Source organism: Plecotus auritus (genome assembly GCF_963455305.1).
Source record: "Plecotus auritus genome assembly, chromosome: 4".
NCBI lineage: Eukaryota > Metazoa > Chordata > Mammalia > Chiroptera > Vespertilionidae > Plecotus > Plecotus auritus.
In genome coordinates this window covers 110,348,412-110,469,452 of record NC_137775.1, presented here as the reverse complement: position 1 = coordinate 110,469,452, position 121,041 = coordinate 110,348,412, and the positions used below count along the sequence as shown (strand labels likewise).

Below are 121,041 nucleotides of genomic sequence, written 5' to 3'. Positions count from 1 at the left end.
ATTTTTTCCAAACCTGTGTCTTCCACTCTCTCCTGAACCATGGTTACCCCTCCATGCTTGCCCACCTTGTCAGTTCATGTTGGTCTTTCTGTCCCTCCCGTCCCCTCCCCACTCCCAGCTACCTTTACTGTCCTGCCCCACTGTCTGCACGGCCTCATCTGCTGAGGCTCTGCCCTAACCCTAGTCATCTACTTGCTGGCTGTCCTTTGGGACTTTTCTGACACTATCACCGGGCAGAGGGGCAGGGATCTGCCTGGGATCCCTCAGCAGCTGGTGGATGCCAGAGGAGTAAGGTGACGCAAATGGCACCATGGAACAGATCCAGTCTGCCCATCCTGAGGCCCCAGTGAGTGAGCCAGCTCAAAGGCAGGCCTGTTGGAGATAGTACCAAACAACACAGGTCTGGAGACTTTAATGTGCATACAGGATTTGGACTGTTTAGAGGGGATCTCAGGAGACCCCCAAGAGGAGAGTATCACTTGCCATGAGTCCTAGCTCTCTCTCCAACAAACATGTCCATCCACCTCTCCCTGGTGGGAATGGCAGCATCCACTCTGCCTGTGGAGATGGTCCTCCTGCTGAGAGGGCCACCTGGGCTTGAGTTGGTTCAGTTCAGTCCTGGGTTCGGTGCACTGTGAGAGGCAGGCCAGAGGCCCTGGTGTCTGGGGCATTTGCCGTAGGCTCTCTCAAAGTGCAGTGTTCATCTGGAAGGAGAGGTGTGCATTCAGAGAGGTCCAGTGCTATGGGAGGCTGGCTGGTTCTGGCCAGGAAACTGCCCCCAACTCTCCTCTTGCCTCCTACCCTCCCCCCTCCAGAAAAAAAAAAGAACTCCTGCTGAGACTGTCCACAGAACCCAGGACTCACCTAGTAGAGCACATCCTCAAAGTCCAGCTGCAGGAAGCGGAGCAGGCGGGGCGGCAGGGGAAGGCAGGCCAGGGCGTGGGGCAGGCAGGCCTCTAGGTGAGCTCGGAGCACACAGCGGCTCAGGTGCTGCAGCGATCTGGGCTGCCTCACCAAGGCGAAGAGGGAGGAGTAGAAACGGTGGTGCCTCTGGGGATAGAATGGAGGGCTCACTGAGGCAGCCTTGGACAAGTGGCACCTATTCCTCCCACAGGGGTAGGCTGGTGGCCAGTGCTGATCTTCTGGAGCCTCTTGGGGGTTCACTCTAAGTTTTCTTCTTCTGGGACATAAGAGGGTCTCCGGATAATTTCTGTGGGGCAGAGTGGGAGGACCCATGGGGTTTCCTTTAGGAGGTGGGAGTCTCTTGGACAGGCTGAGTGATTGTGTGGTCAGGGTCCTGGAGTCTAACCTGCAGAATTTCAGGAGGTACCAGCCCCACAGCCTCCTCAGGAAGCTTTATGACACTGTAGGTGTTCATCAAGACCTCGATGGTCCGCGGGGATGTGCACCAGCGTTCCAGCACCTGGAGGAGGCAGAGGTAGTGAGTGTTCCCAGTGTTACTCCACACTGCAGGTCCCAGTCAGTCCAGCCAGCCCAGAACAGCTGTTGTGGCTTTAATTACCTCCCCCAAAGGATATGTGGATGTCCTAATCCCTAGGACCTATAAATGTGACCTATTCAGAGACAGGGCCTTTGCCGATGTAATCAAGTTAAAATGAGGCCATTAGGGTGGGTCCTAATCCAATATGATGGCTATCTTTATAAGAAAAGAAACAGAACACAGACTTCAAACAGAGAGAATGCCATGTGACAATGGAGGCAGAGTTTGGAGTGATGAACCTACAAGTCAAGGAACACCCAAGATTGTGGGCAGCCACCAAAAGCTTGGGGACAGGCATGGAACAGATTCTCTCTCAGAGCCTCCGGAAGAAACCAACCTTACCCACACCTGGATTTCAATTTTCCAGCCTCCAGAACTGTGAGGGAATACATTTCTATTGTTTTAAACCACCCAGTTTGTGGTGCTTGATTATGGTGGTGACAGGAAACCAGTATAGTTAACATTTCTATTGTGCATACTCTATGCCAGATACTGTTCTTAGCACTTTACATGTATTAAGTCTCTTAATCCTGTCCCTACAAGGTACAAACTACTATTATCCCATTTTACAAACAAAGGAAACTGAGGCTCTCTGCTGCTTGTTTCTGGATGGAAAAGGGGTTCCTGAGCTAAGGTTGAAGCTCCTGAGAGGATAAAAAGATTAATGAATTCTCCTGATGCCAAGTGAGGGGTAGAGACAGCTACAAAGGTGGAGGGGGCAGGGGAGCAGGGCTGGGTTGTCAGGGAGGGATTCACAGATCAGAGCCTGGGGATGTGAAGGTGAGGAGAACTCAGGAGCCCAGAGGGCATTCAGGGAGAAGGCACCAGACCAGCAGAAGCCTGATGTAGAAGAGGGGGTGGGATCTGATTTCTTCATTCAGCAAATATTTACTGAGGGCCACAGTGGGCCAACCACTGGGGAGCTGGCAGTGAGGAGGACAGACAGGTAAGGAAGTTTCTATTTCAAAAGGAAAACACAGCTTGAAGCTATGCTGCTGCTGCTGCAAAAAAAAATAAGTAGGCTCAGAGACTGAGTGTGGTTGGGAGGGCACAGTCCTAGGTGGTGATCAAAAAGGCCTCTCACCCTAGCCAGTTTGGCTCAGTGGATAGAGCATCAGCTTGTGGACTGAAGGGTCCCAGGTTCAATTCTGGTCAAGGGCATATGCCTGGGGTTTTGGGCTCGATTCCTAGTAGGGGGTGTACAGGAGGCAGCTAATCAATGATTCTCTCTCATCATTGATGTTTCTATCTCTCCCTCCCTCTCCCTTCCTCTCTGAAATCAATAAAAATATATTTAAAAAAATTTTAAAAGGCCTGTCTGAGGACATGGCCTGATGCAGTGAGGGGCAAGCCATGCCAGGGAGCTGCCCATGCTGGGGGACCATCTATGTGGTCAGAAAGGCAACCATGCACAGGTGTGACACACACAGGTACTGTCATACCCACCCATGCCTGCATGTAATACCCATAAGCAGATTCGTGTTTCATTGTCTCCATTTCCTGCTATATGTCAAGCTACCGGCCACAGATTCTTTGTAAAATCTGAGAACAACCAGGTCTTAGGCTCTACAGCAGGAGTTCTCAACCTGTGGGTCATGACCCACAGGTTGAGAACCGCTAGCAGGGTCGCCTAAGACCATTGGAAAACACAGATATTTACATTACGATTCATAACAGTAGCAAAATTACAGTTATGAAATAGCAACGAAAATAATTTTATGGTTGGGAGTCACCACAACAGGAGGAACTGTATTAAAGGGTTGCGGCATTAGGAAGGTTGAGAACCACTGCCTTAGAGCTAGGAAGTTGCAAGCTGGTTACATTGGACTTCCCTGCTCGACTTGCTCCTCCTGCCTGCCGTTGGGGCCAGTCTCTGTCTGTCCTGGCCCATGTTGATTTGTCTCTACACGCTGCCTGGAATGCCTGTGCCTCCAGCTCTTCAAGCCCAAGTCCCATCCCCTCTAGGAACTCTCCTGCGTTCCAACCTGCGTCTCCCTCTCCCTTGTCTAATGATACCCTACATTGGGATAATGCCTAACAGCTTCCCAAGTGCTTTCACATACACTATGTAATTTCAAAACAATGCTAGCTAATAGGTATTGCACACGAACTCCAGTTAGGCCCTGTCCAAAGAGCTTTATATGTGTAAACTCATTTAGTTCTCACACTAACCTAAGAATCAGGCATAATGTTATGTTTCTGTTTTGCAGATGAGGAAACTAAGGCCCAGAGAGAATAAGCAACTTGCCAAGGGTCACCCAGATAGTGTGCCCGGCTCCAGTGCCTGCACTCTTAGTCACCACCTACCTCAGAGGTTGTTGGGAGGACTAAGGAGACCCATGTAACAGGTCACACACCTTCAAACAGTGTCTGGTGTGTGGGCAGGACTGTGCGGGCTCTTACTGTTAGCCACTGTGCTCCAATAGCTTTTCATCACTGTTGGTCGCAGGGAACTTGGGTTCAAAAAATTCCAAGGACCTGACTATAGTCACACGAACAAGCATCAAAACCGGGTCTCCTAAGTGCTCAGTCCAATAGGGTGGCTCCTAGAGAACTGGCTGGGGCTGGCAGTGGTCCCAGGTGGGCCACGGAGACCTCCTAGCAGGAAGGAGGAGTTCCTTACCAGAGAACAGGCATCCCAGCCGTGCCTGGCATAACTGTCCAATCGTGGGAAATGGATCCTGCACTTTCTGATCATGAAGGGATGAATGGGGCTCTTTGCTATGTGGCCCCCTTGGTCTGGGAGGCAGGGAGGAGCAGGGCCAGAGGGGCAGGCAGAGGGATCCTGGGAAATCCGCTTGCTGTTCTACCTCTTCCTCCCACCCCATTTCTGACTACGGGAATCATTAGCTGTCAGAGCCACTGTCAGATTACAGGGAATTACTTGTCTCCTAATTATCTGGTGTTAATAGGAGATTAATTAGTGTTAATTGTTGATTTTCTTGTATTCTCCCAAAGGGGAGACCAATCTGCCAAACTCTCAGGCTGTTTAATTATTTGGTCTTGCTTAGGAATCTAGACAAATGCTTCTAGGCTTATGAGTGGAGGGGAAAGGTAGGGACAGAAGGGGAGCATCCAGGACAAGGCGAGGTGGGATGGAATAAACAGGGAGATAGGGCAGGGGGACCTGCCCACAGCCATATTAGTCCTGACCCAACCCAAGACCCAGTGCCCTTTTGACATCATATAGCCACCTCCAGACACGACCCTGCATGGGACAGGGCCTCCTGCCAGGGCATCAGTAACACAGGTCTTCCAGTTGAACCCTCTTTGGGGAAGTTAACATAACTTAAGATACAAATTGGAAATTGACAGTGAAGGATTTTTTCTCAGGTGCCAGGTCAGCTGCGCAGGACTGGGTGATGCCTGTCCTGCCAAGCACTCAGAAACCAGGACCAAGCTCGTCTCAAACCTCGTGACCCAGGCTCATCACCTGCTTAGGGGAGCCTCGCCTGAGCTTCAAGTGTCTCACTGATCAGCCCACAGCCAAGCAGAGCTGCCTAAGGGCTTTTTTTATCAGCTCACTCCTTCTGTCCCCATCAATCCTGGCTCCTTCTCTCAGACTCTTCCAATCCTTTATAATCTGGCCCCACTGCCCTCAGTCCATATGGAGTGCACATGTATATGTATACACATGTGTGTGCACATGTATTCACGTTCACACACGTGTACACACACACACCACACATACTCCTCCCCTGGTCTGTGTCCTCACCTCTGCCCCTGTTGGGCTTTGCTGGCTTGTGGAATGAAAGACAGACTGAACTGACCTATCAAATGCCCAAGTGGCCTGGGCTGCACCCAGAACGTGTGGGCACACAGGCCTGGTCTCCTGTTCCATGGCCTTCATTGCCCTCCCTCTGCCCCCAGCCCCGTACCTTGGGGAGAGCACCAGGCCAGATTCGGACAGCACCGTGGTTGAACAGAGCTCGCACTGCATGCTCTGGGCTCTGGGCCAGGGCTAAGGGTGGACCCTGCAGAGCACAGTGCAGGGCTGTGTGTCCCCCATAGTCCATGGCGTTGACACTGACGCCACAGGACAGGAGCAGTTCCACGATGGCCGCATAGCCGTGGAGACAGGCCAGATGCAGGGGCCGCCGCCTGTCCTGGTCAGCAGCATCGGGGTCGGCACCAGCTGAGAGCAGCAAGCGGCACAGCTGGAGGCAGCGGGCTGCGGTGGCCTCAAGGGTGGTGGGGGGTGTGCAGCGGGTGTCACAGGCAGCCAGCAGCGGTGTCCAGCCTTCAGCGTCTCGGGCATCTGGGTATGCACCCCGTCTTAGAAGTAGGTCTGCCAGCTCCACATGGCCAAGCCGGGCGGCCACATGCAAAGGGGTCTCCTCGTTCTCCTCGGACCGACCATCCACTTTTGCCCCAAACCTCAGGAGCAGCTCTGCACATCTAGTGAGGGTGAGAGGGCGATGGGAAAGAAAATGGGACGCAGCCCTTCACCCCTGTGTTTCCGCCAGTCTGAGCAAAGCCAACACCGGGGAGCCTTGGGTGGCTTCTGGTTCTGTATGCCCTCACCTCCCATCTTGTCACTGGTCATCCAGCAAGATTCTGCAGGATCAACAATGCCCCCTTTTCCAGTCCACACACACCCTGCAGGGATAGTGCACTAGGCCCTCAATGGCAGGAAAAGCCATAAGACGCCACGGTGCACTCACACCAGGCAGTGTCTGGGCCTTACTGAGCGCACTTGCTTCCTAGGGTAGGTTCAGATGGGGAAACGGAGGCACTGAGAGCGTGAGGCTCTCACCCACGTTAACATAGCTAGTAAGGGGAGAAGCTGGCCTTCCAGTCCAGGGACAGCAAGGGAGTTAGAGGGACTGGAGGAGGGAATGGAGAGTGGGGCCTGGCAGTGAGCACAAACAAAAACAAAACTGACCAGCCAGATTTTCTCCACGAAAGGTCGCGTGCACCAAAATTCAAGGCTAAAGGCATTAGCCTCTTTGTTAAGATAAGCTCCAGCTTCCTCATCTGTGGAATAGGGATAATTGCTGAAATCTAGACCTAAATGACGCTGTTGTGGGCAGCATATGCCTGAAAAGCTGTTTTCATGAGAACTCTTAACAGCAGCGTTAATGACAGGGAGAGGTGGGTGGTACAGATGATGATAAATCATTATCTTATCCTGCCCACATTTCTGTGTTTGAAATTCTCCATAATGATTTTAGATAAACATTTGCTTACTCAAGAAAGGAAGAAAGGATCATCACTGGGTGTCACTTCAAGGGGGCTGGGCTGGGACATGGCCAGAGCTAAAAATAGGAGCCCTCTGAGGCTGATGAGGTCAACAGGTGGAACTGTGTTGTCCAATCAGTAGCCATCAGCCACATGTGGCTATTGAGCACTTGCAATATGATTAGTCCTAATTGATACACACTAAGTGTAAAATCACATCAACTTGAAGATAGTACAAAACAAGAATGTAAAACATCCCATTAGTTTTTTTTCTATTGATTATATGTTTAAATGATAACATTTTGGATATATTGTGTTAAGTGAAATATATTATTAAAATTAATTTCAGCTGTTTCATAGATATTTTGTATACATATGTTCACAGCAGCATTATTCACAACAGCCAAACATGGAAGCAAACTAGGTCTCCATCAATAGATGAATGAATGGATAACTGACATGTGGCATCTACATGCAATAGAATATTATGCAACCTTTAAAAAGGAAGGAAATTCTGATACATGCTACAACACGGATGCACCATGAGGACATTATACTAAGTGATATAAGTCAGTCACAAAAGGACAAACAATATATGATCCCACTTATCTGAGGTAGTCAGAGGAGTCAAAGTCATAGAGACAGAAAGTAGAATGGTGGTTGATGTGAGGGAAGGAGGAATGGGAAGTTATTGTTCAATAGGGCTGGAATTTCAGTTTTGTAAGATTAAAAACATTCAGGAGTTGAATGGATGGTAATGATGGTTACATAACAATGTGAATGTACTTTTATACTTAGAAATGGTTAAGATGCTAAGCTTTATGCTATGGGTATTTTACCACTGTTGAAAAAGTTAATTTCACCTGTTTCTTTTTCATTTTATGATAAGGCTACTAGAAAATTTAAATTACCTACGTGGCTCACACCCTTGTTGTATTTCTCTGGGACTATGCTGGTATAGGATGTGTGTTCAATATGATAAGTCAGTGGAGCCTCTGAAAGCTGACGAGGTTAACAGGTGGAAAAAGGTCCATGGAAGAAGGACCCAGGATAAAAACGGTGGCACCATTCAGGGGCAGGATGTGAAATTTGGCAGGTGGGTAGTCAGTAGAGAGAGGGCCTCCATTGTGGGTACAATTAGTCAATGGTTTGCAAAGGCTTCCTTTGGGGGATTCCATGCTCAAAGAATTGTGAGGACTCATCCTCCAAGGTTCCCTGCACACAGGGCATAATTATTTGGAATATTCCATACAGTAAACAATGCCTTTGTCACATTTGGATATATCTATTAGTTTCTTGTGAGTTTGGTTAGCTGGACTCAGTCCCTGAGCTCATTACTGAGGGTGCCTGCCATTCTGGAAATGCCAGACCTGCCAAGTTGAGAACCAGATTCTGTCCCCAGGGACTAATACAGACTCTAACTGGAAGTCACTATCCTTACAGGCTATCTGGATCACTGCACAGCCGATCCCTGAGGGCAGGACTGTGCCTCAGTTGCTGTAGAACACATGAAAACTTTATGGCACAGGATGGATCCCCAGAATGAATCCAGACAAGTTCTCCAATGCAGGCCATGCGGCTGACCCCTGACACTGCCCTCCTCCACCTCTGGGGAAGCAGAAACTGTCCCAAGTTCAGGCTATTCCAAACTTCCTGGGACTAATGGTTGGATGGTTTGAGGAGTAATTGTATCCTGACTCCCCACCTGAGCCCTGATTCCTCCATTCAGCCCACCCAGCGGCTAGCCCCTGACATGCTCCCCCATTCCCCTGAGGTCATAGCTTTGTCTCCCCTACAAGTGGGATGGGGGTTAGGGTCAGAAGTCACTCACTCGAGGGTGCCAGCCCCCCGGCAGAGGTGCAAGGGGCGTTTCCCATCCTGGTCAGGGATGTTGGGGTCGGCTCCTGCCACCAGCAGCGCATGGACACAGGCAGTGTGGCCTGTGGCACAGGCCTCATGCAGGGCAGTGCGGCCCCCGGGGGCACTGTCTGGCTTTGCCCGTCGCCTCAGCAGCAGCTGCACAACATCCGTGTGGCCCCGGCTAGCTGCCACATGCAGTGGGGTGGTCAGCTCCTCTTCATAAGTCAGAGACCAGAGTCCTAGGGAGAGAGGAGACACCGGCCTCAGATCCTGGAGGGAAGCAAAGAGCTGCCAGGTAATGAGGGAGGTGGGCAGAGGCCGGGAAGAGGGAGCCCAGAGCTCCATTTCCAGCCTCCCTTCTCCTGCTCAGAACCCCCCAGTGCCCCTGGCCATACTCAGAGCACGAATGTTGAAGCGGTAATCCTTCCATTGCTCTGGGTTGCTGGTATCAAAGATGGAATCTGGTGCCAGGCCAGTGCTGGAGTCCGCGAGGATGCTGGAGACAGAGCCCACGTCCCCGGCCAGCAATGCCTGCCAGAAGGCCAGGACAGGTCCTGAGGCTGTGCGGGTGACGATGGGTCCCGGGCCAGACTCTGGGTGTTCTGCAGACCCACTGCTGGGCTTCTCCACCAGCTTGGCACAGAGGGCATGTCTGTCACCTGGGGGCTCTTCCCTCCCCCTGCACTCATCTGGGGACCAGCTCATTAGGGCAGAGTGTGAGCATATAGGAAGGGGGCTCCAGGGGAGGAGAGGTTGGGGCCAAAGGCAAAGAGAGAAAAGAGAAACACAGACAGATGGAAGGAGAGGGTCTCTGTCCCTGAGCTGAGCCTGAGCTGGCCACGCGGTTCAGCAGGAGCTATTCTGGGCTCCACATGACTTCACTCCTGGGCCAAGGTTTAGGCAAGCCTTGGGGTGAGGGAGAAACTGCCAGGGTCTCCTTCTTTTCCTTTAGCACTTGCTACCTCTGCCTGATGCTGTCAGCCCAGCCCCCTGGTCCTCAGCCCCATCCTCTGCTGCCCCTCACCTCTCTGGTGGCTGCTCCATCGAGGCTCAGCAGCCCGGCTCTCCAGCAGCAAGTCGGCTGTGCTGTGGGGGGGGAATAGCTCCAGCAGCCTCGCCAGGTCTCCGGTGTACAGGGCATTCTGCAGGGTCATGTCTCGGCACAGCAGCGGCGATGGCCGTGGGGGCTCCCAGTCTGGGCAGGACTGAGGATCCCAGACTCGGCAGGCAGGGGCTGAGGGGAAGCACCCCAGATGGTGTCCCAAGTAGGAAGGGGAGCCCCTTCTCCCAGGCATGGCTAGTTTGTGGAAGAGAGAGCCAAAGAAGCAGGACTCAGGTGACACCAGCAGGCAGGCACTGGGCCTGAGCCAGGCGAGGCCCATTGTGGGAGGATCAGGGTAGCCAGGCCATAAATAGCCTGGACTGTCCTAGCTGTCAGTCGTGGGGAATGAGGCTTAGGCTGGGAACAGGAACTAGGGAGGAGCCTGGAGATCGAGTAAGGATGGAACCCACCAACCCCAAGTTTCACCCTGAATTGTTCGCAACCGGATTGAAGGGATGACCAAGATGGTGGCACCAACTGCGGTTTCACAGGTAAAGGAAAATGGAGTCCGGATGTGGGAAGTGATTGGCCCCTAGTGTGACAACTTGTTGCAGAGCAGGGACTGGAGGGTGGGGGCTCTCCAGCTGCCATTTCTCATTCTTTCTCATCTATCATGTGTTCCACCAAGAGGCCTCCAGTGGCTGGGGCCGAGGGAGGGCAGGTGAGTGCACGTAATTTTTTCTGTCTTCCCAAATTTCACCAATTAGCCCCACATCATCACCCTCCCAAACCTAAGGGAGGGATTCAGAGTAGGGACAATTGCAGAGAAGGCCCCCTCTATGAGTTATCTCCTCCAGGGGTTCTTAGGAAGACAGGCTCTACCCAGAGGAATAGGGATCCCACCAGTAGCAATACCTCCTGGGTGCTATTCTCCCACACCCATCCTAGTACTGACCCCATCTCTGATTACCCCTGCATCTCTCATGACCTCTCTATCTGCCATGGTTAGAAGGGGTCTCAGCTGGAAAGTGAGAAGGAGGAAGTGGCTCTGCCCACATTAGGATAATGAAACTACTTTCATTTGGAGAGAGAAAATGAAAAAAAGGGAGAAAGAAAACTCAAACCCCCTGGGCTCAGCTGAGCCACCTCTGCCATAGGAGCTAGCTCTGGCCCGTGATCTCGCCTCGCCTCGCCTGGCCCTCATTGCCTTTACAGCCTGTGGTGTACACTTGACCTTTATTCACACACTCTTTACATTGCTTCTTCCCCAGAGTTTTCTGACTCCAGTTCCCCTGAGCTCCTCTCCCCCCACAAGGGGGATCCACAGATGGACTTCTGCTCACTGAGCCCCTTGGGGCCAGGCTCTGGGTCAAAGACAAAGGCAGGTGGAAGAAGGTGTCCAGAGGAAAGAGGAAGTGAAGACCACTCAGAAAGGCACTGGATCTACCAGCAGTCACAAATACCTCCATCTCCCCACCTTTTCTCCTCTCCACCCCGCCACCTCCCTGACTTCCCAGGCACCTTGGTAGGAATATCCAACCCTAGAGTAGAAAGGAGATCGGCTGGAGGTCATCTTACTTTACAGGTGAGGACACTGAGGCCCAAGTCAGGAAAGGACTGTGCAGCCCACACAGGGGTCAGTGCTGAGCGGGGCTAGACCAGGCTCTGCTGACCTCCAGACTCCTGCTTTTCCCTTTTTTTCTACTTACTGAGATCTTCCTCCTCTCTCTCTCTCTCTCTCTCTCTCTCTCTCTCTCTCTCTCTCTCTCTCTCTCTCCCTTCTCTACCCATTTTCCTCCCCTACATACCTTGAGGAAGAAAGGGAGTGGGGAGCCAGGACAGAAAAATGACAGGGTGAAGTCAGAGGACAGAGATCCGGGATCAGAGAAACTCGACAGGATGGGGTAGGAGGTGGAGCCAGGTGACACAGAACAAGGGGTGGAAGCACGGAGATGGACAAAGAGAGCTGGTCCCCAAGCCATCTGGGAGTTTATGCCTCTGCCCCCTAGTCCCTTTGCCCTAGTCCCACCACTCCTCTCGGGCACTCCTCAGCAGTCACTTCCGTTTTTTCTTCTCCTTTGCCAGCCTGGCCTCCTCAGCCTCTTGGTCCTTGTTAAATTCTATCTTCTTCATGCCCAATGGGGTCTTGAAGTACCAGTCCTGGGTCAGAGGAGGAGGAGGAGGAGGAGGAGGAGGAGGAGGAGGAGGAGGAGGAGGAGGGTAAGTGCATTGCATCTGGCCCTCGGCTCTGCCTCCTGACCTCATCCCTTCTGCCACTCGGTGAGCACCAATCAGATGGCTTGGAGAATGTGACCAGGTGTGTAGCCATCAGACACCTTGGCCAGGGCACTAATGTCCAGGCGGCTCTGGGTCACCTGGACTCTCTGGGTATGCAGCATGTGCTTCCAGATCTGTGTCTGCAGTAGCCTTTTCTCCTCCCCCGACCCCCCAACCCCCCGCCCAGCATCCTGCTAGAGCCATGGTTTCTTTTAGTCCCACCAGGTGCTTCAGGCCACAGTGTCAGACCCTGCGGCCCTCTCTCCTGTGTTCCCATGGCCACCTTACCATCCTGGGGCGGGTGGGGGGGGGGCGGGGTGCCACTGACTCAGAGGCAGGGAAGTGAGTGGCAGCTGGTGCCAGAAACAACGAAGGGTTCCTAATACACAGGTGGCGCTTTCAGGCTCCCACTCTTGAGGAAACCAGGTGAGCCAGTCCTGCCCACAAGTCCTTCCCTGTGACTTCTAGTTCCCCCACAGGCTGAACTCGATGGGGCAGCAGAGAGAGGGGCCCAAGGCGTGCTGCACGCCTAGGGCTTCAGAGGGCTGCCTCGCTCTGGTGCTGGCCCACAATCCTCCCCGCTGGTGGCTCCCCTACCCCCCAAGTCTCACCTTTAGGGATTCCTCCTCTTCCCTGTGCACTGGCTCCAGCTTTGCCAGATGACCTAGAAACTCTGAGGCCACCAGGGGCCGCCTGGACAATTGTAGGAGCCGCCGCTCGGTGAGTACCAATCGGATGGCTTGGAGAATGTGACCAGGTGTGTAGCCATCGGACACCTTGGCCAGGGCACTGATGTCCAGGCGGTTCTGGGTCACCTGGACTCTCTGGATGTGCAGCATATGCTTCCAGAGCACTGCAGGCATGGGGGAGGAAGTGGGGCCAAGAGGCAGCAAGCCTCTCCTCCCAGGAAGATAGGGATCATCCCCACTCAACACAAGAAAATGAGACGGGAGGACTTAAGTGGCCAGCCCTTGTCCACAGAATCAGGCCAGGACCCAGGACACTGGGTTGCTTGTGTAGCAGCCAGCCCTTCCAGAGCACCTGGCTGTGGAGGTGCTGCTCAGAGCAACAGTGGGGGATGGGAATACAAGCGGGGAAGCTTTGGCAGGGATGGTCCCTGGACCCCTTTTCTGGACTGTCCCCACATCCCCAGGCCTCACCATAGCGAGAAGCGTAATCAGGCCGTGGCATGAAGAGAATCCGTTCGTAGGTCCGGCACAGCCCCTTCATCTCAGCTAGCTGAGGTTGGTTAGTGGTCCCTATTAGCATGACACGGTCTCCGGGATTCAGCAGTCGCAGGGCCTTGGTGAGGTCCTTCTTTATTCGCTTTGGGTCCATCTGCTCTGGGGAGAAAGGGTGGGGGTGGGGACATGGTGACTCATTATATGGGCTTCTAAGTTCTCAGGACACCTGTCCATACTCACAGGGACCCTGAGAAGCAGATGGGAGCAGCTGTCAGTCCTGCTTTAAGGAGAAGGAAATAAGGCAGGAGGAGGACAGGGGACTTGTCCAAGGTCACGCAGTGCGTGTCACTTGGAGTGGCTTACCAGGGGCTCAGGCTGCCTGCCCGTGCTCCCTTACCTCCTTCTCCTCTTTTGGGACCTTCTTATAGAAATTCTTCTCAGCATTTCCAATCCAGATCACTGAGGGCTGTAGGAGTCGAGCCACCTGGACAGGTCAGAGAATAGAAACCTGACATTAGTCATTCCTGGGCAAGGCTCACCTCCCCATCTGGTCCAACCCAGGGTCAGGGCCAGCCTAGGGCAGTGGTGGCCTGGGAGCTCCAGGCTCCATGTACCACATACTGTCGACCCCACCTGCCAGCCCTTTGCACACCCATCACCCCTCAGTGTGAGCAGAGTCCTTGCCATCCCTGGGGATTGGGGGTGGCTACATCTTTTTTTAAAAATATATTTTATTGTGTTTTTTTTTACAGAGAGGAAGGGAGAGAGATACAGAGTTAGAAACATCGATGAGAGAGAAACATCGATCAGTTGCTTCCTGCACACTCCCTACTGGATATGTGCCCGCAACCAAGATACATGCCCTTGACCGGAATCGAACCTGGGATCCTTGAGTACACAGGCCGATGCTCTATCCACTGAGCCAAACCAGTTAGGGCTACATCTTAAGCCTTATCTCTCCTCCCCACTTCGCCCCACCTCCCCCATTATGGGGGCTTCAGGTGTCCACAATCTTCTAGCAGTGCTTGGTAAAGACCTCAGCAGCTCCTGAGCTCACACCAACTAGGCAGATGGGTGGCCTCCTGAGCATAGAGCCCACCCTGCTCTGTTGTCACAGTATGAGAACTAGAAATGCCGAACCTTAAAGACAATATGCACTAGCATCTGCACCCCGGCCTTGCCAGGGTATTTGCCCTGCAGGTTAGCAGGTGACAGGTCGAACAGGTTGGCACCAGTTTCTGTGCACACGGCATTGACCAGCATCTTCTTCCCCACACCGGAGGGGCCCACTAGGAGGATGGAGCGGATGAGGGGAGCCATGGAGTGTATATCAGGGGAGCCTGAGAGAGAGAACAGAGGCCAGAGACACAGTGGGCCGTCAAGGACTGGATGGGTCATGGTGTAAGGCGAGGTCTAAGGCCTTGGGCTGAGTGGGGTGAGGTTCACATCTTGGCTGCACTGCCTCCTCCCATGGCCTGAGCAGTCCCCCAGGCAAACATGCCAAGAGCGGCAGCTTAGAGGCCTTCCAATGGCTTAGCAATCACAATGACTACAGGTGGGTGTCAGGAGGGAGCCCTCTGCCCCTTCCAGTGTTCTTTCTGTTTCCCATGCCATCTGTTTCCACCCCTTAAGAAGGGGTCCAACTAAAAGGTGTGGATATCAACCTCTTTAGAAAGACACCAATGTTCTGGAAATGGGGCAGATTATGGGATGCCACCTGGAATTGAGTAAGGGGCTGGAAGTGTGGTCTCCTCAGCAGGTCAAGAGCCCACATGACTTCTGGGATGGCCCAGGCTGGGTGTGACCTCCAACAGGGGTGGGGCCAGACAGGAGGAACCCAATGCACAGGGCATTGGAGGCTGTGGCTGGACATGCCTGCCTCAGCCACCCTCCTTCCCTCCCCAAGGCTTCCCTCCCCTAGGATCTTACCAAGCCGAAGGACCGCGTACAAGGCCATATTCTGTCGAACGTCAAACAGGGAAGGCATGGGCAACTTGTGGGCCAGACTCAGAGTGGATCCAAGATACAGGCAGTCACCTGGGGGACAGGTGGCCACCTGGTGAGTGGCACCTACTTGGGCAGGGCCAAGAGAGAGAACCACTGGAGGAGAAGGTTCACTTCAGAGGGTGGTAGTTGGCCACCAGGAAGGCCATGGCTTGGGGGCCTTGGGCACCATTCCTCAGCCTGGGAGCAGGCGTGGGGGAGGGGTCTCACCAATGAAGTCCTTCAATAACACCGTCTTGCACTTCTTTATAAAGCCAAAGACAACAAGCTCTTCAAACAGAGAGGCCAGGGACCTGTCAGAGGATGGCACAGGGCCTCCCCCCGAGAAGGAAGGGACATGGAGAAAGAGATAAGTGGGATGCTGTCACAGGCATGAGGAGAGGGGCTAAGAGGCCCTTCTGCCCCATATCCTGTGGTCAACATCAATAGTGCCACTGGATAGCCAGTGACAGAAGGTGGGGCACCAACCCGCAGACCTAGAAGGCAGTCTGCCCATACACAGCAGGTGCTCTGTGGGTTGGGGGGTGTAAGAAGGACCAGTATCCTGTAACCCCTCCCTCCGTCAGTCTGCTCACGGCCCCAAGTTCCACCAACAGAAACCCACTCTGCTTCCTAAAAACCACATTTAAGGTGAACATGGTCTGGGAAGGGTGGTCATCAAAGCAGCTAACATCATTGTGCTCATGACTCGTTTCAATACAGAAGTGAGTGGAAAGGGACAGCTGACTTCAAGGCCCCGGAGTGGGAAGTCCATGGGGAGATGGCTTTGTAGGGACAGAGCTGATGAAGGCAAAGGCTAGAGGGAGCATTTATAACAATACTCCACTCATATCTTGTTCTATATCATCATTTCAAATCACTTTCTTATGCTTCTGTTTGATCCTCACAGCTATCTTTTGAGTTTGGCAGAAGTACTTGATTAATAAGGATAGGGAGTCAGAGAGGTTAAATGACCTTCCCGAGGTCACACAGCAACAGAACCAGGACCAGCAGTTGGATCTATGGAGGGTCTGCTACCTGTTCGGGGTCAGATCTTTTTCCTTCTTCCTCCCAACTTTCTTCCCATTTTTTTTCTGGATAGAAACAAGCACATAGGAAATTGTCCTGTGTTCCTTGCCTCCCCCACTGTGTGCCCTCTCCTGTCCCAGCCGGGCCTCTCATCTTACCTTCGGAGCCTTGAAGGGTCTCTCCTCCTCCCGGTCCACAGCCAGGCGCAGGTTCTTCAGCTCTTGACGCATCAACTCATCCACCTGCAGAGACAGAAGAGAGTGTGGAGGGGCGACCAGGGGCTGGGGAGGACAGGCAGGAGAAGTAGGGATGGAGGCAGGGGTGGAGAGGAAGACAGCAGCCTCAGAGCAGAGCCAGATGAGCACAGTGAAGGTAGCAGGTGGCCAATAACCTTCCTATGTCTTCTTTCAGAACCCTTGGCCTTGGCATTTGTACCTGTCCTTGCACCTGTCCACCCTCAATCCTAATCCATATTCTGCTCGCGCATGAACCCTGCTCTCAACTGGCTATCAATGGGGGGAGAAGCCCCAGGATGGAGTGGGTCAGCTTTCAGCTGCAGCCCTAGACCCAACCTTTAGGGTCTGTGTGAACTTGAGGAGTTGTTTGACCTCTCAGCCTCAGTTTTTTTCATAAGAAGCATCAGGAAAATCATGGTGCTTACCTCAGGGACCATTGTGATCATATGATCTAATGCTCCCAAAGACACATCACCAACCCTTAAAGTAAGAGCTCTTTAAGGGTTGGTGAAGATGATGGTGGGAGTGACCCCGGCACAGAGCCCCCCATTCCCTCACCTCTAGGCTGCAGAGAAGAGAGAGGGACCAGAGAGGCAGAGGACAGTGGGGACCAAGATGGACTGAGATGGACTACGCAGGGAAAGCAGTGGCTAGAGGAAGCTATAAAGGATGAGCAATCTGTGGGTATGAGGAGAGGGAGGACAGAGGGAAAGAGCCTGAAGCAGCTGCAGGTTCTGGTGGGAAGAGGCCCGAAGCCAGCGTGCCCACCTGTATCCGGATCTCCTGCTCTAGTTCCTTCCTCTTCTCCGCCCGTAGGGCCTTGGGGTCATAACTCTGATCAGGGTGTATGTGATCAGGCCGGTTCTTCCACACATCTGAGCATGGAGAGATGGATAGAGTGGCGGGCAGAGTCCCAGGTGTACTCACGTACACAATCACAACACACTCACACACACTCACATACACACACATGCTCACACATACTCACACACATGCTCACATGGGCCAGGAGCCTGTTTCAGGCTGGTCTACTTCTCTCTCACTCTGTCTCTCTGTCTCTCACACACATGCACACGTGGGCCAAGAACCTGACCCAGGCTGGGCCCCTGTCCTCACTCAGCTACCTGGCACTGCTTCTAACACATCACAGACAGAGGCCTGATCCCAGGATTCAGACCCAAACCCATAATGACCCCATACCCTTTCCCTTTGGTATTAGCCCCTTGGCCTACACACCCATACTGCCACCTCATGACCAACGTGGCACATGTCCACTTTCCCCAGGACCAAGGGTCACTCTAAGGTCCCACACGTCCTGGACAGCTTCCAGCCTTCTCTCCCCTTACTTTTATACTCCTCGTGTCCAGCATTGATCAGGGGTATAAATTTGGATGGCAACACTTTAAGCATTGTATCTGCTTCCTAGAATAGAAACACCATTTGACTTTGACCCCCTCGCCTTCACCCTTCACAAACTCTGACCCTAATTCTCACCCAGACCAGCTTTCCTACCAGAAATCCCCTCAGACTTTGCTCCCCCTGCCCAATTGGTTCACACGCCCAGGAGCTGCCTTACTCCCTTCTTGGTCTTGTCTTCCTTCCCTTTCTTCTTCTCCTTTTCTTTTTCTTTATTTTTGTCTTCTTTTTTAGAGCTCTCCGGGATCTGATTCTCCAGTTCCATTTTTACCTTGACCCAGGATAAAAGATGCTTCAGAGAAGACCAAGGGCATTTTATAGGAGCAAGAGAACCCAGGCCTGTGGCTGGGGTGGACTCAGGATCCCAAGGCCTAGGGGAACTTGTGGGGTCCAGATGGCTGAGAGTCCAGAGACTTATCTGGGGTCCAGGAAGAGAGGCATCAGGTGATGAAGTGTTCTGACCAGAGTGGCTGCTCTCTCCTGGCCTGTGGGTTACTAGAGCTATAATAGTCTCACCAGACATTTCCTCTCCCTGGACAAGGATGCCTTCTCAGAGGCAGGTACCCCATCCCCCCCAAGCAGTCTTCCTAACTACATATATTTCCTCCAGCCACCTCTGCCTCCATTGAGACTGACCTTGCCCGGCACCCCACCGCCACCCTCAGTTTACACTCAGTACTCTCTGTAACCTCAGACTCCATCGGCCACAGAAAATCTGCCCCACCTCCAGGGTACCTGTTCTGGAGTCTTGTCTGAGAAGATCTGGTAGGATCCACCTAAAGACTCGTCTGGATAATTAGGGAATCGGCCAGTAAGGGCACTAAGTGAACATAAGATGGTCAGAGAGATGGACAGGTGGGTGGACATATGGACGAATGGATGGGTAGGAGGAAGTGTGGGTAGAAGGGTGGGTGTATGGATGAAGAGATGCATAGAGAGAAGGACAGGGAAAGATAAAGGACCAAAGAGGCTGAGGGAGAGAGGGAAGGAATAGTTACAGAATAGAAAGGACAGATTACTCAGGGGACATTCCTGGATGCTTTCCCGGTCTTATTCTGGCATTTTCTCTTCTATTTGGGGTAATAGAAAGTCATGGTGGAGATGGTCCTATAGTGGAGATGGTCCCAAGTTTAAGCCAATGCATTAGCAGAGTGCTGGTGGGACAGGGTGAATGGAGAGGAGGGCCCAGGCTAGACCAGAGGACAAGTCAGGTGTGGGGACACAGGTGAGGAGGGAAAGGGATTGAGGATTGAGTCAGCTGAGGCTGGGGACACTGACTGGCACTCGATAAACCACTGTCGGATTTGCTCCTTCATTTTCTCCCTCATGTTGGGCCCCTCGGTCTCTCTGAGAGCATCGTGGGTCTTCACATTGGCCAACTGGAACTCCTCCTCTTTCTCTATCTGGCGGAATCTCCTGACATCCTTCCTCAGGTTGGCCACGGACAGGTGCTCCACCGGGTCGGGCAAGGGTATCTGGGGACATGAGGAGTGGGCCAAGGGACTCAGGAGTGGGAGTGGGGAGGACCCGGCCTTAGGCTCACACACCTGCCCCCACGCATTCTCTACACATGCCTCGCATGCCACCCACACGGAACATCGGGCATGCCTGCATCAGGAGAAATTGTTTGGTGCTGAAACTCCTCTGTGTAAATTACTCTGATAATGAGTTTGCTAGATGCATCTGGGTAGGCCCCCCTGTCCGATCCCCCAGCACACCCTCCCCTGTAAGCCTCAGCCCCAGCCCCCACCTGCACCCCCGCCCAGCGCCCGCCTTGGCAGCCTCACTCGCAGCCACTTTCCCGCCTCATTGGCTCCCAAATGTATTTTAAATATCACTGTGCGCAGAGACAATTACTGAAAACGCTGAGCTCACACTGTTGATGGGCTGGGCAGCAGGCTCATTCCTCACCCCCCTGCTGTGCCAAAGCCCCCTGCCCCTCCCCACCAAAGCCTGACCTCGGGCCTCCTGGGGGTCCAGATCATCAGCCCCCCAACAAGTCTCTGACCTCCACTCCCATGAAGCAGACCCTGACCCCTCCCTTCTTCTGAAGTCCCCAAGCCTCTTAAAGTAGCCATCCTAGCTCTGCCTCTAATCCCTCTGCCCCTGCCCCCATATCAGCCAGGCCTCCATGGGCTCTGCCCACTGCAAAGCCCCTCCCAGGGATCATGTCCCTTGCCCTGTCACCCTAAGTCAGAGGAGACAGACAGATTCAGGGAGTGGGGCCCGTGCACAGAGCCAGGGGTCTGCCCCCTTACCACCCACACTCCCCCATGTGTACTCTCACGCTTGTCTCATGCCGTTCACACTTAGCCCTGCTCCCTGCATGCAGAGGAGAAGCAAGTCTGGGGCCCAGAGCAAGTGGGGAGCCCATAGCCCCTCAAAAAAACCCACTCTGTGTGAGGGGGTGTGCCCCATCCCAACTGGGCCCCTGCGACCTCCTCCTTCTGCTGGGCCCACACATGCAGCCCCTCCTCCAGCCAGGGGCACAGACATGGGGGCCAGGATACTTGGTGCTACTAACCCTCATCCACACCCATATTTGAGATTCTTCTAAGGGCTCTAGTTCAGGGAGTGGGGGGAGAGATGTGTTGGCTGTGGCTTTCCTGTCCTTTCTCAGCCAAGCCCTGAGGACCCCTCGGGCCCCCTGGCATTGGCCTGCTCCCCTCCATCATGCCCACCACAGTCCTGAGTGGTGGATGGTGTGGGCAGTGCTGGCTGTACAGGGCTGCGCTCTGGGGCTGGGACACAGAAGAATGTCCCATATACTGGCAGCCCTGTGCCCATGCCTGTGGCCAAAGAAGGACTCACCATGCCGATGAATTCCATCTCTGTTTGCCGGTCCTGCTGAGTGTGTTTCCTCTGTAGGTAACCTTTCCACACCTGGGGGAACACAGAGGCCCAGACACTCCGCACACTGCATTTCTTCTAGGATGTGGCTCTTGGGCTTAGCAGCTGCTCTGGAAGTTCTGGCTGGGGAAGGTTTGGGTGGGAGGTGGGGGAGGAGCTAGGGAGGCACCTGGGGAGGTGCAGCTCGTGGACAGTTGCCACCTGAGCAGGAACAGTGTGAAACAGGTGGGGCAGGGGTGCGCCCAAGCTGTCCAGCTCTTACGCATTGCTCCCTCAGGGCCTCCCAGGAAGTCCCTCCTCCTCTCCACCCTTGAATCTACTGTATCTTTTGAGGCACAGGTCAGAGTTCAAGTACTGCCATCTTCAAAAAGCGCTTACCATGCTCATGTCTCAGAATTCCCATTGCATTTGGAATAAATACTCGATTATTTCACCCAGGCACACAAACCTCAGTTCTGTAGAGACTATGGAGCTCCCCTAAACAATTCCTGCATTTTTGACACAAGGTAACTGAGGCTGGAGATGGGACAAGATCTCTCCCAGGCCCAGAGCCTGTCACTGCAGAGCTGAGCCTGGGGCCAGGTTTCCTGACTCCTCACCCAGTGTTCTCCCAGGCCACCAGCCCCTCTCAGACCTGCGGACAACCCAGTGCCAGAGGGTAGAAGGAGGTGCACTGGGCAGAGGGAGGCAGGGCGGGCGCCTGTCCAGGCTCCTGGGACTAGCAGTGGAAAAGCCCATAATAATGGCTTTTGATTAGTATTTGTACTGGAGAACTTGAAGACTGGGATGTAGAATTTCCATACCCGTGATGTCTGGCAACAGGGACAAAGTGACTTGCTTTGGTTCCTGGGGGGAAGTGGGGCTCTGTCTTTAGGGTCGACCCCCCTCTCAAAATGCTGCTTTATTGAGCCCTGAAGGCAAGGACCTCCTCCTCCATGGGGTAGCTGGACATTAGGTCGGTCACCAAATGCAGGGGCTCTGATTGGAACATTTGCCTACTGATCAGTAATCAAAATCTATCCCTGCTGGGGGGTGGGGGGAGAGGTCAGTGGTCAACCTATGAACCAGGAGGTCATAGTTCTATTCCCGGTCCAAAGCATATGTCCAGGTTGTGGGCTCAATCCCCAGTATGGGGCATGCAGGAGGCAGCTGAGCAATGATTCTTTTTCATCATTGATGTTTCTATCTCTCTCCCCATCTCCCTTCTCTGAAATCAGTAAAAATATATTTTTAAAAAAATAATCAAAATCTGCCCACTTGGAGAGACTATCTGTTCTCAGAGGTGATGTTTGTTAGTAGGTTGGTTTACTTCTGGGTTTTGGTAGAAAGTGGTTCCAAGTTTTCTCTCTTGGGCCAGCGGACAGAAGTTTTTGAGGCATTGGGACTTGAGGGAGAAGGAGAGGAAAACCTAGCCCCATGCCAGCCATTCTGGGCCTGCCTTGGAAAGAAAAGGTGGCAAGTGACTTCCTGTGACGAGCAGGGCCCCAGGAGTGGTGACAGCTGCAGGAGCAAAATGGCCCTTTTCTGCACTGAAATTTTCCCAGGGCCCCTCCAGTGTCATCAAGCTGGTAACCACTATTGCCCAGCCTCGTGGCGACCAATGATAGAGAGGCCAGGCCCACACCCTAGGGGGACAGCAGGAGCTGGGAGGCACAGAATGGCCACCAGAACAGTCAGGATGGGGAAACCTGGGGACACAGCTGGTTGCTCTGCAGTGAGCAGGACGGGGTGTGATTGTGTTATTTCCATGTTAAAACTGAGGATGACCCCAGACAGCACAGACCCCTGGATCACATCAGTTCTCATTATATTTCCTTTTGCCTCCGCTGCCAGGAGGGTCAGGGTATATTTTAGTGATGTTTTTAGCAGTCTTAAGAATTTCTAAAATGATTACCTACTCTGTTCTGCTACCTTATTATGGATCATTCTCCCCTAATTTTAATGATCCGTCTGTTTCTAGGACTTTTATGGTATCCTACTTCAAGTTCTTTTTGGGGATAAGATGTAGAATAAATAAATAAGACGCATGATTATTGATTATCAAGGTCCCTAGTTTAGAGTCTAGTTGTGTGGCCACAGAACCCAAGCACCTGCACCTCTGTCATCAATTGCTAAGCTAGGGAGGCTTCCTGGAAGAGGTGACTACCTTGCCTTTCTTCCTGGACACTGGGAGGTTACCTTCTGAATGGTGATAGCTGCTTGGTTCTGATTGAACTTGTGCCACCCGCCCTCCCTCATCTTCCGATCCCGCTCCTCCTCTCTTCGTATCTCTCGAACGAAGGTGGCTCGGAGTCGGCCTTGCCTGGCCCGCTCGGCCGTTTGCAGCAGGATTATGGCATCAGTCCGGTTCATTACTGGTGAGATCTGGCCAGGGTAGAGCAAAGGAGCAGAAGATGAGGGAGGGCTCGTATCTAGGTGGACAGTTGGGAAATTGGGCACTGAAGGACATGCTGGGGGCATGAGCCTCCCAGGACATTTAGGTGCCCAAGTCCTGCTCCTCTGTTGGTGTTGGAAGGTTACAAGGACACAGGAGCAGCCTTGAAGGAGACTAGGGATTATCCAAAGAGCTCTCTCAGGTGGGAGCAGGGCAGGGCAGGGCCTCCCTGGGTCCTGAAGGGGGGCATCTCTATTCCCGGAGCAGGGCTATGGGAGGAGTCTGAGAGTGTCCCCCTGACTTGCCTCCTGGAAGGACACTGGCTCCATTCTGGATAGGATTTCTGCCAGCATTAGCTCTCGCTCCTGCAGAATGCTGGAGTGCTCCAGCAGGAAGTATTTGGGGATTGGAACCTCCAGGTCTGCCTTTGGGGCAATAGGGGGACGTAGGGTCAGGAATCAGAAGCCAGGCCATTTGGCCAGTCTACTACTATTTTCAGCTGCTTACAGAGATCCTGTGTTCCTCCATGCTAGATCCCTGGACCTGGAAATTTATGGGTAACTGGCAAATCCACTCACAGTCATCCCTTTTTCCCCTGCCTGGACCCGTGGCCAGAGTTGAAATCTGGAGGATCATGGTAGCTAATGGGCAGTGGTTCCAAACCTGACTGTGCACCAGAATCAACTGGGAAGCCTTTAAAATGACGACCCCCAGGCCTTCCCCAGACCACCACATCAGAATTGCATGGCCTAGAAACATGGTCGGCAAACTACGGCTCGTGAGCCACATGCGGCTCTTTGGCCCCTTGAGTGTGGCTTTTCCACAAAATACCACGGCCTGGGCGAGTCTATTTTGAAGAAGTGGCGTTAGAAGAAGTTTAAGTTTAAAAAATTTGGCTCTCAAAAGAAATTTCAATCGTTGTACTGTTGATATTTGGCTCTGTTGACTAATGAGTTTGCTGACCACTGGCCTAGAGAATCTGGTTTGTTTTCTTTTCAAGCCAACAGCTGAGTTTGATGCAGCAGGTCGGAAAACTGAGACTGCCCTGGATGGGAGCAGTGAACGATGACCTTGGAGCTGAGTAGAGGCCAGTGCAGAAGCTCCATGCTTTGGAACCTGCTGGTACATTCAGATCACCTGAGGGTCTTGTTAAAATGCAAGTACAGATGAGTAGGTTTGGGGTGAGGCCTCCAGAGTCTGCATTTCTGACGAGCTGCTAGGTGGTGCTGATACTGCTGGTTCATGGACTACACTTTGAGGAGCAAGCTTCTAGAGGACTCTTTACTGATCCCTCCCGGGTCATGAGTCTTCCCATCCACTCGGGACCTCCAGCCTGACTGTCTAGCTACACACATCCCCAACTACTTCCATGCACCTCCATCCTACCCCAGTTTCTGAAGGCCTTCTCCCCAAACCTTGATCCATCTGCTTGACCTCACTCCCTTCCTTGCAGAGGCCCCAGGGGTGTCCGAAGGAGGTCAAGACCAGCCCCACCCCCACCCCTACCCGCCACTGGTGTGGGTGTGGCACCACATTGCCCTCGCACCGGGGTGAGCCCGAGGTCCCGCAGCACGTGGTCCAGGCAGTGCCACTCGCACATGTCTACCCGCACCATCTCATCCTTGAGCTCCAGCACGCGGCCCGCCACGCTGTCCAGCAGGCGTCGCAGCAGCCGCCGCTTCTGTGGCTGCACCATCTGGTCATAGAGAGTGTCGAACCCGCGCAGCAGCCCCAGGTAGTACAGGTAGAGCGATGAGAGCCTGTACTGGAAGGACTGCCACTCCCGGGTGGGCACGGGTTGGAGCAGGGGCTGCTCTTGGTCCAGTAGCTCTTGCAAGGTCATGTGGGAGGAGTCCCAGAGGCGTTGGTAAGATCTGGAGAGGAGGCAGTGTGCACTGGAGTGCTCTGGGCATCAGAGACATGGGAACAGGGGTTGCAGGGGTGCTGCTGAGCCTTTCGAGGAGTGTGAACTCAGGTTCCAGAAGGTGTGTTGTTAGGGTTACTCACAGTGAAGCTCAGTGAAGTGAGGGGTCCTCAGGGGAAGGAGATGGCAGCTACAGTGAGCACACTGGGGCTTAGAGGTGTGAGATTGGGGTCACTAGAGGAATGAAGAGTGGCATGGCTCTTAGGGGTTCCCTATAAGGAAAAGGCCCTTTGGAGTTGGCAATAGTTGGTCCGTCCAGCGTGACGGTGCAGCACAGAGATCTGCAGTGCTCCAGGATGGTGGGTGGCGAGTGGGGTGAGGGGTGAGTGGAGAGGATGGTCCCTTCCCCAGAGCAGAGCCCTGGCTCTGGATTTAATAGTCCAAGAAATGTCTGAAGAGCAAAAGCTGACCACAGACTGGAGCAACCGGGGCTGCTGAGTGAGAATCAGGGGCCCTGGGCCAGCATGACCACCCCCACCAGTCCTTCTCCCTGTCCAGCGGCCCCAGCCTGATGGGATCTTGAGCAGGAGGCAGCTTGCTCTTTGCTCTCCCAGCCCTGGGGGCTCCACTCCAGCCCCAACTTACCCCTCAGACATGGTGCCCACTCCTCACGCTGCCCTTGGTGAGCTGGTCATGGAATCCACAGAAGCCCTGTGGTTCCACTCTGCCTGCACCCTCAGAACAGCCCAGTTTTAAGGGTTCTGTCCCATTGTCTCCATGTTCTAAGGCTGGAGGGGAGGGGCTGTGGGTGCACAATTGGGGACACATCACAGAGGACATTCTGGAGGCAGCACTATGAGGGGAGGCAGGCTCCCTTGCAGCAAGCCCTGGAAAGTTAGGGCAGAGTGTGGGATCAGCTATGTCTACTTCTCTTGTGAGGATCAAATAAAATAATGGTCCCTGTTTGAAATTACCCTGTAACTTTGAGGCTCTGGTGAATATTAGTCCTGAAGGTATTACTCCAGCTGGAGGAACCCTATACTCCTTAATGCAGACCCAGCTCATTCTGCTGTTCGACTGTCCCGGAGGTTCAGGAGACCATTCTTTAGAAAAGACAAAACATTATATCCTGACTCTGGTCAGCTGGTGGTTGCCCTTTAGGCTCAGTATTAAGTAGGGACTTAAAATTAAATACATATGTAAGGCACAGGGCAAAGGAAGGGGGAGAAGGGAGGCAGCAGCAAGGAGGAGCCAGAGATGAGTTCTCAGGCATTAGTACCTGAGGATCTTGTCAAAATGCTGGTTTCAATTCCACAGTCTGAGGTAGGCCTGAGAGTCTGCATTCCTGACAAACTCCCAGCCATGCAGACACTGCCAGTCTCTGAATGGTACCTGGAGTAGCAAGGTAGGAGCTGGGAAAAGCCAAGGCTCAGGGGCCAGATCTGTGCCTGCCTGCTTCTAGCTGTGAAACCCAAGCGTGGATAATTTGTTCTCATGTCAGGGCACCTCCATGTGAGTCTCTTCATATGAGAAAATGTGTGTGAAGGCAGCCACTGTCGCAAAGAGCCTCCTGAGCACATGGAGTTGAAGGCGATGAGCTGAGTCTGTCCAGTTACAAAGAGAACATAGGGGATTTTGGACTTAGTCACTGACTCCCACCCCTCCACTCTATCTCTCTGAGCTTGGGACAGCATTTATGGGTCACATGCCCACAAGCTGGAGCAAAGACTGAATGAGAGAGAAAAGATACATGGAGTCAGATGTTAAGTGGTGAACCTGAGTGAGGGACATACAAATGGCCATTGTACTCTCTTGCAACTTCGTGTGTGTGTGGCGGGTGGGGGGAGGAGGGTTGAGATTTTTTTGAAATAAAATTGGGGAAGAAAAGTTAGGGGTCTCAAAAACCTTCCCACCAATTTGTTCTGAAATGAAGGGGAAGAAAATGTTAGGGGAGAATGAAAACATCTTACAGATCCCAGCAAGCTATTTGCAAGCTGGTTCAGGCCTTCTGTTTTATATCTTAAAGAATGCATTTGCCTGGCCGGTGTTGCTCAGTGGTTGAATGTACAGTTAGATTGCCATTCGGGGCACATGCCCGGGTTGTGGGCTTGATCCCCAGTAAGGAGCATGCAGGAGGCAGCTGATCAATGATTCTCTCTCATCACTGATGTTTCTATCTCTCTCCTTTTCTCTTCCTCTCTGAAATCAATAAATAAATATACATATATATATATTAAAAAGAATACATCTATGTAGACCCCTGTTCCCAGCATGGGACAAAAATGACAGTTTGCTAGAAATGGCATCACAAAACATAGTCTGAAGGAGTAACACAGGGGAGATTAAAAATGGCGGCAGAGTAGGAGGATGCTGCATGGACATGCTCCCAGGAACAGCTGGAATTACAACTGAAATACGGAACGGATTCCTGAATAATCAACGGAAAACTCACAGGAGAGAACCCTGATACCCAAGGACTGAAGGTGGAGACCACATAGAGACTGGTAGGAGGGGTGGAGGCGAGAAAGGGCTGGCTGGGCATGCACAGACAGCAACTGAAGTCCCGGAGAGATATCTCAGCTCTGGGCAGCGGGGGGGGGGGGGGGGGGGGGGAGGTGCCACTGAGAACTCTGGGATCTAATCCTGAAGCTGGGCTCCCCATTAGAGAGCACCAAGCTGAAGAGGGTATACACATAACATCTAGCTGTGAAAAGTAGTGGGGTGCTGTCTGCCAGGGAGTGGCAGCTGAAACTTCAGGCACCCTCTTAAAGGGCCAATGCACAAAAATTCCCTGTGGAGCCACCCAGTTTGTGCTCAGGCAGAGGGGGGGTGAAGTGGACTGGAGCTGTGAGAGCAGACCCCAAGACTGGGTACTCAGGGGATAGAGCTCAGAAGGCAGACACCACAAGTTTCCTGGGCCGAGTCATTCTCTCACACAGCAGCGGACATCTTTCCCACATGGACATTTGCCTTGCTTGAGGGGAAGACAGTTGACACACCCTATTGGAAAATACCTTGCCCTAAGGCAAATAAGAGATTAAAAGTAACAATTAGTTCCCAGGCAGAAGCAGCTGCCCCACCCTGTTGAAATAACTCTCGCCCCACACCTGAGGATGATTGCCTGGGGGCAATTCAAGTCAGAATCCTATTAGTCTGTAGACAAAGGCTGTCTCTGAAGGCTTTGAGTCTTTGCCTGATCCAATTAGTCAGAAACAGCCTTTAACACTGTCCTGCACTAGAGATTGAGAGGTATAGAGGACCTACCTAAAACATAGTCACAAAGCCCTATCTGGTTTGGCTCAGTGGATAGAGCGTCGGCCTGCAGACTCAAGGGTCCCAGGTTCGATTCCGGTCAAGGGCATGTACCTTGGTTGCGGGCACATACCCGGTGGGGAGTGTGCAGGAGGCAGCTGATCGATGTTTCTCTCTCATCGATGTTTCTAACTCTATCCCTCTCCCTTCCTCTCTGTAAAATATCAATAAAATATATATTTAAAAAAAAATAAAACATAGTCACAAACCCAAACAGACAACCAAAATGAGGAACCAAAGAAACAACCCCCAAATGAAAGAACTAGTGAATTCTCCAGAAGTGTTAAATGAAGCAGAGATAAGAAATTTATCTGAAACATAGTTCAGAGTAATGATGTTAAAAATGCTCAAAAAAAATGCTCAACAGTATGAAAAAAGATATAGTAACTATGAAAAAAAAGTCTGAGATAAAGAATGACATAACAAAATAAAGAACACATTGGAAAGAATACACAGCAGATTAGGGGAAGCTAAGGATTGAATCAGTGAATTAGAAGACAGAGTTGAAAAATGTCACTCAATTAGAGAACCAAAAAGAAAAAAACACACAATTAAAAAACAGGAGGACAGCTTAAAGGAGCTGTAGGACAATGTGAAACATAATAGTATTAAAATGATAGGTGTGCCAGAAGAGGCAGAAAGGGAGAAAGGAAGAGAGAAGGTGTTTGAAGAAAGGAAGAGAGAAGGTGTTTGAAGAAATAATGGTAGAAAACTTCCCTAACCTGGTGAAGGAAAAAGTCACACAAGTTCAGGAGGCACAGAGAACCCCAAACAAGAAGAACCCAAACAGACCCACACCCAGACACATCATAATTAAAATGCCAAAAATTAAAGACAAAGAGAGAATCTTAAAGGCAGCAAGAGAAAAGAAAACTGTTACCTACAAAGGAGCTCCCATAAGTCTGACGCCTGATTTCTCATCAGAAACTCTACAGGCCAGAAGGGAATGGCATGAAGTATTCAAGGTAATGGAAAGCAAGGGTCTGAGACCAAGATTACTATAGCCAGCAAGGCTATTATTTAAAATAGACAGTCAAATAAAGAGTTTCCCAGACCAAAAAAAAAAAAAAAAAAAAGGCTAAAGGAGTCAATTCACCACCACCAAGCCAGCATTACAAGAAATGCTAAAGGGACTGTGTAAGGGATTGCTGAGAAGAAGAAACAGAGAGAGAAATGTAACCATACAAAATTAAAATAGCTATAAATAAGTACCTCTCAATAATAACCCTAAATGTAAATGGATAAAATGCTCCAATCAAAAGGTGTAGGGTAGCTGAATGGATAAAAACATGACCCAACTATATGCTGTCTACAAGAGACCCACCTCAAAACAAAAGACACACACAGGATGAAAGTGAAGAGATGGAAAAAAAATTTTCCATGCTCATATCCAACAAAATAGACTTTAAAAGCATCATGTTAAGTGAAAGAAGCCAGTAGGAGAAAGATAAATATATGATCTCACTCATTTGTAGAATATAATGAACAACATAAACTGATGAACAAAACTAGAGCTAGAGGGGAAAATATTCTAGAATATAATAGAAGTAATCCTGTTATTTGCAGATTTTTAGTATTTCCTACAACTTTTTTGATATCAGACTATGTTAGTACAGTTTTGGTAATATTATTGTACTTAAAATCCTTTTATTCTTGAAATATTAATGTTTATTGCACGTAATATTATATGTAAGATCATTTTTCTTGAATAATTGGTGTTTATTGCATGTAACATCATATTTAAAATCGTTTTTCTTGAGATATTAATGTTACTGCATGTAACATATTTAAGATAGTTTTTCTTGAAATAAAATAAAAAAAAACTGGAAAAAAAAGGAGTAACACAGGAGGAATTTCAGGCCCAGAGAGGGCATAATGAAAACAGCTGGCAGTAGCTGGAGGATTCTGAATCCAGCCCCAAGTCCTACATCAGCTCACTGCCGATGAGAACATTTTTCACATGTGCTCATGGGGTACACCCAGAAAGCAATTTAAAAAAAAAGATATAAGTAAGTGTTGCAATTCCACCTTAGTGGCCATCAAAAGTGACAATACCTGCCCTGGCTGGATGACTCAGTTAGCTGAGCGTCGTCCTATGCATTGAGAGGTGGTTGGTTAAATTCCCAGTTAGGGCACATGACCAGGTTGTGGGCTCATGCAGGATGCAGCTTATCAATATTTCTCTCTCTCTCTCTCTCTCTCTCTCTCTCTCTCTCTTCCCCCCCTCTCCCTCCCCTTCTCTCTAAAATCAATAAAAACATATTTTTTTAAAAAAGAGGGGGAAAAGTGATAATACGCTTGTCCCAAATCACACCTCAACTTCACATGTCCATTTTTGAAATCACCACAGTGCATGAGAGCAGTTCACCCTTTATTTAGCTTAGGCCCCAGGTCACTTGGAGCTGGTGTACTTGGTGACAGCCTTGGTGCCCTCGGACACAGTGTGCTTTGCCAGCTCCCCAAGCAGCAGCAGGAGCACTGCCATCTGGACTTCCCGGGACATCAGTGTGGTTCGTCCTGAGTACTGGGCCAGTCGGGCGGCCTTGCCGGCCAGCCGCTCAAACACATCATTCACAAGTGAGTTCTTGATGCTCATTGCCTTGGAAGAGATGCCGATGTCAGGGTGCACCTGGATAAACAGCAGGACTGCTTTAACCAGGAAGCTCTGCCTGATGCCCCAGCTCCAGGTTGGGGATGCAGGTCTACGGCCACCTCACCAGCCTCTTCCCAGAAGCCAAGAGACATGGAAATAGGGATTCATTTTTATACTACTGTTTCCAAGTTAAAAAGAAATGGTTTGTCCCAACCAAAAGAGGTAACACTATCAGGTTCTGTATAAGCACATGTCAGCATCTATCTTTTTTAAAAAATCTATATTGTTGGAAGTACTACATATGCCCCCTTTCCCCCACATTGACCTCTTCTAGCCCATCCCTGCCCCTCAACATCTGTCTTTGACAAATGGAATCAGTTACACAGCACTTTGCTTTTTCCATTGAATGCATTTGCATAGTGTTTGGGGTTTTTTTGCATAGTGTTTCATAGTGTGGAGGAATCATAGCTTATATCTCCATTCCTCTTTTAATGGACATTTTGGGGGTTTTGTTTTCTTGCTATCAGTGTTATAGTAAATATGCAACTTTGGACACTGTGCAAGCATACAGAAGGTTATTCCTAGAGATGACACTGCCAAGTCCAAGGGTGTGTGACTTAACTTGGAGATTGTTGTTACCAAATTACCTGCCAGACAGCACACCTATGTGATCCAATCTCAGCACCAGATGAGAGGAGTCAGGACACCCAGGTTCTGTGGCTGGACTGTGACTCATTCTGTCACCTCAAATAAGGCACTTTCCTCAGCCTCAGTTTCCTCTTCTATCACACAGGATATTTTTATTTTTTAAAATATATTTTTTATTGATTTCAGAGAGGAAAGGAGAGGGAGAGAGAGATAGAAACATCAATGATGAGAGAGAATCATTGATCGGCTGCCTCCTGCATGCCCTACACTGGGGATTGAGCCCACAACCCGGGCATGTGCCCTGACCCGGAATCAAACCAGTTGGCTGAGCCCCACTGGCTGTCACACAAGATTTTGAACTAGGTGATCTCTAGTAAGACAAACGGTGGGGACCTGATACAATCCTAAAATATGAGTAGGCAGACATTAAGTGTTTCTCTGTAAAGTGGGAGGTAACTCCCCAGTGACATACATCAAGCCATTGGTGTAGACAGAACTAGACGCCTCTGGTTACCACTGACAACAGGAAATCTGAGCCCAAACGAGGCTGGTTTAACCTAAACCCCTGGTGTCTCATTAGATCCCATTCTCCTCAGGGTTGCCGGTGAGGGTGAAGTCGAAGCTCCCCCCACTGAAGGGTTTTCGGTGTGTGGGCAACTCACTCAGCAGCTCTCCTCTGCAAGGCCAGTCCTGGCCCAGCTCTTCCCTCACAATGTTTGAGCCCCAGTTAGGCTAAGCTGCAGGACTCACTGATACCTGCTCCTGCACACACTTGTTTCAGGACACTGGAGTATGTCCTCCGGAGCTACCCTTTGGCCACCGCCCCCCCCCCCCCCCCCCCCCCCGCTCCCAACCACCATTCCCAGAGACCAGGCTGTCAGATCACTAAAACTGCTAATGGCTGGAGACAGGCTCCACCTCTGGGTAAGAACCTTAGGCAGATTGCAGAGACCTGGGCAGGCAACAGAGCTACCCTGCCTCCTCCTGTTCCGCAGAGGCTTTGAGGCCAGATTGTCTGGATCCTCCAGACACACTGGTTGTTGGGTTCCCTTGGTGCCTCCAAATGTTTGTCAGCATGCAAGTCCTAGGAGTAGGTGCTTCTCAGAGGTACGCCGGTGTGCTGCCTGGATAGAGGACACCTGTGGCTTTGGGGTGAGACCAGCAGGAAGCATTCAACGGGCTTGGCTAGAGCTGCTGCTGTCAGGTCCTGTGACTCAGTGAACCCAGTGAGCCTTATATGCACCTCAGGTTCCTCCTCTGTAAGGTGGACCAACCCCTTAGCTCCACAAAGACAGTGCCACTTGTATGGAAGGCCTTTCCCAAGACCTGAGTTCACTCAAAGTGCTCCTCGTTCTACCGGCACCAACTGGAACTTGTTTGCACCATAATGTGTTTGGCACCTGAGAGATCAATCACCTTCAGCCCACCACTTTCTCCTGGTCTTCCCTTTTAATTTTGTGCCACCTAACATTCCACATAATCATCTTGTCTGTCCAAAAGCCATGTAAGCTTCTAGACTGTGTGGGGGAGCATGCCTTGAACATCCCCTGCACATCACAGGTGCATGATCTCCTGAGAGGGGTAGAGACCTCCAAGATCAAGTTCAACCACCTCTAGAAGAGCACAGTGTGCGTGAGGCCACTCGTCTCAGTGCCAGACTAAACCGAGTCCTGACTCTCAGTCCAGTACCACCCTTACAACTCTTTGCCAGTACATTCTACACACACACACACACACACACACACACACACAAACTCCCAGCTCTCACCTGCTTTAGCACCTTGTAGATATACATTGAGTAGGTTTCTTTGCTCCCGCTGTGCTTTCTGGACTTCATCCTGGAACTATGGCCCTTTCCACCTCCAGACTGCTGCTGCTGTCCATGCTCTGTGCTCATCCTTCTCCGTGCAGCTGCCTCCTGCTGGTTGGGGCTACTTTTTATGAAGTGGGTGGCAGCCAGCTAGGTGGGGCTAAGGACAAGCACCTGGGATGAAGGGGCGGGGTTTGGCCCAACCCTATCCAGAACATGCTCTAGGTCAGTGGTCGGCAAACTCATTAGTCAACAGAGCCAAATAGCAACAGTACAACGATTGAAATTTCTTTTGAGAGCCAAATTTTTTAAACTTAAACTTCTTCTAATGCCACTTCTTCAAAATAGACTCGCCCAGGCCGTGGTATTTTGTGGAAGAGCCACACTCAAGGGGCCAAAGAGCCGCATGTGGCTCACGAGCCGCAGTTTGCCGACCATGGCTCTAGGTTAATCTTGAAAGAGACATCTCCTCTCCCCCAATGATTCCCTTTCTCTGAATAAGAAACCCTCCACCAGCCTGCTTCTCCAGCCGACCATCCCCCAATGTATCACACCTATTAAGAGTTCACACACTATCAAACAGCCACGCAATCACCCAGCACCCACTGTGCTCCGCATGGCTCAGTGCTGAGGGAGAGCTGGAAGGGACACAGGCATACTGTCCCCATAAAGCCCGGCAATTACAAGGGAAGACACAGGACTGGTTCACATTGGACAATAAAAGAAGTCAGCGGGCTAAAGTGTGTGGTGGGGACAGAGTTCAGAAAACTTAGTGTGGGCTGCAGTAGCCAGAGACGGCTTCAAGGAACAAAAGGGGATTTGCAGCTAGTCTTGTAGGATGTGTACAATTCACTGGGGAGAAGGAGGGGAATGTAATTGGGAAGAATGGGGGAAAGATAAAGTGTGAAAAGCAGAGTGGAATCAACGTGTGTGGAGCGCAGTGAGGCTGGACTGAGGCAGAGAATGCAGCAGGAAATCACAGCTAGGAGACCTGGAGGAGCCTGGGGAGAGAAACACTGGATGAGGTGGGGTTCCTGTGGAAGGTAGTTGCAAATGGAAGGGAAGGAAAAGGCAGCTGTTATATGGAGTTATTTGTCTCACTTTTCCTGGCTGGTGCGGTTCAGTGATTGAGCATCAACCCATGAACCAGAAGGTCACAGTTTGATTCCCTGTCAGGGCACATGCCCAGGGTGCAGGCTCGATCCCCAGTGCGGGGTGTGCAGGAGGCAGCCGGTCAATGATTTTCTCGTCATTGATGTTTCTCTCCCTCTCCATCCCTCTCTGAAATCAATAAAAAAAATATATAAAACACACACACACAAACATATTAAAAAAAAACTTGTCTCGCTTTGAATGCTATGATTAAAGGAACCTGAAGCCACTTGGAGAGCATAGGCTGGAGGGAAAGATTTCCCGACTCAGGAAGAGGTGAGAAGCCAGAGAAGACAAGCACCACCTGTCCGTGGGTGAAAACAAACCTGAGCAAGCATCCCTGCACTAGACTCACCCCTCACTCAGTCCCCAGCATCTGGCTACCTCTTACATGGTAAGGTTTGAGAGGACTAGGAGGCCAATTCTTTTTTTTTTCTGCAAGCTTTATTGTTTCCAGAGTGGTTAAAAGAATGGCTCAGGCAAAAGCCAGACATGAGGGGGATGCAGAGGGGCCCCTCAAAGGCCTCTGGGCTCCAAAGGTCCTAGTCTGCTTGAAGGGAGCCTTTCGAAGAGATACTCGCCCAGCCTGGGGCTGGCCAGCCTGCGGAGGTTAGTCAGGTGGCCACCCATCTTCTTTATGGTTTCATCTCCTCATCCAGGAAGTGGTTTTCCAGGAAGTCAGAGATGAGGGTCTGTGCTGGTAGGACCCAGGGCCTGCAGACCCACATGGCCTGGTTCAGGTTCCTCTTCAAGGCCATGGTGGCCTCCATGGTGTCCTGAGTTTTGCCCCACTCATCCTGGGAAGGCTTCAACACGTCCTAGAAGGGAATCTGCCACTGCGCTGGTTTTGCATCTTTAAGAGATGCTCAGCACCCTCGTGCTTCTTTTCTGCCAACTTGCGCAAGAAGTGGCCCATACCCTCCAGAACCACATTGTGGTGGTCCAAATAGAAGCTCAGAGAGAGGTAGGTGTAGGAGGCCCACAGATGCAGGTTGACCAGGCGGTTGACGGCAGCCTCCACCTCAGTGGAAGAACACTGATGACTTAGGGAGTTCATGGTTGTTTGGCAATAAGAAGTTAACGTAATAATTAAAAAAAACAAAAACAAAAAGCGGTGTTGACTGGTTTCGAAGGCTGATGGCTGAGGTGGTTCCGGAGGTGGTGACTGGAAAAGATGTAGGGTGGTTGAAGGCTGGAAGAAGGGCCGTCCCTGGGTCTGTTCCATCCAAACTTTGAAGCAAGAGACAGATCCAGGACCACTGAGGGCACTGTCAGGAGGCCAATGCTTACCCCACAATAAGACACTGCTATTTTTAGGCATTTGCAGAAATAACTTTTTGGTGAGCTTTTTAAGCATTCATAAAAGTTTTGAGATTGGCTTTTCTTTTGTATAGTCAAGCCAACTTTCCTCCAGCTCTGAAGCCCCCATCCCTTCACACCTCAGGTACACTGCACAGGGACCCAGTGACTTTCAGGGCTGTAATATAACCCAGCCCTCCTTGGCCGAAGTAGCAAGAGCTCCCAGCTCCACAGCTTATCATCCATCCCCACAGCTCACTCTTGATACCACTCCCTCCGGAATCCCGTCTCTGGATACTCCAGACCAATGACAGGCCACTTTGCTTTGGACCCCACTTAGGGCACAAAGCAGCAAAGCCAGGCCCCTTGGGGCCCATGGGTGGAGTAGGAGTCCTAGCCCCTCCTCTGACCTCAGCACCTTGAGCTACACCTTCTCACCTGATGCTCACTTACTGTACCTCTGCCCAGGGCTACTCTTAGACTTCATGGCCATCTGAGATCCTTCTCATCTTTCAAGTTAGAGCACCAATTCCTGCCTTTCTGGAAAACTTCCCTCCCTTTTATATCCTTCTACCTAAATCACAAGTTAGCATCTGATTTATGCCATCTTGCTCTCTAGTCTTGTTGCCTTTCTCATTAGATCATGAGCTCTATGGGGGTTTAGACGACATCCCAGACTTTTTTTTAGTTGGAAATGCACTATAATGAGTAGTGAAAAATCATGGCTGTGTTCTCCCACAGACATGGCTGCCGACATTTCAGAGGTGGAGTGAGGAATCCATGGTGGCACAAAGGTGAATGCTATTCAAGTTCAGACAGGCTATGCCAATCCTGGGGTTGAACATAATCTAGGTAGTGTTAATGAAAATTTAGGCTGTGGACAGGTAAATAAAAAAGCTCCCTGTGACCAGGAACAGTGGTTCACAAATTTGGGTGTGAAAATGCAGACTCTTGACCATTTTTGCACCTCTCCCATCCCACCAGATAGAGGTCTGGAGCCTGGGCAGCTACATTTTTAACAAGCGTCCTAAGTGTGTGATACAGGTCCCACGTAGCAGGAGCCTCAGACAACTCTGAGAACATGTTCCAGGAGGCTACTTCTCAACGTAGTCCCCAGGCCAGCAGCACCTGGGAACCTGCTAGAAATGTTACTTCTTGGTCTACTGAGCTGGAAACTCAAGAAAGACCATGACCTGTGACCTGACATGTCCTCCAGGTGATTCTGACTCATTCAAGTTTGTGAACCTTAAAGTTTGTGAACCATTAGCGTAAGAAAAGGCACAATTTCAAATCAGCAAAAGGGGACTGAGAGTTCTTCCGGATTCTATGGACTAGTCTTTAGACCACATCCATCCCGACACCCACCCCAGCTCTTGCTGAAGGGAAATGGATATTGGCAGTGCAGGGAGGAGGGGAGCAAAGGGCCCAGAGACCCGAGAAGGAAAGCAGGGACCATGGCTTGTTCTTTATTTATTGGACGCTTTGTAGATGTCACGCAGGTCTAAAAGTTACACTTTTAAATAATTATTTAAAAACCGATCAGGAATAAGGCCCTGATCCAGAGCTCCAAACCAGAAGCAGAAAGGAATGGGGGCGGTGGGCTGAGTTGTATTCCTCCAACATCACCAAAACCCAGAAAACCAGGATGCTAAGCTCCTTCACAAGCCAACCAGGGTATGGACCCTTGGGCTAACCCTCAGGTGCCTCTGGCTGCATCACTCAGGGTCAGGAACCAGCAAGGGGCTGGCAGGAACAGCCGGCTGAGTCCAGACATGGACAAAAATAATGGGAAGGACAGAAAACGGACAGGTACTGTCCAGCTGTAGATAGGATCACAGAGTGTAGCTAAGGCAGGTGGGGGCAGGGGAGGAGCTGGGGAGCGGTATTGCAGCAATGCAGGAGTGTGGCCCCAGGGGCCTGGCCCATCTGGCCAGGGTAGGGCTCACACATTGTGGGTCCTCCTGCTAAGCTGGGGCTCTTCGCCCACCAGCTTGGACTTGAGGTGCTCCTTGTAGGCCAGGATATCTCCAGGCCACTTGGTGATTGTCTGCTTCTCACAGACCCAAATTTCTTGTGCTACCTAGAAAGCAAATCATAGACTTAATAATCCTGGCCAGCAGTCTCTCCCTCCCTCCCAGAAGGCTGTTCTTGGGGAATTCCAGGAAGACTCCACAGCCTTTCCAAGCCCCCTCACCAGCCTCATATCCAGCTCATGGTTGGTTTCACTATCTCCACATTCTTTGGGATGGCTTAACCCAGAGGAACTATAACGAGCAGGTTTGGAGACTCCCAGCCAGGACTTGCTGTCCTCCTGATTACCAGTTCCCTAGCAGAGCCCAGATCTGATCACAGGCGTCACTCTCAGCTCCACCCCATCTTCCCCAAAGCTTCAGATAAATGACCAGCAGCTTTTTCACCAAAGACTGGTGGTAGCCCTCTGTCTAATCAAAATCCTCCTTAGTATACCACTAGGCTGAAGAATCTTGGGACAGTAGCAAAAGCACTCTGTTCTTTACCCAACTCCCTCCCTGATTTTGGCCAACAATATCAAATAGGCTAACATCCCCAAATAGCTACTGAAGAAATGAAGTATTTCCATTAGGGCTTTCTAAGTTTCCCAAAGAGCCATAAGATCTGATTCAAACCACCCCATCCAGGCCCTGAGCCCCTTTCCCAAATCGAATAAAAATGTGTTGCCCTAGCCCAGTGGTTGGCAAACTCATTAGTCAACAGAGCCAAATATCAACAGTACAATTGAAATTTCTTTTGAGAGCCGAAAACCAACTTCTACGCATGGGCCACGAAGTTTCAATCACACTGTACGTGCGCGCCTGCACGTGGTATTTTGTGGAAGAGCCACACTCAAGGGGCCAATGAGCCACATGTGGCTCGCGAGCCGCAGTTTGCCGACCACTGCCCTAGCCGGTTTCGCTTAGTGGATAGAGCGTCGACCTTCGGACCAAAGGGTCTTGGGTTTGATTCTGATCAAGGCCACGAACCTAGGTTGCAGGCTCCTCCCCGGCCCAAGCCCTGGTCAGGGCTTGTGCAGGAGGCAACCAATCAATGTGTTTCTCTCACATCGATATTTCTCTGTCTTTCCCTCTCTCTTCCACTCTCTCTAAAAATCAATGGAAAAATATCCTTGGGTGAGGGTTAAGAAAAAAATGTGTTAAGTGCCCCCTATGTGTCATAACTGTCCTCCATCCAACCTTCTCCTATATGCCCCCTGCTAGACCTCCCACCCGAGCCAGGAGCCTCACCTGCTGAATAAGTCTGAAATCATGGCTGACCAGCATCATACCACCCTCAAACTCATTGATGGCATCAGCCAGGGCATCAATGGTCTCAATATCCAGGTGATTGGTGGGCTCGTCCAAGAAGAGCATGTGGGGGTTCTGCCAGGCCAGCCAGGCCAAACACACCCGGCACTTCTGCCCATCAGACAGGTTCCGGATCGGGCTCACCTGAGTAGGACCATGATATTTATATAAGTTAGTGTTACCCCCACCAAACAGCACAGTTCACCTCTTCCCCCTCACTTAACAAAAACTGGTGTCAGGAACACCCAAGTTCAGGCAGCAAGGTGGTGACACAGTCATCAGTCTCTAAGGCCTTAAGGAATACATCTGGAAGCCAGAAGCTCCTGCAGTTACCAAGGCCATGACTCTCAGCACTTAAATCTTAATGATTCAGCCCTGGCCTGGTTAGGCATCATCCCATACACCAAAAGGTAGCAGGTTCGATTCCTGGTTGCAGGTTTGATCCCCAGTAGGGGTGCATGTGGGAGGCAGCCAATTGATGATTCTCTCTCATATCAATGTTTCTGTCTGTCTGTCTCTCTCCCCCACTTCCTCTCTAAAAAGAAATAAACCTTAGGATTCAGAGCAATCCAGTGGACCCTCAGTCCAGACCTGAATCCAGGAACTTGTTTTCGAGATTTAATTTCCCTCGCCCTCAAGCACAATGGCTCAGAGACTGCATGCTGTCCTTGCCCCTCCCTCATAGAGCGACCTAAATGCTCTACTATAGCAATTTTCAACCGTGTGCCACAGGAATTTTTAAAACATGAAATACCTGACTATTTAGTCAAAGGCCTCTTTTCCCTTAGATTGTCAAATAAAAAAATGACAACAGCCTGGCAATGTGGCTCCGTAGTTGAGCACTGACCCATGAACCAGGAGGCCACAGTTCAATTCCGGTCAGGGCACATGCCCAGGTTGCAGGTTCAATCCCCAGTAAGGGTTGTGCAGGAGGCAGCTGATCAATGATTCTCTCATCATTGATGTTTCTATCTCTCTCTCTCCCTTCCTCTCTGAAATCAATAAAAAAATTTTTTTTTGAATGACAACAGTCAACACAATAGCCGTCCAGTGTGCATGTATCAAAATTATACCCTTTTTGGGGGGTCAAATTGGCAAAAAACATATTTTTTGGTATGCCACATAATTTTAATAGTTTGTGTGTGCCATCAGGTGGAAAAGGTTGAAAACTGCTGCTCTACTATATAACAACCTGGGGCAAAGGAAAGGGAATGGTGGCCAGGACAGTGTCCCCTGACCATCCAGCCAGTCTCCCAGTTCTCTGGGCTTCTTCTCCACAACCCCCCTCCACTAACCTGCTGTTTCCCAGTGAGACCATATCGCCCAATGATCTTCCTCATTTCTTCCTTCTCCTTGATCTCTGGATAGCACTTCATCATGTACTCCAAAGGGGAGAGGTCCAAGTCCAGCTGCTCTTGTAAATGCTACAGGAAAAAAAGGAAACCACCCAGGTTTGACTAACGTCCAAGAACCCTGCTGGGTTACTTGCCAAGTAACTTACTATCTCCACCCAGGCACCACCTGTTCAAGGAGAAGCAGGTGGGAGCCGCCTGGGTCACATGCAGCCCAATTACCACACCAGGGAGTTCCTTCACCTCAACCCCAGGCCTGTCATACCTGATGGTATCGCCCTATCTTGACATGAGAGTGTTTTCGGATCATCCCGTCTGTGGGTAATAACTAGAAAGAGTAGTAGATGGAAAGACAAGCACGCAAAAAGGGAAACCGGTCAGAAGCAGACACAGGCAGAACAGGGAAACAAACATATGTTCACACTGAACAAGACTCATACAACTTCCTATACTGAACCTACATCACTTCCTCACAGACTGCTACTCTGGCCCCTAAAAAATATTTAGGAAGATATACTGAAGCAGATGTTCTCAGCACATCTCAGCGGTGACTAAATGTCTACTACAGCATGCAACATACTGTATAACAAAGGACTCGAACATAGGCACCACACTATTTTCTAAAATGAAAGCATATCTGTAAATGCACAGATGTTCCTATACTCTAAATGCTCTGATTGAAAATACAAAAAATACTGAGACCCATGCATGTGTCCTCTCTCTTACAAAGTCTTGTACTCTCTCCGGGAAGTCCCACCCCATCTGGTGCCATACCTCTCCAGTTAGCAGCTTCAAAAGAGTTGACTTCCCTGCTCCATTGGGCCCTACCAGAGCCACTCGTGTGTCAAGGTCGATACCAAATTCTAGATTGTTGTAGATGCAAGGCTGAGGTGGATAAGAGAGAGAGAGAGAGAGAGCGAGCTGGATACCAGGCCACAGTACCGATCAATCTGACTGGCAGACCAACCCCACTGAGTCCCTGGAGGAGGTGGCAGTGTGGAGGAGGGAGGCAGCTCTCATGGCAGACTCCAGTCCACTGCCCCCACCACAGGCCCAACTGGGTACTCTTCCTGCCAACTACTTAAGAGGGGCTACTGAATCCCTGGATGAGGCACTCTCAGCTGCCACATCTGAGAATCCCCCACAGCCCAGGGGTTAGGAGGTATACTCAGCACAGAACAAAAGACTCTCCCAGCCAGGTGACACCTTGTAAAATGCACCCAGCCTCCCAACCACACAGGAGACTCACCCCATCTTTTGTATACTTGAAGCTCACATTCTGCACCATAATGACGGGTGGAGGGATCTTGCCACATGGTGGAAAATAAAATGACAATGTCTAGGAAGAGGACAGGGCATTTATCAGGTTAGGTGCTTTCTTAATCACTTCACTTTAGGCACCTCACTCCACCCAATTGGACCCCACCTTGTCGCTCACGACCCTCTCTGTCAGTCCTGATGCCATCATTTTCTGTAGCGTCTTCTCCTTGCTCTGGGCCTGCCGTGCCAGTTTAGCACTGCCATGACCAAACCTAGCAATGTAGTTCTGAAAGAGATCAGAAAGGGGGCTTGGAGAATGGGCAGGCATCAAACAAGTCATCTTAAAAGCAGAGTAAAAACTTATGTACTTCCTCCTGACCTCCTCCAGTACCCCTAAACTCTCCTGAAACCCTCATCCTACTCCCTGGAGAATGTGAACTCAGCTCTACAACTGCCCTACCTTCATGTGCGCAATCTGATCTTGCTCCCAGTGAAACCTCTTCATCTGGTTCTCCTCCAGCTCCAGCCGTGTCTTCACATACTGGTCATAATTACCCTGTGGGGAAACGCGCCAGTGAGGGGGGCAGCATGAGCCTGGGTCCTGGGTTCTCACCCCGAGTTTAGGGGATGCAGATGGCATATGACTAGGCCCTGGCTATAAGACTGTGCAGTAGGGAAAGAGGAAATGCACTAAAAAAGAACATCCTGATTTGGAATTTGGGGTCTTTCAAATTGTATGCCTCAGCCAGAGCAGGGCGCCAGACCAAATCCTCACTTTAGCCATAAGACACCCACAGCATTGGGAGCAGCTGTGAAAACCACCATTGTACAGACATCACAAGGCTCTCCCTAATACACCCACCCCTAGAGGCTGAAGCCCCCTGCAGTTGACAAGAACTGCTCCCAGGAGGGAAGACATTAGACCAATCAGATTTAGGACCTGGCAAACCCTGCACAATTGGACTGCCATGGTTTCTATCTGCAAAACACTGGAATCAACCTAAATATCCATTAAAAAGGGTCTGACAAATAAGGTATAGGATAGCCATACAACAAAATACCATGCAGCCACCAAAATGAATAAGGTTGATTTATATATTCATGTGAAAAGCAATCCAAGGTATAGTAAACTTTAATAGCAAACTACAGAAGAGAATGATTATTAAGATTACAACTGTGATATGTATACAGGAAAATTTCCACAAATGCTTGCAGGTACATAGGAAATTTCTGGAAAGCTATTTAAGAAACTATTAGTACTCCCATGGCAAGTATAATTATGAATGAAGAGAACTTCTATTTTTCATCTGATATGTTTTTTGAAATAGAAACTATGAAAAGGCACAAAAGTAGGCTGTCGAGATCCTGAGGCTCATTCTTTGTGGAAGGAAGAATCAATTAAGCAGCCATTCAGGGAGACAGAGGGCAGCCTAGGTACCAAGAAAAGTCAATCTCTTTGCCATGAGGCAAACATACACCATGTACACTGGCTAACAATCCAGGCTTATGGCCTGAAAGCAATTACTTTGGGACTAAAACAGGCTGCAAGATTCCTTGTCCATATATTTTTATAGCAATAGGTAGAAAAGGCTGGTAAGTCTGTTTTATTTGGTCTGTTTGTATGTGTTTTAAAGGAGAACTTTAGGTAATTAGTAAGCACAGAGGTTTCTGTGGAGAAGCTGGAGGCTACTCACCGTATAATACTTCAGTTTCTTGTTGTGCATGTGAATGATGTTGGTACAGACACCATTCAGAAAGTCCTGGGAATGGGAGACGAGGACCAGGATGCGCTTAAAACTGCAAAGCCAAAGAACCAGTCAGGGAGGTGCTCACAACTGGAAGATAGTCCACAACAGGTAAGCTGTGAGTCAGGTCCAAGAAACCATCATCCTTGCTCATCCTTACACTTGAGCACCTGTTAGATTTACTGGCCAATTCCCAGCTCTCAGCAAGCACTGAAGCCACTAGTGCACCATTTACCTATAAGGACGTTTTAATGCCTTTCAAAGTGTGGTGAGACAGTCTGAGTTTCCCTCATCTTCTAATTTTCCTCCAGGTTCTAATTTTCAACAGAATGGAGCAGAGATGGCAGTTCCAGTGATGGTAAAAACTAAAGTGTATGTGCACAAACCCACCCATAAGTGTAACTAAACTCTGGGTGAGAAGAACTGGAATTGGCACAGTCAAAACCATGACGCTCTTCTTTTTGAAAGAAGGTACCAAGTCACTGCAGAGACTGCTGAAAGCCTTCTTCTAGAGCTGGCACAATACCCCAGGTTATTCGGCTCTTTAACCAGAGAGGGACCATTGCCATATCTGCTATTTTTCCTTTGTCACTACATCATGATCTTAGATAATGTCTATAAATACAGTTAAAGAAATTGACTTTAAGCCCAGCTGGTATGGCTCAGTGGTTGAGCGTCAACCTGTGAACCAGAAGGTCACGGTTCGATTCCCGGCCAGGGCACATGTCCCGGTTGCGGGCTCAATCCCCAGTGCAGGGCGTGCAGGAGCAGCCATCAATGATTTCCTCTCATCATTGATATTTCTATCTCTCTCTCCCTCTCCCTTCCTCTCTGAAATCAATAAAAATATTTTAAAAAAAGAAATTGGCTTTAATAAAACCAAAAATTGTATCTATATATGATGTCTAGAAATACAGTTAAAGAAATCAGCTTTACTGGTCCTGGGTTCGATTCCAGTCAAGGACACATGCCTGGGTTCAATCCCCAGTAGGGGGTGTGCAAGAGGCAGCTAATCAATGATTCTCTCTCATCATTGATGTTTCTACCTCTCTCTCTACCTCTCTTTTCCTCTCTGAAATCAATAAGAAAAAAAAAAAAAATCAGCTTTAATAAAAACAAAAAACCACCCATACATTTCAGACAAAAGAAAGACTATCAAACACAAAGGCCAGCCCTAAAGGTGCTTACCACTGTCCCTGTGGCCTTCATGGCCTCACTTCAGTTCATTTGCTCACTGCTCTAATATCAGTACGGTTTCTGGGTATCCATTTCCTCTGGACTCTGCTCAACTCCCTCCTCAGCACCTGCCCACTCCCAACCCCAGCCCTGTACCCTTACGTCTTTAGTTCCTCTTCCAACCACACACAAGCATCGAGGTCCAGGTGGTTGGTGGGCTCGTCCAGAAGCAGCATGAAGGGCCGAATGAAGAGAGCTCTGAAGGACAGGAAAGGACAGAACCACTTCAGTCTAATGGGTGTGACACAGAAAGGGACTGTCTTGCCTGCTACTGCAGTTCACATCAGGCCTGGCTTGAGTCCTGAAACCAAGTCTAGGTTCTATACCTCAGAGGAAAGGAAGAACTAGGAGAGAAACCAGAGTTGAAGAGCAGAGGTTAAAGGGCAGAAACAGGGTTGAGAAGCAGAGGGATGATATGCTTTGGAAATGAGACTGTAAAAGTCCTTGAGTCTGTAAGTCTTTTACACTGATGATGGTGACCATTAGGAAGAAGAAAGGACAGAAGAAATAAATCATTGCAGCAAAAAGTATTCAGGTTAGAGCTATCTGGCAGGGTTGCTGGACTCTAGCAAGAAAAGTTATTTTCTTAAATGGAATCTCAAGACAGGAGAAGCAAGGGGATAACTCTGGTTCCCACACCTGTGGAGCTTTTTAGAAATAGTATTTCTGGACATCAAGCTCTAGTGTTCTGAAGAACAGGCTAGGAAATCTGTATTTTTAAAAGCTCTCTAGGCAAACCTGAGGCAGCTAATCTTTCTCACACGTGGAATCCCTGCACTCGTGTTTGAAGGTACACACAGGCAGCCTTGTTGAGGCAGTGTGTCCACGCTCACCAAGGCATCTGGCAGACAACGGTGGCTAGGGAACCACCTATTTAACCAGGGACTTTCTGGGGGGATTGCTAAAGGAATGATGGTTATGAAACTTGGTAAAGGGATTAAATGAAGAAAAGAAAAAAACAATAACCAAAAACACCTCATAGACACAGACAAAGTATGGTGATTACAAGAGGGAAAAGGGAGTGGGGGAGGTAGAAAAAGGTAAAGGGAGAATAAATAAATAAATTGGGAAAAAAAGAAACTCATTCCAGGTCCAAGTCACAAGATGAGAAAACAGATATCTTAATAGCTAACATTCTAACATTCTCTCCGTATAGGGAAAAAAATGAGAAAGACTGAAGCACAAAGAAGGGTGAGAGGGGAGTCAGGAGAAAGGCAGACCTATTCCACCATTTAGCCAGAAACCCAACAGCGACCACTTCTGTCAGGAACCCACTCCTTAACCCACACATACCAACCCTCCACATCGTCGATGTCTGTGTCCTGTTTGGCAGTTACTGACCACTGACCCCTGTTCAAAACACTTCTACTAGAGTGAGCTTTCAACCCTGAAAAAGAAGGGGAGCTACAGAGGGAGGAGGGAGAGGGACTCACCTGGCGAGGGCAACCCTCATCCTCCAGCCTCCACTGAAGTCTTTCAGTTTCTTGCGCTGCATGGCAGGTGTGAAACCCAGTCCGTGCAAGATCCGTGAGGCTCTCATCTCTGCCTTGTCAGCATCCAGCTCCTCCAGACGCTCGTAGAGCTCCATGAGCTTCTCACACTCCGCTGTGGGCAGTGAACAGCCATAAGGCTCCCTGGGCCCTTCCCGGGGGGAAGCCTCGCACCTCCGCCCCCCAGGTCTGGAGCCCTACCATCCTCGTGAGCCAGCCGCTCAGCCTCCTTCTCCAGCATGGCCCGTTCTGTATCGACTTCCATCACACACTGCAGGGGTGTCTTGTCACTAGGGGGCATCTCCCGAGTCAGATGGTAGATGTCAATGTGCTCAGGGATGGGCACTTCACGTTTCCCAATGGCAGAGAGCAGCATGGACTTGCCTGAGAGAGACAGGCAAAGAATGGGAAGAGGACACTCAGCAGTTTTGTGTCATTACTCCAACCAGTTCCTCCACTCCAAACCAGCCACAACCTCACCATTTTTAAAAAATATATATTTTTATTGATTTCAGAGAGAAAGAGAGAGGAAGAGATAGAAACATCAATGATGAGAATAATTGATCAGCTGCCTCCTGCACACCCCCTACTGGGAATCGAGCCCGCAACCCAGGCATATGCCCTTGACCAGAATCAAACCCGGGACCCTTCAGTCCACAGGCCAACACTCTATCCACTGAGCCTAGCCGGCTAGGGCACCATTTTTTTTTTTTTTTTTTAGCACCTTCCTTCTTTTCTTTCTTTTTATAAAAAATGTCTTTATTGCCCAGCCAATGTGGCTCAATGGTTGAGCACTGACTCATGAACTGGGAGGTAGCAGTTCGATTTCATGTCAGGGCACATGCCTGGGGTGCAGGCCTGATACCCAGTGTGGGGAATGTAGGAGGCAGCCAATCAATGATTTTCTCATATCATTGATGTTTCTATCTTTCTCTCCCTCTCTGAAATAAAAAGGGTTATTTAAAAAAAGTAATAATAATAAAATGTCTTTATTGATTTTAGAGAGAGAGGAAGAGGGAGAGACAAACATCAAAGAGAGAGAGAGAGACATGGATCAGCTGCCTCCTGAGACCCCCCCTCCTGGGTATAGGCCTGCAACCCATGCATGTGCCCTGACTAGAATCAAACCAGTGACCTCCAGCTCAAACACTAAGCCACACCGGCCGGACCCTTCCTTCCTTTCATTCATTCAAACCCTGCTATTACCCCAACCCCATTCTTAGGACACCTTCCCTCCAATTCTTGCCTCACCCCTCCTCTGTGAAGTCTGTTCATCTACAGTGGCCTCACACTGCCAACCCACCCCTCCCGCCCACTTTTCTAGCACCTATTGTAACTACTCATGTGGTACTTACCACACACTGCTCTGTATTGCTAGCTCCTTTCCCTGGGCATTTCTGCTCTCCCACCCATACTGTAAACTCCTTGTTTTGTACATAGCTGGTGCTAGGTAAATACTTGCTGAGTGAGAGATGAGCCAAGGAGAGATACCTCCCACCTCGCCTTCCAAGGGCCTCACCAATTCCATTTAAGCCAATGAGGCCATAACGACGGCCTGAGTTTAATTCCAGTTTGGTGTCACTGAGCAGCTCTTGACCATGAAAAGTGAGGGAGAGGTTGATAATGTGGACGTCAGTACTGTTGGGGTGAGAGGCAAGGACACCAGTGACAGCTCGAGCAGCAGCTTTCTTCATCTCAAAGTCCTCCAGCTCCTTGGACAGCAAATCCACTTCTGGGGACAGAAAAGACAAGCAGTTTGGGAAGAGACTCAGCTCTCAAACAACAAGGCATATCCTAGAGTGCCTGGACAGCTCTGTTGGGAGAACATCAGACTTTTAACCTGAAGGTCCAGGTTTTCAGTCTCTATTTGGACATTTGTGGCTTTTCCCTTTATTCAGGTTACTAAATATTACCATACAGAATTCTGAATGCTGAAAAAAGGCATATATATTCTGGAGAAACCAAGATGGCGGCATAGGTAAACACCTAAACTGCTGCCTTGCACAACAATTTCAAAACTACAACTAAAACACAAAACGGACATCATCCAGAACCACAGGAAGGCTGGCTGAGTGGAAATTCTACAACTAGAAGGAAAGAGAAAAGCACACCGAGACTCAGAGGAGCTGCAGAAGGCAGAGGTACCGAGGTGCGCCCGCAGAGAGGGCTGGCAACTGAGTACGCGGCTGGCTTTCTCAAGCGGGAGGGAGACAAAAGCTCCAGACGGCTCTGAACTCCAGTTCTGGGCAAGACTCTGAGGACCCAGAGACTCTTACGGGGAGAAACTGGACTGTCAGGAAAGAGAAAAGCACACTGAGACTCAGAGGAACTGCGGAAGGCAGAGGTACAGGAAGGTGGAGGTACCGAGGCGCGTGTGCAGAGGGGCCTGGCAACTGAGTACGCGGCTGGCTTTCTCAACCGGGAGGGAGACAAAAGCTCCTGACAGCTCTGAACTCCAGTTCTGGGCGAGATTCTGGGGACCCAGAAACTGGACTGTCTGGCAGCGGGCGAAACTCAAGGGCGGCTTTCTCTCAGAGGTGCTTGCAGCGATTACCGCAAGACACTGAGACCCAGGGGCTTCTTAGGGGAGGGCTGACGGGAAGCCATTGCTGTCTGCTCCGCCCAGAGACTCCACCCCATCCAAGCTGAGCACAAAGGCTTTTGCAAGTCTTGTCTCATAAGGGTGTCTCCAGCACAGAAGTTCTCCCAGTGTAGACACAGCTGATCCTCATAGCCAATTGGCCTGGAGGTCAATTCCTCCCCATGATACCAACAAGAATCAAGGCTTAACTACAACAAGACAGTGCATACAGCCCACAAAGGGGTGTACCAAGAGTGTCCAACTCAGGTAACTGGGGAGGCTGAGCCACTGGGCCCTATAGGACACCTAGCTCATAAAGCCACTCTATCAACTCAGGGAAGCAGCCAAAATGCGGAGACAAAGAAACAGGTCACAAAGGAAAGAAATGGAGGAAAGCAAACTACTGGATATAGAGTTCAAAATCACGGTTATAAGGTTTTTCAAGAATTTTCTAGAAAAGGCCGATAAATTTAGCAAGACCCTTGAGGATATGAAAAAGGACCAACTAGAAATTAAGCATACACTGACTGAAATAAAAAAATAATATACAGAGATCCAACAGCAGACTAGAAGATCCCAAGAATCAAGTCAAAGATTTGAAATACAAAGAAGTAAAAAACACCCAACCGGAAAAGCAAAAAGCAAAAAGAATCCAAAAATATGAAGATAGTCTAAGGAGCCTCTGGGACAACTTCAAGCATACCAACATCCAAATTATGGGGGTGCCAGAAGAAGAGAGAGAGCAAGATACTGAAAACCTATTTGAAGAAATAATGACAGACAACTTCCCCCACCTGGTGAAAGAAATAGACTTACAAGTCCAGGAAGCGCACAGAACCCCAAACAAAAGGAACCCAAAGAGGACCACACCAAGACACATCATAATTAAAATCCAAGAGCAAAAGACAAAGAGAGAATATTAAAAGCAGCAAGAGAAAAACAGTTAGTTACCTACAAAGGAGCACCCATACGATGTCAGCTGATTTCTCAACAGAAACTATGCAGGCCAGACGGGAGTGGCAAGAAATATTCATGATGAATAGTAAGAACCTACAACCAAGATTACTCTACCCAGCAAAGCTATCATTCAGAATTGAAGGTCAGATAAAGAGCTTCACAGATAAGAAAAAGCTAAAGGAATTCATTACCGCCAAACCAGTATTATATGAAATGCTGAAAGGTATTCTTTAAGAAGAGGAAGAAGAAGAAAAAGGTAAAGATAAAAATTATGAACAACAAATACATATCTATCAACAAGTGAATCTAAAAATCAAGTGAATAAAAAATCTGATGAACAGAATAAACTGGTGAATATAATAGAATCAGGGGCATAGAAAGGGAGTGGACTGACAATTCTCAGGAGGAATGGGGTGTGGGGGGTGCGGGAAGAGACTGGACAAAAATCGTATACTTATGGATGAGGACAGTTGGGGGGGGGGGCGGTAAGGGGAGAGGTTGGGGTGGGAACCGGGTGGAGGGGAGCTATGGGGGAAAAAAAGAGGAACAATTGTAATAATCTGAACAATAAAGATTTCTTTAAAAAAAAAAAAAAAAGGCATATATATTCTAAAGGACACCAGATCAAGTTAAGCAGATTCAGAGGTCTCACACACTTTAAACAGAGTATACATTGTATATAGATCTGCCCTAATACCCCACTTTTTTGGACACTTTTTACTTAATAACTTATCCTTTTTTTAAAATCCTCACCCAAGGGTATATTTTTATAGGTTTTTAGAGAGAGGAAGGGAGAGAAACATCCACGTGAGAAAGAAATATCAATGTGTTGCCTTCCGTACATTCCCCAATCAGAGATCAAACCTGCAACCTAGGCACGTGCCCTGAATGGGAATTGAATCTTTTGGTGCACAGAATGATGCACCAAATCAACTGAGCCACCTGGCCAGGGTTTATAACTTATCCTTTTAACCTCTCATTTCTAGATGATATAAATACATGGTGGGAATGACTGTAACTATAAATTGTCCTCTATATGTATTAAATGACTAGTCCTAATGCTCCCCAGAAAGCAGATACTATAAGAGGTGTAACTCTCTTATTTCACAAGGTAAGAAGCTCCTAGATCAGGGGTAGGGAGCCTTTTTTCTAACAAGGGCCATTTGGATATTTATAACATCATTCTCGGGCCATACAAAATTATCAACTTAAAAATTAGCCTGCTGCCCTAGCTTGTGGATAGAGTGTTGGCCTGCAGACTGAAGGGTCTCGGGCTTGATTCCAGTCAAGGGCATGTACCTCGGTTACATGCTCAATCCCCGGCCTGGTTCGGGGGCAGGGTATGTGGGAGGCAACCAATGGATGTGTCACTCACATTAATGTTTCTCTCTCTCTGTCTCTCTCCTTCCCTTCTACTCTCTCTAAAATCAATAAAAAATGTCCTTGGGTGAGGATTAACAAAAAAAAAGAAAAAAAAGAAAAAATTAGCCTACTATGTTTGGTCAAACTTTTAACTATCTCACCCCTAATGCCTTTGCAGGGCCAGACCAAATGATTTCGCAGGCCTTATAGGGCCCAAGGGCCAGACATTCCCCACCCCTGTTTAGAAGATGCTTCCAGGAAGCTTGCTGCCCAGAAGGGACCAGTGAGGAAATTTACAGAGGGAAACTGCAGGCAAGGCCAAGGCTGGGCAAGCCAGAAGTTCCCAAATCTGGAGGGTTTCAGAGGCAAAGTAACCCTGAGACAAGAGACTAGTTCAGGGGTGGGCAAACTTTTTGACTCAAGGGCCACAATGGGTTCTTAAACTGGACCCGAGGGCTGGAACAAAAGCATGGATGGAGTGTTTGTGTGAACTAATATAAATTCAAAGTAAAGGAGCGGAGGGGAGAGCAAGAGAACCCTCCGCTCTTTCGGCTCCGCGGGCCGGATAGAACAGCCAAACGGGCCGGATCCGGCCCGCGGGGCCGTAGTTTGCCCACGCCTGGACTAGTTAGTGGTTTTTCATGCATGACTACATCTTTAGGTTGAGAACTATTACTTTTTTTTTTACAATGGTAAATAAAATAAATTTATTTTGCATTTTAATGACAATGTCTTTCATTTACCTAGATTTGTAAAGTAGTGCTATACACATTCTATTAGAACATGGTTATATATTTTAAAAATCTTTACTGTTGAAACTATTACATATGCCTCCTTTTCCCCCCTATTGATTTCTTCTAACCTGCCTCCACACCCACCCTAGGCCTTCACAACCTTATTGTCAGTGTCCATGGGTTATGCATATATGATACAAGTTCTTTGATCTCTTCCCACCCACCTACCCACCTTCCCACCTTCCCCCAAGAACTATTACTATTAATGGCTAATATAACTCGCTAGTAGTTGAGTTCACTCTGTGCCTGGGACTGTGCTATATCATTTCCCACTTAATTTAATACTAATAATCCTTATGACATATACACCTATAATCCCCAGTTTATAAATGAAGAGGTTAGATAACACGCCAAGGCCGAAAAGGCTAGTAAGTGACAGAGTCAGAATTTGAACTAGTGCTTGTCTGGTCCCAAAGCCCATGACCTTACCTGCTTCACTATACTACCATACTATATAGGAAAGTACCCACAGAGTTGTTGAAAGTGGGACAGAAATGGGAGTGGAGGGAGTCTTAGTAAGCTTAGGCCAAAAGAGAAAAGGTGATCTAGTTACCTTTTCAAGTAGGAATCAGAAACTACACACGAGGTTCCAGTATGAGAATTTTCTGATTTTTCAGTCTCTTACCCTTATCTGTGTTCCCTTAATGATTTTAGAGTAGAACCCATAAAATGAGAAAAGCCATGTGCTTGTTCTCAGGATGAGTAGAGATGTAGTAGAGGGGGGAAGACAGCTTAGTGCCCTCCTTGGACAGGTAAGCTTGGGGAAAGCAACAAACGCTAAGACAGAAGGTGTGATAGTATGTGGTCAGTCTTAGAGAGGTCACTCTCCAAATACCCCATCTTGTCAGATTACCTGTGCTGGCACCATTACCCACCTCGCTGCTAAACCTGCTCTATTTGCAAGGAACCAGCACCGAGGGTGGAGAATGCCCCACAGACAGACAGCAGTCATTCTGTACCTACCTCAGCCCCCCGAACACTGTGATATATATGTAAGTGCTTGATAAAATACTTTTTGAATGGAGGACAAAGTTTTTAGTTTTGACTGCAAGGAGGAATTTTAAGTCTTTTTTCAATATTAGAGGCCCAGTGCATGAAATTCGTGCATGGGGGAGAGGGGTCCCTCAGCCTGGCCTGCACCCTCTCCAGTCAGGGACCCCTTGGGGAATGTCTGACTGCTGGTCACCCCCTAAGTGTCCAGAAGGAAGTTGGACATCCAGACATCCCCCAAGGGGTCTGACAACCACCTAAACTGGCAGTCGGACATCCCTCTTGCAATCCAGGACCGTTGGCTCCTAACTGCTCACCTGCCTGCCTGCCTGGCCACCCCCCAACTGCCCCCCGGCCAGCCTGGCCACCCCCCAACTGCCCCTCTGCCGGCCTGGTCACCCTAACTGTCCGGAAGGAAGTTGGACGTCTGGAAGATGTCCAGTTACCCAGTCTAATTAGCATATTACCCTTTTATTAGTATAGATGGTTGTGTTACCAAACTTCCCACAGCCTTGCTTTGTGCCAATCCCTGTTCTAGATGCTGAGAAGATGATGGAGCAGGGAGAAAGAAGTTCATGTCTAGATAAGTAGTTGATAAACTTTTTCTTAAAGGGCCAGATGGTAAATATTCAAAGTTTACAGGACAAGTGTTAAAATCAAGATCATTATGTAGTATCTACATTACCACTTGAAATGTAACCATCTAAAAAAATGTAAAAACCATTCTTAGCTTAGGAGGGGAGGTGGCTTAAAAAAAAAAAAAAAAAAGGCTGGCCAACTGCCTACTTTTATAAATAAAAGTTTTATTGGAACACAGCCACATTCATTATTTACATATTGTCTATGGCTGCTTTCTACTACAGTGACAGAATTGAACAGCTGCAAGAGACCATATGTGGAGCCCACAAAGCCACAAATATTTACTATCTGGATTTTTTTTTCTTGTTCAGTGACATTAGGATAAATCCACCAATATCTTAACACTCTTTTTTTTTTTTAAATTCTTTATTGTTTAAAGTATTACATTACTATTTGGATCTTTATAGAAAAAGTTTGACAATTCCTAGTCTAGCTCTTCTGGAAGAGATCAAAAGAAAATGGCATAGCCCTGAGCGTCTAGAGGGGACCCCAACTCTCTACTTTAGAGATCTGCTCAGGCAAGGGGAAGATCAAAATTAAGGGAAGGCTATATGCCCTTTTCTTTCTTTTTTTTTAAATATATATATATATATATATATATATATATATATATTTTATTTTTTACAGAAAGGAAGGGAGAGGGATAGAGAGTTAGAAACATCGATGAGAGAGAAACATCGATCAGCTGCCTCCTGCACGCCTCCTACTGGGGATGTGCCCGCAACCAAGGTACATGCCCTTGACTGGAATCGAACCTGGGACCCTTCAGTCTGCAGGCTGATGCTCTATCCACTGAGCCAAACTGGTTAGGGCTATGACATTTTCTTTTGATCTCTTCCAGTTTATAGCATCTATGGCCTAAGTCATCTTCTGAGCTTCAAAAGAAAGAGACTTAAACAGACCTCATTGTCTAGCCTACAACATCCAAGAAAACAGGCTCAAAAGACAAGTGAGAATAGCTTTGAAGAAATGGAAAAAAGATTCTGGAACAAACTTCACCAGAGTGAGTACTGTCCCTTCTACTCATTCCCCAAACAAGGGGACCAGCTGAACTCCAGTACCTGTCTTTTAGTGTCTCACATTGTAAAGAAGGTGGAACTGTTGGTCAGAGGTCACTTTCTTTGCTATTTATCTTGATCTTTTCATCCTTACTATCTAAGGAAGATCACATGGCAACAGCAATTGGTAAAGGTTGGAGAATGGTGACCCAGAGTATCAAATAATCCCAAACCCAGAGAGAAGAGAGGACCCATTAATTATGAAAGCAGAAATGACATGGTTCCTGGCAATAAGGAATGTTTTGAGAGGGTTTGTCACATTTCATAATAGTAGCTCCCTGAGGAAGCAAGGTAAAATCCAAAGACCCTGTATTATTGAAATGGGGTTGCTATATTTGGGTTCCCTGGGAAATTCTATTTTCATAGAAGAGGAAGGGTAAAGAAATTTGTAATGAGAACAGTGGACAATAGTCTCAAAGTGGGATTCAGTTTTCTACCTTTCCAATTCATCCAGAAAGTCCCCACAGAGCCAATGATATAGCTTACCATAATTCCTGAGCGTCTAGAGGGGACCCCAACTCTCTACTTTAGAGATCACAGCCTGTTCACTCCCACCATTCTTAACTTCTCATCCCTCCCCTCCTCCGGCCAAGAATAAAACTTCCCCATGGCCTGACTTCAATGCACCAGTTTTTTTCTATAATTCTTATTTTGGAGACAATTCTTACCATTCAATTCTCTCCTCTCAATAATTTTTAACTCCCCCTTTTCTGAATTTGTCTGTCATAATTGGCATTAGTAATTCTCCTCTCCTCTTCAAACATTTACTTAGCATCTCTATCTGCAAGGTTGGTCATACAAAACAACATTATCCAAGACATGGTCCCTGCAAAGACCAAACAATTTAGGTGAAAAAACAAAAGATAAAACATAAAAAGATAATGGTATAAGACAGCACAGGAGTGTAGTAAATGGAAATATTAAGGTTAGGTTTGATTGGGAAAGGCTTTGAGAAAAAAAATCAAATGTAACTAGCACAAAAATTGTGGTATTAGAACTCAAGTGTGTAAAGGACAGAAATGTGGTGACTATTCAAGGAATAAATATTGAGAAGGCCTGTATTGAGAAGGCCTGTTTAGAGTTTTCAGGGGGGAGGAGAGGGCTGGAAATAGACTACCAAGAGCCTGGAATATTCTTTTTCTTTTTTTTAAATCATCATTTTTCTTTTCTCTCTAGAGAGAGAGAGAGAGAGACAGAGAGAGAGAGAGAGGGAGATAGAAACATCAATGATGAGAGAGAATCATTGATCGGCTGCTTTCTGCATGCCCCCCACTGGGGATCAAGCCTAAAACCCAGGCATGTGCCCTTGACCGGAATCAAACCTGGGACCCTTCAGTCCACAGGCCGATGCTCTATCCACTGAGCCAAACCGGCTAGGGCTGGAATATTCTTTATCACACACTGCCATGTTTCCCCACCTAGACTGTCAGTTCTTCAAAGGCAGACTGTGTTTATGGTACCCCAGTATGTAGAACAGTGTCCAGCACTGGAGTAGTGCTCACTAAATATTTTCCAAACTATAAATAACAGAAATATATCCCTTTCCCAGGAAAAACCCATAAAGTAATTCATAAGTTTATTAATAGAAGTCATTACCCCTGAGAGGTCAAGGGTGTAATTTGGCAAAGAGCCTGGCACACTGACCACCAGGTGTAGAAATGGAAACTGAGAAAGGGGTAGGGAGCTGACCTCCTCCGCACAGTCTAGTAGACAGAGCAACAAAGTAGCACAGCTCTCATATTTGCTTGCCCCTGGGTATGTGAGAAGCCTGTGTTGTTTCCCTGAACAGTAACAAGATGCTACAAGCTCCAACGCTACTGTTTTGGTTCATGAAAAGTTTCGCGGCACCAGATACAGTGTTCAGTGCCCCCAGCATCAGAATCCAGGCTCTGGCTGGGGCATGCATCCATTAAGTCCTAGCAACCATCCCTGGAATCCACCTTTCCCTCAATTCACCTGTGGTCTCTTGGCCATTGACCCCCTCGTTTCTCTCCTCTGCCACCTGTGGTTCTGTGACAGCATCTCCGTTTTCTTCATGTCCCTTTCTGGGCCGCTGTCGAGCTTTGGCAGCTTCCTTCTTTTTCGCTGCCTTCTTTTTGGCCAGGTCGGAGGGCATGGTGATGAACCACAGGGGTAGGTTACTGTTCTTTCAGGGAGCCTGAAGGAAGGCAAACACCCCAAAAAGTCTAAACTTAGGGAGAATGCCCCGGGCCCTGCTCCATCCCTCCCGGGAATTTTCCTATCAAACCTCGGGACCTAGCTCCGCCCCGGCCGGGTCGTTCCCAACTTTGTCAGTTTCTCAAGCCAATGCTGATCCTCGGCCGCTCTTTTAATCTTAGCATCTCTTCCCTCAAGCTTTGTTCACCAATCCCCACGGCCTGCCTCGCTCTGGAAACTCTCCTCTTTTCAGGGCGCCCGATGGGGACCGGGTTCTGCCCCTCGGCAGAGGGCAGAGGTCCCGTCTCCGGTTTCCCCGCAACTTGGCGTTCCGCGCTCCAGCCGTCCGCCTCGCTTTCCCGGGCTGCCTCCTCCCGTCCGCCTCGGGCCTCCTCTTCGTTGTCCCCTTCCACACCACCCAGCCAGCTTCTCCCCGGGACGCACTGTCCTCCCGCTACCCGGGTAAGTCCCCTCAGGGTCTCCTCACACGCCAACCCCCGAACAGACCCCAACCCCTGCCCGTCAGCTTCTCCCCCTTTGCCTTTTCTACTCCCTCGAAGATTCCTCCATCCATCCCGACCCCGTCCCTCCTCCCTCTTCTCATCCTCCTTCCCCATCACTGGCCGGCACCCTTCCCCCAGCGTCTCTTCCCCCAACTCACTGGGCCTTGCCGCTCGGCCTCTGTCGCAACGGAGCTGCTCCTGGGGCTCCTCCGCGTGCGGCCGGCTCATCAGCCAATCACGGGCCCGCGCGGCTCTCGGCTCGCCGATGCTCAGACTCCTGGGAAGTGTGGTCCTCAAGTCGCAGCTGCCGAGGCAAAGAACACTCCTCGAGAACTACCGCATATCCCAGGGGCCTCACGGGCCTCTGACGTCATTATAATGCGCGAGGCCGGGGTAATGGGCGGAGGGAGATTAGAGTCCTGGACCCATCTGTTCGCAGAAGCGCTTTGGCTGCTGGAAACTGCAAATCCCAGGTTGTTCGTCGGATAAGCGGGTTGGATCTTCCATGCTTCACCACATCTCTCGAAAATCTGTTGAGTTGTGTGGAGATACCGAGTTTATAGGGCCCCCCGGTTTAGGTAGCAGGGCGAGCGACTACACTTCCCAGACTGCATCAGGCAGGAATGGGGTCGAAACAATGGGCTAAGCAGAGGAGGGAAAAGGAGGAAGAGAGAGGCGGTTGCGAACAGAAAGCTGTCCTGCATGAAAGGAAAGCGTCCCCGTTTCTTGAAACCCAGATTTAAGAGGCTAATCCAGCGTTAACCAAACTTGTAGAAGGTGCCGATCGTTATTCCTAAAACTTGCCGCCTTAGCCTACCCACTCCAGAATTGTTAGATTTCAAACGAAACCATGCAAAGTTTGGTGGGAAGACCCTCTTTCTGAATGTACCTTTATCATCAGTCCGTTACTTTTCCTGCGAGCCTCACAGATTTCTCATCGCCTACGCTGTAAATCCCAAGTTTGTAGCTTCAAATGCAAAGCAGGCGTTTTGTGATCCCTGTTAACCTCCCCAGGCTTCTGACCAGCAGTGCCACACCACCAGTGACACAGCTGGAGGGAAGCAAAGGAAGTTGTTACTCCCTGTGAAGATTTTAAAAAATGAACTCACTCCGCCACCCACATAAAACTAGTTTTCTTCCTCAAACTTGATTCTCCAATAGAATTTAACTGCTCGTATTTCAGATAACCCATCTATTTCACACATTGATGCCTTTGAAAGTAACTTTTTCTAGATTACCCTCCACCAATTAAGTGCCCACTGTATGTTAGACTCAGAGCTAGATGCTGGAGTTGCAATGGTGACAAGTCATTCTCTAATCCTAGGGAGCTCGCAATTAAGAAGGAACTTTTAAAAAGTGAACAAACCATGGCATTTAGGTGGTAAGTGCCTTAAAAGAAGTGACTTGTGCGTGCAGCTGGAATTCCTGGGTGGGGACCTCACTTGTCATAGCATAACCAAGCGCATGAATTCTGGAGCAAACTGCCTGCATTCAAACCCCAATGCTACCATTTACAGTGTGTGACCTGGGAAAAATACATTCTCTCTGTAAAATGGGAATGATGATAGAACGTACCTCATATGGTTCTTAGAAGATTAGAGTTTTGTTTGTTTGTTTTGTGTTTTGGTTAATTCTCATCTGAGGATATTTTTTCCATTGATTTTTTTTATAGATTTACTATTTATTAGAGCATCAAAAATATGGAATATTTAGACATGAATCTGAAAAAAGGTGTAAGAGATCTAAACAGTAAAAATTATAAAACACTGCTAAAAGAAATTAAGATCTAAATAAATGAATACATTTACAATGTTCATGAGTCAAAAGACTCTATATAGTTACAATATCAGTTATTCCAAAATTGATCTACAGATTCAATACAATCTCAATAAAAATCTTAGGATGTGTTTTGTAGAAATTGACAAATTGATTCTAAAATTCACATGGAAATGCAAAGGACCTAGAATGGCCTAAACAATTTTGGCAAAAAACAAAGTAGGATGACTACATGGCTTCAATTAAGGCAGTGTGTTAATGGCATCAAAATAGACAAGTAGATCAATGCAACAAAACAGCATCTAGGGCTGGGCCCACACAGACATGGACAACTGATTTGAGGCAATGGTGCAAAGGCAACTCAGTAGAAAAGGAACCATGCTTTCAAAAAATGGTGCTACAATAGGCAATCCATTTAAAAAGGGAAGGAGGGAGGAACTTAGGTCCATACCTCACACCCTATACAAAATTTAATTCAAAACAGATGATAGAGCTAAATGTAAAATTTTAAATTATAAAGACAGGAAGGAAACATAGGAAAAAGCCTTTATAAACTTGGGTAAGGTAAATATTTCTTAAATATGATACTAAAACCACAATCCATAAAAGAACAAACTGAAAAATTGGACCTCATCAATATTGAAATCTTTTTTTTTAAGGTTTATTCGTTTTTGTTTTTGTTTTTGTTTTTCTTTTTTTTAAAATATATTTTATTGATTTTTTACAGAGAGGAAGGGAGAGGGATAGAGAGTTAGAAACATCGATGAGAGAGAAACATCGATCAGCTGCCTCCTGCACACCTCCCACTGGGGATGTGCCCGTAACCAAGGTACTTGCCCTTGACCGGAACCGAACCTGGGACCCTTCAGTCCGCAGGCTGACGCTCTATCCACTGAGCCAAACTGGTTTCAGCAATATTGAAATCTTATGCTCTTCAAAAGCTACTGTTAAGAGAATGAAAAGACAAACCACAAGCTGGGAGAAAATATTGAAAATCACATCTATGAAAGAGGACTAGTGTCGATAATATATAAAGACCTCTTACATATCAATAAAAAGAAAACCCAATTAAAACATAGGCAGAAAATATCAACACCATTGATATTTTTAGAGAGAGTGAGGCAGAGAGAGAGAAACATCAAGGTGAGAAAGACATATCAATTGGTTGCCTCCCACACATGCCCAGACTGGGTTGGGGGATCAAGCCTGCAACCCAGGTATAGACATGCCCTTGACTGGAATCAAACCCGATGCTCTAACTACTGGCTAGGGCAGGATTAGAATTTAATTATTGTTAATTGGCTAATAATTACTTAGCCAGAGTAGGCTTCCTTTTGCCTTTTCTGCTACTAGTAGAATCCTTGCCTAAGTATACACTGAATATTTATTTTATTTTATACATTTGACAAATAGTAAGCATCTACTCTGCACAGAAGCATTGTTTTAGGTAAAGAATATAGACAATAGCTGAGTGCAAAGCCTTTCTTTGTGAATCAAAGAAGTTATATATGTTGTGGATCACAGAAAACCGCTCTTCCAAACACCTAAAATATGCCTCCCTTTCCCAGCCTCATTAAAATGTGTGGTTACGGGCAGGCTACAGGTTACAGAGAACTAACATTTATTATGCCCTTTCATCTATGCAATTCCTCTTAATCTCCCCCAACAAACCCTGAGGTGGGTATTGTTGCCATTTTACATATTGGAAACAAAGGCACAGAGCTGTTAATAAAACATCACTGCTGGTAGGAGACAGTAGCAGGATTTAAGTCTGGAATTTTTTGGTTCCAGAACCCCAGCTCTGTAAAATGGCTCAGGATAGCAAGAGAAAAGCTATAACCAGTTACTTCAAGAAGCCACCTACTTAGCAACTAATCATGTCCAGGATTTCCCATGAATCAACAGTTGCTTCGCAGTCTTCCTTCAGCACAGCATGAGTGGCTTAGAAAACTTGTTGGCCACTTAGAAATTCTGCCATTCTCACCCAGGGTTTACATATCTTTCAGGGAACAGATCTGGCAATGAGGGGAGAAGAAATGGGGAAATGGAGAGAGGTAGGTAGAGTAGGGAAGGACTGGCTAAATATGAAAAATCACTGGCTAAATATGAAAAATCACAGAAGGTCAGTGTTGGAAGCAAGGACATTTAGTCTGGACTCGTCATTTAAATATGAAGAAACGAGACCCAAGGAAGGAAATGTCTCATCCAAAATTACCTAGGAACTTAGTGAGAAGGGTCTGGAACTGTGCTGTTCAATGTGGTAGCCTCTAGCATGTGGCTATGGAGCACTTGAACCTGAACTTGAAATGTGACTAGTCTGAATTGAGATAAGCTGTATCAAATATGCATTCAATTTCAAAGATTACAAATGGGGGGGGAATGTAAAATATGTCAATTTTTTATATTGGTTACATGTTGAAATAATATTTTGGAGCCCAGCCTGCATGACTCAGTGGTTGAGCATCACCTCAATCTATGAACCAGGAGGTCACAGTTCAATTCCCAGTCAGGGCACATGCCTGGGTTTCAGGCTCCATCTCCAGTAGGGGGTTGTACAGGAGGCAGCCGATCAATGATTCTCTCCCATCATTGATGTTTCTATCTCTTTTTCCCTCTCCCTTTCTCTCTGAAATCAGTAAATAAATATATATATATATAAAGAAATAATATTTTGGATATATTTAATACTATAATAAAAATATATAAGAAAAATTTAAATTACATATATGGCTCACATTTGTGGCTCAGATTATATTTCTATTGGACAATGCTTATCTGGAACCTATTATCTTCCCACGTCCAGGTGAGTGTCCCTACTCTGTTTTCTAGAGTTTCTTCTAACAAATCATTTACCACCTTTTATGTGCCAGTTGCTGAGTGGCAATCAAGTTGTGATCTAACTGAGGATAAGATCAAAACACAGCAAAGGATAACAGTCCTGGTGAGTTCTATTTTATATACTTCCTAGAATGATGGTTCTTTTTTAAAAAAAATATATATATATTTTATTGATTTTTTTACAGAGAAAAAGAAAGAGGGATAGAAAGTCAGAAACATCGATGAGAGAGAGAGAAACATGGATCAGCTGCCTCCTGCACAACCCCCCACTGGGGATGTGCCCGCAACCAAGATACATGCTCTTGACTGGAACCGAACCTGGGACCCTTCAGTTCGCAGGCCGACGCTCTATCCACTGAGCCAAACCGGTCAGGGCTAGAATGATGGTTCTTAACTCTATCAGCTCTGGTGTTCCCTTTTAATAGCAAATATTTTTTATGACACTCCCTTTACTGTTTTGAGATAAAGTTTGTAGATGATATAACCTAACTACACACATATATTTAAAAAAAAAAATGATGGTGTCTTAACCCTAACAGAAGAAAGAAAAAATCACTATGGTAGGAAACATAATTTGATGCTTATATCTATAAATACAGAGACTGGACAAAAATCATACACCTATGGATGAGGACAGTGGGGGGAGGTAAGGGCAGAAGGTGGGGTGGGAAATGGGTGGAGGGGAGCTATGGGGGGGAAAAGGAGAAATAATTGTAATAATCTGAATAAAGATTTATTTATAAATAGGATTACCTTGAATATGACAGTACAAATGCAGAACACCATGAGTGACACTGCTACCCATTATGGTAACTCAATAAATTCCTGAACAAAACAAAGTACAATCTTCCTTCCATTTACGTGATAATTAAATTCCTTGAAAACTCAGCACATATCACAACCCTGCAAAATTACTTCAACTTTACATATAAAATACAGGTTCAAGATCAATTATTGTGACCAGTGTTTTCACTTACATGAATGTTCAATAGAAACACATTTTCAAAAGAAACATATTTTTCTCAATATGTTTTTACTAGAGGCCCGGTGCACGAAATTCGTGCACGGGGGTGGGGTGGTGTCCCTCAGCCCAGCCTGCAACCTCTCCAATCTGGGACCCCTCGAGGGATATCTGACTGCCCGTTTAGGCCCGATCCCACCACCGGGATCGGGCCTAAACGGGCAGTCGGACATCGCTCTCACAATCCAGGACTGCTGGCTCCCAACTGCTTGCCTGCCTGCCTTCCTGATTGCCCCTAACCGCTTCTGCCTGCCAGCCTGATCACCCCCCAACCGCTCCCCTGCCAGCCTGATTGATGCCTAACTGCTCCCCTGCCAGCCTGTTTTCCCCTAACTGCCCTCCCCTGCAGGCCTGGTCACCCCTAACTGCCCTCCCCTGCAGGCCTGGTCCCCCGCAACTGCTCTCCCCTGCAGGCCTGGGTCCCTCCCAACCGCCTTTCCCTGCAGGCCTGGTCGCCCCCAACCTCCCTCCTCTGCCAGCTTGGTCACCCCTAACTGCCCTCCCCTGCAGGCTTGATCGCCCCCAACTGCCCTCCCTTGCAGGCCTGGTCCCTCCCAACTGCCCTCCCTTGCTGGCCATCTTGTGGTGGCCATCTTGTGTCCACATGGGGGCAGGATCTTTGACCACATGGGGCAGCCATCTTGTGTGTTGGAGTGATGGTCAATCTGCATATTACTCTTTTATTAGATAGGATAGAGGCCTGGTGCACGGGTGGAGGCCAGCTGGTTTGCCCTGAAGGGTGTCCCGGATCAGGGTGGGGGTTCCCTTGGGGTGTGGGGCAGCCTGGGCAAGGGGCCTGTGGTGGTTTGCAGGCCGGCCACGCCTCCTGGCGACCCAAGCGGAGGCCCTGGTATCTGGGGTTTATTTATCTTCTACAATTGAAATTTTGTAGCCTGGAGCGGAGCCAAGCCTTCTGCTTGCTCTGTGGAGACAGCCATTTCTGTTGGGATTTATGTATCTTCTATAATTAAAACTTTGTAGCCTTGAGTGGAGGCCTAGGCCGGGAAGGCAGGCGGAAAGCTTGGCTTCCTCCATTGCCAGGGAAACCCAAGCCTCCCTCCTGCTCTCTGTGGCCATAGCCATCTTGGTTGGGTTTATTTGCATATTTGCTCCTGATTGGCTGGTGGGCGTGGCTTGTTGGTATAGCGGAGTGATGGTTAATTTGCATATTGCTCTTTTATTAGATTATTAGATTAGATAGGATTGATTTCAGAGAGAGGAAGGGAGAAGGAGAGAGAGATACAAACATCAATGATGAGAGAATCATTGATTGGCTGCCTCCTGCACGCCCTCAACTGGGGATGCAGTCTAAAACGCTGGCATGTGCCCTGACTGGGATTGGAACAGTGACTTCCTGGTTCATGGATCAAGCTCAACCACGGAGCCACACCCACTGGGCCAGTAGGACATTGTAAAGCTCGGGCACAGACAATTGCTACTTGTGTGATACTATCTTACAACGTGCAAGACATCTAACATTCTGGGCTCTTCCCCTCAAACATTTGGCAACAAAGTTGCTCCTGTACACTTCCAGATTACCCCAGGGATGTGCCACCCAGGTTGGGAACCCTCCGTGGTGGTCAGAGGCCCTGCCCGCCCCCAGCCTCCCCTGGGCTGCTTTCCCCTCTCACCAGGCCTTAGCTGCCCTGGCCTCCCCAGTTCTTCTTCTCAGTCAATCTCTTCCCTCTTCCTGGGCTCTGCTTTTTACCTGGAAAACTCACATTTTGTTTGGGTAACTTACTAAAACTTTGGGTTCTCAGCATTCCCAAATTCCCAGTCTAACTCTTCCTGTCATGTTTTCCCACTGGACCCGACGTGTCTGCCATGGCACTTGTGACAGTTCGGGATTTCTGCCTAAGTTTATATTTTGCCAGTCGGTGTGAGTTCAGTGTCAGCTCTCAGCTTCCCGAGGGAAGGGACCACGCCCACCCCGTCCGGCACCGGTTACTCAGTACCCAGGACATTGGCCTGTAGGCGAACAACTAACAGTTCTGGCATAGCGGAGCGAAGGGGGTTCCGCAGCCCGCTGAGAGTTCTGGGGGCGGAAACGTGATCACGGAGGGGGAGGTATTATTTTCCAGGGCAGATGGGAGTTGAGGTTGAAGGTTTGTGTCGCTGATGGGCCACTCGGAGTAGCAGCCGTGTAATGCACGCTTGTTCGTGAAGAGCGGTGGCTGGCCGCGCGGACACAGTCCCGGACCCGCGTCACACGGTCCCGAGGAGGCCGGGCGACCATAGAGGGCACGGCGGAGCGAGCGGCCGGATGCGGTCACCATAGAGACGGGACTGACAGCGAGCGGAAGAGGAAGGAGGGGCCAGGCTGTGAGGTGGCAGCTGCAGCGGCGGAGCCGGCGCCTCGGCGTACCTGGGGTCTGTTCCTCCTTCCCGCCCTTCCCCCACCGCTCCCCGCGACTGGGCGCCGCTCCCGGCGACGGCGCAGGTCCCGCCCCACGCCCTCGCCCCGCTCCTGGGGACTGCGCTGCTCGCGGCGGTCACATCCTTTACTCTTCGCCCCGGGCCCTGCTGCCGGGGCCTCCCCCTCCGGCCTCGGGGTGCCCCTGTTCTTTCGCCCGCAGCCGCAGGCGGGGCTGTGGACCCGCAGAAGCCCTGAGCACGGGGTCTTTGCCCTCCTCTCAGTCCCCGCCCCTCGACAGCTCTGTGACGCAGCCGGTTTTATTTCTGTTAGGAGACTAACAGCTAAAAGTCGCTTTGAGCCTTCTTTGCAGGACTAGAATGGGTCCGTGATTGCAGAGGGAGCGTCCTAGGCCTGCGAGCCTCAGCCTGCCTTTCCAGACCCCCTGCGTAGCTTCGAGCCGCTTCTCCTGCCTCTCGGTTTGGTTTGGTTTGGGTACCTGGGGCCTTGGTAAAAACGGACAGCGAGGAGCTCTAACACCGCCTCAGTTACTGTCACTTGCCTCCTGTCCTCCTGAAGAGGGAGGTGGGCAGCACCAGCCTCTGAGCAGTTAGGATTGGGGAAGGAGGTGCTGCAAAATGGCTCCGTCAGCCACTGTGCTCCTCTGAGAGCTGGGGGCTGGCTCTCACTCTCTGCCCCCTCATTTGGGTGGGCAGAGCTTCCTGTGCCATGCCAGTGGCTCTTGACCGCTCCTGAGTGGGAGGAGGTTACTCCAGCCCTGTGATTCCTTGGCACTCCGGAGTAGAGTAGAAAGAGGCCCTGATCCCTTTCACAAATTGAGGAAGAACGGTGCCAGGCCAGGCACTCTGGGAAAGGGGTTAGGGAGGCAGCTCCTCCAGGTGGGCCCTGTTCTGATGAAGCATGAGCTTTCCCCTGACCCCTTCTTTATCAGTTGCTGCTGGCTCTTGACTTAGTCTACAGATGTGTGTGGTCCTTTTTGGGTTAAGTTTGGCAGGAGTGAGTTTTGTTGCCTCCCTTTTCTACTGGAAGACAGACCATAAGCCATTAATAGGTGAAGTTGATTCTAATATTTATTATGGTTTGGACTGAGGGTTAGATCTGGCACTTTGTTAACTGGAGACCAGCCAGACAGGATTGTGAAGACAGGACAGTCCCGCTTACTGGGGATGCTGGGCCTGGAAGCAAACACACCTTGTTCTGCTGCTGACCTCATGGACCCCAGGCTCCCTGGTTAAAACTGCATGCCTACCAGTGGCCTGGCACCCGTCAACCCACTGAGTGATCCTTGAGGCTGTGCCATCTGGAGCATGCGCACAGCAGGGCCTACCACCATGCGACTGAGCTCCCTGTTGGCTCTTCTGCGACCAGCACTGCCCCTCATCCTGGGGCTGTCTCTGGGATGCAGCCTGAGCCTCTTGCGGGTTTCCTGGATCCAGGGTGAGGGAGAAGATCCCTGTGTAGAGGCTGTGGGGGAACCAGGAGGCCTGCAGAATCCTGACTCAAGAATTGGGCTTGACCAAAGTGATGAAGAGTTCAAACCCCGGATTGTCCCCTACTATAGGGATCCCAACAAGCCTTACAAGAAGGTGCTGAGGTGAGAGCTGCATGTGTGCATAGCCCCCTGACCCCACTTTAGGGCTGCTCTAAGGCCTTGCCTCTGCCTTCAGTGGTAATCTATGTTGGGCTCCGTGGAGCAATTCTTACTATCGTGGTTTGTTCTATTTTTTTTTTTCCCCTCTTCCTCAGTCTAAGAAAGTCTCACCCATTGGTGTTACATTAGTGCTGGATGTTCTTAAACAGGGTAGGAATTGCATCTACTTCATCTAATCCATCATTAGTACTCCCCCCTCCCCAATGTCAGCTATTCAGAGGATGCTTACTCCAGGAGCTAATTAATACTGATGAGGAGGTCTGTTGCTTCTCTTTTCTCACCTCTAACTATCTCATTTCTAGAGGGATGTGTATGCTATACAAGCTGGGTTCCTGAGATGAGGGAGTTGACCCTTGACAGACTGGTCTCTCCACAGGACTCGGTACATCCAGACAGAGCTGGGCTCTCGGGAGCGGTTGCTGGTTGCTGTTCTGACTTCTCGGGCCACGTTGTCCACTTTGGCTGTGGCTGTGAACCGCACAGTGGCCCACCACTTCCCTCGGTTACTCTACTTCACTGGACAGCGAGGGGCCCGGGCTCCAGCAGGGATGCAGGTGGTATCTCATGGGGACGAGCGACCGGCCTGGCTCATGTCAGAGACCCTGCGCCATCTTCACACACACTTTGGGGCCGACTACGACTGGTTCTTCATCATGCAGGATGACACGTATGTGCAGGCCCCCCGCCTGGCAGCCCTTGCTGGCCACCTCAGCATCAACCAAGACCTGTATTTGGGCCGGGCGGAGGAGTTCATTGGCGCTGGCGAGCAGGCCCGGTACTGCCATGGGGGCTTTGGCTACCTGTTGTCTCGGAGTCTCCTACTTCGATTGCGGCCACATCTGGATGGCTGCCGAGGGGACATTCTCAGTGCCCGTCCTGATGAGTGGCTTGGCCGCTGCCTCATCGACTCTCTGGGTATCGGCTGTGTCTCGCAGCACCAGGTGACAGCCCTTTCAAGTCAGTCCGGGTCCCTGACAACTTAGTAGTGACTGAGGGATTGGTCTCCAGGCTAGGTGATGCTGGCTTCTTCCCAGCAGCACATGGCGGCCTCTGGTTTGCCCTTCACAGATATGGAGTGTGCCTCTGGCTGCCCTGCTGACCTCAGGCAGTCTCACCTGGGGGCTGTCAAAAGTGGCATCTTCTCAGAGACCCTGTGAGAAGATAGAAAGGTGCCCCCTCCTCATCAGTCCTCCATCCATCTGCCCCCCTCCCTTCATCCCCTTCCCTGACACACGCACAGTCGTGAACAATCTGGGAATGTTCTAGAGATGGCTACTCTTTTGGAGAAGTGAGGTAATCCCTGTTCTAGCCCTGAGAGCTGCCCTGTCTCTGGGACCGGCATCTTAGGAGCACTTGCTGGCTCGTGTTGTTCATTCCCTGGAGAAACAGTGGGGCTCTCTGGGAAAGAGAGTACCTTTAGCTGCCTACTGAACATTCTTTTTTCCAAAATTTAGCAGTGAGAGTAAGGCCGCCACTTCCTCCATCCTTGCAGTCATAGGGTGAATGTTGGGTCTGGTCAGGGAGGATTGAGATGGGCAGCCCTCCGAGTGTGACATTGATTGGTCTGATTGGTCCATCTAGGGGCAGCAGTATCGCTCATTTGAACTGGCCAAAAACAGAGACCCGGAGAAGGAGGGAAGCTCGGCTTTCCTGAGTGCCTTTGCAGTGCACCCCGTATCGGAGGGGACCCTCATGTACCGGCTCCACAAGCGCTTCAGCACTCTGGAGCTGGAGCAGACGTACAGCGAAATAGAGCAACTGCAGGTGAGCTGGGTCGGTTGGAGTGAGTGGTAGCTGAGGAGGAGGCTGGTGGGGTAGGAAGAAGCTGACCATACCTAAATTTTATTTTTATCCTCACCCAAGGATATTTTTCCATTGACTTTTCGAGAGAGTGGAAGGGAGGGGGAAAGACAGAGAAAGAAACATCGATGTGAGAGAGACAAGACACATCCATTGGTTGCTTCCCACATATGCCCCGACCAGGGCTGGGGATCGAGCCTGCAAACGAGGTACATGCCCTTGACTGAAATTAAACCCAGGATCCTTTAGTCTGCTGGCTGATGCTCTATCCACGAAGCCAAACCAGCTAGGGCTAACCATACTTAAATTTAAAGCAGCTCCAGAGAGAAGGGGCTCTTGGGTCCAGGCCAATCATCAGATGAGCTCCTGGAAAGACCCGGATTAGAAGGGTTTGATGGTGAACTGTGAGGGTCAGGGCTCGGAACAGTGCACCACTCCAATAGCGCCTCTCCACCAAGGAGGCCACAACCCCAAAATCCCCTAACTTCTATCCCTGTCCTTAAAAAAACCAAGGGTTTGAAGAATATTCTAATTTGTTGTGGGGTTGTCAGCAGTGAAGTACAGGTGAACACAAAGGTGTGTTCTCAGGAGGATGGGAGTACATTGGGTTTTGGAGAGGGAGCAGTTGAGCTTTGTATTTCATGATGCTTTAAGGTCTGTCTGCCAAAGCACATTCCTCCCCTCCAACTCCCCTCCTCACTGCATGTGTACAGGGGGTGTAATTCATATGTCTACTGCGTTTATAGAGGAAGAACGTAAGGTACAGGGAATTGAGTGATTAGCCAAGGGGCACCCCACTAAGTGTCAGGACAGAGCTCAGAGCCCAGGACTGGTCGGGTCCTGAGGACTACCTAGCTCCCCGTTTGACTGTGTGTCCCTCCTGCCCTAGGCTCAGATCCGGAACCTGACCGTGCTGACCCCCGAGGGGGAGGCAGGGCTGAGCTGGCCTGTAGGGCTCCCGGCCCCATTTACACCGCGCTCTCGATTTGAGGTGCTGGGCTGGGACTACTTCACAGAGCAGCACACCTTCTCCTGTGCAGATGGGGCGCCCAAGTGCCCGCTGCAAGGGGCTAGCCGGGCGGACGTGGGCGATGCTGTGGAGACAGCTCTGGAGCAGCTGAATCGGCGCTATCAGCCCCGGCTGCGATTCCAGAAGCAGCGGCTGCTCAATGGCTACAGGCGCTTCGACCCAGCACGGGGCATGGAGTACACCCTGGACCTACTGCTGGAAGCTGTGACGCAGCGTGGGCACCGGCGGGCTCTGGCCCGCAGGGTCAGCCTGCTTCGGCCGCTGAGTCGAGTGGAAATCCTGCCTATGCCCTATGTCACGGAAGCCACCCGTGTGCAGCTGGTGCTGCCGCTCCTGGTGGCGGAAGCTGCTTTGGCCCCTGCTTTCCTTGAGGCCTTTGCGGCCAGCGTTCTGGAGCCACGAGAGCATGTGTTGCTCACTCTCCTGCTGGTCTATGGGCCACAGGAAGGTGGCCGAGGGGCCCTGGACCCGTTTCTCGGGGTGAAGGCTGCAGTGGCCGAGTTGGAGCGACGGTACCCTGGGACGAGGCTGGCCTGGCTCGCAGTGCGGGCGGAGGCCCCTTCCCAGGTACGGCTCATGGACGTGGTGTCTAAGAAGCACCCGGTGGACACGCTTTTCTTCCTCACCACTGTGTGGACCCGGCCTGGACCAGAAGTGCTCAACCGCTGCCGCATGAATGCCATTTCTGGCTGGCAGGCCTTCTTCCCCATCCATTTCCAGGAGTTCCATCCCGCCCTGGCACCTCAGAGGTCTCCCCCGGGGGCTGGCCCTGACCCCCCATCCCCTCCTGGTGCTGATCCTGCCCGGGGGGCTCCTGGAGGAGGCCGGTTTGACCGCCAGGCTTCCGCGGAGGGCTGCTTCTACAATGCCGACTACCTGGCTGCCCGCGCACGGCTGGCTGCTGAACTGGCAGGCCAGGAAGAGGAGGAAGCCCTGGAGGGGCTGGAGGTGATGGATGTGTTCCTCCGGTTCTCAGGGCTCCACCTCTTCCGAGCCGTGGAGCCAGGGCTGGTGCAGAAGTTCTCCCTGCGGGACTGCAGCCCTCGGCTCAGCGAGGAACTCTATCACCGCTGCCGCCTAAGCAACCTGGAAGGGCTGGCTGGCCGGGCCCAGCTCGCCATGGCCCTGTTCGAGCAAGAGCAGGGCAACAGCACCTAGCCTCAGGCCTGCCACGTGGTCCCCCTTTCTGCCTCAGCCCCAGGAGGGCAAGGCAAGATGGATGGAAAGCTTGTGGCTGTATTTTTTTAAAATAAGAAAATGTGATTAAAAGTGTCTTCTGCCAAAGTGATTTTAGGTCTAGGGAAACGGAGTCAGGAGAAGAATGAGGGAGGGCCTGGGGAATTTTCCCAGAGGGACCTACTGCCTCCCCTTCCTCCTCTCTCCCAGTTGCCAATGACCACACAGCTGCTAGCAGATGAATGACCTTTAATCCAGTTCCCCGCCTCACCCACAGGTGGGCAGAGGGGTGCTGGCAGAACCTGGGTCAGGCGGCCCTGGCCCGCAGTGCTCATTCGCAGGGCTCCTAGGTATTGCGCACCACCAGCGACTGCTCCAGCTCCTGCCTGCGCTGCTGGATCTTTAGAGAAATCAGAGCAGGAGCAGGGTTACGGTGTTGCTGGTGAGTGACAGGACGACCCACCCACCCGCTGCCCACCCCGGAAGAGCATCTGGGAGCAGGGAGGGCTCCCAGGAGGTGAGCGACATGGTGGAGTGGCAAGGGCACTGGAGGCTGAGAAGGGAAGTTTCTCAGAGTGAGGAGGGGCCTGAGGTGTCCGGACCCCTTCACACCTTGCAGTAGAAGTAGCGGCTGACAGCTTCCTGAGACCAGGGCTGGTGGTAGAACTCAGCCCGGCGCTCCTCCTCAGGGTTGCCTGCCACATCTGTCATCACCTGGGAGGGAGAGCGGAGTGAGCCCTGAGCCTGGACCCCTCCCGTCCCTGTGTACAACCTTTACTGTCTTCCTGATATGCTTGTCTTTCATCCAGTGCTCCCCAAGTCCCCTTCACCTTAAGGTCCCGGCTCTGGGAGCAGAGCAGGTCTTGGATGTAGCCTTTGGGGTCTCTGGAGAAGCTTAGCATGAAGTCCCTCTGGATCTTGAGCTGGTTTATGGACTCAATCGTCTCATGGATCTACAGGTAGAAAGACAGAAGCTTTCACCTGGCTGTGGTGATGTGGAAGAAGGGGGAAGGGGGAGGGATGCACGTGGGGGAAGGAATGCTGCTGTTCCTTTAACAAACAGTCCCTCGGGCCCCTGGCCGCTGCAGTCCCAGGGGAGGGGGTGTTAAGTCCTTCATCTCCATAGGCCCATGCTTGTGTCTGTTCCGTCTGTACGCTGTCATTTCTGGGTTAACATCCCACTGTAGCTCTGGGCTCTGGCCCCACCTTACTGTCCAGAGCGCTGATTTCCTGCTGGTTGGCCGTGGACAGGAGGAAACTGCTCATCTGCCCCTTCAGTGGCTCCTCCACCTCCACATCAATGTCATAGCACGCTGTCTTCTTCTGGTCCGACGGGTCCACACTGCCAGGAAGTCCAGCCCTTGGTGTTCACCTGCCCTCACAGAGGCCAAAGGCCCCAGGGCAGATGCAGTGGGGAGGGAGGGGGCATTGGGATGGGAGGGACAGGCAGGAGAGGAGGAAATGATTCCCTGGTCTGAGGAGCAAGCCGGGGCCTCACCTGATGACGTGATTGATAACAATTGGGTCAGGGGGCAATAGCAGAGCTGTGAGGCGTTGGGGAATCTCAGAAAACTTCAGCCGGGGACAATCAAAAATCTGAGGCAGGAAGAAGAGGTCATTCTTTTGTGCTTGGAAAGAGCGTAACTACAGTTCTAGACCCTTCCATTCTGGAAAGGCCACAAGAAGCTAGGAGCATCTGATTCATGGGTCTGAAACTAGGGGTCCTATGGGTTGGTGTGGTGCAATGGTTGAGAATGGACCCTGGGTCAGCCTGCCTAGGTACAAATTCTGCTCCCACCACTTACTATGCAGCCTGAGCAAGTTACTTAACGACTCAGACCTCAGTTTCTTCATCTCTAGAATGGGGATAATAGTAGGACCCCTCTCTCAGGGTTGTGGTTAGAATTCAATGCATCAGTACACTCAAAGTGCTTGGAACATACCTGCCTGACATGTGGCACATGCTCAATAAACATCAACTGTTCTTTTTACTCCTCAGGCTTATCTGCTGTGTTTATTTAAAATGTATTAAAAATAATCTCTACTGCCCTGGCTGGTTTCTCAGTGGTTAGAGCAGGGGGTCCTCACACTGCGGCCCATTTATCCGGCCCGCCGGGTACTGCTGCCTGTCCTGCTTAGCAGCCGACTTGTCCCGGGCCCGCAGTGCGCATAGGAATTTGCTCATAGTTTTTTTTTAAACTATAGTCTGGCCCTCCAACAGTCTGAAGGACAGTGAACTGGCCCCCTGTTTAAAAAGTTTGAGGACCCCTGGGTTAGAGCATCAACCTGTGGACCGAAGGGTCACAGGTTCAATTCTGGGTCAAGGGCACATAACTCAGTTGCAGGTTCTATCCCCAGCCCCATAAGGGCACACGCAGGAGGCAACCAGTCAGTATGTCTCTCTCACATTGATGTTTCTCTTCCCCTCTTCCCTACCACTCGCCCTAAAATGGTCAATGAGGGAAAAAATATCCACAGGCCCATTCATTGTGGCTCAGTGATTGAATGTCGACCCATGAACCAGGAGATCATGGTTTGATTCCCGGTCAGGGCACATGCCTGGGTTTCAGGCTCGATCCCCAGTAGGGAGTTACAAGAGGCAGTAGATTGATGATTCTCATCACTGATGTTTCTATTTCCCTCTCCCTCCCTTCCTCTCTGAAATCAATAAAAATATATTTTAAAAAGATATCCTCAGCCTGGCCAGTATGGCTGAGTGGTTGAGCGTCATCCTATGAACCAGGAGGTCACAATTCAATTCCCAGGTTGCGGGCTCGATCCCCAGTGTGGGCTGTGCAGGAGGCAGAAGATCCATGATTCTCTCTCATTATTGATGTTTCTATCTCTTTCTCCCTCCCCCTTCCTCTCTGAAATCAATAAAAATATATTTAAATTAAATAAATAAAAAGATATCCTTGGGTGAGGATTAAAAAAAAATCTCTACTTCGGTAGAATTTTTGTCAAACCCCTTTCATAGCAATTTGATTTTCCTAACTGCCCAGTGGGTTAGATGGGACAGATAAGGAACAAGGCTCAAAATGGCCATGTAATTCACCCAGAGTCAGGACCCAGGACTAGACCCCGGAGACCCAACTCCAAGTGCCAAGAATATTACATTCCTGAGAGCTTTGTGGGGTTCCAGACCTCCCTGACCTGGGATGGCTAAAATGCAGCACAGAGCTACACCATGGTAGGGCCTGGACTAGGACACTGGTCTCTGGCTCCGAGAGAGTGCCTACGGTTTCTAATACCTGAGAATCTAAAGGTAGGGGTGGTATTACCTTAGTAGAGGCACTTCCCCTACCGGTGACTGTCTGCTCCCCACGTCCCTGGGCTCAGGGTACCTGCTGGAAATACTTGTCTCCATTGATGTATTCCTTGTCGTGGGAGTCCTGCAGCCTGTTGGTCTTCACATACTGCCACAGGGCCTGGACGATGGCTGAGCGGCTCTGCGTGTGCAAGCCCAGCAGCCGGGCCAGGCGGGGATCCAGTTTGAACTGGGGAGGCTGTGAAAAGGTGACCATGAAAATTAGGGAGTGGAAAGAGCTCAAAGCCAGGCAGCTTGGGACTGGGGTGGAAGTGGAGGAGAGGAGGTACGACATGGTGATTGGATTCCTTGGAAATGTGCTTCTGGAGAGGGGGTAGTGAGGAGGATGGGTCTCTTGAGATGCCTACCTTGGGGGCCTTAGCCCACCTGTCTAAGAGAAAGGGTGTGGAGGGCCAAAGGCTTCATGGTGCCTGCAGGGTGGGGGACTGGCACGGACCTGGTAGTCCAGCATGAGAAGCAGCGTGCAGCGCACACTCAGGTCGCCCGGCCTCTTCACCTGGAACCCATCCGTCTCCTGGGTGGTGGGCGTCCGGTGCCACTGTCCAGGGGAGAAGAGCTGGGTCACGTCACAGGCCCATCTGGGCTAGTGAGGCTTGGGGCTCTAGGGTGGTCCCTGATGCAAATCTGTGCAGCTGATGGGACTGCGGGACTTGGGCCTGTGGAAGGGTGGCAATTCTAGGGCTGTGGCTGGCAAACTGCGGCTCGCGAGCCATATGCGGCTCTTTGGCCCCTTGAGTGTGGCTCTTCCACAAAATACCACGGCCTGGGCGAGTCTATTTTGAAGAAGTGGCGTTAGAAGAAGTTTAAGTTTAAAAAATTTGGCTCTCAAAAGAAATTTCAGTCATTGTACTGTTGATATTTGGCTCTGTTGACTAATGAGTTTGCCGACCACTGTTCTAGGGCAATGTGGGGTCTGGGTCTTACCTCAACTAGGTGGTTGTCAGGGCCATAAAGGTCTTTGTCCAGCTCAATAACCAAACTCTTGAAGAAGGAAGAGAACTTTCGCTTCTGCTTGCTGGGCTGTGGGAGAAGAACAGGGACCGTGGGGGCAGAACAGGGACCATGGGGGCAGAATGAGTTGGGAGGGGGTGGGGTTGGTTGGGTAGGGCAGCATGGTTAGAAGCAGGCCTCTGCACCCCAGATGTCTCTCCAGGCCACCCACCCCGGTCAGGGTTGACTCCCTAACCCTCAGTGCAAACATCTAGTTTTGTCCTCAGTCCAGCCCCTTCCCCACCCCAGGACACCTGGAGAGACCTGGGCCAAGACGTACGTCATCCAGGAGCTTCCCCTCCACCCGCAGCTCCCAGGAGGCGATGCTGCCATCAGAATCCTCAGCATCGGGCTTCGCAGGGTTAAACGTATTGGAGATATAAAGACGCAGCTTCCGCTTTTGCTGTAGAAATAAAAAGTGTCCCACAGAGCAAGCACTGTGTGCCCACCCCGGCAATCCCACGTCTCCATTCTGAGAACAGGATGTAGAGTGCCTTCCCACCCCTAAACCAAGGCACCTTCATCGGCCTCTTCAGAGCCTCCTGGATGTCCACCCGCTTCCGCATGATGGTTTGATCCAGTTTCCTCTCAAACGCCAGGAGGTCCATGTAAGCCTGGGATTCAGGGACCAGCTCCCGGATCTGGAAGAGAAGCAAGGCAGGGAACGGGCTCAGCTGATCTTATAGGTGGAATGTGTACATATCGTGATTCCAGGTAAATAGAGGTGGAGGGGAGCTGGCTGGTTCTGGGACTTTGAGAGTGAGAATGGGACCTCTCCCCAGGACTCCGTATCCAGCAGTAGCAGCCTCATGTATAGGGACAAAAATTGCTTCTTCCTCTAGGGAGACCCATGCATTTCATGACTAGGGGAGGCCAGAGCCACCATGGACCCCAATAAACTCTGGGGCTTCACCTCCTCTGGTCCTTTTCTTTGTCACACAGCCTCTGGGCTTTCCTTGGGTGTCTGCAAACTAGCTAGGACCTTGGTGTCCCTGAGACAGTTAGGGGATGTGGTTGCTTGCCTCTGCCCTGGCACCTCACCCAGTCACTCCAACTGATGTCTAAACCAGCTACCCGTGCCCCCCCCCCCCCCGCCCGCCACACACACACAGCTCAGCATGTGTTTGGACCGCTGCAATTCAGTCCACTGCACCCCAGGCCCAGGATGCTACCCCTTTTGGTTCTGTTCCTTCCCTCTATCCCACACCCTCCCTCTGGCCTGGGGAGCCTCACTTCTTAATTAGCTTTTAAAACAAAAAGTAAAAGTGATTGTGACCGCTGAAACTCTGCTCCTTAGGGGGAGGGGAGACAAACTAGGTGGGGCAGCAAGGGATGGGGGTCTGCTGGGGGCTTCTGTGAAAGGCACTCACCCTTTGAGGGAGGATTTTGTCAGCCATCTTCCTCCTCTTGGCACTGTACATTTTTTTAAAGAAAAAACCAGGTTACCATGGTGACAGATCTGGGAGTAAGGAGGCCACCTGCTAAATTATCCCACCCGCCTGGCTGGGGTTCCCACAGCCCACTCCTCTGCCTGCTCCAGGGGCTGCAACAGTGGTGTTTGGCATCGTGCTCTATCTTCTCTAAGGGGCAGAGGTGACCCCGTCCTTTCTCTGGCCTGGGAGCCTCCTTCCGCCCCAGGCATGTGCCCTGACAAGGCCAGACAATCGTAGACTTAGGAGGGGCTGAGGTGGGGAGCTGCAGAAGTGTTTCGGGAAAGCTGGGAAGGAGACAGGACAGAGGAGAGGGAGGACGGCTCCTGAGGACTTTCCTATGCAGCTAAACTGGGGTGCACTGTCCAAGGGAGGGTAGCCGACCCTGACCCCAATTCCTGGAGCAGGAGGTGATGACAGAAAGCTGGTGAGGACTGCACCCCTGCCACCCTGGGCTTGGAAGGGGATGCTGACAGGCAGAGGGCGCTGGTGCCCTCGGACCACCTGCCAACAGGGTCCAGGGACACACTCCTAGGGACCCAGAGAGGGTGTGTGGGGACATTCTCCCCTGGGACATGACTTTGGGTGGAACTGGACTATTCTTGACTGGCTGCTTCTGACTTCCAAAAGCACCCCAGAGAATCCTTGGCAACTTTATAGCCCAGCGTAAATGATGGCTCTATACTGCCCCCGTGTGGTGTTCTCAACTACTGCCCCGCCCTGTCCAAAAATCTATTCTAAGGCTAGACAAGTAGCTTTCATTAAAGGTCTGACAAGTTTTGTTTGTGTGTTTTTGCTTGTTTGTTTTTGTTAATCCCCACCCGAGGATATTTTCCCTTTAATTTTTAGAGAGAATGGAAGAGAGCGGGAAAGACAGAGAGGAACAATGATGTGAGAGAAACACATCGATTGGTTGCCTCGTGCTGGGGCCGGGGCTGGGGAGGAGCCTGCAACCAAGGTAAGTGCCCTTGACTGGAATTGAACCCGGGACTCTTTGGTCTGCAGGCTGATACTCTATCCACTGAGCAAAATTGGCTAGGACTGTTTTTGTGTTTTTTAAAAGACATTTTTATTGATTTCAGAGAAGAAGGAAGAGGGGAAGAGAGATAGGAACATCAATGATGAGAAAGAATCATTGATCAGCCACCTCCTGCATGACCCACACTGGGGATTGAGCCAACAACCCAGGCATGTGCCCTGACTGGGAATCGAACCTGTGACCTCAGGTAGACACTCAGCCATTGAGCCACACCGGCTAGGCAGGTCTGACTTGTTTTTAACAAAATATCGGTGTGAGACTCTTCATTTATACAAAATAAATCAGGGACTTGTTAACTGTATAACAGGATGGTTCACTTTGAAAGAGAATTCACCGTAGGATTCCTATAAACAGGGAATTTTCCTTGATGTGTAAAAAATATTTTATAATGAAGTATAATCCATATTACACATTTTACAGGACTCCATGTGGTGAGCAGAGGGAAGCATGTGTGTTTGGCTAAATGTGAAACCCAAAGGGGCATTTCTCTTGTCATGCACCAGCAGGGGCTTTGTGGGGGGAGTGGGTGCTACCAGCTGGCTCCAACAAGGACATGGGCTGGCCTTGGTGGCTTGGGGGCAGACCTGGTCCAGAGGACAAATTATGACAGCTCTTCAACCTTTGAGTGTCTGAGGGCAGGACTGGGCAGAAGACACCCCCCTCATCCCAACAGGGCAAATTCCCAAGCTACACACACACACACACACACACACACACACACACACACACACACACCAGGGATTCAGATTTCTAAGATCTGGAATAGGGCTTTAAACAGTCAAGCCAGGGAATTCTGGGGAAGGTCCACCGGACAACCACACTTTGAGAAACACAGTCCCAAAGCTCTGCTCTCAGTCCTTCTGCCAGCACCCACCCCCCAATCCTAAAGACTGAAGCATCACCCTTAACCTGGGAACAAGGGCTGGAGAGAGGGCTGGAGCAGGTGACAAGGAGAAAGGGCGCTGCGGCCGCAGCTCGACTCCGGTGGGCACACAAAGGAACCAGAGCAGTGCCCCCTCTTTCCACTTCTCCAGAGGGCATCCCTCCCAGGACGACTCGGCCCCTGCTGATCATTCCTCCTCGCCCCTGCCAATCCCGCTCCTCGCCCACCCCGTCCCTGCGGCCCGCCCCCTCCGCGCTGGGCCCCACTCACCTGCGGCTCCGCGCGGGGGCGGTGGGCACTGGCTGGCCCTGGCTCTGGGCCTGGCTCTGGCCGGGCGGAGGCGCTGCTCGCTTGCGGGCGGGCTCCATGCCCGCGGGGGCCAGGCCGGGTCGCACGGCGGGGCTGCCCATGTATGGGGAGCCCGGGGGGCCCATGGGCGCCCCCTGGTGGGGCATCCGGGCTCCAGACGGCATCCCGGGGCGCTGGGTAGGGGAGGGGGGTGGCGGGGGTGAAGCAGAAACAAGCGCCCGCCGGTCAGAGCAGGGCCCGGCTCCAGGCGTACTGAGCCGCGTCTCCCCCACCCCAAAACCCCGGCTGGTGACCCTGATGCAGCCGGCGTGAACGAGGGTGGGAGGGGCAGGGGCGCCGGAACCGCGCGGCTTTGGCGGAGGGGGCTTCGTGTCTCGCCGCAGGAAGCTAACTGAAGCCAGGCAACTGCACGGGGCACTGCCAGCTTCGGATTTGCGGAAGGTACCGCGACAATGAATATTAATGGCGCCTTTGAACCTTTTCAAAGGATGTGCACATCCACATGCTTCTCTGAAAAACAGACTCAGAGGGTCCTTCCATCCCCACTTGACAGATGAGGCAACCGTGGCTCCAGGAGAGGAGTGACCTCGCCAAGGTCACACAGCTCCTCCTGGCAAAGGCAGCACTGAGTGGCCAGGTCCCGCTTCACCTAGGTTAGGGCCTGAGCTCCCTGCTGGGACTCCCGCAGGCCCTCTTCCCTTTCACTTCCTGCTTCCTGGGCTGTCCTGCCTTGCACTCGCCCCCTCCCCCCATCCCCACCCACTCCTCTCTGGGCCCAGCTTTTGACCCCTCAGCCCCAACCTCTACCCCCTTCAGCTGATTCTATGCTTCCACACCTAGGGGTTTCACTGACTCGGTTCACCCCATAATTTGCTCCCAAGGTGAAGGCTGGAGGTGGGTCTGGAGGCAACCTGAGAGGCTGAGGTCAAACCCCACCATGATTCTCTGATGGGGGCGGGGGCGGGCAGCAAGGAGCCAGAGTGGGCTGCCAGAGAGCTTGGGTAGGTCAAAAGCAGCATATTTCCTCTTACAATCATCTTTCCTTCCTGTAGGCCTGAATTACCAGAGATGCTCTCATCATATAGACCTCCTCTACTTCCCACCCAACCAGTGAGGTCACAAGTCAGGGTTCAAAGGGGGCAATGGAGAGATGGATGAGGCAGGTGTATTCTTTGACACTATCCAGGTGCTCAGACGGGATGTAAATGAGATGCAAATACACTGAGTGAAGTGTTCCACAGACTTTTTAAACCCCACCTATCTAGATTCCAGATGAGAGATTGGGGAGGACCAGAGGGGCTGTAAAGTGGAGGGTGGGTGAAATGGGGATTGGGACATGGAGAGCGGAAGAAGATTAGGGAGCAAGGGATGTAGCCCCTTGGCCCTGTTATCATTGAAATACTACCACTTTAGCCCTAGCTGGTTTGGCCCAGTGGTTGGAGCATCAGCCCTCGGACTGAAGAGTCCTGGGTTCGACTCCTGTCAAGGGCATGTACCTCAGTTGCAGGCTCAATCCCCCGCCCAGGTTGGGGCGCGTGTGGGAGGCAAGCAATCAATGTGTCTCTCTGGCATCAATGTTTCTGTCTCTTTTCCTCCCTTCCACTCTAAAAATCAATGGAAAAAATATCCTCCGGTGAGGATTAACAACAATAAAAATACTACCACTTTACCCCCAGGAGTGCAGCTGCCCCCAGGCACAAGGAGGAGCCCTGACCCCAAAGTGGGTGAATTCCTTCTAACTGCCTAGCATTATGTCTAACCCTAACCCCCAGCCAACCAGCTGTCTCTGTCCATCTCTCCCACAGTGAAACCTGCCTGTCCATGTGTCTGCCTCCCCCACCCACCTGACCCTGTCACTCACACCTCCAGGGTGGTGGCCCAGAATGGAGCCTAGGCCAGCCACTCCCCACCAGCACAGATGAGGCACTGGGAGTGGGGCAGTGAGGCTCATACCCATTCAAGAACTGAAGCTCTAAGTTGACCAAATAAAAAAATCCACAAGTGTAGCTTTTCTCCCACCTAGATGGGCTTTCTTTCTTCCCTTTTTTTTTTTTTTTTTTTTTTTTTTTTTTTTTTTAGATGGGCTTTCTTAATGGGACTTCCCCAAACAACAAGGTTAGGACTGGTAACTCAGCTGGCCAACACGAACACCCCTGGGGAGTTATCCCAGAGGTTCAGGCTGGAGGACAGGCTACCGCAAGGAAACCCATTTTCCTTATCAGCTGCTCTCCCATTTATCAAGGTCAGTGATACCCACTGATCTGCTGAAGAGGCCCCCGGGAGCTGTGGCAGCCACCAGGGCCACCCTCGTGATGGGCCGAGGTTCTAGGGACTCCCTCACTGACAGCATGCCTTCCTTGGGGTCAGAACCAAATTTGGCCACAGTCAATCTGACCGCTTCCTCTATACCTGGCTCCAACCCTAGTACCCATGTCAAGTTCTGACGCCCCTGCCTCTCCCATCCAACTGCCCTCCACACCTCTCCCAACCTGGCCCCTGCTGCCTCTGCTGGAGGCTCCCATGCCCTCAGGTGGCCCTGGCGCCCTCAGGTGGCCCTGGTGCCCTCAGGCTCCCCTGCACCTCCCAAGCCTGCTCTTGTCAGGACAGTCTTGGCCTCTGGCCTCACTCCCTGACTCCAGCCCTTCCTTCACACCTTTGAGGCATTAAGGACAGCAGCTTTTGGTGGCTGAGTCTGCCAAGGGGATCCATCTCAGACCCCTTGATTTTGGGGTCTGTCCCTAGAGAGGGCCTCTCTCTGGCCCTGATGGCAGAGGCCATCAGCAAAGCCCCAGAGTCCTCCTCATGAGGTGCACAGGCTGTTCAGCCAGAGAGCTTCCTGCTCTCGGTGCCTCCAGGGGTCACCTGCTCCTTGCTCCTGAGATACAATCAGAGACACTCTCCCAACCGATGAACAGACAGTCCAGCCCACGCCATGTCCCCCACCCCCACCCCCACCCCCAGGGCAGGGGTAACACCTGGGCCCACAGGGGAAAGAACGGAAGAAAACATGTCTGGTACAGAGGGGAGCCCCACTTGGGGGTGGGGGGACAGTCTCCACGTCCCAACCCCAGCCCCTGACAAGAACCCAGGCAAACGCCTCCCTGGCCGCCCGGGAACCCATCTCCGGCGGCCGCCTGACGACGTGTTCGGGTGCCAGAGCGCCAGCTCTGTCCCGGGGCTGGGCCGAGGGCTGTGGTGCCCGCTGTAGCCGGTGGGAGAGCGGGAGCCCCCTCCCGGCCCCTCCCGAAGGTCCTCCATTCAGCCCGAGCCAGGTAGCTCACCCTCCCCCGACAACTTTCCCCCACTCACCACCCCATGGACCAGAAACTCAAAAAGTTTGCTTTTCGTGGCTTTGCGCGCCCCTCCGGCAACTTCGTCCGCGGCCATCAGGGTGGGCTCCGCGGCTCCTCTCACTCTCTTTCTCTCTTTCTCTTTCTTTCCCTTTTCTGCCTTTTTTTCCCTCCAACTCTCCCCTCTGAGTCCTGCTGGGCTCTCTCACACTTCTACTCGAGCGGAGTGGGGAGGGGGCCCCTTCAGGGCTGCCCTGACGGCCCACGGCCCACGCCGCCGCCGCCGCCGCCGCAGCCGCCGCGGCTGCCGCATTCCTGCACTGATAAGACAGAAATAGTCCGGCGGCCCGGGGTCTGCCTGTTGACTCCGCGGGGACAGAAAAGCCTGCCTTCCCAACCCTCGCTGTCCAAACAGCGCAGATAAGCGGCCCGGCAGCCGGCAAGCCCGGCTCCTGGCGCTGGGAGCAGCACGGCCGCCGAGGCCGCCGAGGGCCGCAGGAGGCGGCGCGGGGAGGGGGCGCGAGGGGAGGTAGCAGGGGGCTCGCCGGCCACCCAGCTCTCGCCACAAATAGTTTCTCGGTTAGGGAGTCCGCCGGCAGGGCAGGCAGGGAACAGCCAGTTCCAACTTTTCCCCAAGTGGCTCCTGCTGCATTTCTGAGGCCCTTTCCCCAGAGACCTGGCAGGCCAAGTAGGGAAACATTCGCTGGAAGGAATGGGGGGAGCCCGAGCCCGGACGAGGCCTTCCTCCCGCGCCGGCGGCAGCGGTGGGTGTGCCGAGGAGGCGGCGTCCCTCTGCGTCCGCAGATGTGTGCGCCCTTGTCTGCACCGCGCTGTGGCTCGGCGGTGGCGGCGAGTGTGGATGTTTATGTGCGCACACAGACAAACGCCTCTGTGTGCCTTCCTCCACGGGGGCCGCGGGGAGCATGCGGGGCGGGTGCGTGTGTGGCGGGACCTGGCCTGTGTCTCCCAGCTCTGTGTGAGTCTATTTCTGGGTCTGTGAGGCTTTGTTTGTCTCTCTGTATGAAAGTGAGGGCAGTAAGGGATGTCTTTTGGAAAGAGGGAGGTGGATCGGGCTCATGAGAACAGGAAGAGAAAAATGTGGGGGAAGGCAAGGAGCTGGGGCGGGTGCTTGTAGGTGGATGGGTAGAGAGCATGAGGCAAGCTGGGCCTGATGGCTTTGGAATGGGTGTGGGGTGGAGCAGGTGGGGTTCCTGGGTTTGGTAGAGCCAACCTCAAGACCCCAAAGAGAGCAGAGGTAGTGGAGGAGTCACGAGGTCGCTCCAGGAGGCTGCTGTGGTGGGAGCAGGCAGTCCTCTGGGTGAAGGAGGGACAGGAAATAGGAGGGGCAAGTCATGAGATCTACAGGCTAGGAACCCTGGCCCCGCCCATGTCCCCCCAAACCACACCCCTCTCTCCTCCTTCAGAAGGAAGAACCCAGGGGTTTGGGGACCCCAGTGGGTCAAGTTTATGGCCCTTCTGGGGCTGCACTGTCAGAATCCAGGTGAGGAGAGGGGGCAATTTGTTGGAAAACGTATTTGAAGTTAGGCCTCCAGATCCAGCATTGCACTGGGGGGTTGGCGGAGGGGGGCGGGTAGGGGCGGTGTGGAGGGGACTGGGCCTCAACCCTTCAGAATGCCTTCAGAGGTCAAGACAAAGAACTGTGGCAGTATTCTGCATGGGGAGTCTCTTCTGACTGCACCCTGGTTTCCCTTGGGCCCTGGAGTGCTCCTGGGCCATTTGGGCATCCACTGTCAATCCCCTGAAACGCCAGAGAAGACGGGTGGTCCATGATGCCCCTCCTCCACCGCGGGCTTAGCTGGGACCTCCAGACCCCCTTTCTACCAAATCTCTACCTAGGTTCCACCCCAGACCCAGGCCCACGGAGACTAGGCCCTGGGGGATGGGGTGGGGATAAGTGGTGGCTGCGGGCAATCTGGGGAGGCAATCTCTCCATCCGGTTCACTAACTTCTACCCCCCTCCCCACTCATTCCCATTTCTAAGCCTCTGCTCCTGATATTCTTTGCCTGAATGCCTTCTACCTCCTGTCTGCCTGTTCTGATCATATTCATCCTTTAAAGCACAGCTCAGGTCCCACCTCCCCCAAGAAGCCTTCCCTTGTCCACTCATGTACACAGATCTTTCTCTTTGAATGTCACTGCCATCTACCCTGTGGCATGAATTGGCACTGAGCTGACTAAGGTCTGACGTGCTTCATGTGTGTTAAGTCAGGGACTGGCTTTAAGTCCTGCTCCTCTGCCATGCCTGGGCACAGGGACTCCACATGACCAAATGCCTGCTAACTCTTCAACCACCCACAACTCAGTGGCCAGTGGACAGAACTCACACTTGGCCACTTACCTGAAGGTGTGAGTCACCATGGGCTCGGCACCCCCACCCTCTGTGGGTGCTTCTAGCATGGACATGTGAAACCACAGGCCTTGGGGGTCTGGGGAACTGGGCAGGGGAAGACTTCTCTCGGCTTTGTGTAAAGCAGAGTTCTTAATTCCTGGAGAGGCTTTTTGGGAAAAGAAAACAGCAGAGGAGGTGGATGGGTGCTCCACGGTAAGCAGCTGGGCAGTTTGAGGGTAGGATGGCTCAACATTTGTGAGGGGGCTTGGTCTCAGTGGTGGAGTTGTCAGAGGGGTTAGACCAAGGGTGTGGTGGAACCCAGGAGCTGGTATCACTCAAATCCATAAGAACTCCCTTCTGGGCCAACCAAAGACAGGGCCTCCCCTGCAGCCACTCCCTGGGAGATATCCTTATGCTGCATGTAATGCATGCATGCCCCGCCGCATATTCCAGGCACCCACACTGATGCAAACACCAGGGGACAGGAGCCACAAGGACCTGCACTTGCGGGCGCACTTTAACCAGCTCCACATCCCATTCGCAGACACGTTTGCATGCCATCGCTACAGGGGCAACCCTAGCGGTGCCGGCACAAGGGAGCCGTCAGGCCAGAAAGCAGAGGTGCCAGTGTGGGTACCCGGCCAGAACTTCCACGTCACAAAGGCCAGGATCCCCAACTGCTCAACTCCCAAAGGGCAGTCAGCAGCGCCCTGACGCTCTCTCCACCCGGGTGGGAAGGAGGCCAGGGAAAGCCCAGATTCCAGCGGGCAGGGGGCCTTCCTCCGAGCCCCCTCAAGCCCGTACCGACCGGCCCAGCTCGCGCTCCGGCCAGGAGAGGCGCGTGCCCAGCGGAGGGCGGTCGCCGGCGGCCCGGAGCCGGAGTCCCCCTTGCCGTCCCCCCATCTCTCCTTCCCTCGCCGAGAAGCACCACCAGCACCAAATGGCAAAGCGCCGCTCCCCGCGTGGAGAGATGCGCCGCGGCGGCGGGACAGGCTCGGCGCCCCCGACCGCGCCCAGCGTGGGGACCTGGCTCGGCCGCACCCGCCCGCCCCGGCTGTCGTCCGCCCGGGCCGGGGCAGCTGCGGGAGCCCGGCCCGAGCCCGGCCGGGCATGCGCGCTGGGCCTCCCTCCCGGTGAAGGTCAGCCCCGGGCCTAGCGGCATGACTCGTAGCGCGGGGGGAGCGGGGGAAGCGGGAGGCGGCGAGGAGACTTAACTCCTTCCCTGCGGGAAGATGGTTACGGGGCTGCGCCGAGCTGGAGTCCCACCCTCCTGTCTTCCGTGGAGGTCCCATTCCGAGGACCCCACTCACGGGGGAGGAGGGGCGAACGGAGGAAGAGGCTAGAAGGGGAGGAGGGGAGCTGGGAAAGGGAGGGGAGGAAGGCGGGGAGGAACAAAGGAACACAGACTGAAGGGGGAGATCTCTTTCTGTTGCCCCCTTTTTCTCTACCCCAGCAATAAAGCTTTCCGTAGCAGAATGGAATGGCCCTCTTGGATTGGTGTGTGTGTGTGTGTGTGTGTGTGTGTGTGTGTGTGTGTGAGAGAGAGAGAGAGAGAGAGAGAGAGAGAGAATGAATGGGAATGAAGTGAGACCACCAGGAGTTCTCAGGCTGACAACCCCTGATTTCAGGGTCTTGGGCCATCACTACACCCAGCCCCCACTTTGCCCCCTGCTCACTAAACCCCAGGGCAAGCCAGGGGGCCAGAGGCAGCTCTGCCCCAGCCTACCTGCCTGGCCTAGGTTCCTGCCCCCCCCCCCACCAACCCGCCCCAGGGAACCCTAGCTAGATGGAGGGGCCAGGCCCAGCCCCCAGAAATGAGTGGAGAGGAGTCTGTACCTTAACCCACACCTATAGTGAGGGGCTTCCTCCAGCCAACAGACAGGACATTGGCAGACCAGACCCTGGGCAGGTGGCACTGTCCTCCACCTCCTCCTCCCTGCCCAGGCCAGAGCCAGTGGTACAGGGACCTCTCTCTTCATGCAAGAATGTTTCTGTGCCCAGGACGCCATCTGCTACTATTACGGGGCTGTCTCTCTGTGAGACTTTGCCTTTCTGTGTCAGCTTGAAAACACATATAAGAGAGACAAATATGACAGAAAGAAGCAAAAAGAAAACAAAAGTAGTACACCAAAATAGTGCGTGACCATTGCCCCTCAGCTCCTCAGGAGTAAAAGTATTCCATAAGACAGACACAGGAACCAAGGCAGACAGACGGGAAGGAGAGAGAGACAGACACAGAGAAGCAAGGACCATGCCAAGCCAGGGGTGCTGCTAATCCACAAAGAAACTGGGTCCCTAACCCACACACACCTCTGCTGATCCCTCACTACTCCGTGTCAGCTCCCTTGGAGGGGGGCAAGGCCTTGCCTTGTGGTCCCCCAAGGGCTGCACACTAAGCAGGTGCAGGGTAAAGGTTAGTCAGATGAGTAAGTCCTTCCCCTCTTTGTGTGAGTGGGTTTCCTCAGTCTATGGGGGCTCCATGACCCCCTCCCTGCCCCTCACATACAGTGAGAGCAAACACCAGGATGCTGGAACTGCCGGTCAGGGAGGAGAGGAAAGCTGAGGCTCTGGGGCCTGAGCACGTGCAGCCCAGAGGGAAGGCATATTTCGGATTCACAGCCAGTTTTCTCTCACTCCCCTCTCCCATTCTTTAGGTAACAGTTCATGCCCAACAGCTTGTGGCTCTGTGCAAAAAGGAGCCACACTGGCCTGGTCCCCATTTCAGCAAGGATGGGGTTGGTCCTGAGTGGTGCTCTAACAGCCAGGCTGCTGACTGCAGCCAACTGGGTGGGACCAGCATGGCTCTGCCACATCAGGCAGCAGGGACGTTCCCATAGAAACAGCCTCAGTCCCATAGAAACATCCTCACTCCTGGACCAGTTACATTTAGGGCAAACGCAAGGGGGATCTGTGGCTTCAGGACTCACAGGCTGTCAAGACACCAAGTAGCAGCAGCAGCAGCAGCAGCAGCACAGGTCCCTCCTTGCCTCCTGAGGCCAGGAGCCTCCCTGGATCCATAGGGCTGGGAACCCCACCCAGCCTCTCTCTAGCTGAAGCCTTCCCTCCAGCTCTGCTCCTGCCATCTGCCAAATGCCTGAGGCTCCACGGAGTCACCTACCCCTCTTTATGTCCTTAATATCCTGGGCCACCTCAAGTCTATCAACAGATGTTGGTCCAATCCTCACTTTGTTCACTGCCAGGGAGGCTGGGGACCACATGACTTCCTGTGGACACCCAGCTCTGCTCATGGCTGGCTATGCATGGTACTGGGAAGGCTACCTCCTCCCCATGTGCTATGTCCTCCTCTGTGAAATGAGATACTGCTGCCTTACTCCAGACCTCCGAGAGAGCCAGAAGGGCCTTGGCTGGCATGCCCGGGGAAGAACAGTTGCCGCCCATTGCCAGGCCTCAAGCATGGACCCTGGCACCCTTGGCTGCACTTTGTGACCAGTGTCAGAACAATGCCCTGGTGACCAAAGATCCCGCTCCTCACCCTGGAAGACTCCTGAGGCCTCAGCCACTGCTCTGACCATGTGGTCAGAGAGATTTCTGCCAGCCACTACATTCTGAGGTCTGGGATATCACCCAAGTGAAGAGAACTGAATAGAGAAAATAATTCATCTGCATTTCCTTGAAGACATTTTTTGGGGAAATCAAACCAAATGGCAATGGGCAGTGGAATGTATAGATAAAACATCCATGGAACAGCCCAGGGACCTGGCCTCCCAGATGTCTTCAGCTTCCCCATGGAGTCAAGGGTGAGCCCTGCTCTCAGGGTATGAAATACACTTTCTCCTCTGCATCCATGGGGCCCAGGGAGCACTGCCCTCTGCTCCTAACCCGACACTCTGCCTCTCCACCACGTCTGTGGTCTACCTGTGATGCACCTGCCTTACTGCGCCCTAGAAAACCCACACTTCCATCCACTCCTGCAGGCGTGGCTCCGTAAGGCTCCAGCACCCTCTCTTCTGCTCCCCTCTCCCACCAACCTGAGCCCTTCCACTCTGTGGTCTGTCATAAGTAAAATGTCCAATCCGCTTGGCCACTTCTTTGAACATCCCTTTTGCTTTCTTGTGACAGAAGCTAGGCTCCCCTTGACGATGTTTCCCCCAGAACTCTCCCCGCTTCTGACCTTGAGGTGGGGCAGTACCACTTCTGGCCCATGGCAGCTGCTTCCAGGCCCCAGTTTTGCATCTTATCCCCACACCTGGTGCCTTCATTTCCTGGGGCTCCAGCTCCAGCTCACTGTCATTCCCACCAGTGTAACCCCTGCCCTCTTCCTGCTGCTTTTCAGATCCTCCGGTCTTGATTCCTTGGCTTCCTCACCTCCAGTGATCCTCCCCGCCTCGGCCACTCACACCCAGGTCATCTCTTGTGCCTTGTCATTCCAGGCACTGCAGTCCGCACCCCAGTATCAGTCTCAAGCACTCCACTCTCTGACCACTCTCTCCAGTGCCTTGACCCCCAAAACCCATGACTCCATTGGAACCTCTGGTCCATTTCTCTGACCCACATCCCTCATTGCAATGACACCTGTATATAGACTCTCTTCTTTCAAGTTATGGTGAAATATATATAAAATAAAAGTTCATTTTAAACTCCCTTGCATATATATTCTTGACTCTCTTAAGAGTTATATCCAGCTTCACTAACTCCTCCCCTGCACCCAGCAGCTGACTGTGGCTGGAGTAAAACACACTCCTGCCTGGAACTGGTCTCACTGTCACTTCAGGAGCACAGAGGTCAATGGCCTCGTGCCATCTCTGGTCCATTCATTTCCTTCCCTGGTCCCACTTCGACATGAGTTTTCTTCTTCTTCTCCTTCCTCTGACTTCAAAATCCTCCTCCCCTCTTCACTCCCAGATGATAGGTGTGCTTATTGTTTCACTGAGAAAATGAAAAAAACTTCCAGAGACTCCCACTAACCTCCCATCTCCCAGCAGCTCTCTCCCGTTCCTATAGGAGTCACCTGTGCTCTAGTCCCGTTCCTATAGGAGTCACCTGTGCTCTGGTCCCGTTCCTATAGGAGTCACCTGTGCTCTGGTCCCGTTCCTATATGAGTCACCTGTGCTCTAGTCCCATTCCCATAGGAGTCATCTGTGCTGTGGTCCCATTCCTATAGGAGTTATCTGTGCTGTGGTCCCGTTCCTATAGGAGTCACCTGTGCTCTGGTCCCGTTCCTATAGGAGTCACCTGTGCTCTGGTCCCGTTCCTATATGAGTCATCTGTGCTCTAGTCCCATTCCCATAGGAGTCATCTGTGCTGTGGTCCCATTCCTATAGGAGTTATCTGTGCTGTGGTCCCGTTCCTATAGGAGTCACCTGTGCTCTGGTCCCGTTCCTATAGGAGTCACCTGTGCTCTAGTCCCATTCCCATAGGAGTCATCTGTGCTGTGGTCCCGTTCCTATAGGAGTTATCTGTGCTCTGGTCCCGTTCCTATAGGAGTTATCTGTGCTGTGGTCCCGTTCCTATAGGAGTTATCTGTGCTCTGGTCTCGTTCCTATAGGAGTTATCTGTGCTGTGGTCCCGTTCCTATAGGAGTTATCTGTGCTCTGGTCCGGAGCTGCCATCCCCTGGTATCCTGGCTCCTGTCCCCTCTCACACCCTCAAGGACGTTGCTCCAGCAATTCTCTCCCACACCATCACATGGTCAGCCTTCCCCTCGTTCCTGTATGCCTCTTGCCAGAATGCAAAGTCCTGCCATTTCCCCATCTGCTCATCCTATCGGTCACTGCCCAGTTGCAACAAAACTTCTCAAAAGAGTTATCTTCCCCCAATCCCAATCCTTTCTGACACATCCTACTCACTGCTCCACTGGAAATGCTCCTATCGGGGCCACCCTCAGTTCTCAGGCATCATCTTTCTTAAGCAGCTTCCTCATTCCATATAGCTGGCCACTGTCTCCTCTTAGAAATACTCTCTAGCCTTGGCTCTAGAGCAGCAGTCACCAACCGGGGCTGTCCAGCTCATCTTCCCTCTTAGTGTGGGGTCACTTCGGGCCCAAGCCTTGGTCCTTTTCACTTCTCCACAATCTCTTCCTTGGTGACCTCACCCAATGTCATAGCTTTAAAGACCATCTATATGTTGACAACTACCAACGTTTGTCTCCTGAGCAGTCCCCTCTCCCAACTCTTAGATTTGGATATGCAATTGTCTACTCAACATTTCCACCTGGATCATTCATAGACGCCACCTTCATATCCCCACAACAAACTCCTGCTCTCTGTCCACCAACATTGGAGTGACCCTAGAATCCTGTCTTTCTCTCACATCCCACATCCAATTTGAAGGCAAGTCCTGTTGGCTCTGGATCCAACCCCTTCTCACCTCTCCTTGCTACCACCTAGTTCAATCTGTGAGTGGTGACTAGCTTGCTTCTAACCTGCACCAACAGTCTATTCTCAACTTGGCAACCAGAGTGGTCCTTTAAACAGGGAAATCAGCCTGGTCGGTGTTGCTCAGTGGATGAGTGTCGACTTGTGAACCAGGAGGTCACGGTTTGATTCCAGGTCAGGTCACATGTCCAGGTTACAGGCTCGATCCCCGGTTGGGAGGTGGGGGTGCAGGAGGCAGCTGATCAATGATTTTCTCTCATCACTGATGTTTCTATTTCTCTCTCCCTTCCTCTCGGAAATAAATAAAAACATTAAAAAAATTAAAAGGGGAACCAGATCATATCATCTCTCTGCTTGAAACTCTCCCAAGTCCCCCTATCTTTTTAAAAAAATATATTGTTTTTTATTGATTTCAGAGAGGAAAGGAAAGGGAGAGAGAGATAGAAATATCAATGATGAGAGAATCATTGATCAGCTGCCTCTTGCACACCCCCTACTGGGGATCGAGCCCGCAACCCGGGCTTGTGCCCTTGACCGGAATCAAACCTGGGACCCTTCAGTCCGCAGGTTGACGGTCTACCTACTGACCCAAACCCGCTAGGGCCCAAGTCCCCCTATCTTATTCTGAGTAAGGACCAAGGTCCTGCAGGTCCCAGAACCCAGTCCCAACGCTACTCTCTGCTCCCTCTGTCCCTCACCTCCTGTCAGTCCTTCACTCTTGTCTGTGCCCCAGCCTCTCGCCTCGTTGTGGTTCTTCAGAAACTCCAGGCATGGGGCAGCCCTAGGGCTTTGTTCCCTATGCCCAGAAGACTCTTCTGCATGACTAACTCTCTCATCTCCCTAAAGTCCCTGTTCAAATGTCCTCTTCTCAGTGGGTACTATCTGTCCACACCATTAAGAACGGCAGCCTTTCCCCTCTGCAGTCATCTCTCATAGTCTGCTCATCTCTCCGTGGTGCTGCACACCTTCCACCATTCTATATCATGGACTTACTTAGTGTATTAGTGTGTCACTCCTCTTTCCCTCTGTTTGAAGGTAAGCTCCAAAAAGGCAGGGATCTTTCTGGCTTGTTCACAAATAAATTCCAAGTATCTGGCACACGGCAGAGACAGTGATTCCTCAGAGGCGAAGTCAATGGGGGATTTCTAGCATGCTTCCAAATGACACCTGTATATATGCTACAATCTGTGCTCATGTCATGGTAGGATTCATAGCAATAGCATCATCTTAGGTCTGAACAGGACTTTACTGTTGGCCAGCCAAGCACTTTCAAGCACAGTAACCAGCCTAATCCTCACAGAGAACCTATCAGGTGGGGGATAGGATTCCTGTTCTAAAGATAAGGAAAAAGGGCTCTAGGAGCCATGTGACTTGCCAGCAGTCATGGTGCTATTACGGGTTAGGGTCGGGACTGCAAATCCATCTCCCAACCTCAAGGTCCCTGGGTTTTCTCCATCCCAAGCTACCTCCCTGACATCTCCATGTAGAATGACTGCCCACTGGTATTAATCACACACACACACACACACACACACACACACACACACACACCCCTCCACCTTGCCCAAACACCTGGCTTTTAGAGAAGAAAATCAAGATTCCCAGAAGCCTGTACATTTAAGCTGAATTACTCTCATTTATCTTTTAAAATTCACCCCAACAGATCTCAAGCAGATTGTTTCAAACACTAGGAATACAAATTCTAGGAAACGCACCATCAAGATGTCTAAAATTTCAATGCATTTTTAGGAGGTTCCTTTAGGTCCTATGTGAGAATCATCCTTTAGCCAACAAAACGAATCTTAGTTCAACTTTGAATACGCCCTTCGCTCCTGTGGGTGGAGCAGTGGGCAGTTTGGTGGCTTCTCCTGGCCTTGCGGAAGGACACACATGTGCATGTAACTCTTGGGCAGGAAACACACACACACACGATCACCAGAGCAACAAAGCCTCTCTGTCCTCCCACCTGGCCACCCCAGTTCATGCTTCCTGCAGGGACATGTTACTTGGCCATAGGCAGGTGGTGGTCTTGGGCAGATCCAGAGTCACCTTGTCCTGCCTTCCTGGTGCCACTTGGTGGCCACAGGTCTGAAGAACTCAATCTGGCCTAAGAAGGTAGGAGAAATGATGTGAGCAAAGGCAAGAGGCTCCATCTGTGCCAAGAGGACCCCAGATTTCTTGGGGAACCAGGCAAAAGTATGTGGGCTTGAGAGGAGATGGGCCTGCTAGGGATCAGGGTTCACGAAGCAGGGCTCAGCCTCTCCCATGTCCCCACACAGCATACCCTAAAGTCAGCAGACCGTGCTTTAGTCCTGGGTACCAATACTGCGGTGACAGCCAAGAAACCCCATGAAGACTCACCATGGAGCGGCTGAGGGGAGGATACAGGTGTTTTGGGGGCCTGGAGCTGCTAGGTGCACCACCCCTGGTCTCCACAAACCTTTGTAACGAAGTCTGCTTGGCGCCCCCACCCACCTGTATAAGGATTCCCCACTCTGGGTAGCCCTGACCGTGTCCTGCTCCTAGATCTAGGCTCTTGCCTTAGATATTGCAACCCAGCCTGTCTCAGCCCAGGGCTGTGACAGTGGGCCCTAACTGCCCTGCCTATTGCCCACTGCTCCAGTGACTTACAGAGTATGCTGTGTAGGGATATGCTGGAGGCTGAGCCCGGCTTTGTGATATCCCTTATCCCTTGCAGTCCCATCTCCTCTCAACCCCACATACTTTTGCCTGGTTCCCCAAGAAATCTGAGGTCCTCTGGGGCCTATCTTTCCCCAGGTCCTGAACCCACTGTTCCAGTGGGGTCTCTGCAGGTCCATGGTGTGATAGCTCAGCTTCCACCTGAGAACAAGGCTTCTAAAGTCTTCATGGCACTGTTGACATTTTGGGCTGTATAATTTGTGTGTGTGTGTGTGTGTGTGTGTGTGTGTGTGTGTGTGTGTGTGTGTGTGTAGGTTGTGCCATGCATCATACAATGTTAGGAGCACCCCTGGTCTCTATCCAGTAACTTCTACCACCACCCTCACCCCTCACTTTTGTGGGACAAACAAAAGTATCTCCAGACACAGTCCTTTGTCCCTGGAGGGAGAAACTGCCCAGAGAACCACTGCCCCAGAGTCAGTCAGTGGTGGGTTCATGCCTGGCTCAGCCACTGATGACCAAAACTTGTGCAAGTTACCTGACCTGTCTAAGCCTCATTTTCTCCGTTTGCACAACAGGGAGTCCTATACCTGCCTCACAGGTGGATGGGAGGGTCAAAGTGAGGTCACATGTGTGCAGAATTCAGCATGGTTCTGGCACAGGGTAGGCACTTTATGAGAGCTTGCTGCTGTTTCTGGGTTCCTGATGCTGCACCTCTCAAACACTCCCCCTTCTTCCCCTCCCCGCGCCCCCCCCCCCCCCACACTCCACTGCCACTACTCTGCTTACCTTTGGGTCCCCAGTGGTCCTGCTGCGGACCAACCCCCAGCTAAGGGAGCAGTGAAGCCAGGGAGCCCTCAGAGCCCTGCAGCTGCAGGGATCACAGCTGCGAGGGGTCGGCCAGGTGATATTCATAGTGGCTATGGGGGCCTGGAGGGGAGTCTGGGTTCTCCCAGACGCTTCCTTGAACAGAGAATGGCCATCAGTATGCAGGCCGGGCCTTGCATTGTTAGCCTGTATATGTGGCCCAGAAGCATGGTAGGCGCTGCAGGAAAGATTGGCAAGGGAGACACTTCAGGAGCCACCACAGCAAATCAGTTGGGTTTAAATCCAAGAATAATTCCTAAGGCTGCTTGTTGGCCCAGGGAAGCTGAGGTTTAGGAGCTGCTGCTGAAGACACCTAAAGGCAAAGCAGGGCCTCCCCGCTGCACCGTCCTTTCCCACCTCTCCCCTGCCTTCCCCTTCCCATGCTTAGTGAGCACCCATGAGGTGACTGCTTTGTGGGAAGTGCTGCTGATTCATGTGCTAGACACAGCCTCAGCCCTCGAGACACATGAGTTTAAGGACCGGAAAAGGGCTGATGGGACCGAAGGCCTTGACACATGGTGTGATAGCTCAGCTTCCACCTGAGAACAAGGCTTCTAAAGTCTTCAAGGCACTGTTGACATTTTGGGCTGTATAATTTGTGTGTGTGTGTGTGTGTGTGTGTGTGTGTGTGTGTGTGTGTGTGTGTGTAGGTTGTGCCATGCATCATACAATGTTAGGAGCACCCCTGGTCTCTATCCAGTAATTTTTACCACCACCCTCACCCCTCACTTTTGTGGGACAAACAAAAGTATCTCCAGACACAGTCCTTTGTCCCTGGAGGGAGAAACTGCCCAGAGAACCACTGCCCCAGAGTCAGTCAGTGGTGGGTTCATGCCTGGCTAAACTTTTGTTTGTCCCACAACCCAGCTGCCAGGAAGGCCGCAGTTCTAGTACTAGGTAGTGCATCCCATTCCAGAGCCCTGAGCACGTGCTGGTGAAGAAGGTCTCTCACGATGAAGCCGGAAGTCAGGGGAGCCTGGACCAGCACTGGGTTAGAAGGATGGCAGTCCTTGCGGAGCAGAGAGGGAATTACCCCCTAACAGCTACCTCCTTGGGGGGCTGTGGCTGGGCGGTATAGTGGGCCTTGGTGTCAGTGGAGGAGAAGCCAGCAGCTGCAGCCCTGCTGAGAGTTCTGGGGAGCTGGCTGCAGGGTTGCCATAGGCTGGCTGCCAGCGTACAAGTGGCACATGGACTGTATCAGTGGCACAGAAAGGAGGCCCCCCTCGGGCTCCGCGCAGTCCCACGAGGGGAGAGCTAGAGCCAGGTGGGGAGCCTATATTTCAGCCGCCAGGGGCCCAAGGGATCCCACAATGGCAGGGAGTCCAACTGTCCCCTGGGGCCTTGGTTCTTCCTGTGGCAGGTGTACCCCAGGGTCAAACCTCCTGGAGGTGTTGGTCACTTAGAGCCCATCTCGCTCCTGCAAAAGACAGGACTCCCAATGCTGAAGGCAGCGATCACAGTCCCTTATGGGCTGAATTATGTTCTCCACAAAGTCGTTTGTTGGGGTCCTAACCCACAGCACCTAGGAATGTGATCTTATTTGGAGACATGGCATTTACAGAGGACATCAAGTTCAGATGGCCATTAGGTTGATTCTAATCCAATGTGACTGACGTCGTTAAGAAATAGGGGACATTTGGACACAGAGGCTGACACACACAGAGGGAAGATGATGTGAGGAGACAGGAGAAGATGGCCATCTACAGGCCCCGGAGACAGGCCTTCCCCACAGGTCCTTCCTCACAGCCCCCAGAACGGGCCAACCCTGCTGACACCTTGATCGCAGGCTTCCAACCTCTCCAGGGGTGGGCAAACATTTTGACTCGAGGGCCACAATGGGTTCTTAAACTGGACCGGAGGGCCGGAACAAAAGCATGGATGGAGTGTTTGTGTGAACTAATATAAATTCAAAGTAAAGGAGCCAGGGGAGAGCAAGAGAACCAACCGGATAGAACAGCCGGATCCGGCCTGCAGGCCGTAGTTTGCCCAAGGCTGCTCTAGACTCTGAGGAAATGCATTTCAGTTGTTTCAGCCCTGGTCTGCCGTGCTTTGTGGCAGCCCTAGGTACTAATTACCAATCCACCCCTAACACTGCTCTTCACTCCAGTGTTCTGCATGTGACCTGCTTGGCCAGTCCGTGGGCCATCCATCCTGCTCCCACATCCTAAGCGCAGCCCATAGAATAATGTGTTCCACAAGCACAACACAAGGCAGAGCCTGGCCCAGAGGACCTGAGTCTGAGTGTCCACTCCATGGCCTATTGACAAGAGGACAGCAGTGTGAAGTCACATCAACCTGCCTGAGCCTACACACACACACACACACACACACACACACACACACAGAATCACTGCCCCAGAGTCAGTCAGTGGTGGTTTCATGCCTGGCTCAGCCACTGATGACCAAAACTTGTGCAAGTTACCTGACCTGTCTAAGCATCATTTTCTCCGTTTGCACAACAGGGAGCCCTACACCTGCCTCACAGGTGGATGGGAGGGTCATCCTTTTTAAAACAGGTATACCATCGTCACATTGGGTTACTGTCAATAGCAAAACAGTAATGAGAGGACATGTGAAAATTCTCTTTAAGTCATAGAGGACTGAATAAAGTACTGCTAATGAATCACTCATTGATAACCACCCTTCCCATTTTGGACTTGTATTGAACTCACTGTCAATTAAAACCTCAATTCTTTTCCTACTCTAATTGTGCCAAAGCATGTCTCCCCATCCCATTCGTAATGTTGTCTTTGTGAACTCAAGAACAGACACATATTTATTCTTGTTCATATTCATCTTCTAAACCTTGGCCCATTATTCTGGCTTGAGAGCTTTTGAATCTCAATTCCATTATCCAATATATTTACTGTCCTTTCCAGCTTTGCATCATTCATAAATCCAGTGAGCATAACCTCTCTTCATCCAGGTCTTTGCCTAAGGCAGTGGTTGACAAACTGCAGCTCGCGAGCCACATGTGGCTCTTTAGCCCCTTGTGTGTGGCTCTTCCACAAAATACCACAGCCTGGACGAGTCTATTTTGAAGAAGTGGCGTTAGAAGAAGTTTAAGTTAAAAAAATTTGGCTCTCAAAAGAAATTTCAATCGTTGTACTGTTGATATTTGGCTCTGTTGACTAATGAGTTTGCCGACCACTGACCTAAGGTATTGAAAGAGGACAGGTACCAGGACAAAACCCTCTCTCCAAACAATCTACCCGCTTTGGGCTTAGTCTTCAACTGGCAGTAAATTTACTCCATCATAGGAATATCCAGCCCCATGATGGAGTATCATGTGGTAGTTTAAAATCAGCCACAGTGCCCTAGCCAGTTTGGCTCAGTGGATAGAGCGTCGGTCTGCAGATAGAAGGATCTTGGGTTTGACTGTGGTCAAGGGGGTTGCAGGCTCCTCCCTGGACTGGGCCATGGTTGGGGCTCATGCAGGAGGCAACTAATCGATGTGTTTCTATCACATCGATATTTCTCTCTTTCTTTCCCTCTCCCACTCTCTCTAAAAATCAGAGGAAAAATATCATCAGGTGAGGATAAATAAATAATAAAATAAAATAAAATCAGCCACAGTAGGAGTATTTACACCATGGGAATTGGCAAACAATACAGATAAGAGCTCAGCTCCCCCTTCCCAGCCTGTGAAGATCCAGTTGTTGGGTATTTAAACACACACCACTGCATCCAGCCCACATTATGTGCCAAACTCAAAATATTGGGGAAGACTTTGTCAAAGTCTTTGTCAAACACTTTAGATATATGTCCAAATCTATATATATATATATATCTTTATGGAGCTTAAAAGCCTATAAAACAATTCAATATTCATTATATAATCTGGTTCTTTCAACATCCCAGGAAGTGAAAGGGCAGGATATTACTATACCCTTTTTAAAATTGAGGGCACAAGGTTAATGATTGACACAGAGCCAGACAGCGAACTTAGTGTGGAAGGTGGGGCCACTGCCCTGGGTTTAAACATAGACAAGTTGAGAGGGGGGTTCCACAGCAATCCCCCACTTTCCCATCAGCTGCACACCATTGAGGATTAATGAGCAATGCTTCTCAAAATGGGATCCCTGACTAATACTTGGGAAGGGGTCTTCACATTTTGACAAAGTTCTTCACATTTTATTTATAACTCATTGGTGACAAGAGATACCTAAAGTGATAGCAGCTCTTAATGCAATGTTTCTCAAACGGAGGCCCTCAAGTTCTCGGGGTGAGAAACGTTCTGAGCCTGAGGGATAAAAGAGATGACAGGGGGTAAGGAAAGCTCAAGATGGATGTTACAAATTGGGTAAGGCAGACAGCTCTCACTAAGCCCACACTGTCCTACGCACTCTTAGAAACCTTAAAAATTGGCAGATTTCACATAAAGAAACAGATTTCCAGAGTCTCTTAAGAAACGGGAAACCTGGCAATATAAGCCCACCAAGACCTTGGAACAGTCAGACGGAAGTTAGAAGGGGGTGCCCCTTTTTGAAGGAGCAAGAGCTCTCTAATTCACTCCTCCTCCTAATTCCCTATTTTAGGAACCACAAACTCTAATGCCCCTAGGGGCTCAGCAATTAATGTAAATAAGTGGTCTGGGCTTTGAGCACCAGAACAATTAGCCTTTGACCTTAGGTCTCTGCTGGAGGTACAGGGCCTGGCTGTTTCACTGTGGTCTGGGCCACACACATCTCTGAGAGCCAGATGTGGTAGAGAGACCCCACCTGGGACTCTTGCCCTGGCCATTCAGAGGCTACTTAACCTTTCTGTGCCTCAGTTTCTCATCTTAAAAGTGATGAAGATAATAATGGCATTTGCCTTATAGTGTTGCAGTAAGGATAAATGTTAAACCATGATAAAGTCTAAAAACAGTTCTTGAATTTGCCACGAGCCCTCCATCATCACTGGCTGATATTATTCTGACTCCACGTGCTTTGCTCTGTTCCCTCCTGCAGGTGGTGCTTTAAGCCTCAGGTGCTGCTGAGGAAGTGAGGGGTGGGCAACGGGGTGGGCAGTTGTGGCGTGAGGGGGGTCTTGACAGGTAGAGCTATCATCTACTGAACAGGCAAATTTTTTAAAGGGTTTCAAAGACAGAGTTTTAACCTGAAGGGAGAGGCCAGGGTGAGATAAGAGGTGGTAAAATAGGGGCTCAGAGGGTAAACTGAGGCACAAAAATAAAAGCAAAATGATGCTTCCTGCTGGGTGGGAGAGTCAGATTTGTGACAAAACCAGCTTCTTCCCTCTCTACTCAGGCTGCCACCCAAAGGGACCTCCCCGCTCCTCCTGCCTCAAAGCAACCCACTTGCGGCCCTGTTGCTGATTCAGCTGCTGAAACCCAGTCAGATGTGTCCACAGCCCCAGAGAGCTGGGGGACCACAGGGCTCTCTCCTGGACCCCCACACCGGTTCATTTTTCCCCCCTTCCAACTGAAAACTCTATTAGAGGAAAGAAGTTAGGCCTCTCAAATATGCAGATTACATCAGGCCGATGGAGAGCTGCTGGCTGGGAAGAAGACTGCACAGGTATGGTACAAGGAGAAGGCACATCTTGGCTGGTGGGAGGAAGCCCCAAGGGCTCCTTACTGACCCCAGGCCTTTATGAGCCAATGGTAGGTGTGGCCTGGAACCAAGGGAGACCCTGGTCACTGATAGAAAGCTGTGCTCTGGGGTCTACAGATGACACCTGGAGCCGGAGCAGCCCTAGAAGGACATTTAACCCATGCACTGAGGAGGGTGTTCCTGACATTCATCACACATGAGGCCTTGGGTGGAGTGCTTGATACTCAGCATCCACTGAATCCTTATAGAAGGGGCGTTAAGTCCCACCTTACAGATGAAATACCAGGCCTGAATAAATACAAAGGCTGACACACCAGGCAGCCTCACCCCCTCTGGCTGTCTCTCCCCAGTGGGCACCAAGGTCATGAACAGTCTGCACATGCCCCCAGGTAGGAACATTTGAAGAAGCCAGAACTGGATGTTCCCAAGAGCAGATACAGAGTGTGTGACAACTGTCTCCAAGTGTCTGGAGGCGGACAAATGTCATGGAAGCAGAAATATTCTCCAAAGGGCAAGACCAAGGTCACCACAAGAACAACTGAGGAAGGACTAACCTTTGGAACATAGTGAACAGGTCCTGTTGGGGAGGGACTGCCGGGTGGAGGCTGAGAGCTGCTGGATGGAGCTGCTCAGGTGTTGGCAGGTCAAGGTGGGCAGGTAAGAAAGGCCCACGCTTGGGTCATGAGGGTGTAGAGAGGGCATGGCCAACAGTAAAAGGGATGGCAAGCTCATTTTAGGATCCTCCTTTCTTCTCTGACTGCCTCATTTATTCACTCGCTCATTCAAGAAATATTTTTGTGTGCTATGCAGAACAAGACAGATGCATACAGTCTGTGCCTTTAAGGAGCTCTACAATGAAATATTTAAATTTCTGGTACATAAGAAGGTGGGACTGACTTTACATTAATCAGGGAGTGAAAAAGTGTCCCCAGAAGAAGTGGCATTTAAGTCTGGCCTTGAAGAATGAGCATACTTAGGTAGGTGAAGGGAGCTGGAAAGAGTATTGCTGGCAAAGGGAATAGCATGTGTGAAGACTGTGAGTGAGGGCAGTCATTTGAAGGCCATGAGGACATGGAAGACAGGCCAGGTCATGTTTCAGGAAGCCCATTGTGAATGCCTGGTGGGTTGGGGCTTGGGGCAGGGGCCCAGACTGAGTGTGGGGCACCAGTTAGGTGGCTACCTCAGTGGTCTGGGCAGAAGATAGCAGCAGATGGACGAGGATGGTGACCTGGGAAATATGCAAATGGACTTGAGATGTGTCTAGGAAATAAAATCAAATAAAAGAATGAGGTGATTGGGTAGAGGAACCAAGAGGGCGATGTAGGTAAACACCGGTACTCGCTGCCTCCCACAACCACATCAAAATTACAATAAAACTACAAAACAACCATCATTCAGAACTGCCTGAAAGCTGGCTGAATGGAAGTCCTACAATTAGAGAAGTAAAAAGGAAAGCACTTTGAGACTGGTAGGAGGGGTGGAGGCACAGAACAGGCTGGTCAGACACCCACATGTGCCATTCTTTTTACTTGCAAGGGATATCTTTGCTGCAGAGGCACCCCCTGTGAGGAGTAAGGGGTCCCAGCCCCACATCGGGCCCCCAGCCCAGGGTTCCAGAGCTGGTAAGAGAAGTCCCCATAACTTCAGGCTGTAAAAACCCATAGGGATTGTGGCTGAGTGACATGGAGGCTGCTGGAGACCCAGAGAGCTCCTTTTAAAAGGCCAGAGCACAAACTTACTTGGGCTCTATCCCTCTGAGCTCCAGTGCCAGGTGACTTTGGTGGACACAGGGACATACAGGGAGGAGTGTTTGGCATAGTGGCAGGAACTCGGGGGTTGGATTTCTCCCAGACAGGGGGTGCTTGCAGGTGTCATTGTTCCAGTGCTGGGACCTCCTCTTCCCTCTACTCCTCTCCGCTGCCCCGACCCCCACCCTTGGTTGCAGAGCTGACTGGCAGCCATATCTGAGTTTCCATCAGCCTGGCTCACACTGTTTGCTCCTCACTGGTGATTCCCTGAGACCCCACCCCATCCAATTTGCAGTCCCCCAAGCTGTTTGCTGCAGCTTTTCCATATGAAGGGCCTGTCTCGGCTCAGGTTTCAGACTTTGCTAAAATCTCTCAAACAAGCAGCAGCTGGTGTCAGGGTGCCCCAAACCTATCAATAAAAGGCCCAATACCCAGGACTAGCACTAGCCTGCCTTTCTTCACAGCTTGGCCTCAACTGGGTACTTCATAAGCCCAATACAAGTAGTAGCCATCTACAGACCTCTCTGTAGCTTCTTCCAGGTGGCCCCAGGCAGTGTCGACTTTGCACCTCCTAGAATGCCTCAGACCCAGTGCACCTGGTGGATAGCTTCAGACCATACCAGATTACAACTCTACACATCCACAAGCAACACACCCAACTGGCAGACTCCGTGAGCACCAAAGCCCTACTGAAGCAAGTCCTCTCCATAGGGGTGTCTCCTGCACAGCAGCTCTTCCACTGTAGTTGCAGCTGGTTCTCACAGCCAATTTGGCTTAAAGGTCAATTCCTCCCAGTGATGCCAACAGCAATCAAGGTTCAACTACAAGACTATGACATAGCCCACATAGGGGCACACCTACAGTTCCCAGTTCAGGTGACTGGAGAGGTTGAGCCACTGGGCCCTAAAGGACACCTATTACACAAGGGTACTCTACTAGTTCCAAAAGACAGCAGATCTACCTAATACATAGAAACAAACACAAGTAAGCAGACAAAATGTAGAGATAAAGAAACATGTCACAAATGGAAGCAAGCAAACTACTGGATACAGAGTTCAAAACCATGGTTATAAGGTTAATCAAGAATCTTAATGAGAGCTTTAAGGAACTTAGTGTGACTTTTAAGGATCTTAGTAAGAATTTCAAAAAACATGAAAAGCACCAGTCAGAAATTAAGCATATACTAACTGAAATAAAGAATAATTTACAGGGATTCAACAGTCGAGTAGAGGATTCTGAGAATCAAATCAACGATTTGGAATGTGAGGAAGGAAAAACCACCCAATCAGAAGTGCAAAAAGAAGGGAAAAATTATAAAAAAAAAAAATGAAGATAGTGTAAGGAGCCTCTGGGACAACTTGAAGACTACCAACATTTGCATCATGGGGGTGCCAGAAGGATAAGAGAGAGAGCTATTTGAAGATATAATGACAGAAAACTTCCCCTATCTGGTGAAAGAAATAGAGTTACAAGTCCATGAAGTGCAGAGAGTCCCAAACAAGAGGAACCCAAAGAAGCCCCACCAAGACACATCATAATTAAAATGATAAGGGTTAAAGTCAAAGAGAGAATCTTACAAGCAGCAAGAAAAAAGCAGTTATTTACCTACTAGTGACCCGGTGCACGAAATTCGTGCACATTAAAAGGGAATTAATTAGAGGAAATAATCTAATATTGCTATTTGCCCTTTCTCTATAATAGAAGTGTCAGATATGAAAGAAAATTAGTAAAATGTATATGAAAACCTTCCTCCTGTCAGAGTCTGGGGCACACCATGGGACCCAGAGTCAAGTCCCCACCCACCCACATGCACCTCAAAATCACGTGAGACCCAGACCTGGCTGGCCCTCCCCAACATTGGGCTAGATCCAGACCCAGCCAGTCCCACCCTTGTCAAGCCCTGCCGAGCAGGGGGCATAGCCTCAGGTCCCCTGGCCTGGCGCCAGGAAGGGGGGCATGTCCTGAGGTCCCCCAGCCCAGACTGGAGTGGGGGGCGTGCCTTGAGGTCCTCCATCAAGCCCCGCCAGGTGGGGGACACAGCCTGAGGTCCCCTGTTAAGCCCCTCTGGGTGGGGGGCATGGCCTGAGGTCCCCTGTCAAGCCCAGCCAGGCAGGGGGGGCACAGCCTCAGGTCCCCTGGCCTGGTGCTTGGGCAGGGGGTGCAGCCTGAGGTCCCCTGTCAAGCCCCACCAGGCAGGGGGTGTGGTCTGAGGTTCCCCGGCCTGGTGCTGGGGTGAGAGGGCATGGCCTGAAGTCCCCTGTCGAGCCCTATCTGGTGTGGGGCATGGCCTGAGGTCCCCAGGCCTGGCGCTGGGGCCGGGGGAGCAGCCTGAGGTCCCCTAGCCCAGCACCAGGATGGGAAGCGCACCTTGAGGTCCCCTGTCAAGCCCTGCCAGGTGGGGGACACAGCCTGAGGTCCCCTGTCAAGCCCCAAAGGGCTGGGGGAGGGCGTAGCCTCAGGTCCCTGCTGATTGCTTGTTAAGGCTCCTTTTGGGAACTTGGCCTCAGCTGTGGGTGCAACCACCTTTGTGATGGAGTGATGGTCAATTAGCATATTCCCTCTTTATTAGATAGGATAAGGGAGCACCTAAACGACTCAGCTGATTTTTCAACAGAAACTATGCAGGCCAGAAGGGAGCAGCAAGAAATATTTAAAGTGATGAATAACAAGGACCTACAACCAAGATTACTCTAGCCAGCAAAGCTCTCATTTAGAATTGAAGGTCAGATAAAGAGTTTCACAGACAAGAAAATGCTACAGAAGTTCATCACCACCAAATCAGTGTTACATGAAATGTTGAAGGGTAGTCTTTACGAAGAGGAAAAGGAGAAAAATATGAACATTAAAAAGGCAATAAATACATATCTATCACGTGGGAGGGTCCCAGGGCCTCTTGGTTCATGTGTTGTGCACTAATCCCTTCTTGGCCGTACATTTCATCCCTGTACTAACTACCTCCAACTCCTCCTGGAATGAGATGGGGCATCCTCTCATCCCCTGTTCTCTCCCTCCCTTCAGGCCCAGAATGCTCTGCAGTCTGGAGAGATGGTTGACATGGAGTGATCCAGGTTCGTAAATTCCAGTCAAGGCACTGGGGGAAACGTGTGCATAAGACCAGTTCAAATTTCCTGCAGGTTTGGGTCACAAAGAAATCAGGTTCACAGCTTGGGAAGCAAATCAAGGGCCAGCCTGAGAGCAACTACTCTCCCATCGGGTCCCTTACAGGTCACCGAGAGTCTGCACATGCCCCGCTTTGGGGGACATGGCCCCGCTTTGGGGGACACGGCCCCACAAAGTGTCCCTTAGCTGAGTGCCACCAGAAGCAGGCTGACCCGCTGGTGCAGCAATTGAAGAGAGTTCAGAATCCAGCCAAACCCGAGAGCCATTCAGCCTCCTGGCGACACCTCCCGCTCATTAGCTCTGCCATTTAACAGCTCACTTGCCATCACACCATGAAGCGCTGGGTGGGAGGGGGCGGGTGATAGCCCCAGCTCTTCCAGCCTGGACTAGACACCAGCTAGCTTAGAGCTTGTCAGCATCCAAGTGACAGCACGTGCCCCCATTGCCAGGCGTCCAAGCCAGCTCCACACCCACCACTGTACACACTGAATGAAGGCCAATTTAGGTGACTGTGACTCTAAAATAAACTGCCAGAAACTTCCTCTAGCACCTGACTCCTCAACACCTTCCGCACGTGGGAAGGTTGGGGCTCCTGACTCCCCAGGAATCCCAGATAAGCCTTAGATTCACCTTGTGACGGGCTACTTGGGGACCAGGTATCACCAGGATGTACTCACTGTCCCAGGGCCTCCCAGCCTCCCAGTCTTCTCAAGCCTCCCCTCCCCCACTGCCCATCCTCACAGCCTGAGGCACCTGCCTACTGCTGCTGGGAGCCCCTCAGGGCTTAGCTCAGTGCACCCCAAATCAGTGGAAATGTACGAGGCCTTACCATTTGAGGACCTGACTCTGGCATATCTCTCAGGGACTTCAGCTGCCTCCCACCAGCCTCCCCACCCCCATGGGACCTGGCCTCCGCCCTCAGACACCCCAGAACTTAAGAGCACTCAGGAAGAACATGTGTGGGACACTAGCTCGTAGCTTTCCTCTAGGATTCCGCACTAAAACCGACGCCACAAGCTGAGGAATAGGTCCCCACTTCACCTCAGACAGTGCTTAGGTCTGGGGGCAGAGGGTGGGACCTCTGTTTGGGGCCTTGACTTTCCTGCCCCTCACTGCATTTATTCCAGGATGACAGCACCAGATGTCGGAGCTCACAGCACCCCTGCTGCTCCATCCTCTGGGCCTGCCAGCAGCCAGTGCTCACATCTTCCAGCCACAGGGGTGAGGGGTGGAGGGGACAGGGCTGCCCCTGCCTTAGAGCAGCCACACCAGGAGGCTGAGTTCCTTGGCAGCTTCTGAGGAAGGAGAAGCTGAGAAAGGCACGCTCATCCAGCCCACCCTTGACCTGGCACCAGCTGACCCGCCCTCCTCTTCTCCAAAAGGCCACCTCAAATTGCCCATCCAGGGCTTCTCTGTGTCCCTCTCAGAGCCCTGTGGCACTTCCTGCGGGCTGGCCTGTCAGCTCCTCCTGCTGGGACTGGGTCTCACAGGCTGTTGCCAGGTGACCCCACCAGTGAGGCAGCCAGAGAGGCAGGTGGGGCCGGGCAGGCGGGGCACACACCAGACTGCAGGCTTCAGACCGGCGCCTGCCCCTCCCCACTGATGAACTTGCTCTCAGGCAGGTGGCCTTTCCATGCGGTGCCTCAGTGTGTCCTTCGGGACCAGGGGGACTGGTGTGGGACTAGCCAGGCCATCCTCCTCTCCCTCTGCCAGGAGGAGGCCCAGGAGGGTCCAGCTCACATCAGTGGGCACGGAGCGTCTCTGTGCCACAGGCCTGCCTAGTGGCAGCACAGGGCTGGCTCCCCCAAGGCCGTGCGACAGGCTGCTACCTCACCCTCCTGCTAAGAACAAACCCGCCTGGCCCTGCAGGCTTTGGCATGTCTGCCACAGCATGTTTGGGGTTAGGTTTCTGGAGGCCACGTTGTGCCAGCGGTCAGCAGGTTCCTCCCAGCAGGGGGAGCACATGTGTGCACAGGGTTGTGTGTTCACACATGGGGGAGAGGAGAGATGTGTGTCGGGGTGTCTGTTGGTGGGAAGGAAGTGGAACAAGCCATAACAACAGACCATTTTCACCTGAACCAAAAGCATGGTTTCAGGCTTGCCTGTCCCTGGCTCAGCTGGTTCTGAGAGGCAGGACCCAGGGACAGGAGGGGGGAAGGTGGAGGGTGTGCCAGCGGAAGGAGGGGGGAAGGCCGAGGCTCCAGCTGTGCGAGGGCTGAGAAGAGGCACTGCCATGGGTCTGGCTGGGGCAGAAGTGCCAAGAGGGGGCCAGACGCCAGCAACTCTCAGTTGGGCCCCAGGGTTCCTGCTCCCAGCCTTGGGGGAGGCAGCGCCTACCTGTACCACGGTGGGTGGGTGCTGAAGGCCTGGAGTCATGGGTGGCAGGGTCCTGCAGCAGGGCACTCACCCAGTGCCCCCTCGGGGTCCGGGCCCAGAGCCCACCTCGCCTGCAGCTCCAAGCACCATTCTGAGGAGGATCTGAAAGGAGAGGGCAGTGGGAGGGCCGGCAGACCTCGAGCCCCAGGCAGATTCAAGGGGCCCCAGGAGGCTGGGGAAGACAGCTGAGGGGCCACCATGGACCGGCCCCTGACAGGAAGTGACTAGGACTGAGGTGGTGGTGAGGGCCCAGGCTGGCAGCACAAAGAAGAGCATGGGAGGGGGCAGTGAGCTTGCAGGAAGCCGTCACACACGGGCTCCCGAGGACAGAGCCGGAACCCAGGCAGGCCCAGGTTCCTACGGGGTCGAAGCTCTGGGGACCTGGCAACAGGTTGGGGAGAGCTGGGCATTAAGGTGAAGGGTCTGACCGGCAGGCAGGATGGGAACTGGGTGGCTTCGGGTCATCCCTAGGCCCTCCTGAGGGACTGTAGGTGCGGCAGGCAGGTAGTCTCAGCCACCCCCTCCGGAGTGCAGGACCTCCCGGGGTTTGCCCTGTAGGCCCTGGGCTTCGGGTGGCCAGTGCTGAGGTTCCTGGCAGATGGCAGAATGTGGGGATTGAGGAGAGGGTGGTGCTGTAGATAGGGGGCGGGGAGTGGAGGGCTTGAGAGTGGCTCAGGGTCATGTGCAGGGGCTGGTGGCCAGGGGGTGACTCTGGGAAGGGTGAGGAGGAAGGCAAGGCCATGTAAAGGGAGATGCCAACAGGGGAGAGATTACCAGCCCAGGATTGGGGGAGGTGCCCTGCAGGAAGGTGGGAGAGAGAGAAACACCTGAATGGGAGAGAGGTATACAGGCAGGAGGATGCTAAGTAGAGACAGGGGAGGTGCCAGGCAGGGGGGAGGGGGGGAGGTGCCAGGCAGGATGTGAGGAGGGAAGATGCCAGGCAAGGGGGAGGAGGGAAGATGCCAGGTAGGGGGGAGGAGGGAAGATGCCAGGCAGGGGGGGAGGGAAGATGCCAGGCAGGGGGGGGAGGGAAGATGCCAGGCACGGGGGAGGAGGGGAGGTGCCAGGCATGGGGGAGGAGGGGAGGTGCCAGGCTAGATGGAAGGAGGAGAAGTGCCAGGCAGAATGGGAGGAGAGAAGATGCCAGGCAGGGGGAGGAGGGAAGGTGCTGACAGGATGGGAGGTGGGAATATGCCAGGCAGGGAGGAGGAGGGGAGGTGCCAGGCAGGGGTGTAGGGCAGAGGGCAAGGATGCCAGGCAAGAGTTGAATAGGAAAGTGCTAGGCAGAGGGGAGGTGACGAAGAGGAGTAGGTGCAAGACAATCGTGGAGGAGGGAAGATGCCAGACTGGAGGGAGGAGAGTATGGTACCAGGCAGTAGGGCGCCAGGCAAAAGGAAGGAGGGGAAATGCAGGTGGGGAGGGGGGATGGAAAGGTACCAGGTAGGGAAAGAGGGATGAGGAGGGGAAGCATCCGAGAGGAGACGACGACGGGTGGGAATTTGGCAGTCATGGAAGAGGTGTGAGACAGGGGACAGGAGGAAGAGGTACCAGGCTGGGGCTGGGGGTGCCAGGCAGGGGGCAGGGAGGAAGAGTCAGGAGTGGGGGAGACATCAAGAAAGGGAGGGAGCATCCAGGCAGGGAGAAGGGGGATGCCAGGTAAGGGGAAGGTGCCAGGCAAGGGATAAAGAGGTAGATGCCAGGCAGGGGGAAGAGGGATGCCAGCCATGGAGAAGGGATGCCAGGCAGGCGGGAGGAGAGGAGAAACCAGGCAGGGGGGGAGGAGGGATCCCAGGCAGGAGAAGGGGGGTGATGCCAACAGAGGCAAGACGGGTACTTCCAGGCAGGGAAGGCGGGGGCGGGGGCGCAGCGCGGCCCGGCGGCGTCTCCGCCAAGGGCCTAGAGGTCGAGCGGCATGGGTCGCTCACCTGCTCCCCCGGGACGGCCGGGAGCACGGCCGGCTGCTCCCGCTCAGCGATCGGCTTTGCCGGCGCCTGCGCCGCTGCAGCCCGGAGATGGGGAGGCGCAGGGAGCGTCTGCAAAGAGCGAGGAGCTTAATAATGAGTTAGGGATCAGAGCAGACGCCGTTGCCCCATCTAACCGACCGTGTGATCCCCACGGTGGGAGCGCCACGCCGCGCCCTGGCCTGTGCACAAATGCGCCTTAGGTCTGCAGATGCACTTCGCCCCCACGGATGCACACAGGCCGTCAGAGCATTCTATGTGACCCGAGACATTATGCACTTCAGGGCCATACACACGCACATGCGCACACCTTGGCGGGGGGGTGGTGGGGGTGGGGGCTTACGTTCCACGCCAGGTTCAGAGTCAGGCTCTAACTGATGCCCCCCGCCCCCAATCTTTATGAGCTCGCCCACTTCTGGTCTAATCCAAGTCCCTGGTCACCTTTACTCATGTTTCTGCAAGCACTCTAACAGCCAAGAGGCGTCCTTTCTGGGCATCCAGCCAGACCAGGGGGTTCTGATCACTCCATGAGTACTCTGAGTACCTTACGTCAATGCAATCATATAGTGTTTGTTCTTTTGTGTCTGGCTTATTTCACTTAACATAACACCCTCAAGGTTCATCCACATTGTAGCCCATGTCAGAATTTCCTTCCTTGTAACTCTGAAGAAGATCCCACTGCGTGTGTATATACAATGTATATATACAGACCATACTTTGTTTATCCATTCACCTGTCTGTGGACAACTGGCTTGCTTCCACCCTCTGGCCACTGTGAGTACTGGTAATGCTGCTTCTACAGCCCTTTAAAAATACACACACATTAAACCCACCAGAAACTCCCTCAGCTCAGCCCTGGGAAGGTGTTCAGTTCCTCCCAGCCCCATGATACTTGATGCCTCATCCTGTGCTCCTTCTGGTGAGGGGATGTGAGTGCAGGTGAGTCATGCTGCCCTTCCTGGATGCTGGCCTGTGAACCAGGGACTCCTGGTGGTGCAGGGAAGGGTGTGGCAGTGGATATTGTGATGTGGGAAGGCTTGCTGAGTGACCTGGGGGACAGATGGACAGCTGTCTGGATAGTGGGGCTTGAGGGGGCTCGGGTGGCTTCCCATGATAAGGGTCCTGGTGCCCTAGGTCAGTGCTGGCGTCCACTCCTCTGGGCCAAGAAGAGTTCATTTAGACAGTATCCAGCCTCTTGCCCCCAATCCCTTCCCTCCCATCACGAGCTATTAACTTGGTGGAATAAGCTTCTCAGAATGAGCCCTTCCGATGGGACAGATGGTTAGTTTCAAAAGTGAGCAGAGGTGTTTCTGACATAAGGGTGTGTGTGGTGGGGTCATCAGAGGAGCCCCCAGAGGGAGAGCAGGCAGCGAGGGCACAAGTGGGGGCAGCAGCAGGCAGCAGACCAAGAGCTGGCCTAGGCCTGGCCCAGACTGGGCAGGCAGAGCAGCCATAGGGGCAGTCCCGCCTCCTCTGACCCTACCCTGTGTCCCCTTCCCCTCCTCCCACTCACAGTAAGGAAACCACCCAGGCAGCCTGGATCAGGGGTAAGATTATCAGGGATTAAGCCAAAAGCCCTTCCACTTGACTTCCCAGGTGGGCGGGCAACATGCCTCTTTCTCAGCACTTACCACCTTGATTTTAAGTCACTGTTCCCTTGTCCATTATCCCTCAGGACTGCGAGCTCAGGAAGGTCGGACTGGGGCTTGTTGGCCTGGACACCCAGAAGCCAGCACAAGCCTGGCACAGAGTAAGGCTCAGGAAGGGTTTGAGGAGGATGCAGACAGGGGGGCCATGGCTGTGGAAGGGGCGGCAGTGCAGCCCAGGAGAGCTGGGGTGCGGGGGCTGAGCCAGAGGCTGGGGTATACCAGGCTTGAGGTAAAAGGCCGAGACTCAGTCCCGGGTGAGGCCCAAAGTTGTTCATGTATCACTTCTTGTACAGCAAGAATTTGGAACAGCCTAAATGTTCATCAACAGGTGGCAGGTTAAATAAATGGTGTGACAAGTATAACCAGGTGATAGGAGGCAGAATAAACAGATGACATGATCAATACATCATTCAGTGAATGTTATCAAACAATGGCAAAGCTCTCTATATACTGACAGAGAAGGATCTCAAAGGTAAGGCGTGTGAAAAAGTGCAAGGTGTGCAGAAGAGCATGTAAAGCATGCTAATGTGTGTGCACGCACTCACACGCACTCACACACACACGCACTCACACACTCACAGTCCTCTGGAAGGGTACAAAAGGAACTGGTGACAGAGGTTGCCTCTGGTGAGGGCCTGGAGGATGGGGTCGGGAGGGGTAAGGGATTTGAATTTAGAATATTTTATCCATTCAAAAAATAAGTAAAAGTTTACAAAAATCACCTATATCATCATTTTGATTTTCAATATATTTTGAGCACCCACTATGTAAACTCAGACCACAGAGCTATGTGCCTCTGACCATGAACCCATAGGGACCCTTTGTTAATTTCCCACATTCGTTTTCCCTTCCTTCCTCCAACCTGTATTACTGTGTGGCAGGCACCATACTGGGCTCTGCGGGGCAGGGATGAATGAGAGCTCTCAACCAGACGGGAGCGATTAATACACGTAAACAACTCACTGCACCAGCTAGAAGGGACGATGTGCATGCAGTCACAGAAGCTATTACGAATGCTGCAGGGGACAGAAATAGAATGGAGGTCACCAGGGGATGGGAGGAGAAGGAATGGGGAGTTCGTGTTAAATGGAGACAGTTTTTGTTTGTTTGTTTGTTTTTAATTGATTTTAGAGGGAGAGGAAGAGAGAAGGATAGATAGAAACATCATTGATTGGCTGCCTCCTGCACGCCCCCTACTGGGGATCAAGCCCAAAACCTGCGCATGCACCTTGACCGGCAATAGAAACAGCGACTTCTTGGTTCATGGGTAGACACTCAACCACTGAGCCACATGGGCTGGGCTGGGGACAGTTTCTGTTTCATGAGAGTAAGTAGTTCTGGAGATGATGGTGGTGGTGGCTGCGCAACAATATGAATGTACTCAATACTGCTGAGCTGTGCATTTAAACATGGTTCGGATGGTAAATTTTGTTACTTGTATTTTACCACAATTTACAAAATGTTTAAATGCTAGCAGAAAGAGGTGAAGAATTGTTTCCTCACCTTCACCACGTGTCCAACACTGTAACCGAGTTTGGTCTTCCAAACAACCCTGCATTTACAGAAGATACAACGTGAAGCTCAGAGAAGTGGAGTGACATGTCTGAGGCCACAGAACTAGCATGTGGCAGAGCTGGGATTCAAACCCACATCCCCCAGGCTTCTTCCCAACCACATAGGCAACCCTGGGCAGACCGATTCCAGGCTGCCCACAGCTGTCATCCTGGAATTGCCTTTCAACATAGTTTTGAGAATTCCCTTCATCTCTCTACTGTTCTTTCACTTGTTCATCAAATAAGTATTGAGTGCTTGCCTACACCTGGCATTGTTCTAGGCACTGGGATACTGCAATGAACAAAATGAACCCAATAGTTTCTGCCCACTTGGAACTTAGCTTCAAATGGGAGAGACAGACAACAGGTAAGAAACATATGTGGGATGTTATTCCAGGCATGCAAGGCTGGTTCAATATCCAAAAATCAATCAATGTAACCTACCATATTAACAGACTAAGGAAGAAACACCACATAATCACATCAACCACTACAGAAAAAGCATTTGACAAAATTCAACACCAAAATGATAGATAGCTCCCAAAGATATATCCACCTAATAACGCCCAGAACCGGTTGGTATTAAAATGTTTGAAAAAATATCTTTGCAGGTGTGATTAAATTAAAAAGGATCATGCCGGGACCGGTTTGGCTCAGTGGATGGGGCGTCGGCTTGCGGACTGAGGGGTCCCGGGTTCGGTTCCGGTCGGGGGCGTGTGCCTTGGTTGCGGGCACGTCCTCGGTCGGGGGTGTGCGGGAGGCGGCTGATCGGTGTTTCTCTCTCATCGATGTTTCTGGCTCTCTGTCCCTCTCCCTTCTTCTCTGTGAAATATCAATAAAATATATTTAAAAAATAAATTAAAAAGGATCTTAAGATGGGATTATCCAGGTGAGCTCTAAATGCCATCACAGATGTTCTTATAAGTGAGATCCAGAAGAATATTACACAGACAGACACACACACACACACACACACGCACGCACGCACGCACGCACACACAAGAGAAGGTGATGTGAAGATATGGCAGAGAAAGATTCAGCAGATGAACTCCAGAAGCTGGAAGAGGTAAGGAACATTGAGCTCCCAGAGCCCCCAGAGGGAGCACCTTGATTTAGGACTTCTGGCCTCTAGAACTGCAAGGAAATACATCTCTATTATTTTAAACCACCCAGTTGGTGATAATTTGAACAGTAACTATTATAACTGTATATTGCACTATGGTTTTGCAAGATGTTATCATTGGGGGAAGCAGATACATATATTTGTTGTGAAACCATCACCACAATCCAGATAATGAAATTATGAATCTATCACCCCCCTGTGATGGTTAATTTTTTTAAAAAATATATTTTATTGATATTTTACAGAGAGGAAGGGAGAAGGATAGAGAGCTAGCAACATTGATGAGAGAGAAACATCGATCAGCTGCCTCCTGCACACCCCCCACTGGGGATGTGCCCGCAACCAAGGTACATGCCCTTGACCGGAATCGAACCTGGGACCCTTCAGTCTGCAGGCCGACGCTCTATCCACTGAGTCAAACCGGTTTCGGCTGTGATGGTTAATTTTATGTTTCAGCTTGAGTAGGTCATGGGGCACCCAGATATTTGGTTAAAAATTTTAATGGGTGGTTCTGGATGAGATTAACATTTGAATAAAGAAGATTGCCCTCCCCAGTGTGGGTGGGCCTCATTCAATTCAATGGAGCCCTGAATAAAACAAAAAGGCAGGGTGACAGAACCAATATGGCGGCATAGGTAAACACCCATACGTACTCTCCACCTCCCACAACCACATCAAAATTACAACTAAAATACAGAACAACAATCATTCAGAACCTGCTGAAATCTGGCTGAATGGAAGTCCTACAACTAGAGAAGTAAAGAAGAAAGCACACTGAGACTGGTAGGAGGGGCAGAGGTGCAAAATGGGCTGGTTTGACACCCACGTGTGGCATATTTCTTATCTCCGCTGCGGAGGCCCCCTGTGAGAAGCAAGGGGTCCCAGCCCCACACCAGACCCCAACCCAGGGTTCCAGAGCTGGTAAGAGAAGTCCCCATAACTGTGGGCTGTAAAAAACAGGGGATTGTGGCTGAGTAACACGGAGGCTGCTGGAGACTCAGGTGTTCCTCTTTTTTTTTTTTTTTAATGTATCTTTATTGATTTCACAGATGAAGGGAGAGGGAGAGAGAGATAGAAACATCAATGATGAGAGCAAATCATTGATTGGCTGCCTCCTGCACACCCCACACTGGGGATTGAGCCCACAACCTAAGCATGTGCCCTACTGGGAATCGAACTGTGACCTCCTGGTTCATAGGTCGATGTTCAACCACTGAGGCACGCTGGCCAGGCCCAGTTGTTCCTCTTAAAGGGCTAGTGCTTTTACTTACTTGGACTCCCACCCTCTGGGCTTCAGAGCTGGGTGGCAGCTTTGGGGGATCCAGGGACATACAAGAAAGAACTGGATTGTCTGGCATCAGGGCAGGAACTCGGGCAGCTTTCTCCCAAACGGTACTCACGGGGGTCATTGTTTCTGTGCTGGGACCTCCCCTGTCACAGGGCTGACTGGCAACCATATCTGAGTTTCCATCAGCCTGGCTCACACTATTTGATGCACCCTGGTGATTCCCTGAAACTCCACCCCATCCATTGTGTGGCCCCACCCAAGCTGTTTGCTGCAGCTTTTCCATATGAATGACCTGTCCTAGCTCAGGCTTCAGACTTTGCTAAAATGTCTCAAACAAGCTGGCATCAGCTGACATCAGCATGACCCAAGCCTATCAACAAAAGGCCTAAGACCTGGCACTGGCACCCACCTGCCTTGCTTCACAGCTTGGCCTTGCTGAGCACTTCCAAGCCCAATACAAGTAGCAGCCATTTGCAGACCACTCTGTAGCTCCTGCTGGGTGGCCCTAGGCAGTGGCTGACTTTGCACCTCCTGTGAGGCACCAGAGCCAGTGCACCTGGTGGACAGCTTCAGATCATATCAGATTATAACTCTACACATCCACAAGCGACATACTCAAGTGAGCACCAAAGCCCCACTGAAAAATTCCTCTCCATAAGGGTGTCTCCTGCTCTTCCAGTATAATCACAGCTGGTCCTCATAGCCAATTGGCCTGGAGGTCAATTCCACCCAGTGAGGCCAACTACAATCAAGCTCAACTACAACTAGACTGCACACAGCTCACACAGCTGCACACCTAGAGTGCCTAGCTCAGGTGTCTGGGGAGGCTGAGCCACTGGGCCCTATATGACATGTATTACACAAGACCACTCTATCAATTCCAGGAGATGTAGCAGATCTACCTAATACATAGAAACAAACACAGGGAAGCAGCCAAAATGTGGAGACAAAGAAACAAGTCACAAATAAAAAAACAGAAGTAATCTCCAGAAAAAGAACTAAATGAAATGAAAGCCAGGAAACTACTGGATACAGAGTTCAAAACCATGGTTATAAGGTTAATCAAGAATCTTAATGAGAGCTTCAAGGGACTTAATGAGACTTTCAAGGATCTTAGTGAGAATGTCAGAGGCATAAAAAAGGACCAGTCAGAAATTAAGAAGACACTAACTGAAATAAAGAATAATTTATAGGAATTCAACAGTAGATTGAGGATTCTGAGATCAAATCAATGATTTGGAATATGAGAAAGGAAAAACCACCCAATCGGAAGTGCAAAAAGAAGAAAAAAATTTTTAAAAAAATATGAAGATAGTGTAAGGAGCCTCTGGGACAACTTGAAGACTACCAACATTCACATCATGGGGGTGCCAGAAGGAGACAAGAGAGAGCAAGATATTGAAAACTATTTGAAGAAATAATGACAGAAAACTGCCCCGACCTGGTGAAATAAATAGACTTACAAGTCCAGGAATGTGCAGAGAGTCCGAAACAAGAGGAATCCAAAGAGGCCCACACCAAGGCACATCATAATTAAAATGCTAAGGGTTAAAGACAAAGAGAGAACCTTTTTTTTTTTTTAATTTCAGGGTTTCTTTCTTTTCTTTTTTAAAAATATTTTTTTATTGATTTCAGAGAGGAAGGAAGAGAGAGATAGAAACATCAATAATGAGAATCATTGATTGGCTGCCTTCTGCACACCCCTACTGGGGATCAAGCCCACAACCTGGGCATGTGCCCTTGGCCAGAATTGAACCTGGGACCTTTCAGTCCGCAGGCCAATGCTCTATCCCCTGAGCCAAACCGGCTAGGGCCAAAGAGAGAATTTTAAAAGCAGCAAGAGAAAAGAAGTTAGTTACTTACAAGGGAGCACCCATACAGCTGTCAGCTGATTTCTCAACAGAAACTTTGCAGGCCAGAAGGGAGTGGCAAGAAATATTCAAAGTGATGAGTAGCAAGGACCTACAACCAAGATTACTCTAGCCAGCAAAGCTCTCATTTAGAATTGAAGGGCAGATAAAGAACTTTACAGACAAGAAAAAGCTAACGGAGTTCATTACCACCAAACCAGTGTTACATGAAATGTTGAAGGGTAGTCTTTAAGAAGAGGAAGAGGTGCCCTAACCGGTTTGGCTCAGTGGATAGAGTGTCGGCCTGCGAACTCAAGGGTCCCAGGTTCGATTCCGGTCAAGGGCATGTACCTTGGTTGCGGGCACATCCCCAGTAGGGGGTGTGCAGGAGGCAGCTGATTGATGTTTCTCTCTCATCGATGTTTCTAATTCGCTCTCCCTCTTCCTTCCTCTCTGTAAAAAATCAATAAAATATATTTAAAAAAAAGAAGAGGAAGGGGAGGAAGAGAAGGAAAAGAAGAAGAAGTAAAAGAAGAAGAAACAGTAAAATTCATACCTATCAACAATTGAATCTAAAAATCAAAACAAACAAAGAAGGAATCTAAGGACAGAATAAACTAATAAATAAAATAGAACCTGGGGTATAGAACATGGAACAGACTGACAAATATGGGGGAGGGAGGGGCAGGAAGAGATTAACCAAAGATCTTATATGCATACTAGAGGCCCGGTGCACAAAATTCGTGCACGGGGGGGGGGGCAGTGTCACTCAGCCTAGGCTGCACCCTCTCCAATCTGGGACATCCCTCTCACAATCCAGGACTGCTGGCTCCAAACCGTTCGCCTGCCTGCCTGTCTGATTGCCCCTAGCCGCTTCTGCCTGCCAGCCTGATCACCCCCTAACCATTCCCCTGCCAGCCAGATCAACACCTAACTGCTCCCCTGCCAGCCCGATTGCCCCTAACTGCCCTCCCCTGCAGGCCTGGTCCTCCCCAACTGCCCTCCCCTGCAGAGCTGGTCCTTCCCAACTGCCCTCTCCTGCAGGCCTGGTTCCCCCCAACTGCCCTCCCCTGAAGGCCTGGTTGCCCCTAACTGCCCTCCCTTTCAGGCCTGGCCCCCCCTAACTGCCCTCCCCTACAGGCCTGATGGCCCACAACTGCCTTCCCCTGCCGGCCATCTTGTGGTGGCCATCTTGTGTCCACATGGGGGTGGCCATCTTGTGTGTTGGAGTGATGGTCAATTTGCATATTGCCTCTTTATTAGATAGGATTTGCAGTATCTATGGGCACAAACAATAGGATGGTGAAGGCCTGAGGTGGGGTGGGAACTGGGTGGAGGGAGCAATAGGAGGAAAAAGGGGGACATCTTTAATACTCTCAACAATAAAGATTTTTTTTTTTTAATGCAGGATAACAGCTCTGCTGACATGGCTCAGTGGTTGAGCATCAATTTATGAACCAGGAGGTCACAGTTTGATTCTCGGTAAGGGCACATGCCCGGGTTTCAGGCTCGATCTCTAGTATGGGGTGTGCAAGAGGCAGCCAATCAATAATTCTCTCTCATCATTGATGTTTCTATCTCTCTCTCCCTCTCCCTTCCTCTCTGAAATCAATAAAAACACATTTTTAAAAACTAAATAAAATAAAAAGTCAGGGTAACAGAGAATTTCCTCTCTGCTTGACTGTTTGAGCTGGGACATGGGTCTGCTCCTGCCTTGACCTGGGACTTACACCATCGTCTCTTCTGGACCTCTAGCTTGCCAATTGCAGTTCATTGGATTTCCCCATAATCATATACAGGGTGCCCCCCCCCAAATATATACACACATTAAACCCATTATTAATTCCAATGGGTTAAATCTGCAAAGAACTGAGCAATCAGCTGTGAAAGTGTTTTGGAGACATCCTGTGTATATCCAGCATCCCAAGGAAATCACAACCTTCCTTCTAAGCCTGGAATCTCTGATTTTAGGAGACTTCTGGTGAATCTGTGCAAGACCCTCTTCAAACCTCGGAAGCACCTGTGGAGGTGAGCCGGGTCTCCAGTCTCTCGGGTTCCACTGGAGTCTCTCTGGTCCAAGCAGTCAAGGGGAGGTGTGAAGCATCCGTCCTCCCGGTGTTGGGATGCTCTTTGCTCTTCCAACTGTAACAATCCTACCAGGAAAGTGCCAAAGGAGGCTGGGAAGGAACTGGTGAAGTGTGCTGGTAGAAGGATAGTGATGAGGGACTTTCTCACCTCCCTGCTCCTTCAGTCTAGGAATCCTTTCAATAAGTAGATGGGCGTGCCTCTGGGCATCAAGATTCGGTTTACTGGCCCCTCAGCCTCAGCAAGCCTTGCTCAAGGGACACAGCACCCCCTAGTGGTCCCTGTGGGAAAATGACTCATCAGTGGGGAGCTGGCAGGAGCAGGAAAAGAACTGAACAGGAAATATCTCTTAGGTGGTTGACAGCCCTTGGAGGGGCCCTGTGTCTTTTGTCTTTCTCAATTTTTTTAACCTTTTCTTTTTTTTTTTTCAAATTTTTATTAAGGTATTATATGTGTACATATCTTACCATTGCCCCCCCACCCCACTCCCATACATGCCCTCACCCCCCAATGTTTTGCATCCGTTGATTACTCTTATATGCATGCATATAAGTCCTTCAGTTGATCTCTTATTTCCCCCACCTCTCCCTAACCTTACCGCTGTAATTAGACAGTCTGTTTGATGCTTTACTGCCTCTGTAACTATCTTTTTGTTCATCAGTTTATAATGTTTTTCATTATCCCTAAATGAGTGAGATCATGTGGTATTTTTCTTTCACTGACTGGCTTATTTCACTTAGCATAATGTTCTCTAATTCCATCCAGGTGTCTACAAATGGTAGTAATTCCTTCTTTTTTATGGCAGCATAGTATTCCATTGTGTAGATGTACCATAGTTTTCTGATCCAGTCATCTGCTGACGGGCACCTAGGCTGTTTCCAAATCTTAGCTATTGTAAATTGTGCTGCTATGAACATAGGGGTGCATATATCCTTTCTGATTGGTGTTTCTGGTTTCTTAGGATATATTCCTAGGAGTGGGATTACTGGGTCAAATGGGAGTTCCATTTTCAGTTTTTTGAGGAAACTCCATACTGTTCTCCACAGTGGCTGCACCAGTCTGCATTCCCACCAGCAGTGAACGAGGGTTCCTTTTTCTCTGCATCCTCGCCAACACTTGTCGTTTGTTGATTTGTTGATGATAGCCATTCTGACAGGTGTGAGATGGTATCGCATTGTCGTTTTGATTTGCATCTCTCGGATAATTAGTGACTTTGAGCATGTTTTCATGTGTCTCTTGGCCTTCCTTCTGTCTTCTTTCGAAAAGATTCTATTTAGGTCCGTTGCCCATTTTTTTAATGGATCATTTATTTTCCTTTTATTAAGTTGTATAAGCTGCCTGTAGATGTTGGAAATTAAACCTTTATCAGTGATACCATTTGCAAATATGTTCTCCCATACAGTGGGGTTTCTTGTTGTTTTGTTGATGGTTTCTTTTGCTGTGCAAAAGCTTTGTATTTTGATGTAGTCCCATTTGTTTATTTTCTCTTTGGCTTCCATTGCCCTAGGGGCAGTATCAGTGAAAAAGTTCTTTTGGCATATGTCTGAGATTTTGCTGCCTGTGGATTCCTCTAGTATTTTTATGGTTTCCCGTCTTATATTTAAGTCCTGTATCCATTTTGAGTTTATTTTTGTGTATGGTGTAAGTTGGTGATCTAGTTTCATTTTTTTGCATGTATCTGTCCAATTTTCCCAACGCCATTTATTGAAGAGACTGTCTTGACTCCATTGTATGCTCATGCCTCCTTTGTCAAATATTAATTGCGCATATTGGTTTGGGTCGATATCTGGATTCTCTATTCTATTCCATTGATCTATATGTCTGTTCTTGTGCCAATACCAGGCTGTTTTGAGGACAGTGGCTTTGTAATACAGCTTGAAATCTGGTATTGAGATCCCTCCTACTTTATTCTTCTTTCTCAGGATTGCTGTGGCTATTCGGGGTCTGTTTTTATTCCAGATGAATTTTTGGAGAGTTCTTTCTAGGTCTGTGAAATATGCTGTTGGTATTTTAATGAGGAGTGCATTGAATCTATAGATTGCTTTGGGTAGTATGGACATTTTGATGATGTTGATTCTACCAATCCATGAACATGGTATGTTCTTCCATCTGTTTACATCTTCCTCTATCTCTTTTTTCAGTGTCCTGTAGTTTTCCGCATATAGGTCTTTTACCTCCTTGGTTAGGTTTATTCCTAAGTATCTTAATTTTTTTGGTGCGATGGAAAATGGGATTGCTTTTTTAGTCTCTCTTTCTGTAAGTTCACTGTTGGTGTATAGAAATGCCATAGATTTCTTGGCGTTAATTTTGTATCCTGCTACATTGCCGAATTCATTTATTAAGTCTGTTAGTTTTTTGATGGAGTCTTTCGGGGTTTTTATGTACAATATCATGTCATCTGCAAATAAGGACAGCTTTACTTCTTCTTTTCCAATTTGGATGCCTTTTATTTCTTCTTCTTGTCTAATTGCAATGGCTAATACTTCCAGTACTATGTCAAACAGGAGTGGTGAGAGTGGGCATCCTTGTCTTGTTCCTGTTCTTAGGGGAA

The 121,041-nt window shown here is 50.8% G+C and overlaps 6 protein-coding genes and 1 pseudogene across 14 annotated transcripts; 1 reads left to right on the top strand and 6 right to left on the bottom strand.

The window, feature by feature from the left end:
- Nucleotides 1–396: 396 nt before the first annotated feature.
- ASB10 (ankyrin repeat and SOCS box containing 10) lies at nt 397–9,855 on the bottom strand. 2 transcript variants are annotated; one of them, XM_080665069.1, is made up of 6 exons: nt 9,567–9,855; nt 8,514–8,781; nt 5,380–5,899; nt 1,310–1,423; nt 865–1,050; nt 397–704 (listed from the first exon to the last, which is right to left on the bottom strand). In XM_080665069.1, the coding sequence occupies exons 1-5, from the start codon at nt 9,835–9,837 to the stop codon at nt 865–867; spliced, it is 1,359 nt and encodes a 452-aa protein (XP_080521195.1). In that variant the 5' UTR covers nt 9,838–9,855; the 3' UTR covers nt 397–704. The 2 variants fall into 2 exon arrangements, with proteins under 2 accessions (XP_080521195.1, XP_080521194.1); XM_080665068.1 differs by lacking the exon at nt 9,567–9,855 and adding an exon at nt 8,938–9,366.
- Nucleotides 9,856–11,639: 1,784 nt separating this feature from the next.
- Nucleotides 11,640–25,492, bottom strand: DRC11L (dynein regulatory complex subunit 11 like; the record flags this gene model as incomplete). Its single annotated transcript, XM_080665026.1, is given in 20 exon segments — nt 11,640–11,744; nt 12,473–12,714; nt 13,022–13,199; nt 13,443–13,529; nt 14,186–14,385; nt 14,975–15,082; nt 15,260–15,342; nt 16,067–16,122; nt 16,216–16,299; nt 17,062–17,168; nt 17,640–17,715; nt 17,870–17,980; nt 18,445–18,529; nt 18,988–19,184; nt 20,521–20,592; nt 22,738–22,923; nt 23,254–23,358; nt 24,480–24,807; nt 25,443–25,465; nt 25,469–25,492. Coding segments are annotated over 20 exon segments (2,457 nt in total).
- Nucleotides 25,493–30,501: 5,009 nt separating this feature from the next.
- H2BK1 (H2B.K variant histone 1) lies at nt 30,502–33,247 on the bottom strand (the record flags this gene model as incomplete). The annotated part of the gene is made up of 2 exons (XM_080666963.1): nt 30,502–30,738; nt 33,119–33,247. 2 exons carry the CDS (start codon nt 33,245–33,247, stop codon nt 30,502–30,504), a joined length of 366 nt encoding a protein of 121 aa, XP_080523089.1.
- A 1,500-nt stretch (nt 33,248–34,747) lies between these two features.
- Nucleotides 34,748–57,402, bottom strand: LOC308247604 (ATP-binding cassette sub-family F member 2). 3 transcript variants are annotated; one of them, XM_080666960.1, is made up of 15 exons: nt 57,214–57,402; nt 56,352–56,553; nt 47,534–47,746; nt 46,216–46,398; nt 45,958–46,129; nt 44,627–44,722; nt 43,238–43,340; nt 42,004–42,099; nt 41,710–41,829; nt 41,533–41,622; nt 41,058–41,168; nt 40,549–40,611; nt 40,227–40,355; nt 38,872–39,075; nt 34,748–37,691 (listed from the first exon to the last, which is right to left on the bottom strand). In XM_080666960.1, the coding sequence occupies exons 2-15, from the start codon at nt 56,509–56,511 to the stop codon at nt 37,554–37,556; spliced, it is 1,878 nt and encodes a 625-aa protein (XP_080523086.1). In that variant the 5' UTR covers nt 56,512–56,553; nt 57,214–57,402; the 3' UTR covers nt 34,748–37,553. The 3 variants fall into 3 exon arrangements, with proteins under 3 accessions (XP_080523086.1, XP_080523087.1, XP_080523088.1); XM_080666961.1 differs by having other exon boundaries at nt 37,057–37,691; nt 57,094–57,219; XM_080666962.1 differs by lacking the exon at nt 57,214–57,402 and adding an exon at nt 56,644–57,191 and having other exon boundaries at nt 37,057–37,691.
- Nucleotides 34,829–35,669, bottom strand: LOC308246777 (ferritin light chain-like; annotated as a pseudogene). Its single transcript has one exon. The product of its transcript is annotated as a ferritin light chain-like (transcript).
- Nucleotides 57,403–64,774: 7,372 nt separating the features above from the next.
- On the top strand, nt 64,775–70,817 carry CHPF2 (chondroitin polymerizing factor 2). Of its 2 annotated transcripts, none has more exons than XM_080665371.1 (4): nt 64,775–65,060; nt 67,092–67,656; nt 68,297–68,479; nt 69,405–70,817. In XM_080665371.1, exons 2-4 carry the CDS (start codon nt 67,264–67,266, stop codon nt 70,701–70,703), a joined length of 1,875 nt encoding a protein of 624 aa, XP_080521497.1. In that variant the 5' UTR covers nt 64,775–65,060; nt 67,092–67,263; the 3' UTR covers nt 70,704–70,817. The 2 variants fall into 2 exon arrangements, with proteins under 2 accessions (XP_080521497.1, XP_080521496.1); XM_080665370.1 differs by having other exon boundaries at nt 64,965–66,658.
- Nucleotides 70,818–70,953: 136 nt separating this feature from the next.
- SMARCD3 (SWI/SNF related BAF chromatin remodeling complex subunit D3) lies at nt 70,954–109,232 on the bottom strand. 4 transcript variants are annotated; one of them, XM_080665373.1, is made up of 14 exons: nt 108,907–109,232; nt 106,943–107,083; nt 78,662–78,873; nt 76,410–76,452; nt 75,558–75,680; nt 75,320–75,442; nt 74,974–75,069; nt 74,486–74,587; nt 74,066–74,227; nt 72,220–72,317; nt 71,928–72,063; nt 71,552–71,674; nt 71,334–71,435; nt 70,954–71,121 (listed from the first exon to the last, which is right to left on the bottom strand). In XM_080665373.1, the coding sequence occupies exons 2-14, from the start codon at nt 106,979–106,981 to the stop codon at nt 71,068–71,070; spliced, it is 1,413 nt and encodes a 470-aa protein (XP_080521499.1). In that variant the 5' UTR covers nt 106,982–107,083; nt 108,907–109,232; the 3' UTR covers nt 70,954–71,067. The 4 variants fall into 4 exon arrangements, with proteins under 4 accessions (XP_080521499.1, XP_080521500.1, XP_080521501.1 ...); XM_080665374.1 differs by lacking the exons at nt 106,943–107,083; nt 108,907–109,232 and adding exons at nt 80,197–80,304; nt 82,010–82,216; XM_080665375.1 differs by lacking the exons at nt 106,943–107,083; nt 108,907–109,232 and adding an exon at nt 84,350–84,462.
- Nucleotides 109,233–121,041: the final 11,809 nt, after the last annotated feature.

Excerpts from the sequence above, each read along its gene's own strand:
- SMARCD3 (XM_080665372.1), bottom strand. The coding sequence starts at position 82,087 with ATGGCCGCGGACGAAGTTGCCGGAGGGGCGCGCAAAGCCACGAAAAGC. Across the intron at positions 72,318-74,065 it reads GAGACAAGTATTTCCAGCAG|ATTTTTGATTGTCCCCGGCT; the intron begins GTACCCTGAGCC and ends TTCCTGCCTCAG. Across the intron at positions 71,675-71,927 it reads TCAGCGCTCTGGACAGTAAG|ATCCATGAGACGATTGAGTC; the intron begins GTGGGGCCAGAG and ends TTCTACCTGTAG.
- ASB10 (XM_080665068.1), bottom strand. The coding sequence starts at position 9,247 with ATGAGCTGGTCCCCAGATGAGTGCAGGGGGAGGGAAGAGCCCCCAGGT. Across the intron at positions 5,900-8,513 it reads CGGGGGGCTGGCACCCTCGA|ATGTGCAGAGCTGCTCCTGA; the intron begins GTGAGTGACTTC and ends CACCCTCACTAG. Across the intron at positions 1,051-1,309 it reads TACCTCCTGAAATTCTGCAG|AGGCACCACCGTTTCTACTC; the intron begins GTTAGACTCCAG and ends TTCTATCCCCAG.
- CHPF2 (XM_080665370.1), top strand. The coding sequence starts at position 66,372 with ATGCGCACAGCAGGGCCTACCACCATGCGACTGAGCTCCCTGTTGGCT. Across the intron at positions 66,659-67,091 it reads CCTTACAAGAAGGTGCTGAG|GACTCGGTACATCCAGACAG; the intron begins GTGAGAGCTGCA and ends GTCTCTCCACAG. Across the intron at positions 68,480-69,404 it reads GCGAAATAGAGCAACTGCAG|GCTCAGATCCGGAACCTGAC; the intron begins GTGAGCTGGGTC and ends CTCCTGCCCTAG.
- LOC308247604 (XM_080666960.1), bottom strand. The coding sequence starts at position 56,511 with ATGCCCTCCGACCTGGCCAAAAAGAAGGCAGCGAAAAAGAAGGAAGCT. Across the intron at positions 41,830-42,003 it reads ATCAGATTGCGCACATGAAG|AACTACATTGCTAGGTTTGG; the intron begins GTAGGGCAGTTG and ends GATCTCTTTCAG. Across the intron at positions 40,612-41,057 it reads TGAAGCTGCTAACTGGAGAG|TTATTACCCACAGACGGGAT; the intron begins GTATGGCACCAG and ends TACTCTTTCTAG.